We start from the raw sequence: 143,653 nt of genomic DNA on the forward strand, positions 1-143,653 counted from the left end.
GTTAGGCAAGGCTGTGTCCTGGCACCTACTCTATTCAATCTATTCTTATCTGATTTACCATTATTTCTTCAGAATGTAACCTCTCATATTCCTTATTTAAACAATATCCCACTTTTTTTATTACTATATGCAGATGATGCAGCAATTATCTCACTTTCTTCTTTGGGTATTAAAAAATTACTTAAGAGCTTTTCAAACTTCTGCTCCCTTAATAATTTAAAAATCAACTATGACAAGACCAAAATTATGCAGTTTACAAAAAGAGGGAACCCAAAAAACTATATAATCAATGGACATCTGATACAGGAAGTGAAGCATTTCAATTATCTGGGGATTGTATTTAAAAATAATATGAACTGGAACACACACATCTGTGCGGCAATAGCTAAGGTTAAAGGGACAGCCCACCATATCAAATCTTATTTCTTTTCTCCTGAAGGAAACAGATACATTCCAGCAGTACTGCAAGTAATTGACATGAAACTTTGTGCCCAACTTTTATATGGCACCCCACTGTGGATTTCAGGTGACCTTAAGATGCTGGATAAATTTCATGCATCCCTTCTGAGGTCATTACTAGGACTCACAAATTCTGTAAAATATGAATCAATATGCTGCGAGCTGGGAATATTGTCTTTATCAGCAAGAGCATGGCTGAGGACTATGAAATATTGGATCTTCCTGCATTACAGAGCCCTATCCCCTAACTCTCTCCTGTGTCCTCAAGACCAGATCCTGGGTCTTCAGACCAGACCCTACATGCAAAGTAGCAGACTTCCTGGCATATTGAGGATTACCTTAGATCGCACATAGCCCAGCATCTCTGCTCACTGCCCATGCAAGTTGGGGCTGATGGGAATTGTAGTCCAAAACATCTGGAGAACACAGGTTGGCTACCACTGCCTTAACCTTAGACTACTCAGGTGCACAGACCAGAAAGTCCGAACCACAACAAAGCCGTACAGTACATTCTTAGTAAGCGGTTCTAGCAAACTAGCAAAGGCTATTCACACTTACCTCACACTGAGGGACTTAAAGGGACTTGTTTCTGACTTGTATCATTCTCAATATATGCTATTTTGGAATGCTGAAGGAAGTGCCAGCTTAAAAAGTAATTAAAGCTACTACTCTTTGTTAGAAGGAAAAGCCATATTTTATGTTGCAGTAACATTCTCGAACCAAAATAACCTGACAAAATTAACAAGTGATCTTGACTTAACCCATACCCCAGTTAGTGGTTACCCCACACTGATTAAGATTGGTACAACAATTGATGCATGTCTACTCGTAAGTCTAACATCCTAAATAATATTTCTTTGCTGCAATGCCCTTCTGAACATGCATTGTGTTTGGGGATTTCTGGCCTGTGTGCTGAATAGTTTTAGGTTTAAGGCTACTTCTAAATGCACCATTCTCTCTCATCAATGAATAGAATTATATGTTCTGAAACATGTTGCCTTCTACCTATGTGAATGAACAAGTAAGTCAATCAACTGAAGGACCGGAACTACCCGAAGCACAAAAAGAAATCTGAACATGAATGTGTTGCATTCCAGAAGTTTATTCAGAGTGTTGTGCAGATTTGCAACAAGAAGGTAGCAAATGTGGCTAATTTTAATTGAAACTTTTGAAGTTAAATCTTATGACAATGTTTGCAATTCTGATTACAGGCACACACACACACACACACACACACACACACACACACACACACACCCTTGCAGACAATCCCTGCTTCATTTCTAGTGCTGGGATGCATATCTCTTGCCAGTAGTATTCCTACATTTTTATCCTGTCCTTTCACCTCCTAAAAGCTCAGGAAACAAGACGCAGCCTCCTCTTTTAACCTCACATCAAATTGTGAGGAGGCGATTGAACCAAAGCCAGACATCGCATTTCATGGCTGAGTGGACTTTGAACCCATGTCTTTTCTTTCCAAGGGCAACACTCTAGCCCAGACATTCCAAACATGGTGCTGTCAAATGTTGTTGGACTTCAACTCCCACCAGCCTCAATGAGCATGCCCAATAGCCAGGGACATGGGTGTTGTAGTCCAACACATTTGGAAGGTGCCGTATTGGGGAAGGCTGACCACTCAGGCTCCATTAATTTTTTAACAAAGTTGGTTGGCTACAGCCAGACTTACCCTTCAATTTTTCACTGCCTGCATTTTATATATATATAAAAAAACATGACTCTGAAGATGCTTTTAAAAAGCAGTTTGCAGGCACCTGGCAGTAGATTTGGACTAGCAACATTTCAGCACTTTTGTCACACACACACCTTACAACACTGGGAAAGTTCAGCACCCTGCCTTAACACACACAAATATGACTAGAAGTTGCTCAGGACTTTTCTATGTGCATATACTTAAAATCCATACCACCATTTCAGCCATTGCAACATCTGCGGCAAGCACTCCACTGCTACCAGGCTGTTAAAACCTCAGTAGATTTGTGCAGAGCAAGTGACATCCAGTGGTTGCTGCCTCTCATTGCTTATTCTTACATGTTTTTACTGAACAGTCTTCAGTCCAAGCCAAAGTTGTTCCGCATTCCAAATGAGGAAAATGCGACGGCTTTTGTGTGTGTGTGTGTGTGAAGTGCTGGGGCCACTCTACAAAAATTCTACCTGTGACTCCTCGAAACTTTATTTAGCCTCTTAATGCCAAGGGTAGCCAATGTCCTCCCCTCTGGATATTGTTGGTCTTCAACTCTCATCAGCTTCGGCCAGCCTGCCCAATGGTTAGGGACGGTGGGAGTTCTGCCCAACAACACACTGGGCAGTGGCAGACTTTGGGCTCTCAAATTTCAGTGGCTCCCTATGATGCCAAAATTTGGTGCCACCACCCCCCCCCCACCTCCCACGTTCCATTCTACTGTTTTGGTGCCCCCTGTAGCACAGCGTCCAGTGCGGCCACACTTGTCATGCTACCCTAAAATGGCCTCCGATATTGGCTATCTCCACCTTACAGTTTTTACCAAATAGTCTCAATCCTTGGCCCTCCATTCATCAAACACAAATGTCCCTATAAAACATCCACTCCTTTGTGCTGCTTTTATTGTCTCTTTCTCTCTCACTCTCTTTTCCTTCCGCTTATATGTGACACTCTCGATTTCAACATTTGCTTGTCCTCCATGGTTCCATTCTAAGTCATTATTTTTAAGCTCTTCCCTTTTCCTCTCGCATTCCCAGGCTGGTGTTTTATTTGACTTTTTTGATCTTTCTTTCCTTGCTTCTTTTGCAATGGAATCCTATGCATGTTCACTCAGAAGCTAAACCGCGTTAAAATGAGGTTAATGTCAAAGTATTGCTACAAAAGGGGGCAAGCCAGCCCCCAATCCCTGCTTAGTGGTGCACAAGATTCCAGGGGGTTCCAGGCTCTCCCCCAGGGTCACATTTCCATTGAGAATCAAGACGCGGGGAGGGACTGTAGTGACTAAGATTTATAGTGGAGTAGGAGAGGAGAGCTGAAAATAATGGCAATTTTTTCACATCTGGCAACCAATATTCCCCTTTGATTTCAGTCCATGGGGTAGATGAGTCTGAAAAGCTCAGGGCACAAATTCCCATGCCCCTCTTGCAGCTATGGTGATTCATTTACAGATCCAGTAAGTGTTAGAAATTAATCAAGGCTCCTGAACGCCTGGATCCAGCAAGGGTTAAGATATAAGCCAGGCTAGCTTCCTCATGATGTTTTTGGCCTACAACCCCCATGATCCCTAGCTAGCAGGACCAGTGGTCAGGGGTGATGGGAATTGTAGTCTCAAAACATCTGGAGGGCTGAGGTTGAGGAGGTTGAGGAGAGGGGAGGTGATGAGACATTAAGAAAGCAATGAAGAGAGCACTCAGCCTCCAGCTCTTAGAAAGTGAGGAGGACAATGCCAGAGCTTTTCAGCAGAGTTGGCTGTGATGTGACCTAGAGGGGGGAAGGTTGTTGTTGTTGTTGTTGTCTAGTCGTTTAGTCGTGTCTGACCCCATGGACCAGAGCACCTCAGGCACTGCTGTCTTCCACTGCCTCCCGCAGTTTGCTCACTCATGTTGGTAGCTTTGAGAACACTGTCCAACCATCTCGTCCTCTGTCGTCCCCTTCTCCATCTTTCCCAACATCAGGGCCTTTTCCAGGGAGTCCTCTCTTCTCATGAGGTGGCCAAAGTATTGGAGCCTCAGCTTCAGGATCTGTTCTTCCAGTGAGCACTCAGGGCTGATCTCCTTCAGGATGGATAGGTTTGATCTTCTTGCAGTCCATGGGGCTCTCAAGAGTCTCCTCCAGCACCACAATTCAAAAGCATCAATCCTTCGGCCATCAGCCTTCTTAATGGTCCAGCTCTCATGGACAAAGACAACAGGGGAAAGGTTGCAGGACGGAAAAGGACATGGCTAGTGTCCATTTGAATCCAAGGCTGTGGTTGTGGGAGAAACAAGGACTACTGGGGGCGGGGTTAATGCTGTGAACCCCTCCGAAGTAGGCTCAGGTTATATATATGTAAATAAACAATAATTCACGAAGACACCACAGTCTCCCTCGTGCCTCATTTCCAAAAGGAAACATGGCTCCTGCAACCCCCGGAATCTTGCACTACTCAGAGATTGGGGTGGAGTGCACCAGTATAGATTTTTGCCTCTGAATGCCAGTTACTGGAAATCACGTGTAGAGAGAGTGCTTATTGCGCGTAGGTTCTGCTTGTGGGCTTCCCACAGGCATCTGGGTGAGAACAGGATACGGGACTAGGTGGGCCATTGGCCTGATCCAGCAGGCTCTTCTTATGTGCTTAGCTTCTGTTGAGTATAGAATAGATCTGCCTCTAAGATGCTACAAGGCTATGTATTCATTGGTGTCAATGCCCCTAAGCCAAATCTTTGCAAGCTGCCCAATTTGTTCCTGTGTAGATTGCTGCCTTGCCCCCTCCTTTTCCTCAACAAGCAGCAATAAAACTCCCACATGGCCAGACTAAGAGCTTCAGCCTGTAGAATCAATTGTTACTTTGAATCGGGGGAAATATCTTGCAAGCCAACATGTACTAGGGTTGCAAAATTACTGCTCTGAGGGAAACTGCAATGAAAGTCTAAAGGGGGAAAGTAGACACAAACTTACTAGAAATAATTGGCCACAAGTTTTCTTTATTTTTAAAGCCTCTATCTCCCTCATTATCCATCTCACAGAGAATATATTGGTATGTGCCACTTTAGAAACATTTTGTGACCGTTGGCAAGAGAAAAAAGGCCACCCTCTAAATCTGCAGGGGGGTGTTTCTCGTTACAAGCATAAGTTTCACAATTTAATTATTTGCGGGTATATGGAGTGGTAAAATAACCCGAATGGTGATTAGCCCCATACCCAGCTGTGATGGTGCAGTCTGATCCTCTCATTTAGCAAGCATCACATGCTTGGAGGCTGAAGCCCTAATTAATAGAATTATTTGTTTCTCCTAAGTGACTTCAGGCCAGCTGGATTATACAAGTCACTGCCATGAGCACAGAAGAATTTTGGTCCCCGGTCTACAGCTGTTGGAACAGCAGCCAGTAAAAACTAGCAGCTCTCAAGGAGCTGGATGTTTAAACAAGAGGGCAGCTCTAACATTCTCATCATTCAAATTCTCCAAAGCAGAGGTTTCCTAAGGGTCTGGAAAGTTTGCTTGTTACATGCATACATATGGCAGAAGCAGAGAGATTTCTATTTAACTCATCGAATTTGGTTGGATTGGTGGAATCGAAAGAATTTTTTTAAGCTCCTGTTGATTCTTCTAAGAAGTTTCCATCACAGAGGCAATTAGCACGTAACAAGTACAGTGAACAGACACTGTGTGTTATGATTCCATTTTTTTTTAAAAAAAATGCTACCGTACATGGGAGGTTAACTAGATTAAGAACAGGAGGTCTGGCATCCTTGGGGCCCATGGTCATCTCTGAGCCTTTGCACTGCCCTGCCCTCAAAGGGGAGGTGTGAGCTTCCTTTTTAAAAAATAAATAAATGCCACAATGCCCTGGGAGCATCTGACAGAGCATTACTCCAAGGCACTGTGGGAAATTCAGTTGCCACCACCCATTAAACCCACAAGCAGCAGGAAGGAGACAGGAGAGAATCCACATAAGGCACTTTGCCAATGACCCACTCAAACATGGGACCAATTCTGCCAAAGAAAATAGGTTGTTGCTGTTTAAAAAAAAAGGCAGCTTGGTTAGCATACAATAACAGACATCCTCTGGGTATATCCATATTCATTTGATGCCCATTGTGGTGCCTCCTGCAAAGAACCCTGGGGTTTTTTTTAGTATAGTGGAGTTGCAGCAGATTCTGTTAAGAGGTCCTGAGCCCACCTAACACAGAGTTCCCAAGGATCCTAGGGTTGGGAAGTGGGTGGGGAATGGGAAAGCCAACTAGTTCAATTAAAGGACGTTCTCTGAACTACACCTGGAAGCAAGTCCCATAATTGCTGGGTGAAAATGAAGTGCGTTTGGGGGTAGAACTTGGAACTATTTATCGTTCATCTTTCAAGTTCGTTCTCTTACATTTGTCAGAGACTCTTTCATAGAATCATAGAGTTGGAAGAGACCACAAGGGCCATCCAGTCCAACCCCCTTCCAAGCAGGAAACACCATCGAAGCATTCTTGACATATGCCTGTCAAGCCTCTGCTTAAAGACCTCCAAAGAAGGAGGATCCACCACAGTCCTTGCTAGCAAATTCCACTGCCGAACAGCTCTTACTGTCAGGAAGTTCTTCCTAATGTTTAGGTGGAATCTTCTTTCTTGTAGTTTGAATCCATTGCTCTGTGTCCGCTTCTCTGGAGCAGAAAACAATCTTTCTTCCTCCTCTATATGACATCCTTTTATATATTTGAACATGGCTATCATATCACCCCTTAACCTTCTCTTCTCCAGGCTAAACATACCCAGCTCCCTAAGCCGTTCCTCATAAGGCATCGTTTCCAGGCCTTTGACCATTTTGGTTGCCCTCTTCTGGACACATTCCAGCTTGTCAGTATCCTTCTTGAACTGTGGTGCCCAGAACTGGACACAGTACTCCAGGTGAGGTCTGACCAGAGCAGAATACAGTGGTACTATTACTTACCTTGATCTAGATAGTAGATCAAGCTCTTTGGGCCTTTAGAGCTTAAAGATTGTCATTGTTGCCCCCCCCCCAAAAAAATTACTCTCCGCTGTGCCGATGATCATTTGGACGAACATGAATGGATTGTTCCTCTTTGAGAGGAAGGACCAAAGCACAGTGGCAGATCATCTGCTTTGCATGCAGAAGGTCCCAAATTCAACCCCTGTAATAGCCGGATGTCAGGAAAGGATCCTGGCCGAAACCCCTAGAGCACTGTGGTAGGACAGTATTGTGCTAGATGAACGATCGGATTCAATATAAGGCAGCTTCATGACTGAAATGAACTAGCACATTTTGTAAAGGGATGAACACGAAATGCAATTAGTTCTTTTTTTCCGACAGCCTGAACTAGCTTTTGAAATGAACTTCCCAAGACTCTGATGAAAAACTATATGCTGCATACTCTGTGCTTTTGTTCTAGAAAAAAAATGTGCCAGTACTCATGAAGTTGCTACAGTAAGTGCCACACTTTTAACCAGCACTTTTCTTCTGGTGGATTTAAATCCAGGACACGATTGCTCAAATACTTTAGGCCTTTAGTGAATGGCTGGATCCTATGGCACAGTCTGAATGGACACAGTGCAGTAAAATGCTGAAACTCTGGATCAGTGCCTGGAAGGGAAGACTGGATGAGACCCGACCCCCCACCCTTACTCCTGACTTCCATGGAAGAAAGGTGAGCAATATAAATAGAATCATTAAAATAAAAGCCTATTAATAGATGACAGGTTTCTGGAATGGCTAAATTGAATTTTATGTTTCCACGAAAAAGCAGACAAATGATGGAGAGTCGCGAAAAGCAGGCACTTCCTGTTATTGCCCTCTGGAAATGAGATTCACTAATTACTGCACTTGCTGTATAAGGATCATGAACACTCATGCATCAAGTTTGACATGCAATAAAGAAGTAGAAGACTCCTTAGCTGGCAGTAAAAAAGTGTGAAGGCAGAAGATGCTGGTGGGTTTGAAACAAATGGGGCAATATTATTTTAAAGGCTCAAATTTATTTTTCTTTGCCACTTGAACTTCTAAGTCCGTAGGTAACGGATTTTTTAACGGACTGGTTCAAGTTATTGGCCATTAAAGAGCTACGCAAACTAGTTGACTGCTAAAATGTGAAAAAAATAGCACTTTGTGCCCAGTAAATTTACACACTTCAAAATGAAGAAAACCTGGGTGTTTTTTTAAAATACCGCAATAAGGACTTGAGGTTTTGTTCACTTTATTTATTTATTTTAATAATCCTCTCACGTTCCATAATACAAACAATAGGAAAGTTAACATTGGTACTTCTGGTCCTCTTTACGAACTGCTTGTGTATCATCAAATTAAAAGACAACATTTTAGGCAAGTTGGAAACTGCAGCCTTTAAAGGCAGCACTATGCATTGCAAAACTAACATGGATGATGCTCCTCTCTTTGACTGTGTTAATGTGTAGGTTGTACAGAAATGGAGGGCAATAAGACAAATAGCAAGACACAGAACCTTATAAAATTAAATCCTTTTAGCTGCAAAACAGCATACAATAAATAACGATACCAATTAACACACTGCTTTGTTACGCAAACTTGATAGAAGATTGCAGCTGTGTACACATTACCGTATTTACGCTGGCTCCAGTGCGTTCCCACTGTTGAAAGCCGAGTGCACATAATGTTAACCACAATCTATGTGTATCTTGTAGTTTCTTGACAAATGCTCCTATTTTATGTGCTTCCCTCAAACCAGATGCCATCCGATTTGAAAACGCAAGCTGTGGTTAAGATGTGTTTTGTGCAGCTCAGACAGCCATTCAGGTGGCAGCTTCCTTCAATGGGAGTTTGAGGGCTGCAGGCACAGGGGAATGAAACGGGCAATGTGCATTGGGTGAAGACGCTCCCTCTCTGGCGTGTACAGAAAGTGCTAATGTGCCGTAGCAATGGAAAACAACCTTGCTGCATTGGAAGCCACTAATGTGTGCATAGCCTGAAACCAGCTGGAATGGAGTCTTACTGGTATTCTGTAGTAACTGGTACAGTTATTTATTGTTTGCATGCACCTATGAGAATACATGGGTTTTACATGGGACGCGGGTGGCGCTGTGGTCTAAACCCAGGCATAGGCAAACTCAGCCCTCCAGATGTTTTGAGACTACAATTCCCATCACCCCTGACTACTGGTCCTGTTAGCTAGGGATGATGGGAGTTGTAGTCCCAAAACATCTGGAGGGCTGAAGTTTGGGGGTGCCTGGTCTAAACCACTGAGCCCCTTGGGCTTGCTGATCAGAAGGTTGGTGGTTTGAACCCCCACGATTGTTGTTGTTGTTTTACTTTATATGGTTTTACAAAGTTCTGGATCTTTTTGCCATTTGCGTTATTGTAGGGGGCGGGGCTCTGATTGTGTACAGGTTTGTATCTTTAGAAATGTATGGCACAACTGCAACACAATCAAGATCCCCAACAGGTCCTGCTAAAACATAGCTGCCCAAACTTTGCATTGGAATGCTGAGGCTCAAATATTCTTATGCATCAGAATGACACTGAGTAAGGAAAGATAACAAGTTTTTTTTTAAAAAAAAAACCCATACTGCACAATCCATTCAAGTGCTTTTTTAAAAAAGAAAAAGAAAAGCCCCGTTGAAATGAATGGAAGCTGAGAGAAAGGACCTCTTCTATTGGTTTACTGGGTCTGGAAGATCCTAGCTGGATCCAGTCCTCTGCTATCTACTGCTGTTTAACTTATGGAAATCTCACTATTTTATTTTTAAAAAACTAACCAAGAATAGGAGGTAGCTAAACAGACATAATTTTCATCTGCTATTAAATTAGAAGGTCACCATAAGCACAATGTTAAAAACCAGGATTTATAAACAGTCAAGTTGGGCTAAGTTTAACTCACTTCATAGTAAGTCTGTCTTGCCCAGATGTTAAGGCTTCCTAACACAATTACAGCTATTTGTTTTGCCTCTGTCACCACGGACGGTTGCTACATCATTATGCAAACATGACAAATTCATTTTATTAGTCAAACATTTGAGTTCCACTCATGTGCACTAAATAAAAATCAAGGCTGCACTGGAAGTCAAATAACCCCCGATACCACTGAATTGTAGTTTCAATAGTCATCTTAATTAAATTAAAGGGGAAGACCAGTAATCAGAATATTTTTTCTCCCTGAAGCTTATTGGGTTTCTATGCTGCCCACATGATTTTTTTTTAATTAAAAATGTGTTCCAGGTGGTCTAGAATTGTAACTATCCACCCCACCACCATCCCAGCATCTGAAGTATGTTGGGCAAGAAACTGCCCATTTCCAGCATCTCAAAACACGTCGGTTGCGAATGTATCAAAACGCATTTCAAAAGTAGCACAAAATAGATTTTTAGAAGAGTCACAAGTAAGAAGCCAGCCAAAATCTAAGATATCCAGCTAAGGGGTCTGAGACCTGGAAAATAGCCAATCAGCTGAATTCTGTGTTCACTTGGAACCAATAAACAAGAACTGAAGCCAAATGACCCATTTTAAAAAAGGCAGCAGCTGCACTGCATGTATAAATGCTTCCCTTATATCTCATGTCACACTAGATGGACAGATTTACCCCCAAATTCCTGAGTGTCATTGTGTTCCTCTGAAATGCACTGCATTCAATAATTCTAAAAAAAAACCGTGTTCCAGTCCCACAAGAGAGCTCACTTTGGGTTTTCCCCCTTCCCCCCCTTATATACTGTTAGTTAAATTTTCACCCTTAACACTTTTTTTATTCTGAACCTCTGTTTCAAGAACAACCCACGACTTTTGACGTAGATAACACATTTTAGATTATTTTGTTCATACTGGCCAAAGGATCGCTTTTTAAACAAGAGGTGTTTATTTCTGGTAGGACTCCCTCACTTTGGCCTGCAGGGCATCGCACGTCTTCTTAGCGTCCCCAAGCAGCATAGCAGTGTTGGGCTTGTAAAAGATTGGATTGTCCACAGCTGCATAGCCAACACCTAGAGATCTCTTCATAACAATGACCTGAAATGAGGAACTTGTATTAGATATGACACAGGTATAAATAATCAGCAACAACACAAAAGGAGGTGGTTGTTTATGTAGAGCAACCCCATGGGGGGGGGGGGAATATTTCAATACACATTAACTGTTCTGTTGTCAGGTTGGGGCTAAAGATTTTTCCCCACCCGTTTCAGAAAAGTCGACCAGACTCTGCTAAGGGATAACTGCAACACTTTTTGTTTGTTCAATGCGGGTGTGGCAAACTTTTGGCAAACACCATATTTTTCGCTCCGTAAGTCACACCTGATCATAAGACGCGCCTAGTTTTCAGAGGAGGAAAGGGGGAAAGCCCTGTTTTGGGGGGGGATCAGCTCAAGTTGTGCAGCTTCTTTTGCAAAGGGGAAAAGCCCCCTTTTTTGAGAATCAGCTCAAAGTTGTTGAGCTTACTTTGCAAAGGGAAAAAAATCCTGTTTTCATGGGGTTCAACTCACAGTTCTGTAGCTTCTTTAGGAAAGGAAAAGGAGCCATTTCTACAGTTTCCAGACAGAAAATCTAATCAGCCAGTCACATGTCACTGGGGAAACAAACAGCCTCCATCTGCAGAACATTCAACAATGGAGGCCTGGACAAGGGGGCAGGGCCGGAAAGGGAGCCAGCGATCGACCACACATTCACTCCATAAGATGCACATGCATTTCCCCTTACTTTTTAGGAGGGGGGAAGTGCGTCTTGTGGAGCGAAAAATACGGTAGGTCCGAGAGGAGTCTGGCGACTAGAGTAACAGCAGTCTATATTATCAAGGCACTGATAGCTCCCTACAGTGGGAGAAAGCAACAATATTCCACTATGTAGTTCCCAATCGGCAGAATAATTTGGAAGACACTCTTCCAGGTAAAAGGTTGCAAGTTTCCCCTGCCCTCTCAACAGTGCCTGGAGAATATTGGAAAATACTTCAGGAGAAAGTAGGCAGAAAATTTGTGGTAGCTTGGGGCATAATTAGTATTATGTTTCTAAATAAGATGACAGCTTTAAAGAGTTTGAGAAAACATGGAATTTCTGCCACAATGTTTTGGAGCTTACCTGCTTTGCTTTCCAAACTTCTAGAACAGGCATTCCAGCAATGATGGAGTTTGGATCTTCCTGGGCAGCTGAATTAACTGTGTCATTAGCTCCAATGACAAGGACTAGATCAGTTTCTGCATTAATAATTAAGGGGGGGGAGACCACATACAAACACACAAAATTATGAACAGAACTCAATATTCCAACAGTTAGCAGTTTGCATCATAGTAGCATGAAGATGCAGATACCGGTACTTCAATTTCCACACGGAGATATAAAACCAGTACAGGTGGACTTCCCCAAACTAACTATTGGAGAGTGTTAAATTGTTTTTCCTGGAAGCTTAAAAAAATTAAGATTAAAATGATAAGGAACAGCGCGGAAACATTAATTTCCAATGCATGCATCTAGTAAGGGAACTGCTAACAATGACTTTTAACAGAATGAGCCAGATAAGAATCTGGCATAATTTAGATTGCAAATTTTCATATTGTAATCAAAGTAAAGCATTGTGAGCTAGCTTTTTAGAAAACAAAAACAGATGAAAGCAAAAACGGACTACGGAGTGGCTATCTCACCTGGGAAGTCTTCATTGATCTCATCCATTTCTAGGACAATGTCGTATGGCACACCGGCTTCGGCAAGTAGCACATTCAGTTGCCCAGGCATGCGTCCGGCGACGGGATGAATACCAAACCTGAGGGTAGTTGGAGAAAGAGGCAATTAAATCATGTATGTGGTACATAAAAAATAATAAAAAATAGGAAGAAGCTTTAGAACACTGGGTCCATGTAGCTCAGTATTGTCTGCAGCAGGGTTTCCCAAACTTGGGTCTCCAGCTGTTTTTGGACTACAATTCCCACTGGTTGTGCTAGCTAGGGATGATGGGAGTTGTAGTCCAAAAACAGCTGGAGACCCAGGTTTGGGAAACCCTGGTCTACACTGAGTAGCAGAGATTCTCCAGGTTTCTCAGACAGGGGTCTCTCTCCACCCTACCTGGAGATGCTGAGGATTGAATCCTGGGTTCCGCGTGCAAAGCAGATTCTCTCCCACTGAACCCTTCCCCAACTCTTCTCTTATTAATTATCACAGCAAATTATTTGAGTACAACCCCACACGTTAAAGATGGAAACCCAAGGCTGAGAGGGTAAGTTAAGAACACAGGAACCCTGATGGGTCAGACCAAAAGCCCATCCAATCCTGGAAGCAGATCAGCATTCTTCCAACCTGGTATTCAGAGACCTGCTATCTCTGGCACTAGAAAACGCCCATTGCCTTATCCTGTATGTTGGGGATGGTTAGGAAAGTGACAGGAAACATAACTCCAAATACCGTAATATAACGGTGCAACCACACTTGGAATAATAGGTAGAGTTCTGGTCACTCAAAAGGGATATTGTAGAGGTGGGAATGGCTTGCAAAAACCAACAAAAAAGGGAGTCGGCATGGTTTTCTAATGACAAAGCATCTAAGCATTCATTTAGTTTAGGAAAAAAGGTGAGTAAGGGAGACATAGAAGTATATGAAATTGTAAATGAAATGGAAAAGGGAGATAGGGTGAAGGTTTATCCTCCCCTCTCTTCTATGTAAAATCCTAGAACCTGATGTCCTCCAATGAAGCAGAATGGTGACAGACTTGAGAAAGACAAAAGGAAGTAATTCTTCACAGAGTACAAAGCTGAAACTATGAATTTGCAACAAGATGTTCTGGTGGCCAACATGCGTTATGTGGAAAGATTTAAGGGGATCAGACAATTTTATTGAATTTCATTGACTAAGGCTATAAATGGCTACTATTCATGATGGCTCCAGAAGCAGAGGCAGGCAGTATGCCACTGAATGCCAGTAGCTAGGAGACACCAGCAGGAAAGGGCTGAACATTACCCCCATACGCCTTTGGCTGGCCACTGCGGGAAACAGGATAAAGCATGAGACTCTTCATCTCAGGGTCGTGGGTTCAAGCCCCATGTTGGGCTAAAGATTCCTGCATTGCAAGGGGTGGGGCTAGCTGACCCTCAAAATCCCTTCCAACTCTACAATTCTATGATTCTTCTTGTAATGCTTTTCTATAAATGAGTGGTTGCTTTAAACATGCAGGTTACTACTAACAGTGTCAATGTGAAGCTGTTGCCTGAACGAGTTTAGATTTGAGGTTTAAATGCTAGGTCTTTTAATTCTATTTGCATACATTACAACAGAAGCCACAAGCCAATTCAACACTCCAAATTCCTCATGTATAAAACCAGTTCAAAGCAAGATGGGGATTTTTTGCCTTTAAAAAAAAAATCCAAACCATGTCACAAAGCTGGCCCTGGGACTCTACCAAAGAACTAAGAGGTGGGAACCACCGATGGGCTTAAAATTTAGCTGAACTTGAAAAGCCTTTCGCAAACACCTCAAGGGTAAAAAGTCCTTGTGTGAAAAACCTCTGTCTACAACAATTCAACATGACATAGAGATTTTCTTCAGAGCCCAGATTCTGGCCCAAATAGTGAAGATTTAGCTGTTTCTGGATAAAGTCTCAAATACACAAGTACTGAACTGCTGAATTTATCAAGTTAATGGGGGTGATTGTTGCCATGAAATTATTGAAGAGATTAAACCTGTGGCAAGAAGAGGTGGGCAAGACCACCTGCTTAATTAACTCCACTTGGGAATTAAAAACATGTTTTTCAAAAGCTTTGCTTTGTATTCCTGGAACATCCTGGCCTGTATTTGAGAAACATGCAGGAGCTCTGGAGCAGGATTGAGGAAAGTATAGAGAAGCTTCTCCCCAATTTATATAATTTGTACCACTGTATAGGAAATTAGTCAACGCAGACACACTAGATTTGTTTTGCTCAGTCTAAAAGGGTTCAATATAAAACTAATACAATAGCAATTATGATGCTCAGTGTTTCATTATCATAAAGGTAAAGGTAAAGGGACCCCTGACCATTAGGTTGAGTCGCAGACAACTCTGGGGTTGCAGCGCTCATCTCCCTTTACTGGCCGAGGGAGCCGGCGTACAGCTTCCAGGTCATGTGGCCAGCATGACAAAGCTCCCCCTGGTGAACCAGAGCAGCACACGGAAACGCTGTTTACCTTCCCGCTGGAGCGGTACCTATTTATCTACTTGCAGTTTGACGTGCTTTCAAACTGCTAGGTTGGCAGGATATCATTATCATACCTAATCCTTAATATGAACATTACTCCACCATTTTAGCACACCGGCCAAATATTTTCATCAAGCTTTCTACAGAAATGCAATATAAATGTTGAAAACAAAACAAAGGACACCAATCTTGTGTAAGCACAGTCAAATTAGGCCACAGCAGCATAGATGTAATCAAGATTTTCTTTTTTTCTTTAAGGAGAACTTTGATATCCCACTCTTCCCATGCCCAGATCACATAATTATCTGTGAGAACCTGCTTCCAATATTTGATTTTGGTTGTTCAGAGAACTGGGAGAGTTGCGTTTAAGCACAAGTTTTGGTGATGGTCCTGGAAAAGATGGCGGTGATATGGAAGGCCTGGTGTAAGCATATATTATCTCATGTATCTCCCACTGCCCTGCTTCACATTTCTAGAAAGAATCATTTTGCCGCGTTAAGGTGCTGCTGCTGTTAGCACTAACCAAAGCTAGTTTACTTGCCGTGTTATGATTGCTCATCACCCAAGTCACTTGAGCATCTAAGGACTAAACAAGGCATGTTATATAGGAGATTCATGAACAGGATCTCTTCAAGGGATAAAAATAGAGAGAAATCACAAGCAACTACAGGGAAACACTAAATGAGACATTCCACCTAAACATTAGGAAGAACTTCCTGACAGTAAGAGCTGTTCGACAGTGGAATTTGCTACCAAGGAGTGTGGTGGAGTCTCCTTCTTTGGAGGTCTTTAAGCAGAGGCTTGACAGCCATATGTCAAGAATGCTTTGATGGCGTTTCCTGCTTGGCAGGGGGTTGGACTGGATGGCCCTTGTGGTCTCTTCCAACTCTATGATTCTATGATTCCTTTGCCCTATGCTGCTTTGCAACTAAAACCAGTACCTGCAGTGCTTCCTTGCCTTGAGCTAAAGAAAAATCAAAGTAGACCTTGTTCTCAGATGTCCTGTGCAGTGTGACATGTCTCATTTGGCTCTAAAATTATCAACACAGAAAGGATGTATTCACATGCCTACAGTACTTCCAGGATGGTGTACATTTCATCAAGCTGCTTCTGGATTTGTAGCATACTTTTTTTCCCTTTTATACATGTATGTACATATACTTCCCCTTAACTGAGCATCTCATGGAAATGTTTCTGCAATTTTAAACTAACTTGGAAGTAGCAATCAGTTTCCAGCCCTATTTTTAAAAACCATAGGGGCTAGAAACTTGGGGGACGGAAGGGATAGGGAAGGCTGACAGAAACAGTAGGCTTTTTCCTCACAAAGCATGTTTGCAAACTGCACACAGCCCCAAGGATACCGTACTTTAGAGGGGAAATAACCACAGTCCTTCTAGCAAAGACCAGATGTAGAATCAGATATACAACAGCAAAACAAATAGGACAAAATATTAAGAAGCTTAAAGGTTCAGCCAGTCAGCCACTAAGTAATTCAAGCCATGTGAAACAGTTCTCCTCTTTCCAAACAAAAAACCCTGCTGAAGCGCAGTGATTTTTAGAAGATGTCTGTGTTAGAATTCAGGCAAGGGATGCAGTTCCCCTGTGTTACCAATATAAGTTATATATAAGCAGTTTTTATTACAATGCATCTTTTGGTTGCATGTTCTTACTCTCTCTTCTCCCTCCCTCAAGGTTTGGGAGGAACAATTGTTGTTTGTTGTTGTTGTTTGGTCGTTTAATTGTGTCCGACTCTTCGTGACCCTATGGACCAGAGCACGCCAGGCACTCCTGTCTTCCACTGCCTCCCGCAGTTTAGTCAAACTCATATTGGTAGCTTCAAGAACACTGTCCAAACATCTCGTCCTCTTTCGTCCCCTTCTCCTTGTGCCCTCAATCTTTCCCAACATCAGGGTCTCTTCCAGGGAGTCCTCTCTTCTCATGAGGTGGCCAAAGTATTGGAACCTAAGCTTCAGGATCTGTCCTTCCAGTAACCACTCAGGGCTGATTTCCATTTTTGAGTGAGCAGAACTCTACCTATTATTCCAAGTGTGGTTGCACCGTTATATTGTTTGGAGTTACATTTTCTGTCACTTTCGTAATCATCCCTAACATACACCCTATTTTGTCTTTCTCTCGTCTGGTGTGTTATGAACAGTAACAATTGAAATTTGAGGTCTTGCTGGCAATGTCTTCCTTGGTTAAGAACCAGCAGTGGAAATCAATTTGCATTGTTGCATTGTTCCAAGGGGTAGGACCCAAACCAACAGATTCAAATTACAAGAAAGGAGATTCCAACTAAACATTGGGAAGAACTTTCTGACAGTAAGAGCTGTTTGACCATGGAACAGACTCCCTCGGGAGGTACTGGACTCTCCTTCCTTGGAGGTTTTTAAGCAGAGGTTGAGTGACCATCTGTCAGGGATGCTTTAGCTGTGGTTCCTGCATTGCAGGGGGTTGAACTGGATGACCCTTGAGGTCCCTTCCAACCCTAAAATATTATTCTCAGTGTTTGTGCAAAACAGCATGTGCTTGTTGATTTAAACAGCTCAGCCGTTGTGTGCACAGAGTGAACACTCATTGAGCATTACATGTGAATAGCTGAATGAATATACAACACCCCTGAAACTCCATGTGAAAAACTGTGGGTGTAGAGCTCAAATATTTTTGTGCAGATGGCACACTAATTGAATGCAAGGTGCAAACACCCCTTATGCCTCACCGCAAGCAGAGAAGCCTGGGTTGAACGCATTACAGGTTACAAAACTTTTAATCTCTCATTTCCCTTTACAGGTTCCTGTCTCTGGGATCTGCCCTCTCTAAACTCCGATTCTCATGTATTCCAAGCAAGCACAACACTCCTAAGGATGTTCGTATGTTCTCTCATTCATATCATATTTCTGACGAAAACAGAGTGTGTGTTTCTAGGAAGACTGCCAACCAAGTGGATACTGGGAACAGAGAGCGATTGCACGCACCGGGGTAATCAGAGGCAGAGTGGCTAGCAGAGCATGTTACACAGCAAATTTATAACTCTTAGCAGTGCTCAGAAATGCTATTGAGCAAGCAGAGATAGGCATCGAGCAGATGTAGCTTACTAGGATCACTTATGTCTGAGAAATTTTGGCAGAAGCTACAAGAATCGCTATTTACACACATAAGATTATTAATTAAATTACAGCAGACAAATTCTGTGACGGGTTGGACTCATGAACTTCCATTGTGTCAGTGCAGTGAAAGCCTATTATTTTCAGCTTTTTACAATAAGGACCTCTGGCTGTATTCCAGCTGGGCAGCCTCGCGCACACCAGTGCTGAGTTGGTAAAAACAAATAAATAAATAAATACGATAAATAAATAAATAAATAACACCCCTAAAGAACGTCCTGTACATCTGCCAAATTCGTAGCCAGCACTGGAGCCGCATCCAATGATAAGCTAAGCAAAGTAAGAGTTTGAACTGTGGGTAAGTTTAAGCACATTTTGGAGAAAAGGCTGGAAATGCACTCCCTTTTTGAGGAAGTCGTCCTTGTGAAGCTAGAGCCAGAGTCTTTGGCCACATCCATACTATGCATTAAAAGCACAAACTACCCCAAGAAGGAGCACAACATGTTCTCTCCACCAGAGGTACTACCCCCTCCCCCTAACAGTCGATACACTTCAGTGCTGCAAACGCAGCAGAAACACAGTTTGGGGAGTGTGAGGAGTGCTGGAACGGAACTTGTGAGTGGAGATCTTTAGTGCATCTACTTATGGGCCAAGGTGGAGGCAGGGCATGTCCGGAGGCTGCATGGTGCAGCAACTTTCCAGAAGTTAAGCAAGTCCAGTCTGTGGTCCAGTCACTTCCTGAGCAGAAGGACCACCAGGACACACTGTGCAGCCTACCATGAATTCCCTGGAGGAAAGGCAGGATTCCCAGGGTAATAATAAATTAAAAAACAAAGCACAGTCCTTATCACAGCTGTTAGACCTAACTGCCAAGCCACCTTGGGTGCTGCGTATAGCAGAAAAGTCAGGGAGAAGTTTCCTATAAATAACTAACTGAACAACAGAGTTTTGCAACTCCTTGTATGCAACGTGTAGACACAGGAGGAGGAGAACTGTGAAAGGATTTACAGCTCTTTCCGGATGCTTCTGATATCCCTGGAGTAGAACTGCATCGCACTGTCCAAGTAGTCATGTGTGTTTTAGGGTACAGGGTTTGGCTATGGTGGAGTGGTACAAACAGTTGTTAATTAAGCTGTGTTCTGGAGCTGCGAGACACTAAACCTTTGACTTACAAGGTTTGTGGTGTTTATCTTATGCCTTCAGTGGGGCATATTTACATTCTACAGTTTAAGTACTCGGGTGGGGGGATACTGTTTGTGATAATACTTGTTCACCTGTTCTCAGCGTTTCATGAATTCTAAATTTTAGAAGTGGCATTTAGTAGGCTGAATTACTGAAACATTTCAGTGTTTCAAACAAGACATATAACATATTGTGAAGAACATTAAACTGAGTGAAAATAGTTTACACAGACTATTTAAAAGAATCCTAAAGGGTACTGTAAACTAAAAAAAAAGGAGCCTTCAGGGCCCTAATATATTAATGGTGCAGAGCCAACAAAAGGCAGCATGGTTCCATAGAGACTTGGGTTCAAATCCCAACTCCCATGCATGCAGTGGAACGGATGAATGATGGCGTTGCTCACACCGGAATTCCCAATCTGCAAAAATGGAAACAGTGACCTGCCTTATAGAACCGGGAATTGCATGAAATATTGCTCCCTACCAAGAGCTCAATAAGAGCCTGAGATCAGATCCAGAATCTGATTCTTAAGAACGACACGGGCCCTGGGAATGAACAAAAAAGCCAATCTAGTTTGACAACTTGTTAACCCCAGTAGCTAACATACATCAGAAGAGTCCTGCTGAATTGGGTCAAAAGCTTGTCTAGTCCAGTATCATGTTCTCACGGCGGCCAAGCAGATGCCTGTGTGAGGTCTGCAAATGGGACATGACCACAACAGTGCTCTCCCTACTTGGGATTCACAGTATAATGCCTTCAACAGTTCACCTCTAAAGGTAAAGGTAAAGGGACCATTGACCATCAGGTCCAGTCGTGACCGACTCTGGGGTTGCGCGCTCATCTCACATTATTGGCCGAGGGAGCCGGCGTACAGCTTCCGGGTCATGTGGCCAGCATGACAAAGCCGCTTCTGGCGAACCAGAGCAGCACACGGAAACGCCGTTTACCTTCCCGCTGTAGCGGTACCTATTTATCTACTTGCACTTTGACGTGCTTTTAAACTGCTAGGTTGGCTGGAGCTGGGACCGAGCAACAGGAGCTCACCCCGTCACAGGGATTCAAACTGCCGACCTTCTGATCAGCAAACCCTAGGCTCTGTGGTTTAACCCACAGCGCCACCTGCGTCCCAGCGCCACCTGCGTGGCCACCTCTAAGAACTCACAAAAAGACCGGAAACCTCCTTTTCTGTTGTTGGAGACATGCTATGACCCCCTTCCCACCCTTGTTCAGTGTGATTCTTTTCCCTAGCCCATGGGTGGCAATGGCAGTAGTGGGTGTTTGTTTGTTTGTTGCTGCCTTGACTGATGGTACTGGAAGTCAGTGTGCCTGCTCTCTATTTGTCACAAACCATTTCCTTACCTTTCAGGAAAGCGAGACTGGAAATGATGCCTCCCCAACTAAAGGGTTATTTCCTGATACTTCCATTCCAATTCCACTTTTGTTTTGTTAAAAAACGTCTGTGACTTCAATGGGACTTGATTGCAAGCAACTGTGCTCTTAAGATCACAACCTTGGTGTGCGGTTGCTTCTTGCTGCTCTGTTTTCATCGTGCAATTAATACCAGCAACTAGCGCAACAACCATCTCAAAATAAAAGAACAGTGCAGGCAGAGGTTTGCTACCACCTCACTTTGAACTCAGTGCTTATCTAAAGAGCCTGCTCCTGTATTTTTGCCTGCAAGTTATTTAGCCATTAGGCTTCCGGCAAAAAAAAAAATCAACCCAAGGGGGGGGGGGAAATGTCTTTGGAAATGCTTCCTTGAGAAACACAGCACATCCATCATCAACATGCTTACTGTATTACGCAGTAAGATACAGACAGGGAGAAAACAGCAGGAACTTATGTTACAGGCACCATTTTTTTTTTGCCTGGTTTTAGTAATACGTTAAAGATGCAACCCTGTTGCAAAGGAAAACCTTATGTCAAATGGTGACGTTTCAACAACTCAGGCAGGCACATTTCCCTCCCAAAATCTCTCCTGCACTTCTGAGTCGCAAGTCTCCAGCAGGAGTATTAACGTTACATGTTACACAATCTCTGAGGGTTTTTTTCTTTTCTTCTGGAACATGTTATGGCTATGCGCAAGGGCTCACCAAAATCACAGCCTCTCTGAATCGCAGACAACAGGCGTGCCATCGGGATGACAGATGCAATTTTTTTCTTGGCGCGGCACAGGTATTATATACATTGATGACCACTGCATGACTGTGCTGGCATTTATTCGTCACAGATGTGCAGGCAATGCCACCGCATCTGGGACGCGGCGGTGACCTGAGGCTCCGTGGGGCCGGCAGGAAGCACGGGGCAAGCAGCTGCACTCAATGAACGCCATGGGTGCACCAGAATGTGATGAAAGACCCAACATGCCGCAAACAGTAAATACAGACTCCTTTCATATAATTCCCTCCAGGTAACTGCTGTGGCAAACGCTTGCCAAAATGGGCTCTAGCATCTACTCCATTCACATTTGTTCTGTACAGAGCTGACGCAGAAAGGAAAGTCTTTAGTGCTTTGTGTCATTGAGTTTTTAAAAAGAAAGAAAATTTGGGGGGGGGGGGACTGAAACACTAGCTCACACAGGAGCCAAAGGAAAAGAAAAGGTGGGCAGAGGAGAGAGGGGGAGGGAGGGAGGGAGGGAGGGAGGGAGGGAGGGAGGGAGGGAGGGAGGGAGGGAGGGAGGGAGGGAGGGAGGGAGAGAACTTTGTTTTGTTGAAAGTTGGTGGGCCACACTCCTGGTGTTATAAATAAGTGATTGTGGCTTAGAACAGAGTAGCAAGCATGGTCATGCTACACCTGAAATGTCAGAATTATCCCTAAATGATGGCAAACCCATTTTGTATTAATTGTTGGAAGAAGATCCAACAGCAGCTCCATGTTCCAAAGGAATTCAATGGGCAGCACTGAAAGCCAGTTCTGGCATTTTAAGTATCAACCCACATTCACCCAAATGAAAAAGTGGTCAACAATAATGCCATCATGCCCCCCATGCCAAATGATTATCTATGGAAGGCAGCATCCATGTGGTATTAATACACACACCACAAACAAGCAGAGGATTACAAAAACAATTGTGTTGTTCCAGAAACTAAGAACCACAGAACCAACTTTAATAATAGAAGACCAAATACGCCATTTTAAAACTCTCTACGGCCACATAATCATTTGTGAGAAAACCATCTAGCATAGATGAGGAAGGCCAGCAGAGGAGGAGAAATTTGCACCCTACCCCAGAGAAAGTTCCATAGTATGGAGCCACCACCAGAAAGTTCCTCTCATATCTGCCTATGTATTTTATCTCAGTTGGGGGCAGGCATACATGGAGCTACAAGGCTGAATGGTGAAGTTAGATAACTTGGTCCCAAGTTGTTTCTGGTTCTACACAGTGCTTTTCTTCTAGAAAAAAATATGCCGGTACTCACCATGAAGTTATTACAGTTAAGTGCCACACTTTTAACCAGTGCTTTTCAGGGGGGTGCCAGTACTGCGTACCCCTGAGTATCCCCAGAAAGAAAATGTGCTGGTTCTACAGGTGAATACCAGCACCTCAAACTGGGCTTAAAACCCCAATTTACAACATAGGATGCACATGTTCATATTATAAACAAACAAACATTGGGTAGAAGAGAATAGCCTTAACTGATTTTCTTTAAACTCTTGACTTAGTTCGAAAGAGTGGGTTCTAGGATATATTTATTTCATAAAATTTAGATGCCACTTGCTTGTAAACAACAAAACAAAACCTCAAAGCAGATGCTACCACTAAAAAAAGCTCGTGTGTGTGTGTATGTGTGTTTGTATATAGATAAGATACAGAAGGAGAGAGATGTTCCCCTAACACAGTAGCTACATTTGGATGGTTACATCTTGGCTTAATAAGCCAAAATATAAACAAGTCTCATGGCCCCAAGTGCAGCTGCTTTGATGCTACCCTGCATGAATGGGAAACAAGCCAGGGAGTCTTCAACAAACTATAAACAGCTCCCAAACAAGGTAGAGTATGAAACCATGGTGTTAATTCGGCTTCATACCTTCCTTTGTCAGGAAGCCACTGACCACAGTTCCCTGATTCCAATATTAACAGGAAACTATGGTTAACTGAATACTACCTCATTTCCTGGCTTGTGTGAGGAAGAAGTGAAGGAACAGCACGCAGAACAGCAAGGGTTCTTCAGCTGGAAATACAATCATCTCAATGAGGCTGCTTAATTATCAAACCATCTTAGTGGTTTTCAAAACAATAAAACCACCTGATTCCTCCGTACATTATTTCCCTTCCCAGCCAAAAAAATACTCACCTGACATGCTTGCCTTGTTCCTTCAGCATTTTCACTAAGTCAGCAATTGGATATTGAGCCTTTGCTGCACAAAGACCATAACCTGTGGAGAAGCAGAAAAGCCCAGGTGCTGTGAAGTGCTTTACCAATGCCTCACATGTTTGCCGGGTTAACTGATGGACAGGGAGAGAAACACACAAACTAAATTAACCATGCTGGCTGTCTTTACTTTCCCATGTATCCAATCTTCAACCAAAGAAACTTCTATCATGTGGTGGTTAGGGTTTTTTGTTTTAGTACAGGCGATAATGAAATGATCGGCCCCAATAACAGTGGATACTCCTGCTAACTGGGAAGTATAATTTATGACACCCCCCACCCAGGCTAAAATTCCCATCACTTTTGACAAACAACAGTTCCCTGGGTTCTTTGAAGGAAGCCATGTGCTTGAAATGTAAGGTGTGGGTATTACCTGAATGTGGCAAGTAATACAAGGAATGATAGGGAGAGAAGCCAAACACTTAAGATTATTTATTCATGGAAATCCAACTATCTGACTTTTAGAAGACACCTGAAGGCGGCCCTGTTTAGGGAAGTTTTAAAGGATTGGTGTTTTATCATGTTTTTAATATTCTGTTGGAGAAACCCAGCCAGATGGACAGTAATCTATTAAACATTAAAAGCTTCCCTAAACAGGGCTGCCTTCAGATGTCTTCTAAAAGTCTGGTAGTTGTTTTCCTCTTTGACATCTGTTGGGAGGGCGTTCCACAGGGCAGGCGCCACCACCGAGAAGGCCCTCTGCCTAGTTCCCTGCAACTTGGCTTCACGCAACGAGGGAACCGCCAGAAGGCCCTCGGTGCTGGACCTCAGTGTCCAGGCAGAATGATGGAGGTGGAGACGCTCCTTCAGGTATACTGGACCGAGGCCATTTAGGGCTTATAATTATTATTATTATTATTTCATTTTAATAAGGCAGTAGGCACTAGGTGTGGATATGAAGTTAGGCTGGTGACAGTATTGGCTTGGCCATTGTCTTCCACAATTTGTATTACAGTAGCAGAGCAAATGTTCTTAATTTACGGATACTGTTCATCACACAGGATCTGGTTCTCATGGCACAGGCTACAAAAGCAGTAGTCAGCAGCAGCAGCTTCAGTTTTACCAGGAGTGATGATGATGTTGTTGGCTTCCTTTATCATGTCAATGGCGCTGTCCACATTCACTTCTGTATGCGTGCCGGTTATTTCCATGGGCTTCCCACCAGCTGTCGAAGTAGTGCCATATCCACCAAGGATCACGTTAGCAAGAGAGCGATTCATGGCCTAGGGGAGGCGGAAACAAAAACCCTGAATGCTTTAAACAAGTTGTCTTTTAAAAAGCAAATGCAACGAATACAGTTTTGTGAAGGAAAAACTTCAGCATTTTTCATTATTATTTTAAGTTCTCCCTCTGTGGCTTTCTCCAAGTTTTTATTTCCGAGAGTTGTCCAAGCTTCAAGGTGACACCATTATGCAATATCAAACATGAGTCTTTCCCAAAGGCAACAGACGGTAACAAAGTTCAGGTCCTTGGAAGATACAAGGAGACAAATGACATCATAGACTAGGAAAGATGAAAAAGTTGGAGATGAACTGGAAAAAATGCTCACCTGCAGTTACCTCCTATTAATTAAAAAAAACCAAAACAGGAGGGGGATGAGAAAAAACTAACAGTCTTGCTGTACAGTACAGTCATACCTCGGATTACAGCCGCTTCAGGTTGTGTGTTTTCGGGTTGCGCACCGCGCCGAACCCGGAAGTCCCGGAACGGGTTACTTCTGGGTTTCGGCGCTCGCGCATGCGCAGAAACACTAAATCGGCTTTGCGCATAAGCGCCGAATCGCAACCCGTGCGTGCGCAGATGTGGCGCTGCAGGTTGCGAACGTGCCTCCCGCACGGATCATGTTCGCAACCCGAGCGTCCACTGTATAAGCCACCAGTACAATTTAATGTCTGCAATAAGTTCCAGATGCATCAGTGATTCATTCATGCAGATCTGCTGCCACGCAGTGGCCATCCAAGTTATAGCCCTAATGTTACTTAAAATAAAATAAAAAACCTGCAGGTTGCAAGCAGAGTCATTTTAGTTCTCTCCCTAAGCGAAACAGAATATGCTTGGAGTTTCTGTGAACAGTACATATGATGGCATCGATGTGTAACATTTTAAGTAACGAAAAGGTAGCCAAGCAAAAATAAATAAAGAGAAATCACCCTGGTTGCATGCCTAGCAACTAAGGAACAGCTTCAAATGCATGGCGTACTACATCAGTATAAATACCATGTTCATGAGTCCTGATTTCAGAGCCCAGTTCAATGTGCTTTAAGGGTTTAAAAGACAGGATTAGTACTATGAATTGGGCAAAAAGCTGCAAAAGAAAAAGAGCCATGGGGAGAAACCAGGGTGGGTGGAAGCTGACATGAATGAACAGTATGAAAACACAAAGACCGAAGTTACAACACAAAACCTTTACACACACACACACACACACACACACACACACACACACACACACAAAGAATGATTCTGTCTTCTCAGCATGTTGGCGGGAGAAAGCACATGTCTACGTTTTCCTTACCACACACATGATATAAGACAGGATGGCACCAGAAGAGCCAATAAGCGCGCCCACAATTGTTAGCAAGTTGTTGTTGAGCAGGAATCCTTCAGCACAGAGTGCCCAGCCAGAATAGCTGTTCAGTACAGTAATGACGACGGGCATGTCAGCCCCGCCTATGGCTGCTGTTAAAGTGACACCCTGTGGAATGGAAATGAAACCAATAAATGAAAAGCAGACTGGCGTATCAATTCTGCTCAAAACCATTCTGAATGATCTCCACAGCCCTTTCCTTTTCAAGCGTATCAAAATTATTCACCAAGGTCACTGACATACCATGCCAAGACCAAACCATTGTTTTTGTAACTGTTGCATTTTAAATAAAAGCACACATTCTACTCATGTAAAAATACGCTGATTCCTGGACCATCCGCGGGCCAGATTTAGAAGGTGATTGGGCCGGATCCGGACCCCGGGCCTTAGTTTGCCTACCCATGATTTAAGCCGACAAATGTTGTTCAAAAAAAACCCCAAAGGAATGGGTGGACAACCTTTTTTTGCGTCAAGGTCTGCATTCCCTCAGAGGTAATCTTCTGGGGGTCGCACATCACAGTGGGTGGGGTCAAAGCCCAAACAGAGTGGGTCCACTCCCTCCCTTCCCCATTTCATTTCTCCCACCTTCACATCAAATTAGGTCAAGGAGCACAGGTGGCTAAACTGTGGAATAAAAAGATACCACACTGATTTCTTAGCATTGCTCTGTCTAGAAACTTGCAAGTTCTCCATAACCATACAAGTGGCTGGGCTTATAACAGCTACCTTACTTCAGCTTTGCAGGAGTTCAGCAGGCCTAGTAACAAATGTGATTTATTTTTTTTCTGCATCAAAGTTTGGAATTTTCACTAGCACGATATTCCAAATCACCCCCTTCAAATCCCATGCTTACCATGACAGCGGATAGAGCAGACACAGACCCTAAACAAGTCAGTCCAGTTGTGTAACTAGGATCGATCATGTAGGGAATCATTCCTCCCACACTTGCAGTGAGTAAGCCGGCATTCAGTAAGTGCCGGCCTGGTAAGAGGAGGGGGGCAGAATTCAGGATACCTGCAGTAAGTAAATAAGGGAGGGAGGAAGATCTTTCAATTCCTAGAATTGGCAGCTTTAGAAAATCAGCAGCTTTAGGAGGAGGCAGAAGCCCACAGGGGACACAGGGGACGCTGTGGGTTAAACCACAGAGCCTAGGGCTTGCTGATCAGAAAGTCGGCGGTTCGAATCCCTGCGACGGGGTGAGCTCCCGTTGCTCGGTCCCAGCTCCTGCCAACCTAGCAGTTCGAAAGCAACTCAAAGTGCAAGTAGATAAATAGGGACCGCTACAGCGGGAAGGTAAACGGCGTTTCCGTGTGCTGCTCTGGTTCGCCAGAAGCAGCTTTGTCATGCTGGCCACATGACCAGAAGTTGTACGCCGGCTCCCTTGGCCAATAATGCGAGATGAGCGCGCAACCCCAGAGTCGGTCACGACTGGACCTAATGGTCAGGGGTCCCTTTACCTTTACCTAGAAGCCCACAGACCCAATATCAAGTTCCTTTCTATTTCCATCTGCTCTACACAACTGTTGGCCCAATATCAACCCCACCTTCCATGGGCAACATCAACAGGAAGCTGCTATAGATGCTGTTTTCTTCAAAAGTATTCCAGAAGCGATAAAATACTAGATCTGAAATGGGTGTGGGTAACGTTGCTGAACTACAACTCCCATCAGCCCCCAGCAAGAATGGCCAATGGCCAGGGATGATGGGAGTTGCAGTTCAACAACACCTGGAGGCCCAATATTTCTCCACACCTGGCCTATAACACCTTCCAATTATACACTTCAAACAATGAGCACAAGAATTGCTTTGATTGATTAGACCTATGGTCCATCTTAGTACGGCATTCTGCTTCCAAGTATGGACAAGCTATGTGTCATGGAAAGTTCATAGGCGGAACATGAAGTAATAGCCACAGCCCACTGTACATCTCCCAGAAAACAAGATACACTGCAGGTAACACTCATGTTAATTGAATGAAGGGGCAAAGAATGTGCTAAATTTTTAGATCCATCCCCCCAAATCTAAGGCTGCTCTCACCCCCTCCGTTGCAATGTTGGGGCATAATGTCTGAAACAGGGTGCATCCCCTAAACACAAACGCTCTCCGTAAAACTTAAAACCCAGATCACCAAGAAAATGTATTGTGTAGGGAGGATCTGGGTATAAAGCAGGCTTTCCACTTCAGGTGTTATGTCCCAGCAGTTTATTATTCCAGGCTCCCATGAGAAAGGCGCCCCAGGGACCTCAAGCAAAGAATCAGAAGCTGCTGTGTGGGTCAACCAAGAATTGCTGGACTGGCAACAAGCCCCCCCAACCCCTCCCCCCAGGCCCTGATTCAGCAGCTGGTAAATCTCTACAGCAGGGTTGAGGAACTTGTGGCCCACCCAGATGTTGCCAGGGCGCCAACTCCTATCTGTTCCAGAAAGCACGAACAATGGTCAGAAATGATGCGAGTTATCGTCCAACAACATCTGGAAGGTTGCAGGTTCCCCATCCCTGCTCTAGATGTCCGGAAGAATGGCTCTATCACAGCAGTACATGTTAGCTTTCTATCTGCGAGTGAATCTCTTATACGTGAAAATGTATTCGATCAACTTGAGTCTACACCTGCAGTCCGATATGGAGCCAAAACCAAACCAAAGAGGAATGGTATGCACACGTGCATACCAAAGAGTATGCAATCATGCGTACAAAGATGGATAGAATATGCCAAGGGACAGGAAGGGAAGGGAAAAGGAAGGGAAGGGAATTTACCTTGGAGCTTTCCATAAGCGACAAGAGAACCGCTGAAGGTTACACCTCCAATATATGTGCCAAGGTAAGCCACTATCTTGGTGAGGTTTGCAGCTGCATCGGTATCAAAGTGAGGGTACTCAATCATGTACTCAGCAACGCAGGTGAGGACAGCAGCCAGGCCAACCAAGCTGTGGAAAGCAGCCACTAACTGAGGTAAATCCGAAATCTGGATACGTTTAGCAATTGTCAGACCTGTCAAGGCAAAAGTAGTAAACCATCAGATGCAGTGGTGCGTCAAGAGGAAGCTGTCCCTCAGTGCAGGGACGACTAAGCTAGAGAGAGCGGGCACTACAATACTAAAGCTTCTTCAGCAGTCTCTGGTTTGCATTTCAAGCCTAAAAATAATAATAATAATATAGGAAGAGCTGGACACAACTGCAAGAAGGCCAGCAACAGCCAACATGGTCCCATCCAGATGTTGGGCTGCAAGTCCCATCACCCTCAGCCAGCGTGGCAATTGTCAGGGATGATGGGAGCTGTAGTCCAACAACATCTGGAGGGCATCATACCTGATCTAAGCAAAGTCAGCACCTATTATCCAAGAAACTAAAAAGCTTCCTTTTTGCCAATTATTTTCTGCTCCAGACTCCAAACACCTCTATGATTTCGTAGACTGTGTCCTTTAACTCTGATGATGGCTCTTGCTTGTCTTGACAGAGCATATAAAGCGTGTTTGTTTGGTTGGTTGATCTGTATACCACCCTTCATCCAAATATCACTGCACGGTTCACGACATAAAAATACAAAATGAGAACACAAAATACGTAATAAAATGGTAAAAACAAATCAATAACCTCCCCTCCCACAAGCACATTTAAAAGACTACACGTTTCAAAGGCCTAGTTATAGAGAAACGTTTTCCCCTGGTGTCTAAGAAATATTTCATGAAGGCACCAGGCAAGTCTTCCTAGGGAGTGCATTCCACAAACGGGGAGCCACCACAGAAAAGGCCTGTTCCCATGTTGCTGCCCTCCGGACCTCTTGTGGAAGAGGTACATGAAGAAGGGCCTCAGGTGATGATCACAGGGTCCAAGTCTGTTCATATGGGGAAAGAAGATTCTGCTAAAAAGAAATATGCTAAAAAGAAAACAAGTTTCCCCACGTCTCTAAAGCATGAAGACAGGAAAAAATGGCATCACCTACAGTAGGCTCAACTGCAAAAAAAAGGACACTGTCCTGTGTTCAGAGTTTTTCCTAAAACCAGATGGTGTTTTAAGCGCTGCACTTACCTATGGTGCCACCAAGAGCCATTGCGCCCGACATCTGCGCCAGCAGCTCAGGGGATGGTTTTAGGCCTCCAAGAGTAGCTGCCATGCCCCCAGCAACACCCATCATGCCCAAAGCATTGCCAAGGCGAGCTGTTCCTTGGGTGGAGAGGCCAGCCAGAGCACCGACACAGCACAAGCCTGAACCCAGGTAGATCATCTGAAGAAGTGAAAAGAAGAAGAAGGAGGAGGAGGAGGAGGAGGAGGAGGAGGAGGAGGAGGAGGAGGAGGAGGAGGGGGAGGTTTTTTATTTAAAAAAAAACAAAACATATAAAGTACCTGCAATTTGCTAGACACTGCACCAAAGGGGGGGGGGGGAAAGCCTCATCCACAGGCTTCAAATACAAATGCAAAGACATACCGGGAAGGAGAGTAAAAGGAGGGTAAACCAGGACTGTTTGTGTATACCAAACAGAACCAGGAATGCTGCATGCCAAAGCACCTACCGGTAATTTGCTGCAAAGAATGATATATTGCACTCACTGCAATTATATGGAACAACTGCGGGATTACTAAATATGCTGGCACAACTGGGGCATTCTGGCACGAGCTGCAATGAATTTGGTTGGGGAACAGCATTCTTCACTGTGCCAAGTATAAGAACAGATCTTATCTCCCTTGAAGTCCTCCGGCACATGCAGAGCCAGCCTCTTGCTTTGGGCTGGGAGCCTCAGAGAAGGCAAAAGATATGCACGTTTTCCCCTCTTGCTTCTGCCTCTCTCTGCAGCCAAGTGACAAATATCCACTGTGTAAGCTAAAGGACTCTTAGGAGGACTTGGTGGAGACAGCAAGCCATGGCTGCCTACTAAGCCAAACCAAAATACGTGGGTCCTATTCTTTACTTAGAATGGGGGTTTAAGAACCCTCATCTTCTCTGCATTAGCAATTGGTTTGCATTATCATGTGCCACTCCCAAAGGTTCTGCAGTGTTATCACCACAGAAGAACTGGGGCAAGCTGCAGCAAAAAAAAAAAAATGGGGGGAGGGGAAATGACTCTCTTAGGTAGATAGAATTCAGCCTCACACAGCATGCATTTAAAGCACACACATGCAGAAATAATCTTGGGAACTGCAGAGATACAATTATCAGTACCATTTAAAAACTACAATTCCTAGATGTTGATTGGGGGGGAAGGGTGTGTGTGCAGCCAGTAATATGCCCTTGAAGACTGCCAATTTACATTTTCTGTATGTAACGAAAGAAAATGGTACCCTGGGTCCCCATGAGATCTTATTACCTGTTCAATGTTATACCCGCTATGAAGAGCTGCTGCATATCCTCCTATAAAAGTGCCAGCAGGCAACAGGTACAAGTAATTGTATTCGGGGGGATCAGTGGGGCGCTTGAACATATCCAGCATCCTCTGCGTGACTAGGAAACCACCTTTCCCATAAAGAAAAGAAAAGAATATTTAGATTTCGAAACCAGCATAATGGTATTACCGAATGCTAGGGAAATGGGCAATTGTTCTGAAGTTTAAGCCTCTGTTTAATAATAGACTCTCAGCCTCTCCTAGGGTGCTGGCATGGACTGGCTGGATGCCAAGGAGTGGGGAGAGGCACCAGCTGGGGAACCCCCAAAGGAACCCCCAGGGGAAGACGGCTCAGAGCCCGGGAATTGGTGGTGGGATGATGATGAGTGGTCAGAGAGAGAAGAGGGGGCAGAGTGGAAGGAGGAGGGGGGAGGTGTCGGAAGGTGAGGAGGCAACAGGTTTGAGTGAGCAGGAAGAGTCTGCAGCAGAGGGCAGTCCAGACTCAGAGGCAGGAGTGGGGGCAGGAGACAGAGGCCGGCTGCTGAAGAATCCAGGGAGTCTCCCCTCATGCTGTGACCAGCTTTCCTCCCCCCTGTCCGCCCAGAACACACAGAAAAATGAAAAGGGCAGAGGAGAGATTGGTTGTGCGCAGACGCAGTCTATGACTGCTTAGGGAAAACCCTGGAGAGGAGGGGTGAGGCAGCTGTGGGAAGGGGGGGACCTTCAGTCCTCATAACTGCTGCATTGGGGCAAGACATACTGGGAAGAGATGCTGGGATCAGCCTGAGCTGTTTTGGTCTCTTGAATGAAGAGTTAACTTCACTGGCACTGTGTTTTTTATTACTGACCTACGCTTGACTGCAGCTCCTGACAGGTTCGTCCTCATGCAACTGTGAATTATTATATGATGCATGCAAGAGGGAGAGGCTGAAACCAGAACCAGAACAGTGTTTAGCTACCACTGACTGGGGCATGGTCCATGTGAGTGGCATGGTATCAAAACACACCAAAACCAGAGGTCCAAGAGGATCTCAGTGCATATCTGTTGGAGCGGGGGAGAAATACAGTGCTGCTGATAGCTTGTGCATAAATAGCAGAGCAAGCCAGGCCTGGAATGGAATGGAATGGAAAGGCAATAGCTCAGTGGCAGAGCATCTGCTTTGCATGCAGAAGGTCCCAGGTTCAATCCCCACCAGGTACGGCTGGGAGAAACTCCTAACTGAAACCTTGGAGATCTGCTGCCAGTCAGTATAGACAATGCTAAGCTACATGGACCAATGGTCTGACTCAGCCTAAGACAGTTTCCTGTTGTTGTTTAGTCGTTTAGTCGTGTCTGACTCTTCGTGACCCCATGGACCAGAGCACGCCAGGCACTCCAGTCTTGCACTGCCTCCCGCAGTTTGGTCAAACTCATGTTCGTAGCTTCGAGAACACTGTCCAACCATCTTGTCCTCTGTCGTCCCCTTCTCCTAGTGCCCTCAATCTTTCCCAACATCAGAGTCTTTTCCAAGGATTCTTCTCTTCTCATGAGGTGGCCAAAGTATTGGAGCCTCAGCTTCACGATCTGTCCTTCCAGGGAGCACTCAGGGAGCTGATTTCCTTAAGAATGGATAGGTTTGATCTTCTTGCAGTCCACGGGACTCTCAAGAGTCTCCTCCAGCACCATAGGACAGTTTCCTAGGTTCATGGAAAACCTCTCCAGCACTGGCAAAGTCATCCTCATCATGGCCTCAGCTCACTGAGGAAGTTGCTTATACTAAGTTATACCCATTGGTCCATTTAGCTCAGTATTGTCCACAACAGGCATCCCCAAACTGCGGCCCTCCAGATGTTTAGGCCTACAACTCCCATGATCCCTAGCTAACAGGACCAGTGGTTGGGGAAGATGGGAATTGTAATCCAAAACATCTGAAGGGCCAAAGTCTGGGGGTGCCTGGTCTACAAGAACGGTCAGTGGCTCTCCAGAGTTTCAGACAGGAAGCCTCTCCCAGCCCTACCTGGAGATATCAGTGATTGAACCTGAGACCTGCATGCAAGGCAAACATGTAAGGCAAACATTCTGCCCCTGAGCTATATGGTCCTTCCTCTATAGCAGGCATAGGCAACCTTGGCTCTCCAGATGTTTTGGCACTACAACTCTCATGATCCCTGACCACTGACCCTGTTAGCTAGGGATCATGGGAGCTGTAGTTCCAAAACATCTTGAGAGCCAAGGTTGCCTAAGCCTGCTCTATAGCATGGTGACATTAGGACCTGTGATGGATCTTGTTGCCACTGCACAAGCTTAAGGACTCAGGTTTCTCGTGAACAAATAACTAGAGGATCACAGCAATCGGTCAGGAACATATTTCACTGGTTTCTCTCAATCTGGATACACAAGCATACCATACCTCTTGGCCATTGCAATTCGTGACATCACTGTTTTGCTTCAACATTCCTAAAGACAATAAGCAAGAAAGCCAAAAGATAGTCCATACCTGCAATGTTGATAGAGGACACAAAAGCAGCAAGGACAGCAAGGCTTTGAGGCACATTATTGGGGAGATATTGTCCCCCCATCAGTGCCAATCCACCAACAGCTGTCAACCCTGTGGGACGGAAAACGGCATTTAAGTTCATGTACAACAGGGGAAACTGATGCCAGCTGTTATATATGCTTCTGATTCAAGAACTGATGAACACTACGGAGATGGTTGTGTTAGTGTTCCTCTTTACAATGCTCTACCTACCTGTAACTACAATGCTCTTGTTCTGGTTTCTAACATTCCTTCTCCTGTGCATTATGGAACTGTGAGTTTTGATTGATAGATTGCACTAAATTTCATTCACACCAGCGGGTTTGGTGTGACACAACAGAGAACATCACTGAACATTTCACCACCACCCAGACACGAACCCTTTAGTGTTTATGTGTACTTCTTTGCATCCACGAGTCACCCATGAAAATGGTGGGAAAGAACTGTATACGAGAACACTGCACCAAATTTCGCCCCATAATTTTCCAGGTGAGCAGGGTTGCAAATAGATTTTTTCTGGAAGCGGTTGATATGGAAATGAGAGCTACATTTCCACTAGAAGTCCACACGTGTCTTTTACATTATGTGAAAGATCACAAAAATTATCAGGGAAAATGGAATAAAATGCTGTCTGAATGCATCTTAACTAGACAATACTTTCAAATCTGCATTGGTCTGCCCTGCCAACTGCATATTCAATGTCACCAGCAATACAGCTAGAAACTACCTACCAAATTACGACAGTGGTAAGTATTTAGATAATAATAATAATAATAATAATAATAATAATAATAATAATAATAATAAATTTTTATTTATACCCCGCCCTCCCCAGTCAAAAACTGGGCTCAGGACGGCTGACACCAACAGAATTAGAATAAAACATAAAAACAATTAATTAAAATACAGATTAAAATACAGTATTAAAATTAAAGTGCAGCCTCATTTCAAGTAGGCCATAAATCCAAGCCATGAGGGAGGAAAACACAGGGGTCAGGCTGAGTCTAACCCAAAGGCCAGGCGGAACAGCTCTGTCTTGCAGGCCCTGCGGGAAGATGACAAATCCCGCAGGGCCCTGGTCTCCTGGGAAAGAGCGTTCCACCAGGTTGGGGCCAGTACTGAAAAGGCCCTGGCTCTAGTAGAGGCTAATCTAGCCATCTTATGACTCGGGATCTCCAGAATATTATTATTTGTGGACCTTAAGGTCCTCCGCGGGGCATACCAGGAGAGGCGGTCCCGTAGGTACGAGGGTCCCAAGTCGCATAGGGCTTTAAAGGTCAAAACCAGCACCTTAAACCTGCTCCTGTACTCCACCGGGAGCCAGTGCAGCTGGTAAAGCACTGGATGAATGTGATCCCGCGGCCAGGACCCTGTAAGGAACCTCGCCGCGGCATTCTGCACCCGCTGGAGTTTCTGGGTCAGCTTTAAGGGCAACCCTGCGTAGAGCGAGTTACAATAGTCAAGCCTGGAGGTGATAGGATAAGGGCAGGAAACTGGATTTGGCCAGATACTTATCTCAGCCACCTTGTCAAAGGGCAGGTTTGAAAAGCCAGCCCCATCAATCACCTGATGCAGAGCACTTTTCAAAGAGCTCCACAAGACCCTCTTGTTCAGCACTTTGAAGGGGACTCTGCAAGACCCCTTTTGGCTAAGCCAGGATTTTATATGCCTGATGTTGCAAACACTAACCCATTCTTGGGTTCCAAGAGAACTTGGATGCACATAATTCCATTTGAGTTGTGTTCTAGATTATCTTGCATTTGGTGAACTGGGTAAGATTTGGCTCCACTGTGCATACACATACAAACTTTCCAGGCAAATTGTACGTGTGATGAAATAGACTCTAGTCTGTAATACTTTGTGTCGTGTTCCAACAACACTTTTAGGTGGTTTTGCAGCTATTGGGGGGGGGGGAGTAAAGGTAAAGGGACCCCTGACCATTCGGTCCAGTTGTGACCGACTCTGGGGTTGCAGCGCTCATCTCGCTTTACTGGCCGAGGGAGCTGGCGTACAGCTTCCAAGTCATGTGGCCAGCATGACAAAGCCACTTTCTGGCGAACCAGAGCAGCACACGGAAACGCTGTTTACCTTCCCACCGGAGCGGTGCCTATTTATCTATTTGCACTTTGACGTGCTTTCGAGCTACTAGGTTGTACCTAAAACCCACATTTTGGGCCTGTAAACACATTATGTGACAGCAAAGAGGGAGTTGCAACCCAACTTGGTTGAGGGCACCTATATGACACACATTTCCAGATACAGGTATGTTTGGTGTCCTTTACACTTTTATGTGCCAAATCACTCCTCAGAGAAATGTCAGCGTCGAAACAAAACAAAACAAAAAAAGCGGTTGTTGTTGTACCTGAGATGGCGTTCGTCACAGACATGAGTGGCGAGTGGAGTGCAGGCGTCACACCCCACACCGTGTGGTACCCAACAATCCCAGCCAAGCCAAATGTTGTCACCATCTGAGTGAAAGCTGAATTTGGAGCTGCGACACCCAACCCGAGCAAAGTACTGAGTCCTACAAGACAAGAGAGCATTAAGTCCTGCAGTGAACGAAAACACATGGTATATTTCACGGTAAGTTTTAAACACTGACAAAATACAGCCTCCCTTTCTTTCTACAGTTGTGTTCATTTATTAAATTTGTGCCCCACACATTCCTCCAAAGGAGTCCAAGGTGGCTAAGACAGCCAGTCCTATAAAGATGGCCAAGTCATTCATTTTTCTCGAAGTAATTTTTCTAGCATTTTCAGGCTACCTAAATGGCACACGATCCATGGGAAGTACTAGCAAAGCTAGTCCTTGCTTCTGATATTTTATTGCAATGTGTATTTCATCTCTCTCCTTCTCCCGCTTAAAGGCCCAGAACGAATTAAATAGCATGATGGTTCGGAAAGCTCTATATGTATGCGCATGCACATGCGCACGCACATGCACATGCATGCATGCACACACACACAAAAAAAAGTTAGTTATTCTACCTCCACCAATTTTGGCAGTGGCAAAAAAAAAAGAATGCTAGGGTGAGCAGAGCCCGTTTACCCGATAGGGATGTAAATCATTCACACATGCCAAGTCACAGAATTGATCATTTGAATGGAGTGGGGACAATAATGCCCCCCCCCTTTTCAGCTTGCTGTATGGATCAACTGAGGATGGGGGCTGCAGGAATGCAAGTGTGTGTGGTGGCTACAGCCACAGTTGATATGCCCACACACACACACATACACACACCCCAAGAGGATTTGCCAAGGGTGAATGACTGAGAGGAAGAGGGACACTACCTGGCTCCCTATAATTTGACAGCAAGATCCATCTTTACTTCTGGGCATTACTAGGCCCGGGAACATAGAATCATAGAGTTGGAAGAGACCACAAGGGCCATCCAGTCCAACCCCCTGCCAAGCAGGAAACACCATCAAAGCATTCCTGACAGATGGCTGTCAAGCCTCTGCTTAAAGACTTCCAAAGAAGGAGACTCCACCACACTCCTTGGTAGCAAATTCCACTGCCGAACAGCTCTTACTGTCAGGAAGTTCTTCCTGCATCTCTGGATGCAGGTTACACAGAGTGGCCAGAGTGCAGCAGCTGCTTTCTCACCTGCTGTGTACGCAGAGGCAGTCGTCATTGTTTTCCTGAAGGGTGTAACAGTGGCTGCTTTTTCTGCTTCCAGCTCTGCCACAGTCTTCTGCTTCACAGGCGCTGCCTGAGGGATGTTCTTAGGAGGTGGTGCTGGAAAAATCACCTTTCCATCCTAAGAAAAAGCAGTTGTGGTTTTATCCAACGGATCAGATAATTTGCAATCTCCAGGGCCAAAGTGACACACACACCCCGCCCCCAAGGGGACATGATTTAGCCTGCCAGTTCTTAAATCCAGAGGCAAAAGGAAAACAAGGAGTAAGTGGTGTCTGTGACTATGGGATTTGCAGCACTCTTTCGGGAAGTGTCAGCAAAGGTATGGACCTACGATCCTCCTCTGCCTTGACAAAGTGGCTCTCAAGCAAATCTTATCTGCTGATTGGTTCGTGTGTGTGTGTGTGTGTGTGTTATACTGGCAAGAAGCTATGCACAAGCATTTTTAACAAACAAGAATTAACAAAGGAATAGCCAGATATCATATCTGGGTAACATTATGTGCATCTGAACGCATTGTTTAGTTCTGTTCAACAGGCTTGGCTCATTTGAAGCCCAAAATAGCTAAACTGGTGGATGCACCCCCAGGATTAAGTAATGCACATATAGTGCTGTAAAATGAAAGTCAGTTGAACACAAATACAGTCATACCTCGGTTTAAGTATGCCTCGGTTTGAGTACTTTCAGTTTAAGTACTCCGCGGACCCGTCTGGAACGGATTAATCCACTTTCCATTACTTTCAATGGGAAAGTTCACTTCAGGTTAAGTACGGACTTCCAGAACCAATTACACTCATACTTCGGGTTAAGTACACTTCAGGTTGAGTACTCCGCAGACCCGTCTGGAACAGATTAATCCACTTTCCATTACTTTCAATGGGAAAGTACGCTTCAGGTTAAGTATGGACTTCCGGAACCAATTGTGTACTTAAACCGAGGTACCACTGTAATACTACCTTCCTTCCACACTCATGACAGATCATCCAGGGGAATTTCAAAACATTCAAAACATACAGGTGCTTCAATTCAGGTTGTAGAAAAGAAAAAAGAAAAACAGGCTGAGGCTTGGACTCCCAATTTAAGAAATAACATAGATTAGCTTACCTTCATTACCACTGTTCCTCTTACAACATGGTCCAGAGTACCATAGTCAAATTCATCCTTTATGTCAAGGAAGAACTTCTCCTTGTCTGGGCTGATGGCCTTCAGGAGCTTGGTGATGTTATTGGAATACAATGTGCTGGCTTGGGTGGCCATTCTGCTGGGAAGGTCCGTATAACCTATGTGTGTAATTCCCTGGAGATACCAAAAATATGGCTTCATGAATAAGCAAGCTGAGACACAACTCCTGAAGTCAAAGTCGGGGGGGGGGGGACCATTCCTAGACATCAGCATCTAAGCACATGGTAATAAATGTTGATTTTGCCAAACCAATGGGAAGGGTAACAGCTCAATGGTATACCATTTGCTTTGCCTACAATAGGACCTAGGGTTCATCTCCAGGTACGGCTGGGAATGTCCCGTCAGAAACCCTGGAGAGCTGCTGCCAGTCAGTGTAGACAAGACTGGCATGTGTGGGTGGGGCCCTGACTTACTCCACCTACAAAGGCTGCTGTTGAAAGGCGGCTACTAAGACTATCTGGTGGCTACTAAGAAACCAGTACCTTGTGAATATAGAGTTCTCCTGGCTTTGTAGTTTCAATGTTTCCCCCAGCTTCAGCAGCTAGGTCTACAACAACTGAGCCTTCCTTCATCAATTCAATCATATCTTTCCGAAAGAGGATTGGAGCTTTTTTACCTGGGGGGGAAAGTAGGAAAGCACTGTATCAAGCACACCGTATAAGGAAGAACCAGTGATCACATTTTCCTCTAAAGGAAGAAATGTTTTCTCTTAATTTTCCCCTTGATGTGCATGTATTTCAGTGAACACAGTATTTTAGTTGCATGCATGCATTTCCATACACAACAATCTGATTCACTTCCAGATTATCCCAGATTCAATGGGAGCAAGATACATCCCTAGATAGGAAGAAGCCCTCTTCTCCACTAAGACCATACCCAAACATCATGGGAAGTTGAAGAGTGGGCAACCTCATGAGAGGCTTGGTGCTGAGTATTCCAAACTGTATCCCAAACGAGACAGCAGTCAAGTGTTGTGGGCAGAAATGTAATGGGAAGAATCCTAGCAGTCTTGCGCACAAACTCAGCTCTGAGGTGGTGACTACTTTCAGCTGGAAGGTCAGCTGAAGTTAGTATCAATGGCAGATTTATACATGTCTTTTGCAGGGCCAACATCTTGGGCTCCAAATGGCACGATGCAAAAGCAAGAACAATGCCAGCTACCCGACAGCTTGCATTTGGATCACAGTGTGCACAGAGAGAGGGAGAGGTTGAAAACTTCCCTCGCAGTCATGATCCTGATGAAAGTCACACTCTTCTGCACTACTAATAGCCTTCAGAAAAGACCTCCCAGTATTGAGTGAACCTTAACACCTTCACGATGAGCTAAATACCAACACAATGAATGAGCAATTTTGGCAAGATCATGGCGGGGGGGGGGAGGATTCAATCTCCCCTCTCTATGCATTGTGGTCCCAATAAAAATCATTGTGTGCACACGTGCCTATTATCAAAGTTTTTAAAAATATGATGTACTAGCCAGTGACGAATTTCAAGTCGTGTGCCGTTTTGACGCCAAGAACAAGTCTTTGCAAATCTGCTTAAGTAAACACATTCTTTTCATTTCCACAGGAAAAGGGCTGCCTGCTCCACAGGACACCTACCAGGAATGAGAGCTGTCGTGATGATAATGTCGACATCTTGGCACTGTTTTGCGAAGAGTTTCATCTCGGCTTCAATGAACTCTTTAGACATCTCTTTTGCATAGCCTCCCTGCCCTTCCCCAGATTCTTTCAGGTCAACCTCCAAAGGCTCCGCACCTAGAGATTTGAACTGTTCCAATGCTGCAGCTCTATAAATTTGAAGAGAAAAATAAGCTATTAACAGGGAGGGTGTTGGGGAGAAATGAAAGGAGGACAGAGTTAATGAAGGCTTCACCCAGGAAGGGCTGTTTACTGGGTCAAATAGTCCCACAGGGGTGGTCCAGATGGACCAAAGCCCAGACGCAGTATAAGGGAATTTCCTGTGTTACTCTGGGATCCCACATATGACATGCTGGCCCAAATTCTTTGGCGGAAGAGATGGATACAAATGAAAAAGTAATGCTGCCAGCAATAATTTACGATGGGTGTGTGCATACCTGGTATCAAACCCACGAACCACAGCTCCCATTGATTTAGCTGCTCCTGCAGATGCTAAGCCTGCGACTCCACCACCAATGATCAGAACCTGTGTCCGCAAAACGCAATGGAGTTAAGTCACAAATCAACCGGCATCAGTTCAGTGTCAATGAATACAGAATGAAAATGGTTTCCTGAGCCTGAATATTTTACAAGCTAGATTCAAACAGAGCTCAGCTCCTTCAATACATTACACACACAAAATTAGTCAGCAGAATAATATTTCAATCAAAAGAGCCCTTTGCAGCTCCCCAACCATCAGGTAGCTATTTTGTAAACAAGCGGAACTACTCCTAGGCACAATTGTGAGTTTTCCCTCTGATGGGATATCTGGTCACCTGTGCACATTCAGGAAGCTGGAAAAGGAGCAAACATGGAGTATTCCAGATACCCACAATAAATGTGACTGTGCACATATCTCAGTTCTTTGGTCTCATTCTCACAATTCCTATTTCAGGTCTTAAAACCCAGTTCAGACATAGCCATATTCTGAAAGTGTTAAGTCACCTCATTGGGTTAAGAGTACAAAACCCAGTTTGGCTGTTCTGTTGACAGTCTAAACAGAAAAGGCGTTTCATCCATCTGGTTTACTGCACAAGAATGATTTCCTGCTTGTCAAGGAAACCAAGCTGACCCCTTCCTTGCCATGGGGCCTACCTATTCCTAGTCTTTACTCTCTCACTCTGGGACATTCTTCTTGTCCTCTGCAGAAATGCACACATTGCTCCCATTGCAGTGTGACTTCTTTGACCTTTACACATCCTTGGGACCAAGAGGATTAACCTCTTCTACATCTGGTTAAGACTCCACACTCCCAAACTTTTGTTCTGGCCTCCCCACAATCCCCCAATAGCTAAACTAGCTCGGCACTAATCTAATCTGTATTATCCCTTGGATCTTTCAGAACAGTGCAACAGTATTTGGAAAAAAGAGCAGCCAGAACTTCTTTTGGGGTAGATTTAGAAAACCAAAAAATGCACAGTAACCATGCACCATCTGTAAGCAGCTGGAGGAAGACAATAGCTAAATCCAGTGCAGCTTCTCCTTGGGAATGTGAGGGAGCAGCGGGGTGATAGCGCTAAGCTTAAATCAGAGACTGCCACCTTTCCATTAAGTACGTATGCTCCACAGTAAACAGGATTGCAAGCATATCCCACAGTTCCTTGGAAGCAGGCATTATTTGCAATCAACATCTGGCAAATCTGAAGGCCTAACTACAGTGATGCTAGGTGCATCACCCAATCATGTCAGGCAATTGCCATTATAATTAATTATAATTAATTATTAATAGTAAACTAAAGTGAAGTTTTTAGCAGGACCACAGCTCACGAGGAAGGGAAATTCTAGCCTTCTCTCCCCAGCCACAATTTCCACAGAAATCACACACATGCTACAATTAGTAATAGGGGGGAAAGATTCCACTGACATTCCACTGATTCCGTGTCACTAATTGTAGTGCAGGAGGGCGAATCTTCTTCTACGCATGCAGAAGCAGGACAAATTATGCAGACTAATGAAAATATATGCAAGAATAGTTAATCTGCATAAATTAAAGAGACCATGGAGCTTTCCCCACTAAAATAATCTGATTTGGTTAGTTTCAGAATAAACGCAATCTGGTCAGTAAGCTTCCAAGCGATTACTACGTTGCTCCTGGGGAGCCGAATTTAATCCTCTTGCAAGAGCAGTATCTGGTGCAATATTTTGTGCAGAAATACTCCAGGAACAAAATAAAGCACATATTACTTGTCCTTTAATATACCCTAATGCATGGGCCCAACCTTTTCTCCCCCCTTATATTGTTTTATTTATCAAAATTTATATAGTCCTTGATTCTAATGAAACCTAGAATATTAAAGGTTACAGGTAGGTAGCCGTGTTGGTCTGGATCGAAGTAAAATAAAAAAATTCCTTCAGTAGCACCTTAAAGACCAACTAAGTTTTTATTTTGGTATGAGCTTTCGTGTGCATGCACACGAAGAAGTGTGCATGCACACGAAAGCTCATACCAAAATAAAAACTTAGTTGGTCTTTAAGGTGCTACTGAAGGAATTTTTTTAGAATATTAAAATTATCCAAAAAGGTTAGGCTATTTAAACCATCTAAATCACGGGTGTCAAACACAAGGCCCGGGGGCCTAATCCGGCCCGCCAGACCTCATCATGTGGCCCGCGTAGCCGCCGCCGACAATAGCCACTAACAGTAGTTCTGGAGCCTGCGATTGGCCGAGGGTCAAAACCGGGGGCGGGGCTGCAGGCGGAGGCCGGGGCGCTGGAGCCGCGCTGACGGCCTTGGCCAGGGAATTTCAATTTCGAATGAGGCTGAGGGAGGCGGTGGCACAGCGGCCAGACGGGGAAGTGAGATGCAGGAGGAGGAGGAAGCCCGCCGAGGAGGTAGGAAAGCCCTACAGGCGCCGCCGGCAAAGTTGGTGCCGGGACGGAGCAGCGCTGGATTTTTTTTGGGCGAGCTTTGCTGTTGTCTCCGAGAGCGAGTGAGGCGGCACTGGGGAGCCGCCGCCCGCCGCTTCCCTTCCTCTCCTCGGCTGCATCCGGGAGGTGGGCGAGCGAGCGGGCGAAAGGGACGCGGAGTGAGCCTGAGGGGAAAGTAGGCGAAGCGCAACAGCCGCTCTCTTGATGGAGCTGGGTTTCTCTTCCCTCTTCCCCCGTTTTCTCCTCATAGACACTCGGGAGGGTGCCTGGCTTTTGCTCTGCCCCCCACCCCCGAGCCGCCCTTTGGCTTCTCAGTTCCGGCGGAGCTGCTCCCCGGGGGGCGGCCGGGAGGGAGGAGGCGGCGACGGCACGGGTTCCTGCTCTTCCCGCTCTGCCGCCTTCTCCTCTCAGCCCCTCGTGATGTAGGGCTCCAGATGGAGTCGCCTCGCGGTTTGAGTAGGTGGGAGGGGAATTTTTTTGGGGGGGGAGGTTTTCAAGCCTCCTCTGCCTGCAGTCCCGGTAGGGAGAGGCGGCGGCGAAGCCGACAACAGCGCGGGTGGGGAAAAGAGCAGCTCTGAGGCGAAGATGCACGTCCGCTGGGGCTGCCGCCCCTTCCTCCTCGGGAAATCCGCTGCCCTCCCTCAGCGCGAGGGGAAGGGACTCTGGCACTGAGGAAGGAGGATGCAAAAGCAAAGCAGGGAGTTGGCGCTGCACCGCATGTTCCTGCCCCTCTCCAAAGCATGGGGTGGGTTGCAGCGTGTGGCATCCTGCCTAGCGGGGTTTGGGTGTGCGCAGGGCGGGAGAGGGAAGCCCGCTTTCCATCTGCAGGTTTTTAACCCCAGCAGTGGCTTTCTCCTTCCTGCCAAAGGTTTAGTTGAGCCCCCCCCCCGGAAGCCGTTGATCCCCACCTTTTGTTCAAATTTCCCTCGTTTACATCCCCTCTCACACACACGCCACAACGCAGGAATGTGATCCGCGTGGGGGCGGGAATGAGCTTACATTATTACAAAAAACAGTAATAATTGAATGCAGTGACAATAATTTATGATAATAAAGAGAGGACACATAGTCCTACAGACACAACTGGCCCTTTGAGGGTGACCAAACTGCTGATGCGGCCCCCGATGAATTTGAGTTTGACACCCCTGCTCTAAATGATCATTAAAATGAACAGCAGATTAAAAAGTTATTAAAACACACCAACATGGCAGGTTTGGGGCTTTCCCGCTTTTAAAGGGGAAAGTGGCAAATCACACAAAGAAATATCTGTGTGTTGAACTATGTGTGTATTTTGTACTTTAGGATCTGCACACAACACTTCGTACAGTACTTGTTACAACAGCACTAGTCTCAGTACAGATTTTTGGACTTTATTTTACAAGCCTGTAACAAAAAGGGGGCCCGTAAAAACAAAAGTTAAACCTAGAATTCTAGACATCAGCAAAGTATTGTTCTTTAGGTTGTAGTCTAGAGAAAAAGCACAGCATCTCTTTAACCAAAAATGCAATTCATAAGACACATTACACTGTATATGAAGACCTTGTATTCCAGCAACAAGCCAATTTTTATATTAAACGCCTACAATTTGAACATCTTAAACTTTGAAGGATGCCAATTCATAAGCCATTCAGCCTCAGCTGCATCCAAACAAATGCCTACTAGCAGCAAAAGAAGCTATATTTGGCTCACTGAGGTGCTAAATAAAGGGGGGGGGGTAGTCACCCTGTGAAACAAAATTCCAACCAGTATCTATTGCAGTTGAAATGCAAAGACACATCACACTTCTATCACCTGATAATTGTGCCTGCAAATAACTGTACTTGCACTTATTTTATTACCTACCTTAGCTGGAGGGACTTTGCCAGCTGCCGTGATCTGACCCGTAAAAAAACGACCAAAGTGATTTGCTGCCAACACAACTGCCTTATAGCTGTCAGAAACAAAGGAGAACACAAACATCAGTATCATTTCTCAACCTTACATTTATTTTATTTATTTAGAAGAGGGTGTTGTGGTTTATTTTAAGATGGTACAAACAGCAGAGGACAAATTTGCTTGTCCAAAACATAGCCTTCCCATTCCCTCATTCCTAAGGAGATGCACAAGCTGTTGATGGCAACCTCCCTCTGATCTGGACCATGCTCTTTGGCCATTACAAAGTTTGGGTCAAATTTTCAGGAGCTTAAAAACTCCTTTCTATGTGCAAGTATTATTAAGCTTTTTCACCCCCGGTATTCAGATTCTTCACCTGCAAGTAATTCCTTCCTAATTCCTTTCCCAACTAATGGATCCCGACCCTCAATAATAAGAGAGAACCTAGTAGGCTTCAGATTCCCATACATTCTTTGAACTCATATAGTTACCGATTCTTAAATATTTTCCAAACCAGATAGCTTGGCTATCTGCCTTGACTACACCTCCAGGTATATCTCCACAACTGGACTTAATTACTTATCCAAGGGATAGGCAACATGGTGCCCTCACCACATTGCAGACCACAACTTCCATCAGCCCCAGCCAGCATGCCAAAGTGTCGGGGATGGTAGAAGCTATGGTCCACAATGTGTGGAGAGCATCATACTGACACAAATGAATACGAAACGAACCTTTGTTTGGGATATGAATCCCAACCAAAACCCAACTGTTCATTGATGTAATCACACAGCTGGCTAAAACGTTGTGTTTTCATACCCAGCAATGTTGGCCATGGAGCTGAGAGCATCATATCCTTGAGCAATGGTCACGCGAGGGACCTGATCCATAGCCAAGACAGTGGTTCTTCTTTCTGACAGTTTGTTCAGGAGGTCTGGGTTTTGAGCTGGGTAGATAAAACTGATTAGGGTACCAGACGACTTAAAGAGATCTGCCTCGTGCATGCCAAGAGCTGGATTCAACATAGGAGCTCTCACCTGAAATTGAGAATGCGCAAAAATTAATAAGCATCACTTAGCATTTTCATAGTGCTAAAGACTGTTCAATATGCTTCTCAGGAATCCGCCTAATAATCCTAAACATCTGCATATAAAGAAGGGCGGTTTTCATTCCAATGTTGCAGAGGGACTGGTGCTAAAATAGGTAACATTCGAACCATTAACAGGTACACTGACATTGCTTTTAAGTGCAAACAGCAGGTGTAGGAGACTGATGTAGCTCAGACCCTTGGCGGTGGTGTAAGTGATCTTCAACACTTTGCCTCTTCCAGCTGCAGTCTCAGTCCAGATGAGGGGTCCAACATCTGCTATTTGCACTAGGGAAATAGTAATAGGAAGCTTTCCTTTCCATTCCAGATTGGGACTGCGGCAGAAGGCAAATTGTTAATACCCTCAATTGCACCTACCAGGGTCCAAATCTACACCAGAATCTCATCCCTGGGAGCACGTGGGTTGCCTCGCAATACCTTCTGAGCCCTGGCAAGATTTTGAAAAGAGGAGTCATGGTTCCGAGCTCAGCCTAACAGCCACTGCAGCACTACAGCTCTCAAATACAGTATCTCAGCAATCCTCAAATAGCTCTGTGGTGCAAGCTAATATTTTTATTTTTTAAAATTATTCTCATTATTATGGTGACAAGGGAAGAATGCATTGAGGGTGAGATATAGTAAGGCCAATTCCAGGTTTGGAGCAAGATTTAAACCAAGGACATCTTAACTGCCAGCTGATTTCCTTTCATTACTGCAACATAAGCTGAATAAGCTACTGTGGACAAAGTTTATAATTCCGTATGTTTCTAGACAGACCATGGCTCAGCAGTGAAGCACATGCTTTGGATGCAAAAGGTTCCCCTTTTCAAACTCTGAAATCCCCAGAATGGCAAAGAAACAATCCTGCCTGAAAGGCTAGAAAGCCACTCCCAAGTCAGTGTAGATAATGTTGACCTATGGTCTGATTTTCTGTAAGGCAGCTCCATATGCATTATTTCGAAATGTTTAGACTACAGGAGCCAAGACTTAGCACATCATTGCCATTCAAGAGCAGCTGCAGGAATGGACTTTGTGCAGTCGATAACGTGCCTTGTGATAAGTGCATTTGGACTGCAAGGACTGAGGTTTCCTTTCTGTTTGAGGATTTGCTCACACATGTTTTAGAAATATCATGGCAGGGAAATCCCGTTCCTCACATTTATAGTGTTTTTTTAAAAAAAAACTGTCCCTGCAAGCTGATTAAAGGTCACAAATGCAGCCAGAAGAGGAAACTTAATTTTTTAATAATTTATTATTTATACCCCGCCCATCTGGCTGAGTTTCCCCAGCCACGCTGGGCGGCTCCTGATCGAGTGTTAAAAACAATATAGCAAGTAGGGCAACTGTGGCTCATGATCACAATATATCCAAGCACAGACAAAATAAAAAAATATGCAATCAATATTTTGAGAAAGCTCTCACCACCTGCTGAATATATCTGGAGAGTTAGGATAGATGCATGAGCTGTGATTGCCAAATGGAGGAAGAAATAAACTTATCTTCCTAGCAACTAGTTGCATGGAAATTCTACAGACAGTGCAGGTGACTTATGCAATGAGCTACTTTACAATCCTTATAACATGTAGCAGCTACTACACTGAGGCTACTTATTGAGGTCTTCTTGCAGCAACTGCAGTGAGCCAAAGAGGACTGTGGGCAACACAAATCGCACACTCATGAATATGTGGCACTGACTTCCTTTGTTCTCTTTTATATGTGAACAGCCCTGATGCACAGATGGGCCAGTTCCATAGATCTAGCTTGGCATTTCTGGAATTCCCCCATCACTCGCTCATGCAAGCAAATACTCATATCAGTTTATAAAAATTGCCTTCAACTCTTTCCTAGCACAGGAAGAGCTCCCCAGTGGTAAATGGTCTGCTACACACATTCCTTTACGCCACACCAGTGAATCCAAGGATTCTCGCCATTCTCACATGGCAAGAGAACCTGGGCAAGCATGTGAGGCCTTGCTAGATTGCCTGCAGAAACCGTAGGCCCATATCTTACTGAACTTTGCATCAGTAAGCTTCCCGGAAACACCAGGAACCCCTGGAACGCAAAGGCTGGAAAGCCACCACTGCACAGGCTAAAATGTAGCTCAGCGAGCTGCACAACGTAAAGTGCTGAGAGTCTATACTTAGTGGGGAAACTAAGAAAATTCCATGGGCAAACTCAACATCTCCAGATCGTAGCCTGGATCAAAGCTGCCATTTGGCAGTGAATCTGCAACACTCTGTGTCTTTGTGGCAGTCTGACTCCACCCTACAAGGTTAACTCAGTATTATTTCTCTACTCAGCAGCAACCACATAAATAGAGCATTCATATGACAGGATGAATGGGGTAGGGGTAGGGAACATCAGGCCAGGGGTCCAAATTCAGCCCCACAGGCCTCTCTACCCAACCCTTGGGGCTGTCATAGGAAGCTGCCTAAATCGAGTCAGATCATTGGTCCATCTAGCTCAGTATTATCTACTTCCCTTTGCTCGATGTTTTTGCCTGGCTGGAATATGTCCCTGGAACTAGGATGATGGCTCTTGCCTAGATGGAGTGATGTGGGTGAGTGGGAACTTTTTATTTGGCTGGTACAAAGGCAGGAGTCACATCCATTGCTATGCCCACTCTTGCCTCTAGGCATGCCCATGTGTGCCAATGGCCCCACCCATCTCTGGCTTGTGGGCCCCAGAAGCTGAAAACGTTTCCCCACAACTGCAATAGGGAAGTATTGGGGGAAAAAAGTCCAGAATTACTTTGACGACTAAATCAGAAGCCAAGACTTCCTTCGTCCCTTGGATCTGTGCCCCTGCCTCTCTGTAATGGTCATCAGAGAATTTGGAAGCTTCTCCTGCAGTCGACTCCACAACAACGTTAAACCCTTGTTTAACCAGGGCTTGAACTCCTGCTGGTGACAAGGCAACTCTCTTCTCATTCTGAAATATCTCCTTGGGAACACCCACAGTCAGCTGCTTATATGGGATACCTGTAAATGGAAGAGAAGCAAACAACAAATCCTTTGGTAGTTTGCAGAGGGGGGAGAGAGAGAGAGAGTTGTTTGCATGTACAATGCTTCAGGCTGAAAATATGATTGACAACCACCATCCCTTTGGATACCAGTCTATAACAACTCACCAGTGCCTATATGGCGGAGTAATTCAATAAAAAATGTTAACTATTCATAGTAATGGAAAAGATAAACACATTCAAATGATTAAGCCCAATCACTCAGAAAGCAATTCCCACTGAGCTCCATGAGTCTTACTCCTACATAAGTGTGCACAGGATTGTGGCCCAAGACAAATTTAAATATAACAGGTAGGTAGCCGTGTTGGTCTGAGTCGAAGCAAAACAAAAAAATTGAAATTCAGAGTGTATCTGAAGAAGTGTGCATGCACACGAAAGCTCATACCTAAATATAACTTAGTTGGTCTTTAAGGTGCTACTGAGGGAATTTTTTTGTTTAAATATAACAGTAAGTACTTGAGTTCAATGAAAAGTGGTTAAGTGTGAACTTGGTGGTAGACGTCTCAGACTATCTTCCTCTCTCAGGTGTAAAACTTATTGGCATGCATAATGTTTGGGTTTTTTAAAAAAAATCTACAGTCATTTGCACTTTGGGTACAATGGTTTTTATAGTCTGCTTTAGCTGCAAAGGTGACGACCTTGGGATAGACTTCTTTCATTTTACAGGTGAAAAACTCCAGCTAAGAGTCCAGCAACTTGCCTAAGTCCAATTAGCAAGTCTATGGCTGAACTGGTCTTGCAGCCATTTCTCACAAGGTCATGTTCCACATGCCACTTGACCAGGCTGCAGTGTTTCTGTTCCTCCAAAGCATGTGACAAACATTCCTTCACATGCTGTAACACCAGAAAAACCAATAGCCATAAAACAGGAGTGGAGAAACTCTTGTTCCATTACTTAAGGAGCGATCTCTTGGAAAACTAAAAAGGCATTTGCAGCTTTTTAGTTTAGAGAAGGGCATGCTAGAAGTTTATAAAATTATGCACGGCATGGAGAAAGTGGGTAGAGAAACGTTTTGCTCCTTCTCTCATAATCCTAGGACTTGTGTTGAAAGCTGAATGTTGGAGGATTCAAGGCAGACCAAAAAAAAAAGGGTCCTTTTTGGCGCATAGTTAAAACTACATGAGGTAGTGAAGCCCATCAACTTGGATGGCTTTAGAAGAGGCTTACACAGATTCACTGAGGTAAATGCTATCAGTGGCATTTTTTCCTGATGGCTATAAGCTTCTGAACTGCAGTTGCTGGAAACCGCAGGAGGGGAGAGGGCTCTTGTGCTCAGGTATTGCTTATGGGCTCCCCAAAGGCTTTTGATTGGCCGCTTGTGAGAACAGGAAGCTGGACTAGATGGGCCATTGGCCTGACCCAGTAGGGACTTACTATGTTCTCAGGGCCAGAGGCACCATCTTCTCAAGATGATTGAGGGGACCTCAGGTGGCGTCCTGATGTCACACACACACAATGTTGTGAGGAGCCAGGGGGGGTAGAACCAAAGGCCCTCTGAACACTGAGCAAGCCTGGGACCCTTAAACAAAACACTGGGGTGGTGGTGGAAGTGCCTTGGCCCCTAGGAGCTGACATGCATGCTTAGAGGACATATCTGGCATGGGTAGTGCTATTCCCCCCTCTCTCTGTCTCTCCCCACTCCCTGTCCACCAAACTCATTCTCTCTTCTTTACACTTCTCTACCTCCTCAGCTGCCATCCTAAGGAAAATAATCCCCCCCCACACACACACAGGTGGCAATTAAGATTGGGGGAAAGCTCCTGTCGGCAGTAATGGAAACTCCCCCACCACCCAAGGCCTAACTGGTGCACTGTGGGAGATTTTCATTGACATCCTAGTGCACAGGGGAAGGGAGATAGAATTATAGAATTGTAGAGTTGGAAGGGACCCTGAGGATCATCTAGTCCAGTGTTTCTCAACCAGTGTGCCTCCAGATGTTTTGGGACTACAACTCCCATCATTCCTGACCACTGGTCTTGCTAGCTAGGGATGATGGGAGTTGTAGTCCCAAAACATCTGGAGGCACACTGGTTGAGAAACACTGATCTAGTCCAACCCCCTGCAATGCAGGAATATGCAGCTGTCCCATAGGGGAATCGAACCTGCAACCTTGGGGTTACCAGCACCATGTTCTAACCTCAGCTGCCATCCCAATGAATATCACCCCTCCTAATAAATTAGCTCCCACTGGTATGAGCACAAGTCTTCTCCAAAACTGAAGTGCCAGGCCAGTTCATTATTAGAATACTAATACTAAAAGCAATGTTGCTTATTATTTATGAGTTAACAATATACCATAGTTGCTCACCCCTTCTTTAAGGTATCACCCCTTTCCCCCGTGAAGAAACAAGGTAGCTTTGGGAAGCACTGATAAAATGCCCAGTCATTCCCTCCCATTCACCATGTCACAGCAATGGCTTCTACAAAGATGAAGCATGGAATAAGCATTGCTTGGACAAAAAAGGCCAGCCACAGGACCCAACATCATCCCTGGTAAGCTTCCACCATTTACCGAGGATCACTGAAATTTTGCTTAAATCTCACAATAAGGAAATCTACAGGGAACTACGGAGAGGAAGAGAGCAGAATTATGTTGGCCGCCTTCGTGGACTCCTCAGTGACCTTCCACAGAGACAAAACCCAAGATTAGACACCAAAAGTGCAATCTAAGCACAGCCATTCAGAAGCAAATCCCACTGAGTACAATGGGGCTTACTATCTAGTAAGTGTGCTTAGGACTGCAGCCTCTTTAGACAAGAGGCTATTTTTAAAGACTACTACTAAGATGAGGAAGGGGGGGAAACAAAACTTGTACCTATTTACCAACTCGCTATACCAACAGCTTCCAAAGAAGCTGCTCACCTTTTTTCAGAGTTCTGCAGGAAGACAAGGAGACAGCCTGAAGGGAGTGAGGTGGAATGAAGACAGAAAAAAAGATACAATGAACAGCATGGAGGAAGCAGACCAAGATGTTTCCGTTTAGATTGACTCAGTAAAATTGCACACCTACATTGACATCTTCCAATGAAACTGGAAATACAGAGAATCAGCTGCTTTCAGTGGGGCAACCTTCAAACCTCACATGATAGCCCAGGACGGACTGACTGACTGACTGAAGAAGTGTGCATGCACACGAAAGCTCATACCAAAATATAAACTTAGTTGGTCTTTAAGGTGCTACTGAAGGAATTTTTTTATTTTGCTTCGACTCAGACCAACATGGCTACCTACCTGTGACTGACTGACTGTACCACTGCAGACCAAGGAAGTAGTGGACCAATCACTCAGCATCAATTATGCTAGCTGGAAAAAGGCAACCCAATGGCTTCTTCTACTACTAAATTTATATCCAACCTCAAAGGAACTCAGAGGAGTGTGCCAAAAAAATTGATCTCATTTTATCCTATTTAAGGCAGGAACTTTTCTATTGTGGACCCATCCTTCTGCAATGCATTTCCTGAAGTTCCTCCTTTAAAAAGGCTTAAAAAACAAGCCTTAAGAGACCTGGATCAGCTTTAAACTGTTGCTGGTTAAATATTTTAAACTTACAGCTTTGTCTGTTGCTGATTATTTCGATTTGCAATGTAGTTATTTTAATGTTGCATGTATGAATATATAGTTTCACTTTTTATTCGGCAAATCACATTGAAAAGGGTGCTAACCTTTTAAACCAGAGGTGGGAACCTTTGACCTTCCAGATGACGCTGGACTACAACACCCATCATCCTTGACTACTGACCATGCTGGCTAAGGTGGGTGGCAGTTGTGGCTCAGCAACATTGGGTGGACCAAAGGTCCCTCAGCCCTGCTTTAAAAGGTGGCATAAACCAATAAATAAGACCATGAGGCGCCGACTGGCTGTTACACTCAGCTAAGTCCATAGCCAAGCAGGGAAGTGAACCAAGGTCGCCCAGCTTCAAGTCCCATACTGTATCTACTATACTGCATTAAGAAACTGTGGAGGCTGGGAGCAGGTAGGAAATACAGGAAAGGAACGAAGGAAGGATATGATTGGTAGGATCCACCTGCAGCCGGCAGTCAGGCACAGGATGGGATGGCAACAAGGTTAAGCAAATTCCTAGGATAATCACAACCACCGCTCACCTTGATTGCTACGTAAAAAGTACCCTGTTACTTTGTTCTGACCAGCAAAAGAAGTGGTAAAGTTAACAGGAAGTTCCATGTGCCCTCCAATGAAGAGGCTAACATTTTAATCGTCTTAAAAATGAGTTCAACTGACCTTAATCTAATACTGGGAGGAAACACTTTCAGGTCACACTAAACTTGAATTTGAGCAAAGAAATTAAAACTGGGAGGTCTGAGTTTGCATGCACTGTCTTCCGCTCTCCTCTTTCCACATGGCGAGGAGGATGGCAACAGAGTTTTAGCTTCTATTTCCTATCATCTCTTGCCATCCTGACCAGGGATTCTGGTTTATAACACTTGACCAAGCCAGCTACAGAAGTTCCAGCTTGAAATTAGCTAGTTTTGAAACTGGTTAGGTTTTGCGTTCTGTTTTGTTTTTTAAGAAAAAAGAAAGATCCCTGATCCAAACAAGGATAAGCAAAGATTTTGGGAACATGAAACTAAGAGCTACCAAAGTCCTGCTCCTGGCTGTACAGAAGGAGAGGAAAGTGTGAGAGCCTGGGGTCTTGTGACAGCTCCTGTTCTTTGTCCTAAACCGTGGTTTAGCATGATATGCAAACATGCCCTCTTTAATGGCTGAGCAGAGACTGGTCATTCAAAAAGCAAGGTAGGCTGTTTCCATTGGCACTCACTTCATAAAAGCATCACATAATAGCTACTGCCAAAGTCAGACTGAAAGTGCTTGCTACACCAGTGAACTGCAGAATATCACACCCCCCCCAAAAAAAAAGGAAGCAAAAGAGCAACTCAAAACATTAACAAGACATCCATTTTCAGTTTCAGTTTATTCCTTAAAGAGGTTTTTAGCTATTCTTAGTCATGCAGAGCCACCGCTCTGCCTCCTGCCTGTGTGCCAAGCTACATGAAAGACTGTCTGTAAACATAAGAGGCACAAGTGTAAACATGCCTTTCAGTGACTTAATAGGAGAAAAACCATTCCATTTTTGCTCAGACCTTAGATAGTCAACACTCTTCAATGAAAGCTGAACTTCCTTCTACAGAGCAAGAACCCTCCTATGATGCAAACTACTATTTTACCTACAGAATTTTGGACTGAGCATGAAAAGTGGATTTCATGCTTTGCTAAAATTCCATAATCATCTTCTGATGCTCTATTCTCATCCATTCTTGATTAATTGCACTGCTCTGTGAACAGGAATTTGCCCATCCAAGAAGTATATTATTAAAAACCAGATGAGATGTCAGGTGACAAAACAGACATTGGGAAGCTTGGTTTGGTCAGAATCAAGTATACACTTCCAGAGTTTATCGTTAACTCTGGTAAATGATACATTACTTCAAAGGCACTAGAGGGCCGTGAATAATTGTGACCCGGGATTTCTAGACTCATCTACCCATGTACCATCTGAAACCAAAAGGGCTCATTGGTTGCCAAATGTGAAATATATTGGCGTTATTTTCAGCTCTCCTACTCCGCTAATTAGGACAAAAGACGAGTGGGGAAAGAAGTCAGAGACTGACAAGAAGTACAGTGGTACCTTGGTTCTCGAATTTAATCTGTTCCAGGAGTCCATTCGACTCACAAAACAGATTGGCTGCATGAGCTTCCTGCACTCAATCGGAAGCCGCAGAAGCCGTGTTGGACATTCGGCTTCCGGAAAACATTTGCAAACCAGAACAATCACTTCCGGGTTTGCAGCGTTCAGGAGGCAAGCCATTCGACTACCAAGGTACCACTGTAATAGGGAAAGGTTTGGGGAAGTAAGAGGGTTGGTTAACAAATTCCCAAGCTTCACCAAATATGTATGGTCGAGTAAGAAAGAAAAAAAAGGAAGCGTCTCAGAGAACATGTTTTGTGAAAGCAGCCACTGCAGATTAAGCTATAACCTGAACACAAAAGTATCTAGATATATTGATATATTTAATTAGCTGAGTTCCACAAATATTTGCTAGCTGCGGAAGTATTATCTTGCACTTCATCATGGACTTTCCTTGCCCTTGGCAGGTGACTAATTTGTAGGCCAACTAACATACACACATGTTTCCGAGTCACAATTCTGTACCTTCCAAATATAACACACGTCTTCACTAGCAAATTACTAATCATTATAATGGGCAGGGAGCATACAGAAGGAGCGATAACCTTACACAAACCCTGGGGGTGCATTTTGACCTCCTGCAGGATCTCTTGTCAGTGAAGGCTGGGCGACCTAGTTTCAAAGTGGAGGGAAGGTTTTGCCCTCACAAATTAACCCATGAGCTTAGTGCTTTCTTTTTCCACTGAAAGGGAGCTTAGCAACCATTCACTTACAATGGGAGAAAGAGGAATAGACTCAACATTAAAATCGAAACTTAACTTGCTGCCTGCCCTTGGCAAACCATCCCAGGTTCCTTTTATGAATTATATTAGGAGAGTGACAGAATGTTGGAAGAGGGGATGGAAAGCTGGGAAGTGGCTTCTACAGGTGTCAAGAATCAGACCTGTTAGTTTGAAATCATGAATTCCTATCTGAACTCACATACCTGGCTTGACAGGAGCCTGGCACCAGAGCACCTGGTGCACGCGGAATGCTCGTAGGCATGGTGTCTTCACAGTCTTCACCTTGTGAGACAGCGCACTGTTGAAAAGGGGACTGGAGCAGCTTGTCGAAACTGTACGTAGAATAAAACTTGCCATGTTGTCCAATTTTCAGCAGGCAGGATCACCCCGTTAGGAAGCCACACAGATGCCCTGCCATATACAAAAGCATTAGCCCTTTAGCAAATAATAGCACTGGAGACTTGCAAAGCAGTCTATTCAAAACATGTGTCACTTCAGATTGCTATTTGGATCCATCAGGACTTGGAGGGGGAGAGGTTAACAAGGTCCACAGGTTCTTTCTCTGTGTTGTATCCAATGTTGGTACCATCTCACAGTGTTTTAATACCTTCAGCATCTTAATAATTTAAACAAAGAATATAATACACAGATTTCATTTCGCCACAGTACAGATGCAATAATCTCTCTTCCAGCTTAGACATACCGTAGCTACTTATTTCAATATAATGACCATAGCTCAGGGACAGAGAACATGCTTTGCATGTGGAAGGTCCAAGATTTGATCCCTACCATCTCCAGATAGGGCAGGGGAAACACACTTGTCTAAAATCCCAGAGAGCCACTGCAGGCAATATAGAGCAGGCTGGAGTAACCAACATGGTGCGGTTGGACACTGATGCCTATCAGTCCCAGTCAGCATGGTCAATTGGCAAATGATGGAGTCCAACAGCACTGGTGGGGATCACACTGGCTACCCCTGATGTACGCAATTCCAAGCTGGAATGACTGTGTCCATGCAGCCATGTAGCGTGAGCTCCCGGAGCCTTGGGCAGGTGCGTGCATGCACCCAGGGCAGGGCACACAGTGCAGATGGTGAAGGATCCCGGCGCAGCACCCCAGCCCTCGCCGCAGACACTGCTGGAGCGCCCCATACTGGAGCCATGCAGGGCCACACTGCACCGCCTGCCAACCCGCACAGGGGGAGCCTGGCCAACCAACACGGCACTTGGTGAGCACGAACCATGCCTCCAGCATGACCTGGCCCAGTACTCTTATCCATAAGTGTTGGTTCCTCTGATGCTGGGAAAGAGAAGTGCCGGGCCAGGCTGCGCTGGGGCGCCTGCTTTGTACCCCCTCAAAAATCTATGCCCAGGGCCATGGCCCTGCTGGCATCCTCCATGCTACACCCCGGGTTCATGGAAGCTTCCCATGTTTCTATGTTAGTTCCAAGACTGTAGTCTTCACGTTTCAGTTACAGTACTTTGAGCCTTCACGTAGCAGAATCTCAAATGCCAAAATAAGCTGAACAGCAATTTATATATAATTATGTCACAATCGCAACAATACTAACTGTAAACTTTCCAAGGGTGTCATTAGTATCACCAGTGATTATACTTCAAAAAAAAGTACTGGGTACAATCCAACAGCCTTAAAAATTAATGAGAGTTTTTACCATTGTTGTCACTAGGATCTAGGCGTCATTACCAGCAAGCTGATTGAATCTAGCTCCATATGTTTTATGACGTTCTGCATTCAAAACAAAGCCGGTAAGACTAAGTGTATTGTTTTCAAGGATGAAGACTACAAAGGATGGCAAGCTGTAAGAAGCCCAAATTACCGGTATATACTGGTGATAACCTACAGCATAGATTTGCTACCCTGCACAGCATGCTGAAGTGAGGTTACATACCAGCAGATAACAGGCATTTCGTAATGCTGGTGCCAGCCAATAATGCGTAGCCCAGGAATTAATTCTCTCTTTTTTCTGCAAATTAATTCTCTTTTTTCTGCAAATAGTAGCAACACTTTGAGGCACTCAGTCTGAAGAGTTTGTGCAACTTGAAAGTCTGCATATTATCATTCCAACATAAATTGATCTCGTAAAAAATCTTTTTAAAGGGAGGATTAATACATCAACAACTATTCCATGTAACAAAAAGCGTGAAGAGGTATATAAAAAAAATTGCTGTTTAATAGCTTTTAACCGAAAACATTTATTTCAGCACTGAAGAAACAAAGCACCCAGTCGCTCTCCATTCATAGATTAAGTTAAACTGTAGGCAACATTTTTGCTACTCTCTTGGAAAAAGAAATAAAACACATTGAAAATTGACACCCACTACAGTATACAGCTGCCCAATAAGTGCACAGTTATAGTACTGTATTTCAAGACACCCAATATGCCAGCAAGTTTGGTAAGGTGCTACACCCAATATGCCCAATATGCCAGCAAGTTTGGAAAACTCAGCAATGGCCAGAGGATTGGAGAAGATCAGTCTACATCCCAATTCCAAAGAAGGGCAGTGCCAAAGAATGCTCCAACTACCGCACAATTGCGCTCATTTCACACGCTAGCATCAACAGTGCCAAAGAATGCTCCAACTACCGCACAATTGCGCTCATTTCACACGCTAGCAAGGTTATGCTTAAAATTCTACAAGGCAGGCTTAGGCAGTATGTGGACCGAGAACTCCCAGAAGTGCAAGCTGGATTTCGAAAGGGCAGAGGAACCAGAGACCAAATAGCAAACATGCGCTGGATTATGGAGAAAGCTAGAGAGTTCCAGAAAAAACGTCTACTTCTGCTTCATTGACTATGCAAAAGCCTTTGACTGTGTCGACCACAGCAAACTATGGCAAGTTCTTAAAGAAATGGGAGTGCCTGATCACCTCATCTGTCTCCTGAGAAATCTCTATGTGGAACAAGAAGCTACAGTTAGAACTGGATATGGAACAACTGATTGGTTCAAAATTGGGAAAGGAGTACGACAAGGTTGTATATTGTCTCCCTGCTTATTTAACTTATATGCAGAATTCATCATGTGAAAGGCTGGACTAGATGAATCCCAAACCGGAATTAAGATTGCCGGAAGAAATATCAACAACCTCAGATATGCAGATGACACAACCTTGATGGCAGAAAGCGAAGAGGAATTAAAGAACCTTTTAATGAGGGTGAAAGAGGAGAGCGCAAAATATGGTCTGAAGCTCAACATCAAAAAAACCAAGATCATGGCCACTGGTCCCATCACCTCCTGGCAAATAGAAGGGGAAGAAATGGAGGCAGTGAGAAATTTTACTTTCTTGGGCTCCTTGATCACTGCAGATGGTGACAGCAGTCACGAAATTAAAAGACGCCTGCTTCTTGGGAGAAAAGCAATGACAAACCTAGACAGCATCTTAAAAAGCAGAGACATCACCTTGCCGACAAAGGTTCGTATAGTTAAAGCTATGGTTTTCCCAGTAGTGATGTATGGAAGTGAGAGCTGGACCATAAAGAAGGCTGATCGCCGAAGAATTGATGCTTTTGAATTATGGTGCTGGAGGAGACTCTTGAGAGTCCCATGGACTGCTAGAAGATCAAACCTATCCATTCTTAAGGAAATCAGCCCTGAGTGCTCCCTGGAAGGACAGATCGTGAAGCTGAGGCTCCAATACTTTGGCCACCTCATGAGAAGAGAAGAATCCTTGGAAAAAACCCTGATGTTGGGAAAGATTGAGGGCACTAGGAGAAGGGGACGACAGAGGACAAGATGGTTGGACAGTGTTCTCGAAGCTACGAACATGAGTTTGACCAAACTGCGGGAGGCAGTGCAAGACAGGAGTGCCTGGCGTGCTATGGTCCGTGGGGTCACGAAGAGTCGGACACGACTAAACGACTAAACAACAACAATTTCAAGACAACTTTTACTTCCTCAGCTTGATGTACGAGTTTAAAAAGTTTCCAACAAGCGTACTGTAGTTACTAAGGAAATGCCACAAATAGAAAACACAGGAGCACTGTGAGAATGGATGCCACGTACTCAAGATATTAAAAATGTTTAAGAAATATACTCGGTCCAAGAGAAGAACAGTTAGCCCTTTGCCAAAGGAAGCGAACAGCTGTCAGATAAAAGCGACCCCCTTAAATGAATAACCCACATTAATAATGCCGCTCTCGACTACCCAGGCATTTACCACGTCTGCAGGAAACGCATGAAGCTGGAATCCCCATTTATTAATGTTCCAATTGGCTGCTCTCTGAAAGCAATGCAGTGTATAATTTGCACCAGAGGCACATGATTGGATACAACTCCTTATCAGTCTCTGAGAGGAGTCAAGTTCATTCATTGAGGGAAGGACTTGTGAAAGCCTTCTCAGAGTCTCGACCTTTTTAATTTATGCAGCCTGCTGTCAGCGTCCAATCATCTACCCAGGCATGCAAGTTAACCAGAAGTCTTAATTCACTGGTGCCTGAAACTGTAGGTCAGAACTGTGCTTTATAGCTAACCCTGTTTATTTTTAAATATGTATTTGACTATACCATAGCTTTAGATGTTTATTTTGCCCATATGTCTTTATTTCTCAGGTGTAATATACTGTTATAGAAATTGGGGGGGGGGGGTCCCCCTACCATTTCCATTTATTAACTTCAACAATTCCTTCAACAGTGCTAATCAGCAATTTAGTTTACCAAGGACAAAAGGCACTAATTTCCACTGGAAAAAAGATAGTTGGGTAAACAAATCCCACCCTGCGAAAAATTAAAAATTAAAAAATGCTTCTGTATTTTTCAAATACACATGGCATCAGTGCATGCATTGTGTCATCTCACATCTGTAAGGTATTCCAGTTTTCTGGTTTTGAATATGTGACCATGTGCTCCTGAGAATCCAGGGTCTGTAACTAAAACACACTCAAATTATAAGTGGATAATTTATTTAATATAAAGTAATATTAGCAGCACAATCACATGCATGCTTACTCAGGAATCTGACTGTTCAATGGGGATTAGCACCACAGCCAAAATCCCACTGCCCACCATCACCTTGAATATGGGACCTCAAACTCAAAAAATAAGGTATCGTGGCATTTTTGTGGAAACATTATCTTACTACTATTCAGAAGAATTGAGTTTTATGGTTGTAGAAAGGAAACTACGGTATTTCTCTCCCTTATTTATGCCCTTGCTATACATAACTCCGAGGGACCCAGGTGGCGCTGTGGGCTAAACCACAGAGTCTAGGGCTTGCTGATCAGAAGGTCGGCGGTTCGAATCCCTGTGACGGGGTGAGATCCCATTGCTTGGTCCCAGCTCCTGCCAACCTAGCAGTTCAAAAGCACGTCAAAATGCAAGTAGATAAATAGGAACCGCTACAGCGGGAAGGTAAACGGTGTTTCCATGTGCTGCTCTGGTTTGCCAGAAGCGGCTTTGTCATGCTGGCCACATGACCTGGAAGCTATACGCCGGCTCCCTCGGCCAATAATGCGAGATGAGCGCGCAACCCCAGAGTCGGTCACGACTGGACCTAATGCTCAGGGGTCCCTTTACCTTTACCTTTATACATAACTCCAGGCAAATAGATGGCATCTTCAAACGGGGCCTCCTAACCATTTCTGAAGATCAAAGCAAGACAGCATTTGCCAACCTGTTGCCTTCCATATGTTTTGGACTAGAACTTTCACCAGTCCCAGTCAGCATGTGCTGTTTGAGGTTGCTGGGGAGTTGCAGCCCAAAATAACTAGAGAGCAACAGCTTGACAAAGATGAAAAAGGGAAGGAGACAATCTATAAGGTCCAATGTGCAATGCTGGTAATTTGCATATCCAAATGTCTGGGAAGCAGTCGGTGGGAAAGTGCCAGAGTGCCGCAGGCCAATTGCAGTTCCCTGGCGTGTGCTCCCTCCTTTCATGTTTTATTGAAGTACACAACGGCAAAATGATAAACTCTGAAGTGTGTTTGACTCAGACAGTTTCTTGAATTATGCCTGGAAGGCCACAGCAAGACAAGGCAGAGTGCATTGCCTCCCACTACCTACCATACACAATGAGGCCTAAAGATAAAGGTAAAGGGACCCCTGACCATTAGGTCCAGTCACGGACGACTCTGGGGTTGTGGTGCTCATCTCGCTTTACTGGCCGAGGGAGCCAGCGTACAGCTTCCAGGTCATGTGGCCAGTATGACTAAGCCACTTCTGGGGAAACCAGAGCAGCGCACGGAAACACCGTTTACCTTCCCGTCGGAGCGGTACCTATTTATCTACTTACACTTTGACATACAGTGGTACCTCTACTTACGAATAACTCTACTTACGAATAACTCTACTTACGAATGGAGCTCCATCCGCCATCTTGGATGCAGTTTAGATAGGATTTTTTCTACTTACGAATTTTTAGATAGGGTTGCTTCGACTTACGAATTTTTTCTCCCAATGCATTCCTATGGGATTAGACTTACATTTTTTTTCTACTTACGAATGTGCGTTCGGAACACATTAAATTCGTAAGTAGAGGTACCACTGTACTTTCGAACTGCAGGGGCCGAGCAACGGGAGCTCACCCCGCCGCGGGGATTCGAACCGCCAACCTTCTGATCGGCAAGCCCTAGGCTCTGTGGTTTAACCCACAGCATAGCTGCCAAGTTTTCCCTTTTCTTGCGAAGAGAACTTGGCAGCTATGACCCACAGCGCCACCTGCATTGAGGCCTACTTCCAGATAAATATGGACGTGAGACCTGCAGGTCAACAGTATTGCCACAGACTTGAGAGAGTCACACCTCCGCTAACAGTAGAGGTAGCTGACCTGCAGGCCTCCAGAGGTTGCTGGTATCTGGCTCACATCAGGCCCAGCCAACCTGTCCAACAGGCAGGGATGATGGGAGCCATATTCTGACAACCTCTGGAAGGCCACAGATTAGCCACCCTGCCTTAAAGGGCAATCCAGTTTCAAAGATATGCCAACCTAATTGTGTAGCCGTGCCTTTGAAGCAGGTCCCAGAACAAAGTTCTATTTTTTTTTAAAGGGGAGTATAATGAAGCATTGCCCTCTGGCTCTTGCTCTCACATCTTAAAAGATAAGGTGTGACTCCCAAAACAGACAGACTTGTGGCTTCTGAAGTCATGTGAAAGCAACCATAATTACTTAAACCGCTTCTTCCCAGATTCTTCCTCCTCACATGCTGCACAGCTTCTCTCCTGTCCTTTATATGAAAGGAGCCTCCTCAAATCCCAAACAGTGCCCATCTCAAGGCTCAAACAAGGTCGCGTCCTCCATTCCCACCTTACATTTGACCTCCACGTAACAGGCAAACCACGATGTTGACTTTGGCAACTGTTGCGACTCTCCTCTGACAGTTAGAAAAAGAAAGAAAGCTCTCAGAGGCCCGCATGCACACGCCTTTATACCAACTTATTTTTGCTACATAACAATAAAGACACTTTGGCTAAGCTGGCAGATGCAAAAAAAAAAAAAGTGCACTCCTTTTAAATCTCTTTCCCCAGCCCCAAAGAAAAAGCTTCCCTTCACTTAGGAGGCATGTGGTTTCTACATGCCTTACCTGCAAGTTCTTTCTCAGTCGTTTTGTGGCAGGACAAACAGGCCAGGGACTGCCTGTCACAGTCAAACCAACAGATTGCTCACTCAATGGTTGGGTTTTTTTTGGGGGGGGGTGGGGTGGTGAGGAACGTACCAAAGGTGACCTTCCCTCCCGTGCTAAACCCATTGAAAACTCGGACCCAGAGGCGCCTCCTCGCGAGTAGCAGCCTCCCCCCCCCAAAAAAAACAAACCACAGCCTTATTCCGCTCCTGTCTGTGCTACTCTTAACCATAAGGGGCAAAATGGGAAGCAGCTGCCGCTGCTGCTTTCATCCCCCTCCCCTCCCTCTTTTCTCCTTAACTTCAGCGGGCCTAGAATAGCAACAGTTCTGCTACTCCCCGTTGCCAAAGTTGCGCTTTGTGCGCGGAGGGGAAGCGGCGGGTTTAACTCTTTGCGTGGAAGTCTGCTCTCATTTCATTTTAAAGCATATAAATATATATTCTGTATCAGTCATCCCCACCTCCTCGCAGTCTCCGCTTTTCTCCCCCCCCCCCACCCCGACCGCGATGGATGACGAGAAGGGCAGATCCCAGAAGCGCCAAAAACGTGGCACAACAAGCCGCGCGGAAGATGCAATCGGGGGCAGGGGCGGGGGGGGGGAAAATGTTCCCAAGCCTCAGACGACTCTGTGCATTGAGCAATCGCGGCGAGCGACGGCCGTGAATGAACCGACACCGCCGCCCCCCGCCCCCCAAAAAACAGACACCCAGCAAGCGAGAAGAAAGGAAGAAGAAGAGCCGAGCGGAGGAAGAGAAAGAAGAAGAGGAGACAACAGATCGCTACCTACTTCCCGCCCTTTGCGCCCTGCTGTCCGCTCTGGCCCCGCTTGCGCTGCTTGTCTTTTTTTTTTTTTGCAAATCTATGCAATATTGCGCTTGACCTTCCCGGCTCGCCGGAGCCGCCGGCGCGAGACGGGAAGCCGAAGGGAGAGCAGCAGAGCCGGCGCGAGGCTCCAGCCAAGTGGGCGGGGCTCGAGGCGCCCGCAGCCCAGAAACTGGACGGGGATGGGAGCAAGAGAAGAGAGACCCTGCCTGGGCAGAGGCGAGGTCACGTGGCGGGGAGCCGCGCTCACCTCTTGCGAAAGAGAGGGGGCGGCAGAGGGTCTCTCTCTCTCCGACGCGTCACGACGCCGCCAAGCTCCCGGGAGTGCGCATGGGCGCGCGCTCCTGGGGCTTATTTCATTTTATTTTTGCAGCGCGCGGAGGGGCTTGCTTTCAATTGAGGTTTAAGTGCGCTGCCGGCTTGTCGTTTCTTGAGGGCCCGCTAGGTTGCAGGACATCTTTGGGAGACGGAAAGGCTGAGGAGTAAACCCTACGCAAAAAATCCTCCCCAGTGGAGTCCCTAGGATGGTTGGATGGCGCCTTGTTTTGTACGCCTCCTTCTGTCAACTCCTGCAAGCTCCATAGGAGCCAACTCCTAGGGGTTGAGTCCCTTCAACGCCCCAATAAAATATTTGAGGGGACTAGGCATTGCCATTCTAATAGGGTGCTCGAGCCATGTCTTGTGATCGATTATGTGGTTGGGGCTTACCTACCCCCCCAACTTGAGTAAAATATACCTGCCCCCCCCCTATATTTAATTCAAGTTGGCGGGAGGGGGCAGATAAGCCCTTACCCACATAATAGATACTTGCCAAAAGAATCTTTCTTATTAAGGAAATAAAAATGAAAAGCACCAGTCCCAATACAGATCCTTGGGGAAAGCAATTTCTTAGATCCCTCCATTCTAGCAATTGTAAAATCATTATTTCTACTCTTAAACCAGTTTCCTACTCTTTAACCAGTGGTGCTGTGGTCTAAACCACTGAGCCTAGGGCTTGCTGATCAGAAGGTTGGCGGTTCGAATCTCCATGATGGGGTGAGCTTGGTCCCAGCTCCTGATCACCTAGCAGTTCGAAAGCACGTACAAGTACTGTAGATAAATAGGTACCGCTCCGGCGGGAAGGTAAACGGTGTTTCCCTGCGCTGCTCTGGTTCTCCAGAAGCAGCTTAGTCATGCTGGCCACATGACGTGGAAGCTGTCTGCGGACAAACACTGCTCCCTTGGCCTATAGAGCGAGATGAGCGCCAGAGTCGTCCACAACTAGACCTAATGGTCAGGGGTACCTTTACCTTTAATCTGCACAAAACTCATCTGGAAGCAGTAGCCTAATTGCTTCCATAGTTTATCCCAGAAACATAGTTTCAGTCCGGAAATATACATTTGAGAAATAAAATTGTGAAGTTACCAAGCTGTTACTTCTAGCATTCATAAATTACAGTGATTAATAAAATACTGGAAGAGTTTGGACTTCCCATATGCTGCTTTTTGTAAATAATGGCTTATTATTCTGGAATCTTATAATGGCCACCTCTGAAAGGATGAACTAAGGGGTACTGCTGAAATTCCTGCTTGCACCAGATGAGCAAGCAATCCCAAGCTGCCACATTTTCTAAACACACATTCTTCCTAATGAGTCTTGTCAACGTCAGGGGGTCATCGTTCCAAACAAGCATGCATTGGAATGAAGACTCCTGCTCTCCCTAATTATTTTGATATGAGGACTTTGAAACTTTAAGAACTGGTACCTAGGTTGTTTCTTTTCATCCTCCCTTCTCACTTTTTGTGGCATGTATTTTAGATTGTAAGCCTGTGACCCTACACAAGTTGTCCATCAGCCAGTCCTGACTTTTGCAATATGAATACATGTTGTTGATGCCATTCTCAAGCCATTGTGCATATATAAATGCTTCCTACAAGATGACAGGGAGTGCAGCTCTGTGGACACTTTCTGGGAGAAAGCCCCATTTAGCGTAGTGTGACTTCACATAAGGAAACATAACAATACAATCGTGCTGACTGGCTGCAGTCCTATGCATGCTTTTCAGGGAGTAAGGCCCATTGAACCCAGTGGGATTCAGTCCCATTGTGGTGCCATTTCATTTTACATAGTTAAGAGCAGTGCTGTTTTTCTAGGAAAAAGGGTGCCAGAACTCACCATAAACACCTCCCTCATTCTCTTAGAATAGCAATGGTGCCCACCCGAGAGGTGCCACAACTGAGTTCCAGTGACTTCTGGCTGGAAAAACATGGTGCACTCATCATTCTCACTGCATAGGGTTGCCATATTTCAAAAAGTAAAATAGTGATTTTTGATTTTTTAAAAAAGCTTTTGTACCTGTTTCTGCTGCTTTTCCCATCACGTTGCCGTACATCCAGGTTTTTCCGGACCTTTTGCCGATTGGGCAAACCCACCCACCCCCGACACCATTTCTACACCCAAAAAGCAGGACATTTCAGGGATTTTCCTGGCATAATGTTGCATGGCCAAAAATGGCTTATCTTCTGAGTTAGGCTAATAAAACTCAGAGACAAGAGGAGTTAGGAGTCCATTTTGTTTATTGCGAAGCAATAGGCTGCAGTCGAATCATTTCGCAAAACTGCAACCCCGCCCAATGTGGGGCAGAGGAATTTATAACATTTCAGATAAAGAATTTTGATTTAACCAATCACATAAATCATTACATCGTTGTATATTTAATATTCATCATTACCTCATTTCATATTTAATACACATGCGCAATTAGCATCACTACTAAACTTTGATTCTCACCGTGATCTGTTACATATTGTTAGTTTACATGCACCTGTGTTACGTGTGGATGTAACAATTTATGTTCTAGTTTATGAATTGCGTCTTTGTGATTGACATATTAGCTGACCTATCCCAGTAGGGATGGCTTCTTGCTGAATCATCAGTTTCTTTAAAGCATCAGGTTACCATAACTCTTCTAATATAAGCATATTCCAAGATTTATAGGGATTTATAAGCATATTCCAAGATTTATTGGGATTTTCGTTATCACCTTAATTGTGGCCCTTTGGCTTCCTGCTACATTATGGCAAGCCTATTACTGTATTTGGCATGTGCTTATGTCCATTCTGTATAGGGGGAAAAAGACAAAACAAAAAATAAAAAAGAGTGGCCTGGTTTAGCCAATTAAACAGTGTCAATTGAAGGGATTATTTTCATTCTACTGTATATTGAATTTTTGTGAGAGAGCACACCTATGCGTGTGTGAGAGAGAAGGCCCAAATCAAGGATGGGAAACCTGGAGGGGCTCCAGATATTGGACTACAACTCCCATCAGCCTCAGCCAGCATGGCTAATGCTTATGCATGATGGGCGTTGTAGTCCAACATCTAGGGAGGGGGGCATCCCCCCATAAGGTCCTGGCTTTGTATCCACTAACAATGCACATAAACAGATTTCTCTCTCTGGGGTGGAAGCCTGTCTGGTAGGTAACAACACTTCGTGCATTTGACGTGGGCGGACTGCACCCCACAATAGCTTTATGCCACCACAATAGCTTTGTTATGGAGCCGATTTAGGAGCCCTGGAGGCTCTCGCTCTCTCTCTCCACAAGTGGGGTCCCGTTAGGCCCCGCGCGTCGCCATGGCGACACGGGAGCGAGGGGAGGCCTCCGGGGCGCTGCGAGGCGCTGTGAGCCGAATGGGGGAAACGCAACAAGCGTCCCTGACTGAGCGTGAGAGGGGGGCGTGTGTGCGTCTCGTTCGCCTTTGGTGGCTGGCGGTGTGTGGGGACTTCACCCCACCCCGCTCCGCCTGACCGGGAAGAGCGAGCTGCAGGAGGAGGAACCGAAAGTGAAGCGGCTTGCTTCGGTGCAAAGGGAGGAAGCGGGGGTCGGGGCGGGCGCCTGCCGCTTGCGGGCCGAGGAGGACTCGGGTGGTTTCCCTCATGAGGAAGAGGCGGGCCTGAGGAGGCCGACATGTCCGACAACGGCTTCGACCGGGCTCCCGGTGCGGGTCGAGGCCGAGGGGGTGGGGCTCCTACGGCTCCGGAGAGCGGAGCCCGCTTGGGGATGAGCGGAGGAGGAGGAGGAGGAGGCAGCACCAGCGGCGGCAGCACCAGCGGCGGAAGAGGCTTCGGGGCTCCGCCGCAGCTCCTCAAGCAGGGCTTCGCGCACCACCAGGAACCCCTCCGGCCGCCCAAGACGGCGCCCCCGGGGGCCGGCGTCGCTGCAGGTATTTGGCCCGGCGCCGCTTCCTGCGCAGTCCCTTCACGCCCTCTCTCCCACTTTCCTGTTTATTATTATTGTTGTTGTTGTTATTTTTATTATTGTTATTATTATTATTATTAGGAAGTGGAAATGGGGTGGCCGACCTCCCCGCATAGCCTTGGCCTGTCGTTGGGAACCTCCTTCCACGCAGTAGTAGCTGAGCAAGAGAACATAGGAGCCAACTCCTAGGGGCCGGGAGGTCTTTTTTCCCCTCCCCCAAATAAAATATTTGAGGGGTTCCCCCCCAGGTTTATGGGCATTGCCATTCCAAGGGTGTGCGTGCACTGCGTAATGTGATCGATTATGCGGGGCGGGGGTCTTACCTGCCCCCCCCCCGCGCAGTATATTATTCAAGTTGGCACCCCTGGCAGAAAGTGTGCAAACCTTGTGTGGTTCCCCACCCCCCTCTTCCATCTCCACGGCCCTTGTACTCCGTCCAGTCTCCCTCGGGTGAATTTCGGGCTATGCAGGGGCGCCTTTGGAGGGAGATTTGTGTGTGTGTGTGTGTGTGTGTGTGTTGGGGGGGGGGAGACGAGAAATCGTCGCTCCTCCCCATTCAACCCTGTATATTGGTGTCTCGCGCCATGCTCCGCTATTCCTCAAGAGCACCTCTATTTCTGGCCGGCTCCGCATACTGGGTGACTATATTTATTTGCGTCGGCGGCCCTGCTGTAGTAATTATATCACTGGGCTGTGTTGAAATGCACCCTGTTGGTGTTTCTATCTCTATCTCCCATCCACCTCTCCGCCAATGTTTTTGCCATTTCATCCCGAATATATGCAGAGACGGCCCTTTGAACTTCGGGGAGAATTGAAGCCTGCAGTCCTTTGCTGATTTTCTTTGGGAATAAACCCTCACTGGCCATGATGAAGTTAGGTCCCTTGTAGGGTAGAGCCTGAAATCTCTTTGGTTATTGGAATGGCACTTCTGTTGTCCTGATTTAAATTCTCTGGGCAGGGACAAAGAATGGGATTAGGATTATTACGTTACCAAGAGCTAGGTGCACCTTAAAAAAAAAAAAGTTTGGGATGATGTGTCATCTTCCCTGCATGCCCCTTCCTCTCTGTAGACCAGGGGTCGGCAACCTTTTTCAGCCATGGGCCGGTCCACCGTCCCTCAGACCATGTGGTGGGCCGGACTATATTTTTGGGGGGAGGGGATGAACGAATTCCTATGCCCCACAAATAACGCAGAGGTGCGTTTTAAATAAAAACAAACATTCTACTCATGTAAAAACACCAGGCAGACCCCACAAATAACCCAGAGATGCATTTTAAATAAAAGGACACATTCTTCTCCTGTAAAACCATGCTGATTCCCAGACCGTCTGCGGGCTGGACTTAGAAGGTGATTGGGCCGCATCCGGCCCATGGACCTTAGGTTGCCTACCCGTGCTGTAGACTGCCCTTGAATGCGGTCTGAAATAGATATGTATGGTTACAAACAATGTGTCAATTGATATTTGTGCAAGTTTGCTAGTGTGTAGTGCAGTATGTATCATTTGACCTTCCCATTCCATTAATTGGAAATCTGGTCCATATACTGGTATGTTTCTCACTGCGTGGTAAGATAGTACTGCTGATTAGAGAGGAATAAAAAGGTAAAGGTAAAGGACCCCTGACAGTTAAGTTCAGTCGCGCGAACGACTCTGGGGTTGCAGCGCTTATCTCACTTTACTGGCCGAGGGAGCCCACATTTGTCCACTGACAGTTTTTCCGGGTCATGTGGCCAGCATGACTAAGCCACTTCTGGCGAAACCAGAGCAGTGCACAGAAACACTGTTTACCTTCCCACCGGAGCAGTACCTATTTATCTACTTGCACTTTGACGTGCTTTTGAACTGCTAGGTTAGCAGGAGCTGGACTGAGCAACAGTGTTTGTTTTTCTTCATTTTCCTATCTGAAGTCTATCCTCACTTATTTGAAAGCAAGTTATTGTGAATTAAGTTTTTAAGTATACACTCAGGATTGGGATGGATAGCAGCCCAGTCATAAACATGATCATTCGGAGTAAGTTCTGGATAGTTCAGTTTAGTTGTGCATAGGGTTGCATTGAACCCGGTGAAACATGCATTAAAGTAAGCATGTTTAGGGGATTACAGTACTTTGAACTCTTCATGGAGCTTTTGTGCACCTGTGGAAAAGGGCTGTCTTGAAACTCAACCAACATTTTACCCAGTGTTAATTTTAATTACTGATTCAAAATATAAAAAGCAATTAGTTATACATATAAGATTGCAAGAAGGCTGACACTTGAAACATGAGGATTCAGCAGTAAATTTGACTGAAATCTGTAGCTGCTTCTAAGGAAGTTTCTTATGTATTTTATTTTTACCACACTTCAATTAAAAATGTTCAAGGCAATTATACAGGGCTTAGACTTTAAAACTGAGCAAGGTGGCAAGATTCCCACATCTTGTGTACTGCATTTAAAAGAAGTTGTTGTCTTTGAGGAAGCAGCTACACAGTAAATTAGGAAAGCAGAATATGTTATCAGCTGTAAATAAGTGCCTCGCTTGCCTTAACCCTAAAATTTTGGACAGACAACATATTCATTAAAAAACTCAGTTTGTAAACTTTTTGGGACAAAGTTGCTTATGTCTGCCATCCATAACATAGAATATACATTGATAATACGATAAACTTAATTATGGGTTTTATCCAGTTGGTGCCCTTGATTCAGCAGGAGTTATCTGGTAACAGAGAGGAAATGATTTTTTACTGATCTGACATCCCCTTTTGAGTCCCTGACAGCCTTAAAATCTGTTGTGGGAGGGGGGTTAGGGGACACTCCAGAACATGTTTTTGGAGATTGCAGGGGACAGGGAAATGAGCTGGAATCTCCTCTCCTCTGTTTGTTGACACCTTTGCTGGAGCAACAGCAACAGGATTCTACCCTATGAATTAAAATGCCTTCTTAAATGCAATTAAATACATTTCTCCACCAACAGAAAGACTGACACATGTCTGCTATTTTGTCTGAAATGTGGCAAAAGGGCTTTATACTTAATATATACCTTAACCTTTGAATATTTTTCCTCTTATACATGTCCAGGAAAAAGGTTTATGTTTTGGTAATGCAAAACTTTGCTTTATTCTGTGTAATCTTCAGTGCATAAGAATTATTAGTTTGTATTTGTAAGGGGTGCACAAGAAGCTGTCATGGTAAGACCTGTTGACTTAAGGAGTGTGAGATACATAAATATATACACACACAAACAAGAATCTTTATTTACATTCCCAGGCAAAGCTATGTGTAAGATCCCAAATTCAAGCTCTGTTTGAATTGAAAGAATGGGGACAGCCTAATGTCTTCAATATCTAATGCCAAATAATTCAGTTTTTTTAACAGTTACAGTCCCCAATTATACATTTAATATATATATATATAAGTGATTATATTATATTCAGATTTGATTTAAATAAAATGCATCCCAGAAATTCTTCGAAATGCATTCTAGTGGCTAGGGAATACATAGGTTATAGTACAATCTTCTGTGTGATCTAAGAGAGCTATGGTGGGTTACCAGATGATTACACTCCAGTCTTAATAGCTAGCTACAATCTAGGCAATCCCCAAACTTCGGCCATCCAGATGTTTTGGACTACAACTCCCATCATCCCTGACCACTGGTCCTCTTAGCTAGGGATCATGGGAGTTGTAGGCCAGAACATCTGGAGGGCCGCAGTTTGGGGATGCCTGCAACAGATTGACTGAGTGGGGGACTTGTTCAGATCCCCATTTCAGTACCATCTTAATAGACAATCAATCATCAGTAGTGTAGATTCAAATGTTCATTGATTTTGTTTCTCTGTTCACAAACTTCCTACACTAGGGGTTTCTTGACTGGTCCATGGACCACCAGTGATTCACAAGCTTCATTCAGGTGGTCTGCACCATGTCAGCATAAAATATTCATCTTGATTTGTAATTGTATTTTATTGCTTTTATTTATTATGATGTAGTATTGTATTACAGTTTGAAGGCATTCAAACTGTAATACAATAAAATCATGTATAAGAAATAAAAGCAATTAAGAAAGCAATTAAAAATAATGCAGTTATCTAGCACAGAGTATTGCAATAGCTATAGCAAGCAGGAAATATTTAGTGGTCAACCAGGATGCTCAGCAGTTTTCAAGTGCTCTGTGCAATAAAATATTTGGGAACCAGTCTTTTTTAATCTTAGTATATAATCCAGTGGTTCCTGGGAGAGCATCCCAGCAGCCATAGGATAAATTGGACCCCTCCTGCTTAAGTCAAAAAAGGAAATCTGAGGTTAAGAGTTTAGCTCTCCAGTGCTAGAAGTTCCTCTGAAGTCCTGACCCAACTGATATTGGAGCTTCAACCCAACATTGGTAGGATAAAACAGGTGTGTGTCAGGTGATTCTAAGAAACTGCTTCAATCCAATGACCTCCCTCACCTTACCCTCTTGTTATTACCAATGAGGTGGGGGGGGGGTTAAAAGGCATGTCCCATTGACCTCTGCTGGAAATGAGTGGAAGGGCACTCTCTCTGTTCTGCCCTGCCAACTTGAGCCCAGAAAGGCATAGGATGAGATGATAGAACTGCCTTGGAATTTAGCTCTCTGTCTCTCACACACCATTTCACCATTTAGGATTGTGGGCTTTAATAATAGATTGGACTTTGAGTGGATTCTTTTTCTTTCTTTTTTCTCTTTGAGATTCAGTCTTCCCTGAATTTCGCTTCTCCCTCCCCCCCCCTGCATTTTTCCTCATGTGTCTTGTCTATTTAGATCATGAGCCTGTAGGCAGGGACATTTCTCTGCTAAAGGGCAGGGTATAAATTTTATTCTCACATTTGGGGTTTTCCTGATGTGGTATGATGCAGCTCTTTATAACTTAATGAACGCCATGTATATTAACAGCCAGCTATATGTTTGTGGCAAGAACTGTCTCTAAATTGCATATCTTCTATAGTAAAGGAATAAAGCCATTTCTGAGCTGTCATAGAACTGCCTTGTGTTTAAGAGACTGCACTAGAATGATAGTAAGGTCTTTTAATTCTTCCTAGCTTTAAAGTTGAGCTTAGTTTCCTTTTTCCATGGTTGACCCTGACAAAAGTGATTTATTTAAGTGCTAATGGCTGCATAATGTCAATAGTGAGAAAAAGAAACAATGAGCACAAGAGCAAGTATGTCAACAAGATTTTGGGAGCCCAGTACCCTGTTGGGGGGTATTTTAATTGACTTCTGGTTGCTACATGCAAACTCAGTTTCTTCATATTTTAAATTTTCAGAACAGGCAAGAGCTACATCTTTACCAGAAAAAAATAGTTCTAATTCAGGAATGGCTAAACCTCAGGTGGTTGTGGCTCCAGTGGTAATATCAAAACTTTCTGTGAATGCACCTGAATTTTACCCCTCAGGATATACCCCTGATCTTACAGTAAGTATTTAGCCTCCTCTCTCTTCCATTTCCAAGCAAGTGAGGCCAATGTGAACATTCTGCTAGACTTGTTAATCTTCTTTGTAAGAAATGACTTTGATCTTGGAAGCTGAAACATTCCATCCCATAATTTCTCTTGGTGTTTTAGAGATCCTTAAACACCAAATGGTTTAAAATGAAGCAATCTCCCACCCATAGACACTTCAGTGCTGCTGTGCGTCTGCAACTTTTGATTTGTCTAATATTAGGTCAGCTAAGCAATCTGTAAGCAACATTTCCAATTTGCTGAAATTTTGAGAATGCCTTAGGGACTGCTTGAAAAAGTTTGCTCTTGAATGACATGGGGTTTTGTGGATAAAGCCTTCTAATAGGCCCCAGCTATTTAAAAATATATGTATTAGTAGTGTGTATATGTAAAAGTATTTACTTCACTAATATCTAGCTGACTGATCTAAGAGGACAGCCTCTCCCTCTTTTTTGATTATGTGCCAGTACTGCACACAGCACATTATTAATATTATTAACAGTGCTTGACTTCAAATACCCTTCCGTAAAACTAAGTATCTTTTGCTATCATGTAACACATGGGTTGCCATTGTGGATTTGGGGAAGGCTATAAGTGGGAAGGGGAGGCAGAAAGTCCATTTATATACAGTGGTGCCTCACTAGACGAAATTAATTCGTTCCACGGGTCTTTTCTTATAGCGAAAAAATCGTCTAGCGAATCCCATAGGAATGCACTGAAATTTTTTTGCCCATAGGAACGCATTAATTGAATTTCAATGCATTCCTATGGGAAACCGTGATTCGCTAGACGAATTTTTCGTAATACGCATTCGTCTAGCGAGGCAACCTCCACTCGAAATATCCTTTCGTTAAGCGGAAATTTCGTTAAGCAGGGCATTCGTTAAGCGAGGCACCACTGTACTGTGTCTGATCTGTATGAAAAAATCAGCTTGCTTGGTTTTTTGCAGTAGCATCTCTGAACAGCAACAATGTTTACATTGTATATATGCACATAATAATTACAAAATGAATAAATGTAGAAGATTTTTGTTGAGGAAAAACATTAGCTAATAAGAGTGTGTGTGCACGTGTGCTTGTGTGTGTGTATACACACAAACAAATTCCAATGCCATTCCAACTGCCTAGCTGAAACAGCTCCTGGTGAGTGAATTGGGCATCCTGTGCCTGTGACATACCACCCAGTCTTGTTGTTATATATTATTTTACAGTAGCTATAATTTACCGTAGCTGTAATTTACCAACAGCAAGAATTCATGGTGTGTGGACAGGACAGCATGGCTCACCACAACACATTTGTTAACAAGGCCCCCTAGTAGAACTTTATGTCCAGTTTAAGACTGTTCCAGGGTTGTGTGTTTTTTAAACTTCAGGTTGCTTTATTTATTTATTTTGCCTTCCACTATTACTGTATTGGTAAATATAAGTTGTTGAAGCCATTTGTATGAGAACTGATAATAAGTTTAATTCCAAAGCTGACTATAATCGCTTTTAGGAATCTTCTTTGGAAGATGGTTGTGATGGATTTCCAACTCTAACAGAATATGTGCAGGACTTTCTCAACCACCTTGCAGAACAGCCGGCTTGTTTTGAAACTGAAAGAGCACATTTTTCAGAAACCGTAAATGCTTGTGTCACTACAGATGAAGCATTACAAGAACTTGTTGAGCTCATATACCAACAGGTAGAGTGTGTGTGTGTATATATATATGTGATGTTTGATGGGCAGGTTGTATAATATATATATAATATATCTACATGAATTTCTAATCTCACAGAAACATGGGATACATCATGTTTGCTTTTATTAAAATAAAATAAAAGATTGAGCCATTAGTAGCTTTTGAAGATCAGGATCTTAATTGTTTATACTAAAGATGAAACTTTTCATACAATTGTAGATTTGGAAGGGACTCAAAGGTAAGCTACTCCAACCCCCCACAATGCAGGAATCTCAACTAAAGCATCCATGATATGACTATAAAACCTCAAATGAAGTTAAGTTCACCACCTCCCAAGTGAGACTGTTCTACTGTCAAATAGCTCTTACTGTCAGAAAGTTCTTCCTGATGTTTAGTCAGAGTCTTCTTTTTTGCAATTTGAAGCAATTGGTTCAAGTCCTGCCCTCCAGAGCAGTAGAAAACAATCTTACTCCATCTTCCATGTGGCATCCCTTTTGATATTTGAAGATGCCTATCAGTATCTCCTCTCTGTCTCCTCTTGTTCAGGCTAAACATAACCAGTTCTCTCAACCATTCCTCATAGGGCTTGGTTTCCAGACCCTTGATCATCTGGGTTGCCCTCTTCTGCACACGTTCCAGCTTGTCAGTATCTTTAAATTGTGGTGCCTAGAACTGGGGACAGTTTTCCATGTGTGGACTGACAGGGGCAGAATAGAGCAGGACTATTTCCCTTGATTGCTACACTATACTTCGTTTGATGCAGCCTAGAAGAGTGTTTGCTTTTTTGCAGCTGCATCACACTGTTTACTCATAGTTACAGGTAGGTAGCCGTGTTGGTCTGAGTCGAAGCAAAATAAAAAAATTCCTTCAGTAGCACCTTAAAGACCAACTAAGTTTATATTTTGGTATGAGCTTTCGTGTGCATGCACACTTCTTCAGATACACTAGAAACAGAAGTCACTGTTTACTCATGTTAAGCTTGTGGTAAACTAAGACCTCTATATCCTTTTCACATTTACTACTGGCAATCCAGGTGTCCTCCATCTTATATTTGTGCACCTGATTATTCCTGCACCTGATTATTCCTGTCTTACATTTGTCCCTATAAAAATTCATTTTGTTAGTTTGGGCCCAATTCTCCAATCTGTTAAGGTCATTCTGAATTCTGATTCTGTCTTCTGCAGCATTAGCTACCCCAGTTTGGTTTCATCTGCAAATTTGATGAGCATCCCTTCAGTTCCTTCACTCAAATGTTTTATAAAGACATTGAACAACTATGGGCCAAGGACAGAATCCGGTGGTACCCCACTTGTCACTTTCTTCCAGGAGGATGAGGAACCATTTGTGATCACTTTTGGGGTTCGGTCGGTCAACCAACTACAAATCCACCTAAGAGTTACCTTGTCCAGCCCACATTTTACCAGCTTCTCCACAAGAAGATAATGGGAAACTTTGTGAAAAGCCTTTCTGAAATCAAGATAAGACTACATTCCCCTGATACACCAAGCTTTTAACTCCTATCAGAAAAAGAAATGAGGTTCATCAGACATGGCTTATTATTGAGAAAGCCATGCTGGGTCTTAGTTATCACAGCATCCTCTTCTAAGTGCTCACAGACTGACTGTTTAATTATCTGTTCTAGGACCTTTCTTGCTATCAGTGTCAAGCTGACAGGTCGGTAGTTGTCTGGACTTCACCTATTCTCCAAGTATTCTCAAAGATTAAAGACAAAGGCTCTGAGATTACATCTGCAAGTTCCTTTAGTATCCTTCTGTGCAGCTCATCAGGCCCTGGAGATTTCAAGTAGCTGGGTATTCCCTTACCACTTTTCCCTATATTGGACTGCAGCTCCCTCCTTGCATCATTTAATCTGTTACTACCAGGCTGGACACTGCTTTCATTTTGGGAAAGACAGAGGCAAAGTAGGTGTTGAGCAGTTCCATCTTTTTCTCTGTCACCCAGTAGCATTTGTCAATCTTATCCATGCAGAGGACCTACTACTTGCTTGTTCTTCTTCTTGCTTTGAACATAGCTAAATAAACCTCTTTTACAAGCCTGAGTTCATTCTGAGCTTTGACCCTCCTAACTTCCCTGCAACTGTTGCCTATTCATGTATACTCTTCTCTTGTGATTTCCCCTTTCTTCCATTTCTTATACTGTACATGCCCTTCTTACATCTCAGCTCATCTCAGCTTCCTTCCATGGTTCCTAGTACCGTGCTTTCACTTCGTTGATCAGCTCTTCCTTGATAGTGAGGACCAACTCCTTGCAATTTTGCCATGCAAGTTTAAAATAGTGACAGAAAGGTGTGTACCTTTGAATAATGGGCTACAGAATGATGATGCTCTCTCTGTTTTTTAAAGTCTGGTATGAAGGAAACCTACATTCTGTGATATAGCTTAGAAATATTTGTTTAATCTTCACTGAATGTATTTTACTACACAAAGCAAATGAAAAAGGGTAACCAGCTCTTATATCCAACGTATTATTTTTTCCCTTTTGGGGGGCAGTTCATTTGCTTTATGAAACTTTACTGTAACCTACTTAAAATTCCAGGAAATGTTTTAAAAATAGAATATTAGTTCCAGTTTCAATGCTCTTAGTGTCATATTTCACTGAATAATAAGCTAAGGTCAGGGCACGTGTAAATGCCAATTCAGAAATCAAAGTTTAAGTAGGACTTCTTAGATATGAAATATGATCCCTTTTTTCACTTGCATCCTTCTCCAGTGTTTGTTTACTGAGATGTAACGCCTTCTGTGTTCAATATGGCCTACTCCAAAGGAAATACATATTGCTTTCTGAGGCTACTTAATGTTGTTTTTGCAATATCATTCCTTACTTCTGTTAGTTGGCAGTTCAAGCCATGGGCATTGCGTACTTTTGTCTTACTAGCCATACATCCAAACTGGAAGATGACCCAATTAATTTTAAAGGCTGAATCTTTAAAGCAGAGCTTTCCAAACTTTCCATGTTGGTGACACACTTTTTAGATATTCATCATTTTGCAACACAGTAATTCAGTTTTATTAGCAAAACGGAGGTTAAACTAACCCCTTTCCAGCCCCGGGACGAGTGCGGGGAGGGTTTGCGCGACACCTACACACTGCAGCCGACACACTAACGCAGGGGTTGACAACCTTTTTCAGCCGTGGGCCAGCCCACCGTCCCTCAGACCATGTGGGGGGCCGGACTATTTGGGGGGGGGGGGTGAACAAATTCCTATGCCCACAAATAAAAGCACACATACTACTCATGTAAAAACACCAGACGGGCCCCACAAATAACCCAGAGATGCATTTTAAATAAAAGGACACATTCTACTCATGTAAAAACATGCTGATTCCCGGACCGTCCACGGGACAGAATGAGAAGGCGATTGGGCCGCATCCGGCCCATGGACCTTAAGTTGCCTGCCCCTGCTCTAACATGTCACAACACAGTTTGGAAAGCTCTGCTTTCTGTCACTTTGCTAACATTACCATGTATCCTGTAGTTTTTATATTTCACAGTGCACTGGTTTTGACATCTTTTCCTGCTCCTGGTATTGTATAAATTCAGCTAGATAATATTTGCTATCAAATGTTGAGGATGTAGAAGATGTCTTTTGCCAAAAGCGAATTTGAAACCTCATGGAAGTTTTGAAAATGAGGACAGAGACCTTGAATTGAACTCTTATCAATTAGAGGACTCCGTACAAAGATAACTCACAACTACTTACTGAGATGGCTGTGACTTGGGGGGGGGGGGTAGCAGGGTTGCAGCTGTGGTACTGAAGGGAAAAGCAAGGAACTAAGTGTTTCAGAGACCAAAATTATACCAAGGGGGCACATGAGTATAAGAAAGGATGCATTATAATAAATAAGAACTGAGTTAACTGACCCTTAGAGGAGGTCTAGCAGCTGGTGGTTGCTGGGGCCTTTAACAAAACAGTGATTTCTGGTTAGCTGAATATTGTTCTTTTCAAGTTCTTGTGGAGGAGTCAAGGAAAATATTTTAAGTACAAGAAATCCACAGCATTTTGTAATTTTAATTCCAATTATTCTTTTGTTTGAAAGGCTACATCTGTTCCGAATTTTTCTTATATGGGAGCAAGGCTGTGCAATTATCTTTCTCATAATCTCACCATTAATCCACAAAGTGGCAACTTTAGACAATTACTGCTTCACAGGTCAGTATCTGTATTTTTATGACATTAAACAGTCATGCTCAAAATTGGCTTGATTTTCTTGTGTTTCTTCCCTGCTTAAACATCTGATTCAAGAGATTGCCCAATGGACTACCAGAACAATTTTATTCGTTGCATAATTATATTCTGCCCCCTTTACATCAGAGGCATTTTGGGATTTTTGATTCATTTTGCTTCGTTTCTTATCTCCACCTCTTTTCAAATGTTTTGGCTGGCATGTTCTAGTAAGTAAAATTTACAGATTTTATAGTAATGAAGGAGAAGCTGTTGATAGTCAACCAGCCTTAATTCAGTCTGTGTATATTCTATATTCTCTCCATGTTTCCAAGAGTCCCAGCTTTCATTTTTAATGCAAATTTCTAGCCTGCATAATTGCAGAAAGCAAACCACCTGAGATTTTTTTAGATAAACAATCTGTTGTTTTTCTCCCCCACCCAACCAAGAATATGTACATTTGTGTGTGTATCTCTATGTCTTCCCATGCTTATAAATAATAGCATATATATAAACTTAACTGCAACTTGTATAACTTAGTGGGTAAAGAGGCTGGGTGCCTGTACTGAAGTCCAGCTTTTTTATTCTAACGAATGAAAAGTGATGAATATGCTTGGACAATCAGCTGGTATATTTTCTCTGGGTAGAATTCAATGTTGCCCTATTACAAACATTCTATCTGTGTAAGTGTTTCAGCATGCATTCACAGACACAGTTGGGATGGGTCTCTAGTATCTGGGGAAGTTTTGCCTCTTCACAATTGTATCTTGGACAACATCTCATTTTATATTGCATTATAGATCTTGGTGGAAGCTATTGACAATGAGTCAGTCCTATCTGCATATCCCTTTCTTAATTACACTGGAGTGTAACCGAACCCAGAAATATATAGCTAAATATACGAAGTGTGCATTTAAATTAATGGCAGCAATCTATTTGAGTAGTGAACAACCATACTCATGAAATGAAGCCCTGGATATGCAGGTGTTTCATTTATACGCCATCCCATTTTAATCTATCCTTTGCCTATTATTATTACCCATTAATACTGGCTTTTAACTGCAGGTTTTTAACTTCTGTATATTTTTTTGTATGACTAGAACTGACTGACATTGAAAATATTGCTGATTAAAACATGTCTTTTCTAGGTGTAGAAAAGAGTATGAAAATAGAGATGAAGCTGCCAAAGGAGATGAAGCTGCACGGAAAAGATTTCATGCATTTGTGCTATTTTTAGCTGAGCTTTATCTAAATCTAGAGGTAAAGGGATTTGGTTTTAAAAAAATCAGACTAGTGGTGAGAAAAGGATCTAAGTGTACATTTTGACTATAAGTCAAAAGCAGTAAAAATCTAAAAATAAGTATCATACCTTTAGCTTAGAGTTCTGTTATCTATTGCATAATTTCAGTAAAATTATTGTTTTCGTTAAAGTGTCCAAATCCCTGTTGAACATCCAAGTGCATTTTGCTTATTTACCAAAACATTGGATGGTGTGAACTATATATTCCTTAATGAGCATTTGGGTAGAATTCTGCTACTATCCTTTATCACTTTATTTCCCTAAGTAAAACTGCAATACACTCGTTTATTCTTAACATGAAGCATTTGTATCCCACTTGGCAGTTAGAAAGAGCTCCCATAACCACGATACCATTGGTAAGATGGTCACTGTTCTGAGGCTTACAGTATAAAATACATGAAGGGAAAAGGATTGGAAGGAGGGAGGGGGAAAACTTCAAGCACTATTTCCTAGTTAGTTCTTCTAATGACCATCTAGAATGGAAAGCATTTGAGGCCAAGAGGAGTCAAAAGTTGTTGGGTCTTTCAGCAGAACTGATGGAGAGACCTACCGGTACATTCCCAGCTCTTTCCCTCTCATGTAGCCTGATGGAATGGCTGCTGTAGATGACAAGGTTTAGTCTAGTTTCATTGTAGATTGAAGTATTTTCTTTCTTTTCTAACCAAAACTGAGAGTTTAAGGGAAGGGCCCAGAATATTCTTGAGGATTATTCAGACAGTAAAGTTAATCCAGAATTATTAGGTGATTAGGAATGCTAGTATGAATGTATCAATTTCTAAATACTTATCTGCCAACCAGCTTCCTAGAATTAGACTTCTTAAGCCTAAGTATCGTAGTGCAATTGGCAAATAAAGTATTTAGTGTGGTTAAGAAGCATTGATTTCAACAAGCTATTATAAAAGGTGGCTTTAAATTTCCTCTTAGCTATTCAAGTGTACAGAATCATTATTCCTGATATAACAAGCAGGCATAATATATATTTGCAGAACAAAGTATTCTTGTTGATTTTTAAAGGGGGGGGGGGAGACTTACTGATGCCGAAAAGAAACGTAGAGAAATGGCTCCCCAAAGCCAGAAAAGAAAGGGGAGGGAGTGTGTTCTTTAGTCACATACTTAACAGGGAAGAAGTTGCAGTGCTAAATTTTCAGAAAGAGACCCGAAGGTGGTTTAGCATACTGCCATCTGTGCTATTGGCTTTTCTTCGTTCTATGGGAGGAACAGAGTGGTTTGTTGAAAAAGCAAAGGCAGTCTATATGTGCTCAGGGCCTTTTTACTGTGTTCTTCCGGCCTAGTAAAAGTATTTTTTTACTTCCTATCCCAGATATAATGTATAGACCCCTGATCATGGGCTTTTGGTTCATGGTTCCATAAGCAGCTAGTTTTATATAAGAAAATATAATTCCAGACACTTGGGCTTAAATGACTTGCAATATTTTTAATTTTGAAGTCATCAAACAGTGGTTCCAAACTACACTAATTTTAATGGCATGGAAACATTCATGTATACATTTTTATAGGTAAAAGGAACTAAAGGTCAGCTAACCCGAGCAGATATTCTTCAGACTGGACTTTATGAATTACTGAACACCCTTTTCTCTAATCCTGTGGACAACAATTTAACCTGTGCGGTGAAGCTACTGAAAGTATGATGTTTTCATTATTGCGTTGTGTAGTTGTGTTCTTGTATCTATTCTGGAGAACTTTTGTTAAAATGGTACTAAAACTGATTCAGACATTAATTACTTTGATAAAAGTAATTTAATAAAATTTTCATATGCAGGCATAGTGGATAAAAGTGGTGAACATGGCCTGTTTTTGTGGGGGGTGCAGTTTAATCTTCACTCACTCATGAAGTTCACTGGCTGGACATATCTCAGACTAAACTACCTCGGAGGAAACATGAGAAGATATAGCTGTGATAAGTAACAGTCTCTGTTACATCACATTGGCTTTGTTCTTTTATGTGTAGAAGGACTTCCATCCATACAAGGTTACTTCAGCCTCAGACAATACATTCTACAGTGTTTTGACTAACAGAAGCAGCTTTTTAGGAGGCATAGAGGCTATAGTGTAGAGGGGGGAGGGTAGGAAAGCCATGGCAAGCAGAGGTTTGCTCATGCACATTTGGACCCAATTCATTATGTGTAATCATTTTAATCCATTTAACAGTATCAGTCAATCTTGAGAATATTGGGGGAGGAGGTAAATACAACCGCCCACCCATGCATTTCTGTAAGTATTAAGATCTGATGAAGTGAACATGCGTGAGGGCCAAACAAAGTTGTTGAGCTTTTCTTAGGATTTGACCCCAATAAGTAAGCTGCCACAGGGGATAGATGAAACCGGCTGGCATAGCTGCCAAGTTATCCCTTTTTTACAGGGATTTTCCCTTATGCTGAATAGGCTTCCTCGCGAGAAAAGTGAAAACTTGGCAGCTATGCTGGCTGGGGGGCTGGATTAGTCCCCCAAAACGGACTTTGGACATGCCTGATCTAAATGCATAAAAAGAATCAACTATTCACTGTCTTGAAAGAGGAGTTGAAGAGCACAAACCTGTGCCTGTTTGCTTACGAGTAACTCCCAGCCCTTGAAAGGAGACTTGCTCCTTCGTAAGTGTTTATAGGATTGCAGACTGGAAGAACAATCCAAACCCTTGTCAGGCTCACACTACCCAAGGTGGGGGTTGGTGGAAAAAGTCTTCTCTGGGCTGCAGCAGCCTAGGGCTAGCCTAGCGATGAGGCACCATGCTGTCCAGTGATGGTAGTGGTGCTGGCTCAGGATCTAGCTGCAGGTCCTGGGCCAGCTAATCCCTCCCCTAGAATGCTCTATTTTGAAGCTTTCTGTGGATTGCTGCTAGTAGGAAGCCCACCAGTGGTAATTCCGCCTGGCAGAACGGGGAGCTCCACACCAGCAGAAAGACACTAGGCAGAAGCCATCAGAGCTGTTTGGGGCTGGGCTGAATGAGACCCCTAGCCCCCGCCCCCATCCAAACCCTTTGCAGCATGTGAGATAAGGAGCTTGGATTCACCCTAATTGTATAATTTCTTCAATAATGTACAACACTATATCCTCAAGCAGAAGAGAGGCTGGGTTTATGACAGTGTCCTGTAAAATTCGATGTACTTTTCAAGTTGGATCCATGTTGTCCTTGGCTCTTTTCAGAATGTGATTAATCGTAAAAATAGGTTTCAAGAGCATTCAACCAATGGTGTGCAAAGCTTGGTGGTTTTATTATCTCCCCTACTATGACAACTCTTTAACAGAAGAATAAAGAGATCTGTGCATGAGGCTGTTACATATGTGTGGCATAACTGGAAGAACATCCAAGCAGCTTATTTCCATAGAAGGATATCCAAGTAGCTTAGATTTGCAGGGTGATGGGTTTCAATACTGCTTTTTTATTTTTATGTTGCTTTAAAAGGTTTTACATATTAAGCTGTTTAGAAATGCATTTAATCAATCAAATAATTAAAAAGTATTATGAAGGCCTTCATCACAGACCTAGTGATTGCAGAAATGTCATTAACCCATTCTGAAAATGTATGCTAATAGTATGTGTTCTTTAGTTGACAGGCTCAGTACTAGAAGATGCATGGAAAGAAAAAGGAAAGACTTATATGAATGAAATGATACAGAAAATTGAAAATGTTGTCTTGGATGCAAATTGCAGCAGGTAGTGAGAAAATTCATTGCTTCCTAGCTTTCCATTTGGGATGATTACTGTTCTTTGCCATCTCTTAAGGTGAAACAGCTTTTAAAGCTTTCTGATCATTACTGTAGTTAAGAATTGTTATTGTGGTATCTTTAATACAACTTGTGCTGAAATTTCTGACATGGTTTAAGTAATACTGCTTTCAAATATATCAGTCTTTGGTAATCAGTGGGTGGAGTCCAATTGATGCCATTGTGCACACTGATGCACTTTTGATCCAGTAGAGGAGGGGGGGGGGCGACTTTAGGCAATTCTCACTGCTGCCTGCATCATCCAGCACCCGAAAAAGCACCTCTAGAGGAAGAGCACATCAGCAAAAAATAGCCTTCCCTTCTCTTCAGGGGTGTGGTCACCAATGTCATGTTTGTGTTGACTGAATGAGAGTATTGACTTCAAATTCAAAGTTGAGATCTTCAGGTGTAGGGTGGTATAAAATTTAATAAATAAATAAATAGATGTAAATTATTACTTTCCAAATTAAATTGTCTTTGGCAATTAGTTAAAACATTGTTTTAAACTGAGTTCACAAGCAGCTGTAAATGAATAAGCAACAAGTATCAGTTTTGTTTTGTTTCTCCCTTATGTTCTGATTGCAAGCAGTGAGTACACTACTCCCTCATGTTGGAAATGCAGTGAGTTTTATTGTGTACTTTCTTTTTACAGAGATGTAAAGCATATGCTTCTGAAACTTGTAGAACTACGGTCAAGTAACTGGGGAAGGGTACAAATAACTTCAACATACAGGGAAGCAACTCCAGAAAACGACCCTAATTACTTTATGGTAATGAATACTTGTGTTTCCTCTTGCTTCAGATACATTTATCAGAAAATGTATAAAGTACTGATAAAATGTGGAAGTAGTTACTGATAAACGCAATCGTATTTTGATTTCAGAATGAACCAACGTTTTACACATCTGAAGGCGTGCCTTTCACTGCAGCAGATCCAGGTATGTCAACAACTTGATTGGGGGGGGGGCAGTTAAGCAGAAATTATCTGAGGAGCTCATGAAGTCTGATATTAAAGAAAACCTCTGTAAAAATGTACAGGCGACTCCCGTTTCAGGTGCGACCAATTTATGCACCACCCCACACTCATGCACAGCATTGAACCCAGAAGTGACTTCACTGAAACATCACTAAAGGAGCGGGGAAGAATGGGGTTTTAGCAGGCCTTTTCAGTGGGTTTGCAGTTTCACGCAAGTGCACAATGACCCGGAACAAAACCTCCGCACAAATGGGAAGTTTCCTGTATTAATGTTAGGTGGCATTCAACATTGAACAAGCTTGCCGCTTGGCAGATGGAACAATCACCCCCTTTCCTCTCCCCACATACTGTTCTGGGTGATCTCCTGACACCCACTCACACCCCTGGGCCAGTTTAAGAAGTGGGGGGGGGGTCCCATTGCTCAGGCAGAAGGCCTTGCACAGGGTTTCCACTAATGGGACTCTCTTAGTGAATCCCACCCATAGCTTTAATCTTAGTTATGGAAGGATTAGAGGGCACACCAGTCAGGAAGCTAAACAAGAACTTTGTTATCTCTCCCTATTCAACAAGAACAGAACAGCAACAGGAAACCCTTGACTCTGGCCAGGTACCTAAACAGTAGCCCTGTTCAGGTGTTAACACCTGACTAGGGAATGGCAACATGAATAGCCTTGGTATACTCCAGCAGCCTCAACCATGTTGTACAGGAAAGTCTGAAAGTGGTCAACTAACTGTTCAACTGGACTTGCTTAGAAGCCCCCTGCCGACCTTCCTGCTCAGCATGGGAAGACAGGGAGTGAAACTGGAATGCAGAACCATTACAGCTTTTCTCATTTCTTAGTGAATTATTAGCAACAAATGATAGAATTAAAATAAAGTTTTTCCTCTGTGATTGCTGTGAATCGAAGCCTTGTGGTATTCTACCCCTTTCTTGGCTCTTGCAACCTTTTTCCTTCATGAGAGTGTGAATTTGTGTCATTGCATCTGCTTGCTGAAGCAGTTTGTTAATTTCACCTAATCTTCTTAACCTTCCGTTGATGGAATGGAGTGCAACAAAGTGATGTGCCTAAAATCTTGCAAGTGGTACTCGAAACAGCATCACATTTACACTGATCATGCTTTGCACATCTGTTCCTTAGATACATCCAAACATTTATTTGTGTATTACTGACTGTACAGTTTTAGTTATGGGTATAGAGAATGAACTAAACTTTGAAATGCAGCTTAATTTTTTAAATAAAAAAAATCTCTCATAGATTATCAAGAGAAATACCAAGAACTCCTTGATAGACAAGATTTGTTTCATGAGTATGAGGAAAATGGAACAGACTTATCAGGAGCTGGAGATCCGTAAGTTCTTGTTTCAGTCTGACATTTTAATCTAGGCATATCCTGGCTTCAGTTTGTTGTTTGAAATCCTGAATTAGGGCACCACTTTTCAAGAGTGCTTTCATCAAAACCTGACCTTTAAAAAATAATAATCTTATAAGCAATGAAGTTTCTAATGGGTATGTCTCATCTCTTGTAATTTTGCTTCGTTGGCATTCTCTGGTGCACCAATCAAATTATATCTGTTTCTGCTAAAACAGTGTTGCTTTTGAAACTAAAATTTTTGTACATTCAGGAAAAACAGCTTGGCTCTGAGCAGAAAGCCTCTTCTGCTTACAGAATTTCTGTCTCAAACTTCACAGAAGAGCACTGCACAAGAAAAATTGAATTACTGTGATAGGGTTTCTTCCATTTGCACAAGATCATTTTCCTTTTTCTTATGAGGACTCCATATACTGTATTTAACTGTTTATAGCTTGAGTCTTCCACACATGTGTAGAACAAGCCATAGTGATTGGAGCACAGACAGTTGCTCAAAGGAAAAAAAGACTTGCTTTGCACTTGAGAGTATTAAGTGATGCATCACTGGGGAAACCCAGCCAGATGGGTAAGGGATAACAACAACAACAACAACAACAACAACAACAACAACAACAACAACAACAACAACAACAACAACAACCACCAAAGTTGAATCATATGCAATCTGACCATTAGGGCTTACTTTGCAGTTGCAGGCTCACTGTACCACAGCTCCAGAAACTTTATTGTGCAAAGTCTTCCACTAGCACTTGCATAGCATTTTGCAAAATCACTCTAATGAGTAAACTCATTGCTTTCACACTTCTTTGAATCCAGTGCTGTGTACCAGTAAGTTTCTTTTCTGAAATATTGCACAACCTTATTCCGAACACTTGAGCTTGAGTATTTTGTAATTGTAATGCAATTGGACAGGTGAACTTAGCTTGCGCAAAATACTTCCATGTCGAATTGGCGCAATCTGTTCTGTTCATTGTCAAGGCTACATATTGGTATAAAAATGGGGCTTTGATCCTGCTCTTTATCTTACTCTCAAAGATAAGTGTCTTCTGTGACTGGAAAAGATAGGCATCTAACATATGGATTCTTTTGTAGGTATTTTGATGATGATGATGACGACGATGAGATGGACCCAGAAATTGAAGAAGCATATGAAAAATTTTGCTTAGAATCAGAACGCAAAAGGAAACAGTGAAATGCTACACGTGAATAATAGTGTTGTGTTTTTTTAAAAGAAGAAAAACAAAAACCAGCATAGGTATGAATAGCAAATAGAAGGGATGGAAAATCTTTAATATCCATACCAAACAAAGGAAATTAAGTTTCTCCTAGCAGTTAAGTTATGCAATTTCCATTTTATCAAACAGAATCTGCCAAAAAAATGTAAACTTAAATCCTGTAACTTAAACAATGTGTATATATATATCATAGTTTATTTTATGTACAGTTAAATAAACAATGTTTTGACTGGAACAATTTTTTTTCAAACATTTCACATTAATATGCAAATCTAAGGGTTGCCGTGGTACATTATCACTTTTTTAAGAAAGGGAAATTCCTAGAATCATAAAATACACTATGACTTTGCAGTTGTACTTCCTCGCCTTTGTATAGGATATGGCTGTCATCCTGTATGTTTTAGGCTCGTGAACTGCCAAATGTTTCACAATCATGAAAACTACTACCCATCCACCCTGGGGGAAAATTGAAAATCTGCACATAGAGTATTGTTTTCAAACAGCTAAATATGGTAGGCATTTTAGTTCATAAAGGTTTTCAAACAAATTCACTTGGTTAAAATGTCAGGTTGGTGATCTCCCAAAATACTGGTTCAATTTAGATGTCAGGGTGGCATAAATGAGTTTGGAGGAACAGGCATGTCTTCCACATTTACTCTTCAGCCTAACCTCACATTTGATTCCTTCCTTCTGCCTTTCCTGATTTACCTTAGCCATAGTTTGCCATGATACATAAATTGAGCAAACTATGATTAGTGCTAATCAGGATTGCTTACAAATCATGGTTTGCAATCCTACTTCACAGTGACAGAGGAAAATGAAGTCACACCATTTCATCATTTACTTTCGAGAGAGAGTGATGTCTCAATTGAGGAATTATATTTGTTTTCCTCCCCATATTCTTCAAAAAAAAAGACATTATTCTGTTTTTAGTTCAATGTTGCACAATAATGTGTGTTGCTTTGAACTGTAATGCTCAGAAATTGGCATTTCTGTTACTTCTCAATTTGGTAATTTAGATACCATATACAATCATCACTTGTATAGAGCTAAACAGTTTTTTATTACGGAAAATAAGCCCTAAATGTTTGCTGGTTATTGTCCCTTCCCTTTTTAAGCATCTATTTTTGTCTTTATGACAAAAATAGGAACATGTCTTGCTTTGTTTTGGTTCCTCGTTTTATATTGAATAGATTAAGTAGAGCCTATTTCCTAACACAAGATGTGTGTGTGAAATTTCCCAAGAAGTAGGTAAAATAACTTATGTAAAGACAACAGAGGTTGTAAATATGCATGTAAATAGTGCTGTTTAATATTGCACTGTTATAACTTAGTACAGTTTGTGTCTGTTAACAAAGTTAGCATCAACTACATCTTTTGGCTGTTAATTTGTTTAGCTTATGAACATCCAATTTTGGAAAATAAACTCCTTTGTTTTGTTGGGTATGGTTTTGGTCTTCCTTTTGTTCTTATTTTCATAGCATGAGATCTTACTTGATATTCCTTGCTTTTCATCTGCAAAGCAGCATCTCTGTAGCTGCTGGCCATCATTTATTATTGTCCTTTAAGAAAGTACCTTATAATAGGTTTTCCAGGTAATAATACAATTAATATGCAGCAACATCAGGCCCACTGGCTTGACCCCAGGGCCATGGATACGGGCATGCTGACATCAGGCACACAGGCCCCCATGGTGCAAACAAAGTGGGTGCCCAGCCCCTTCATAGGGAATGTTGTGGGGCACCCTGCCTATGAGCAACATAGTTTCAGCTGTGATTATTGATACATAATGTCATGTTGCCAGCTTATTTTATGTGCTTCCAGTTGAACAAGTGTCCAAAATACTTGAGTAATTAAATTTGTTAAGCACCACCTGCAAGATGAGACTAGCAAATACAATGGATTGATTTTAAATTAAGGCAGTTTAAAAACCCACAAAAATTGGTGGTGATATCCAGCGTTAGTCATACTCAAAGGAGATCCACTGAAATAAACTGATTTAAGTAACTAGTATTTTAATGGGTCAATGAATATGACTCCTGTTATACCACCCTTTAAATCTGTTTATTTAAATAGTCATATTTCTTAAAATGGGCATGAATGTTGTTAACTGGTTGTTATATAAAAACATACTGGTTTGCAACTCAGTAAAGCCTTTATACAGCAAATGAGCATGGTCCAAAAGCTTTGGTCATTTAGCTCAGATACCTTTTGCACTGTAGAATTCTACCTGTTTATGACATGGCAGTGCACCTTCCCTTGCTAGAGCAAGAAGCAGTTTGCAGAAGGGGTAGACGTAATTTAAAAATACACTAAAGGTCACCCACAAAGATCAGTCACTAAACAAGATTTCTTCCCCACCTAGAACCAGGGTACAACCCAACTGCTATTAGTACTTCTCTAGCACCAGATAGGTGACAATGTTGGCTTGGGGGAGCACTCCATTAATGTGCAGTGGACCTGGCTGGGTACTTTGGAAAAGTCCTGTTCTTGCCACCTTCAAAATGTCTCTTAAAGGGTGGCAGAAGGGCCTCAATTTATGGTAAATGTTCCAATTTGCTCTTACAAGATCTCTATAAATTACTGCATTTCTTAAAATAAAAGCATGTTATTTTAATGATTTCTTACTTTAAACCTTTTTAAAAATCCTTTATGACATTTATCTCTCAGGGTAGTCTTAGTATCTACCCTATCAATTTGTGGGGGTGGGGGAGTGAAACGAAACAAGATGAAAATTGTTATATGCTAGTAAAGTAACAAAGAATGAAAAGAGTGCAATAAAGGTACTCTTTTTTTGTGAATTCTGAAATTTGAGGACTATATTCACAATTTGACATTTCCAGATAAAATTGTGAATGCTCTGACTGGTAACACTAGTGAAATGTCACTAGTGCTTATTTTCTTTTAAAACGTTTAGGGGTACAGGTACTCTCATTTTGACGCAAGAAAATAACCATTTTACAGTTCAAACCGGGAAAAATAAATACAGTAAATGGACAAGAGTACAAAGATTCACAAAATGTTTAGGGGTATGCGTACCCCTGTGTACCCCCAGAAAAAAGCACTGAATTCCACTACAACAAATGTTAGGGGATTGTATCCAATGCCAGTGCTACCCAGGGGCAGCTCTTAGATTCATCAGTTTCAGTAGGTAAACTTGTGAGTAGGACTAGCACTGGAGGCTACAGGTGGAAGTAAAACAAATATGCATTCTTCACCTATGTGACATCCATCCCTTTACAGGTAGGTAGCCGTGTTGGTCTGAGTCGAAGCAAAATAAAAAAATTCCTTCAGTAGCACCTTAAAGACCAACTAAGTTTATATTTTGGTATGAGCTTTCGTGTGCATGCACACTTCTTCAGATACACTAGAAACAGAAGTGTCAGACCCTATATATATATACAGAGTGTCAGACCCTATATATATATATATCCATCCCTTTAGATATTTGAAGGTGCCTATCACATCGCCTCTCTGTCTCCTCTTGTCCATGCTAAACATCCCCAACTCCCTCAACTGTTCCTCATCAGATCATCTTGGGTCGCTTCTCCTTGCACACACATTCCAGCATGTCAGTATCCTTCTAAACCTGTGATATCAAAGACTGACTGCCTTTAAAAAATAAGAAAACGAATCAGGGACGGATTTAGGTTTGGTGAGGCCCTAAGCTACTAAAGGTAGTGGTACCCTTTATATGTCCAGCTGTCCTTTGTCAACAACAAATTGTCGCTGGTTTTTTGTGTTGAATATATGCTACCGGTATATGGTAATTTCTGGACCTAATATCTAAAGCCATTTGCACATGTTGCCATGCAACCAGTCCATGCAGAATGTAGGCACCCTGTATATACCGTATAAATGAGCAAACCAGTGCTATTTTAGGGAGCAGGCGGGGCCCATGACTTACATCATAGGAGCCTACACAAGACAAAACACTGTTGCTGTATGTAGCTTTTATTTTATTTGTTTTTTTATCTTATATTTTGGAAATGTACATTCCGTTGTTGTTTTTTCCTTTAATTTTTTTGGGGGACCCAAGAGAGGGGAGCCCTAAGCTGTATAGCTTGTTTAGCTTATACGTAAATCCGGCACTGTAAGAACTATGCGAGACCACAGCACACCCTTCCGAGGGCTCGTGCGCTAAATCGCCAGCGACGCGAGCCTTGAAAGCTCCTACGGTAGTCAACCGGGTAACCAGAGCTCCTCCTCCCCGACGCCGCTAGTCCGTATGATCCGCCCAATGTTTCTCTCCAGCTCCTCCTGCTGCTGCCGCTGAGCTTCCTCCCGTCGCGCTTTCTGGTTGGTTTGCCCGCCTTTCGGCGCGCCGTCTGGAAAAGGGAAGGAGCCGAGTTGCTGCTGCTACTGCGCTTTCGGGTAGGCTGAGCTTCCTTCTGCAACTCTCTTGGTGCATCTTTGCCTCTTTCCGCGTTGTGGCCGTGCAGAAGGGGAAGGCTCTCTAAGTTAGGCTCTCTAAGGTAGGGCGGCGGGGTGGCGAGGGGGCAGAAGGGGGGTGGTCACAGTGCCGGATTTACGCATAAGCTAAACAAGCTACTGTATAGCTTAGGGCCCCACTCTCTTGGGGGGCCCACAACAAAATTAAAGGGAAAAAACTGGATGTACATTTCCACCTTATAAGATAAAAAAACAAATAAAATGAAACCTACATACAGCAACAGTGTTTTGTGTTGTGTAGGCTCCTATGGTGTAAGTCATGGGCCCCGCCAGCTCCCTAAAATATCACTGGTTTGCTCGTACATACTGTATTGGGTGCCCACATTCTGCATGGGCTGGTTGCATTCCTTTGATAAAATACATATTTTGCTATGTGCAAATGGCTTTGGATACCTATTAGGTCCATAAACTACCAAATAGCATATACTGTATTCAACACACAAAAACAGCGACAATTTGCTGTTGACAAAGGACAGCTGGACATCTAAAGGGCCCCATTACCTTCAGTAGCTTAGGGCCTCATCAAACCTAAATCTGGCCCTGGGGGTGAAAATGGTACAGTCATACCTTGGGTTATGAACGCTGTGGGTTGCAGACCACACCAAATCAGGAAGTACCGAAACGGGTTACTTCCAGGTTTCGCAAAATGACGTTGCATTCGCAGAAGCGGCGCTTCAGGCTGCGAACGCTGCAGGTTGCGAATGTGTCTCCCGCACGGATCACGTTCGCAACCCGAGGTATGACTGTATGCACAAGTGAGACAAAATGTTCTTCGTACCCTAACAGGAGTGCTTCTATTTGGGGTTCCTTCCAGACACAAGCCAAGTGCTCTTCCTGAATATTAGGGCCACGCTGTCCCCAGGCCAAGCAAAACGACACAACATGGTATGCAAGTGTTTGGGCTTCGGAGGGAGAGGGAAGTTGACTGGTGACCACAGCCTCTGCATCTGGTCACAGAAAGTGTGGCTCATCTCACTTTATCCTCACAAGAACCCTGCGAGGTAGACTACGCTCAGGCAGTGGCTGGCCTCAGGCTAATCAGGGATGCGAACACAGAATCAGAGAATTTTAGAGTTGGAAGGGGCCACGAGGGTCATCTAGCACAACCCCTTGCAATGCAGGAAATTTCTTGCCCAACGTGGAGCTCGAACCCACAACCCTGAGATTAAGAGTCTGATGCTCTAGCGCAGGGGTAGGCAAACTAAGGCCCGGGGGCTGGATCCGGCCCAATCGCCTTCTAAATCCGGCCCGCAGACAGTCCAGGAATCAGCGTGTTTTTACATGAGTAGAATGTGTGCTTTTATTTAAAATGCATCTCTGGGTTATTTGTGGGGCATAGGAATTCGTTCATTCCCCCCCCCCCAAAAAAATAGTCCAGCCCACCATATGGTCTGAGGGACAGTGGACTGGCCCACGGCTGAAAAAGGTTGCTGACCCCCTGCTCTAGCGACTGAGCAAAATCCAACATACATACTCTTTGCCAGCTCACTATTCTATATGTTTCTGCTGAGCTGAACAAATTGGGTTGTTATGTTAGATACAGTTGCTCTATGGGTGTACATATAGGGATCATCACAGCTGCTTGCATTTTTGGACTCTCTTTGGGGTATTGGCAATGGGGGCTGTCATGATGAGTTCCTCCACTGCAAAATTTGCCTCTCCCCTACCTCTACCTTGACGCTTCTTAGCCAGAGCAGGTTGCAGAGCTGCATATGTGTAAACTTTAAAGTGGGTATTTCTGACAGAATGTTCCTCCCCTGCACAGATTCGTGGCCAGCGGTAGTCAACATAGCGCCCTCCAGATGTCATTTATTACATTTATATCTCACTTCTCCTCCAATAAGCTCAAGGCAGTGTACATGACTTCTGCCCCTCCCACATTTTGTCCTCATACCAACCCTGCAAGGTAGGTTAAACTCAAATATAGCAACTGACCCAATCTCTTCCAGATCCTTAGAAAGAGGCTGCTTCTCTCCAGTGGGTACAGTGGCAGTTGAAGTAGTTTAGATTCACAGTCTAGACATTGGCCCTGTTGCCTACCTTGTGGCAATAAAAGGAGAGAAGCCAAAGGTTAAAAAGAGCACATCCCTTGACACTCTTAAACAGGCATGGGTAAACTCGGCCCTCCAGATGTTTTGGGACTACAATTCCCATCATCCCTAGCAAGCAACCAGTGGTCAGGGATGGTGGGAATTGTAGTCTCAAAACATCTGGATGGCTGAGTTTGCCTGTGCTCTAAAACCTATGTGCCCTGCTTTGTTTTCAGGAGGGGAAACTAGCAAAATTAATGCTGTGGCCTACATGTGTCTTCTATCTATAACAAGGCCATTGATCCATAAAATGAAAGCAATAATCAATGTTCTGTACTATAAAATAAGACAGTATTGTAGATGATTAAAAAAAATTATAAAATTTTCTTACCTGCACTGATAGTCATTGTTTGGAGGGGCAAAGTTCAAAAACCGGAACACCTACTTCCGGGTTTGCAGCGTTCGAGTTCCGAATTGTTCAGGAACTAAGCTGTTCAAAAACCGAGGTACCACTGTACTGATTTCAAAAGCCAGTAACTGCCAACTGCCAGGTCACAGGGCCTGTGAATGTGGGTTTGTGAGCCTAAAATTGAATTGCATCTGGACCACTCTTAACTCTGTCAAACTAGACTAATATTCTTGTTTCCCCAGAAAGTATTTATTCTACCAATCTGCGGAGTGCTGTGCACTGCTCAGAGGTCTGAAAAGATGTGTATAATGCTCTGATTGGCTGCGTAGTTCTGAGGGAGCTTTCTCTCTGTATGTTTGGCTGAATGTATTCCTGCTCTGTGGAAGGCCTGAGGTGAGCGAGACAAAACCTTATTTCTCCTCAAAATTATACACTGTTTTTGCTCTGTAAAGTTTTAATCAGAACGTTTTGCTCTGGATTTGGGGTGTGGTATTTAAGTGACTTTGCCGACAATCCTTAAGTTGTGATCTTCTTCTTTATAGATTGTCTTTGAATAAACATCTTTCATCTGCCACCATGGAGTCAGAGAGCATCATGATCCTTTATGAGGACGATTCTGTAGAAATCCACTATGTGGATGGATCCAGGTTGCTGCTTTCTCCTTGTGGGTCTGAGTTTTTATTTGAGAAAGCCATTCCTGCCTCTGCCCATCCCATACAGCCAGCAGAGCGGATTCGCCAGAGAACGCCATTTGCTATCAGCATCTACAGGGTAAACTAGAACATCTTTCTGTCTAAGCAGAGTTCCAGGAGAGAGAAGGGGTTATTGTGGGAGGTTGCATTCTCTTCTGGGCAACTTTTTAGGGGCTAAATGCCCGTGCTGAGTGAGGCCAGACTGAAAAGTGGATTTCACCTTTGTACCGTAGCCTAGTTTCTAAATATATACAGACGATAAGGGTATTGGAACTAAACATGGGTTCTTAATTGCCATTCCTCTCCTTTCAGAAAGGGGGAATTAAATTTATGCTTTTGTTAATCTACAAATTCCTGATACATATTGCTGTTTGTGTGTGTGTGTGTGTGTGTGTGTGTGTGTGTGTTTAGGAGAAGCTTTTGCAGGCAATTGATTTCCGGAATCAATATTCTGATCGTCCCTATTTACCTTCAAGTATTATACCTCCTGAAAGAAAAAATGTAAGTGCTTTTTGTAGGTTTATTATTCTTATTTATTAAACTTATTAGTCACCTGCAGGTCTCCAAACAACTTACTTGTAAAGGAAAATATACAATACATAATACCATAGGAGAAAGGGGAAGGCCATATAATACATGAACATTTCCTATAACGTAACATTTATGGAAAAACAAAAAAACCAACGTATCAGCCATATAAATAATAGCAAACAACATTAACAATACTCAAATAATAAACGAAGCAACATTCCCACTCACTAATTAGCAAATAAAGAAGACCTCAGCCCCCTTCCTAGTGCAAAAACCATTCACATCAAACCAACAATTTCCCCGCTTTAACCACCCCACCTCACCCAGAAGTCCAGCAAAAATCATTGCTGGATGGGTCCTGTGTCTTCCAGGGATGGTCTGGTGTCTCTCTTCTCCCTTCAGGAGTGAGCAGTAGCAAAGCAGGAAGATAGTAGCAAAAGTTTTACCTGCTTTGCAGCTGACCTGGCTCCTGCTCCTCTTGTTGCTGGTGGGAGTGCAGAGCAGAGACCTGCCTGCCTGGGGCTTTAGCGTCCTGCCTGGTGTCAATGCCAGCTGTTGCAGATCTGCGGTTGTGTGGTGGTGTGGGGATTTGACAGATCAAAGTGGGTCCAAATTAAATTGCTGGGTGGTAGCTCATGGGAGTTGTAGTCCAAAACATCTGGAGAAGACCAATTAATCATAGAATCATAAAATTGTAGAGTTGGAAGGGACCCTGAGGTTGCATCTAGTCCTCAGGGACCATGTAACACCGGTCCCAAAAGACCTACATTGGCTCCCAGTACATTTCCAAGCACAATTCAAAGTGTTGATGCTGACCTTTAAAGCCCTAAACCAGGGGTTCCCAAACTAAGGCCCGGGGGCCGGATGTGGCCCAGTCGCCTTCTCAATGCGGCCCGCAGACAGTCCGGGAATCAGCATGTTTTTACATAAGTAGACTGTGTCCTTTTATTTAAAATGCATCTCTGGGTTATTTGTGGGGCATAGGAATTCAATCATATTTTTTTCCAAAATAAAGTCCGGCCCCCCACAAGGTCTGAGGGACAGTGGACCGGCTCCCTGCTGAAAAAGTTTGCTGACCCCTGCCCTAAACGGCCTCAGCCAAGTATATCTGAAGGAGCATCTCCACCTCCATTGTTCAGCCCCAGACACTGAGGTCCAGCTCCAAGGGCCTTCTGGTGGTTACCTCCCAGTGAAGTTACAGGGAATCACTGCGAGAAGCAAAGCTACAGAGGGCCTTCTTGGTAGTGGCGCCCACCCTGTGGAACGCCCTCCCATCAGATGTCAAGGAAATAAACAACTATCTGACTTTTAGAAGACATCTGAAGGCAGCCTTGTTTAGGGAAGTTTTTAATGTCTGATGTTTTAGCAGGTTTTTAATATTCAGTTGGGAGCTGCCCAGAGTGCTTGGGGAAACCCAGCCAGATGGGCGGGGTATAAATACATTATTATTATTATTATTATTATTATTATTATTATTATTATTATTAGTCTAACCCCCCTGCAATGCAGGAATATGCAGCTGTCCCATATAGGGATTGAACCTGCAACCTTTGCTCTCACCAACAGAGCTATCCAGCTAATATGTAGCAATGAAATATGTAGCAATTAAATAATAAATAGCATTGCGGTGGCATTGTGCTTAAGATTTGAATAGTTTTCCTTCCCCTCTTAACAGATTCTTTTCACAGATATCTCTAAAGCCAAATGGCCCACTTCTCATGCTGAGAATGGAGCAGCCCATTTGCACCATGGCGCTGTGACCATCTCCTCTCTAGATGGCCATGCTAGTCTGACCTTGCCTGACCTTCAGCAAGAATTTACAGTGGAGTTTTTGTGCAAAGTCAGCCAGAAGTTACCGCCATCACCATTAGATAAAAAGTGTGGCGAATCGATCCAGGATCAGTGTGGAAGATCCGGACAGAATTCTGCCGGAAAGCCGTCTTCTCAGCAGCTGAGAGCAGAAGATGGAGATGGTGACCTCGGCAGGTCTGTGGCACAGAATAGGCAGGACAGCAACTCAGGATCTGTGCAAAAATTAGAGGAGAGCCCCTGGTCTTTCCAGCACTGCTCATCAGAATATTGTTGGGTTACTCAACGTCTGTCTGTGTCCTCCTGCTCTGAAGAATGGAGGTACCCTTTATCATTGGCACTTAGGTTTTATCAATTGCACACTGGCAAAGAACCTGAACTGGATGAAGGAAACACAGATGTTGGGATTGCAGAGCTTGGTGTATCACACTCTTCTAAGGCAGTCACTTGTTTGCCTTGGGCTTTACCACTCAGCTGTCATGCTCCTTATTTGCACAGGTGAATTGTTTTTATTTATTTATTTACTAAAGTATTTCTATTTCTGTTTTCTTTTATTAAGTCCCTTCCCCTAACTAAGGTGGCTAAAAATCTGCTTAAAAACAGCAGTGAATTTTCCATTGTCGCTCTGTGAGGGGAATAGGGGCTTCAACATGCTTAACAAATTACTGTATTTTTTGCTCCATAGGACGCACCTGGCCATAGGACGCACCTAGTTTTTAGAGGAGGGAAACAAGAAAAAAATATTTTGCTTTCTTGAATTGTCCTAGGTATAGCAGCCAACTCCTAGAGGCCCAGGTGCCTTTGCCCACCCACCCACCCATTAAATATTTGAGGAAGCTTCTTTTGCAAAGGGGGAAAGCTCCATTTTTTTAAGGATCAGCTCAAAGTTGTGCAGCTTTTTTTGCAAATGGGAAAAGCCCCATTTTGGGGGGGGTGTCAGCTCACAGTTGTGCATCTTTTTTGCAAAGGGGGAAAGCTCCATTTTTTAGGATCAGCTCAAAGTTGTTGAGTTTCCTTGCAAAGGGAAAGAATCCTGTTTTGATGGGGTTCAACTCACAGTTCTGCAGCTTCTCTAGGAAAGGAAAGGGACCCAGTTCTACAGTTTCCAGACAGATAATCCCTCTGCAGACAACAATTGAGGCCTAGGCAGGGGGCCGGGAGGGGCCGGGAAGGGAGCTAGCTCTCTTATCTCCCTCTCTGATCTCTTGCAATCAGCTGCTGAGTGGGTTCCTTTCAACACTCTCTTTCCCTAGTTAGCCTTTAGCTCTTTCAAAAAAAAAAAAGCGCACAATCTGCTTTTTGTCCCTGGGCAATTCGGCTCCAGGGACCACGCATTCGCTCCATAAGACACACAGACATTTCCTCTTACTTTTAAGGAGGAGAAATGTGCGTCTTATGGAGCGAAAAATACGGTACAATCCAGCCAGGTTTTTTTTGGGGGGGGGGAGCTATTTAAAACGGTATGATACTGCTTCAAATGTGCAGTGCAGATGGGACTTCCTACTGAACATAGTGGAATTTCTTCTGGGGAAACAGATATAAGATCAGGTTGCTTTTAGGCTTGAAAGCAATATCTACAGAAGGGATGGTTTACTTCTAGCCCTGCTGGGTTCCTAACTTCCACAAGCCTCAGTCAGCATGGTCAGTGGCTAGGCTCCCCCAGTCTTGCCCTACAGTACTTGTTCTGGATTGCTTCAGTTATTAGCAAGCAGGGTGGATTTAAATCACTAGTCAGTAAGACTTGATTTAAATCAGGCATCCTCAAACTTCGGCCCTCCAGATGTTTTGGACTACAATTCCCATCGTCCCCGACCACTGGTCCTCTTAGCTAGGGTTCATGGGAGTTGTAGGCCAAAACATCTGGAGGGCTCCAGTTTGGGGATGCCTGATTTAAATCTTTTTTTCCCGAGAAAGACTCATTCTTGCTTGTATAATCTTAATATTTACAACCAGATGAAGGTTTCATTTTTGGAATAATAAATTTTCAGATTGGTTTTTACAGTTATATCAAAAATTACTGATTTGGTTATACAGTACTATTAGAAATACATAGACAGATAATTATGAAGTATCTGTGTATCTGAAGAAGTGTGCATGCACACGAAAGCTCATACCATTGACAAACTTAGTTGGTCTCTAAGGTGCTACCGGAAAGAATTTTTAAATTTTTTGTTATGAAATTATTCTGAGGTTTAATTAAGTTAACTGTTTATATTTGGACAACTTTTCTGCTGTACTTTAATGGAAGGAGAAAAATAATCATTTCCTTAATAACAATTTAAACAATTTATTTAACTAAAGCAATAACATTATAGCATATGTATCCATGTTTGTTAACTAATATGGTTAAACGGGTTTTTGTTTTTTTTAAAAAAAGGATACTTAGACTGAGTTTTAGCACACATGAAAAACTTAAAACAAATCCTTATTTCCTGATGAATAGCCTTTGAACTATAATGTAACTTAAATAGAAAACTATCTTTAGAAAGTTTTTTCCTCCAAAAGCATTTTTATTTTAAAAATCCAATTTAAATAAAAAAACCCGATTTTTTTTGTTTTTAAAAATCATTTATTTTTATCCACCCAGCAGGATTTTGCTAAGTTCAATGTCTGTTGATTTGTTTCACAGGTGGGATTTCTCTGATTTCTTGCAACTGAGGAAAGAGGACAGTGGTCAGTATTTGTACTCCCAGCCAGTCAAAATAGTGTGGAGTGAGGGCATCATTTACAGGTGTGTAAAACAAAACAAAACACAAAGTTTAATGAGTAACAAATTAATATTGCTTACCTAACATCGGGAAAGTTGGGTTTTTAAAAAATATACTGAGTTTTCAGAAGAAGTCTCCACAAGATTTATGTGAAGAAGAAAAGCTTGAAAGCAGTGCCACACTCTTGGGCAGTACTATGCACACTTAACCTGGGAGTATGTGTCTGCCTCTGAGTACAGTATTGTAGAGAGCTACTACAGGTTGCGTCCCGCGCTGAACCTGGAAGTACCCGAACGCACATGTGCAGAAGTGCTAAATCGTGCTTTGCGCAGAAGTGCCGATTCGCGACCCGCACGTGTGCCGACGCGGCACTGCGGGTTGCGAACGTGCCTCCCGCATGGATCACGTTCGCAACCCGAGCATCCACTGTACTTCTACAGTTAATGCACTTAAGTCTTGTTGACCCCAATGGAGATGAAGCATAGATGATGATGATGATGATGATGATGATGATGATGATTTATTATACATCAAACATTCAAACAAGCTTCAGATGGCTTCTAAAAGTCAGTTAGTTGTTTATTTCCTTGACATCTGATGGGAGGGCGTTCCACAGGGCGGGCGCCACCACCGAGAAGGCCCTCTGCCTGGTTCCCTGTAACCTCACTTCTCGCAGTGAGGGAACCGCCAGAAGGCCCTCGGAGCTGGACCTCAGTGTCCGGGCTGAACAATGGGGATGGAGATGCTCCTTCAGGTATACTGTACTGGGCCGGCTGCAGTCCTGTACACGATGTGACTTCAGCCAACACCACTATTTTATCTGTAATTAATCCACACAGTCTCATAAGGCAGTGAAACGATCAGCAGGACTAATCAGTACTTTCTCTTAGGTTTCTCCCTGGAGCTAGACACATAGAAATCTACCCCGGTGATGGCTCAGTTTTCAAATCGGAAGGTTCCTTTTTGGGGAAATATTTCACTCGCTATTATATCCAGGAAGGAACGAGGGAGGTAAATGATGCCATTTTTTCTTTCAGACCCATTCTAGATTATTTGAGGAACGTTGCTGTAGCTCTTCTATTATGCTATGTTTATAAATTAGTTTCCATTATGTTTTCCTTGCCACTTGAAAAATGGAACACCCAGGCATTTTTAGAGTTAACAGTGATATGTCCAGCAAAAGGTGGAGATGTTTGAAACTGGCAGGCATGGCCTGGTTTTTCAGTTTGAGCCCAACGTTTTATACTCTATTCCCCCCCACAGAGCTACAGTTCTCAGAATGGCTTAACCATCAATCCCTTTTCACAGGGAACTCTAAGAATTATAAATCTGTGAAGGGAATAGAGGCCTCCTGACAACTCTCAGTACCCTTAAGAAATGGCGGCTCCCAGAATTCTTTGGGGGAAGCCATGACAGTTCAAAGTACTATCACAGTGATTTAAAATGTATGGTGTGACTGTGCCTGAGATTCTTGGTTTGCTCATTAGAAAGCAATTTCCTTTTCCTTTTTGCATCTTTAAGAGAGAAGAAACAATGTATTCTGCAAGCGGTCTACCACCTGATATCCCTGGGGGTCTCTACTCTGTGTGGACCATTATCACTCAAGCTGTAAGGTGAAATATTTTGGCTCTGCGTTTTTGTTACTCCACACACCAAGGGCATGTATAGCTGAGTTGAAGGAACATTTACTGCCTTTTTCTGTGTCTTATAAAGCGCCTGTTGAGTAACTGACCCAATTTACATCGTGACATGGAAAGGGTATTGAGTTTAGGAAATGCTGTTTTATTGGTAGGCTAAGGTGCTAACAATAAATATACAGGTAAATATAAACTGACTTTCTTTTTGTAAAGCCAGTATGTCCTTATGAAACATATTTTGTCTTTTTCTTTTTTTAAACTACCTAGAGTTCTTCAACATAATCTTGAGCGCATGCTTTCGTTTACCCATAATTACTCTGTCTGCTGCTGGAAGGCGATGGTAAGTAAGAATGAAAGTGCTGGCAGTTGACATCTTGTAAAATATCATGCTGGTCTCTGTGCTCATAGCACTTCTAAATTTTCAGGGTGAAAAAAAATCTAGGCACATGGAAATTTTAGATTTCCATTCCCAACCAATTTGAAGAGTTTAGGGCAGGCAATTGTGTTTATAAAGATGTATATTTTTATGAGAGAAAATAAACCTTCTTGACCTATTGAACAAATGCTGCAAATTATATATAGACTCTTTAGGTCCTATTATCCCCTAAACTAGAAAGTATGAAAATAAATGAAACTAGAAAAGGATCAGAAAAAGCAAGAGGGCTTTCCAGTAGATATTTTTGCCATTGAAATCCTACTCAGTATTGATCCAGAGCAGATTCCAATGTATAGTTAACAGAGTAACAAACCCGTTGCAGGATTTCCAAAAATAGACTAGACTAGAGGCAATATTTTATCCAGCAGAGTTTTACTGCTACTGAAGGCAAATGAGCATAATGGTCACAAATCCAATACCTTCAGGACTGGCACTGTCCATAAGAAATCCAGTTGCAGCAGGCTTCAACTTACAATAACTTATAATAAGTCTAAACCAGGCATCCCCAAACTCGGCCCTCCAGATGTTTTGGGACTATAATTCCCATCATCCCTGACCACTGGTCCTGTTAGCTAGGATGATAGGAGTTGTAGACCCAAAACACCTGGCGGGCCAAGTTTAGGGATGCCTGGTATAAACCTTGACACTAAGTATACTATGTACAGAACACCACACCAGAAGGAAAATAGATAGACAGAGTGAAACCCAGGCTCCTTCTGGCCTTACTTTTATAGTCAGCATGACCTTGACAGAAAGAGATAACAGGACCAGTTTAAGCCAGCTGTACTCAGCTTCTCTGAAGGTATAACCCAAACATCATGAACCTTCTGCTTGTTTCCTTTCACACAGAGAAGCTTACAGAACCCTCTTGAATTAAGCAGAATAGGAAAGATCTCTATACATCAGATCAATACTTAATGCACTAAGAAATGCAAACATGACAATTTCCCCCATGTTATAAATTAGTACTTATTTTTGTCCCATATTGTTTCTTTCAGTGTTCTGAGATGGATAGAGGACAAATGCTGCCGGTCCCCCTTGCTGAAACAATTGTTCCCAATGTAGGAAGACTCTTTGCATATTCAGATAATAAAGTACACGCTGTTTTTTATGATGGAATAATCCTGAACATGGTATGGAGTTTCACTTCTCAAGATGGAAAATCACAGGTCAGCCTTACAGGGTGTTGATTTTATTTATTCCGTGCTTGGGAGCGTTTACCTCCTGGTACCTGTGCAAGAGAATACATCCTGAGTTTCCTGCTTTAGCTTTTTCAGTTTCATCATATGGGTGGCCTTTTATAAAATAACTTCATGAACATTTAAATAGAGAAATCATTTTGTGGCAACTCTTTCCCTTTAACAGGGGCTACCACTTGTTAATTGTTAGTCACATCCCTGAGAAACGCTGCAGAATTTGTCTGATCCCCAACCCCATCCTTGCTGCAGTAGAAAATTGGTGAGGTGTGCCTCTTACAATTTCTCTGCCCCAAACAGGGTGCAGTTGAGAATCCATTTGCACACAGCTCTGGTTGTTGATTGTATGGTTGTCCAGCAGGCAGCAGTCAAAAACCTATTTAGAGTTGCTCTGCTATAAACAACAGTAAAGGTGAATGAAATTTATTATGAGAGTACGGGGTTTGGCTGGGTTTGCTTCTGGGCTTGAAGAACTAGGGATATATTAGTATCCAGAATTATACTGACCCACTTGGCTACAAGGAGAGCTCAGAATTGGAAGCGTGCAGGGAACCAATCTGGAGGGGGAACTAGAAAACTAAGCCCCTACCTGAAAAAAAATGGCAGAAGTACTTGGAAGGAGGGATGAAGTAGGGCACTTCTACTGATTATCTAATTTTCTTCTAAGAGACCTCAAGATGCTAACACAGGTTGGTGCAAAGTCACTTCGCCTGCAGGAGCACAGCAGCTCATCCATGTAGATCATCCTGGGCTCTATGAAAGGTATTTGTAGATGTTTTGGATAAATTTAGGAATTTCAGTATGATTTAATTTGCCCCAAAGAGAAAAATGCAGGTGAAATATTTTTCCTTCTTCCTCTTGCTGCAGATTTCGGTAGGAGTCATCAGTCCTTTGACTTCAGCAGCATACATTTTAACAAGTGCTTTGGGGAGATAGTATTAGGCACTGTGTTCGAAACTCCCATCGAAACTAGGCACGTTTTACAATGGGGAATGTCATTCGTGCGAGCAGCTTCTCGAGTTCCAGGCACAGTATTGCGCTTAAGAATTAAAACTGCAGAATGGAAGAAAAGAAGGACCTTTTTCTTCCTCCCTGCTTCCAGCTACTCTCTGAAGACTGGAGAAGAGACCCTCTTAAGAATATTAGGGGGGTGGGCAGGTGAAGGACTAGACCATGGGTAGGCAAACTAAGGCACGGGGGCTGGATCTGGCCCAATTTCCTTCTAAATTTGGCCAGAGGACAGTCCAGAAATCAGCATGTTTTTACATGTGTAGAATGTGTCCTTTTATTTAAAATCCATCTCTGCGTTATTTGTGGGGCATAGGAATTTGTTCTCCCCCCCAAAAAAAAAACTCCGCCCCCCCCCCCCAGGGTCTGAGGGACAGTGGACCAGCCTGCTGAAAAAGTTTGCTGACTTCTGGACTAGACCATGTGAAAAACGGAACATAATATTTTACCTGCAGTTCATTCATTTTCAGCTTTGTATTCTTTTTATTTTAAAAAGCGTGCCTAGACACTCTGTTGTTGTGCCCATAACCTAGGTTTAAGGTGCTATTTGACTCCTAGCTTTCATACCTCAGTTTCTAACGCTGATTAGGCAGCTATTTTCCTAGAGCTATTTTCCTGCACTACTTCTGTGTGCTGTTGGCAGAACATCATGTGGGATCAGATGCTAAAGTCTTGTCCCCCAACTCCCTCGCGTTCATTTTTTTGCAATCCAAGCCAATAGGAACATAGGAAGGTGTCTTACACTGAAGCCAGACCATTGGTCCAGCTAGTTCAGTCTACACTGACTGGCAGCAGTTCTCTGGGGCTTCAACAGGGAGCATTCCCAGCCCTACCTGGAGATGCCAGGGATTGCAACTTGACAGGTGCTCTCCTACTGAACTGCAACCCTTCGGTAGGTAGAGGCATTTCAACAGCTGGATCCAACCTCTACTATAGCAGCAGCCCTCATAGCTCCTACACTGCCTTGGAATCTTTGGATAAAGGCGGGGTATATAAATCAATTATTAGTATTTATATAAAGTATACCTGCAGAGATTACCCCTTCACTAGCACAGGAGTGAGCAGGACAGCTTTGTGTGCGACTTTGCGGCTCTTATCGTACCAGTTTCACATCTGAATACAGACTCCTACATTCCTTCAGTTGCCAAGCATAAAAAAACCCTTCTGCATCTGCATTCGAAATTCTCCAGGTGCATTTTGCACCTGGCTATCAGCTGCTTGTGACCAAGTGAAGATGCCCAGGCGCTAGGATGGTGCCTGACATCACCACCACGTGAAGGTGCATGCCTGGGGATCCTTGGATCTCGACTGTTTTCACACACCAATACAACATCCTGCAGTATTCTATCAGTTATATTTTTATCTGCACAATCAGAATGAATTTCAGGAAGCTACATGCTTTTTCCTTCGCAGCCTGAGCTGGAGCAGTGAACAATGTTATAGTTAATGGCTGTAGCTTGTCTTCACTTACCCCACCTCGCCCTGCCCTGCTCACAGTTGTAAAGAAAGCTATTGTACAGATGCATCCTAAGAGTAGGGAATTTGCCTCCCTATCAGAGACAGGTGGGTCTGTTTTCCTAATTAGCGACGGGATGCCCCGGCTGCCATTGGTGCCGCCCATTCATGGTGGATGTAACACAGCTTATTTTTCTCCAATGCAGATATGTAACAACCGTGGTCAAATGGTGCAGAAGCTTAAACAAGGATGGAGAGATGTGTGCAGTTACACCACAGCCTATGCCTGAAGAGACCTGGTATCCATCTTAAATGGCTCTCGGGGGGCCATCTGTATTTATTTTTAAACATCAGTTTATTCAGTTTTATTTATTACCTCTCTTTGGAAACCATTTGGATCCATTAAGAGGCAGGGGGTGGACCACTGAAATTGGTCTCTCCTCCCTGCGGAGGGGAAGGGTCACAGAGAGGTCTAGTTGCACCAGGAAGTGATCTGACCATGACACTGCTTTTGTTCCACTGGAACTTAATGTCAGATCACCCCTGTCCACAGAGGTAAAGACCAGATCTAAGGCATGTCATTGTGGTAATAAGCAAAATGGTATTTTGAGAAATGTGTTTTCAGTTTTATCTTTGTATTTTATAGGTCAGTCGCTGCTGAACTTGAAAAAATAAGAAGATTCAACTGTATCCTTTTTGAGCACATTTTGAATCCACAGAGAAGTTCTTAGCTGGATTGGATAATTCTGTTCTTGAGGCAACCAATAATAAACCTTTTCTATACTTTGGTTCAGTTTGTTAGCCAAAGTTACTATTAAGGTGTCTGCAAGTACAGTAGTATTAAAATGGAAAGGGGCCTTCACATTACTTTGTTTGTCATGTGGCAGTTTAGTTTTATTTAAGAGAAAGGATTTTTATTTCTTGGGGGTGGGATATGCATTATGTACATATTTAATGACATATTGAAATAACCTCTGGAACTTCTTTTATATCTTGCAGTGCAATCCTAGACATGTTCAGTGGGACTTACTCCCAGCTAAGTGTTATAAGTTTGCGGACTTACACTGCAATTGAAACCCCAGCCAGGAAGGAATGGGACCACTGTTCCATCCACAGTCTTGCCACTTATAATGGTAGGGGTGACTAATAACCACTTGCCTGTTTTGAGGCTTCCTGTGGGCTGTTCTGCACATTCGGCAGGCAGAGTTTCACACCAGCGGAGTGCTCAAACTACCCACACCCCTTTCAAACCAAACACAAAGCAGGTTTGCGTTGCAGCGTGTATTGAACTCCGTGATGCCATCACAAATACAGTATAACACAAGACAGCTTATGAATTACCCCTGATTCCCTGAGAGAAGAGATTTGGTTTTTATCCCACTGTTTTCCCTCCTTAACTATACAACTACAGTTTTAGTGGAGAACAGCAATATTCCAAGTATGGTTTCAGCTGCAAAAAGAAATTCATCGTCCAGCACAGACAGGCAGAACAGACCAGAGGAAATCTTTTTAGCTGAGAATGTTAATAAAAAGAACATAGCTGAGACTCTGGAAAAAACTTCAAAGGTCATCAGTGATATTGACTCCTTCTTAGCTTCCTCTGTAAAGAGAAACAAGGTCAAAAGTAATTCTGGTAATTCTGTCCCTCATTAATCTGATTGAAGTAGAAAATGAAATTTGGCCATCCAAGGTCAGGCCACAGAGTTGTTCTGAGTCACTGACTTCATAGATAATCAAAGGCAGGATTATAAATTAAGGATATAATTTATTTGAGTGTATGTTGTGCGGTTGTTTGTTTATATTTTATAGCTTCCTTGTTTCTCTTTGGAGATAGGTGGGATAGAAAATTTTAATATAAATGTTTGTGTGTGTATAATATATGTGTGTTTGTATAATATAAACTATGGTTTGTTATAAAAGGCCAGAGATGAGAGGATTTTGTTGTAATGCCAAATGTAATTGCACTGTATAATCCTGTACTGAATTAACAGTTAAGAATTAGTTATTTCCTACATGCTTGAAAATCACTGGCTTTGGAATTTCAGCTGTCGTATTTTATAACATTTTATTCTGATATTTGAAGTTTTTTTGGTAGAGGTGGGAGAAGGAGATCTATACCACTGTTTCTGTTTATGGATGTTTGAATAAAGCCATACAGGTCAATTAAGCAAGGCATAATATTTAACTACAGTAAGTCTTCTAGTACGTTGGCTGTTTTTCAAATAAAGTTACAATGAAATTTCATCGTCGCCTTTTGCATTTTTTTATACTTTCCACAGCAAGGAAAAATTCCACCCTTTTATTGTTCCTGTATATGTATACAGTAGTCTCAAAATAATAATTGGACCGATTCAATTTTTATAGCTGTAAAAGTCCCCCACCCCCCACGCCCTCAAAAAGATGGTGCCAATAAAACCTTGGAAAAGAGATTTGGAGAATCCGCTCTACCTGTCATATGGAAACCCCTGCATGCCACTCATCCCCCCCCCAGCAGTCTACGCACACACACATTTGCGTTCAGGAAGAGGAAGAGCCGCTCTCGTTAATTGCCTTGCTTGTAGCATAAACGACATTTCAACTCTATCTCTAGAGCGCCCCGCTTGAATGCGAAGCGAGAGGAAGGAAGGGCCGTCGCTAAGGCGGGTGGGCGGCGCTCCCGCCGCTCTCCCAGGATGCCGAGAGGGGGGGCGCCGGTGGGCGGGTCCAGCGCATGCGCAGCCGCCCATTCCTCTGGCGCTGCTGAGGGAGGTGAGCAGGGCGAGGGGGGCGCTGAGGGGGCAGTTGGAGGCCGGCGGGGGTTGGCTGTGGGGAGGAAGAGGAAGGGAGCGGGGGCTGCTCTCGAGGGCGGCTCAGGGAAGGGTTGGAGCGGGTCTCCCGGGGTGCGCCTAGCCGGTTCCTCGCCGTCGCCACTCGGTGCGGCGTCCCCTGAGAGAGCTTTCCAGCCCCCGGCGTTGTAGGCAGAAGCTCGACTGGGAGCTTCGCCTGCCCTTGGAAAGTACGTGGGGAAGGCGACAGGGGCAGACAGAACAGCAGAACTGGAAGGGGCCGCGAGGGTCATCTAGCCCAGCCCAGGAGTCTTTCGCCCACCGTGGGGCTCGAACCCACGACCCAGAAATTAAGAGTCTCACGCTATACCAGCTGAGCTCACCCAGGCTATCGACACACTATTGAACCGCCTTGAGACCTGGTATAGGGCGGTATATAAATTCAATGAATAATAATAAATTGATTTATATCCTCTTCTTTTCCATGCGGGGGTACAGCTTCCCCCGTTGAGTTTCTGCCTGCTGCTTAGGGGAACAGGTACCCAGTGGTGATGGGGAAAGGGTATCACACACACACACCCTCAGGGCAAAGCCCCCCATTGTGTGCTCGTGCTGCTATATACAAGTCTATTATTATTATTATTATTATTATTATTATTATTATTAGTTGTAAGGGTGATGATTAGATTAGAAGGGAGTGGAGGGACTCAGACTCATAGCAGTGGCTATGAGAGGATAAAATCCGGCTGAGGGAGAGAAGATTGAGGGAAGGAAGCGCCTGAGGATGCTCCATGGAGGTATAAGATCTGAGGCTAGGCCTTAAAGCAGTCATGGTGAAGGTTGGGGGGGGGGGTATTTATAGGCACTACTAGGATAAAGGGCTGTCCAGGTTTGAGCTGAACTGAAGGGTAGAAATGGAGGCAATAGAAAGTGGAGGTGGGATTTTGAATGTGTTGTCGAAGCAAGGGCAGGAACAGAGCTGGGCTTTGTTGTTTAGGATTAAAATACGTCAGAAATCATACACAGCTGGAACATTCATCCGGTCCCTTTAAGAAGAAAGGTAGGGGGCAGGAGTAGAAAGGAGCTCAAATTGCCTTGCAAAGAATGCTACAAAGTCATTACTGATAATTGGCTTGCACGTTCCTATATTAGTCATTATAACATAAAATAAAGCAAGAGCCAGATTTTGTAGTACCCGGTACTTTTCTACCTTGTTGCCTGATTCATGATTCTTGCATGCATTGGATGAGTGGGTAGTTATTTACAAGCCTGAGCTAGAAAGAGAAGTTGCAGGATCTTGGGTTGGGTCAGTGTTTATTGCTACCGGTAGTTAGGTAGTCAAAGCAGGTTAGTTCTGAAGTGCTCAACAGAGATCCAAACTAGCTGGCTGAAGCGCAACTGACCAATCTTTCTGAAAACAGTGGATAACAGGCAAGATGAAACAACTTGAAAAATGGGCAGTAGTTCATACTGGATTATTACTGGCCTAACATATGTCTGGAAATATAGAAATACGGTTTCTGATCATCTCTTAGTTGCTAAAAGTGACTTTACATGCAACGTTTTAGATGTATAGATGTGAAGGTTAAAACAGTACATATATTTAGATCATGTATTATAAAGTACTCTTTTTAGAATAATACAGATTTGGCTGCCCTCTTCTCCCCAGCCCATATCCCTTGCTAAATTGTGTGCATAGTGGCAAGCCTGTATTTGTTATGTACAGTATAGTGTAAAAGTTCCTTCCATTCTTATTGTAAGATTTACGGCAGGAGTGGGCAACCTTTGGCCTACTCTCAGACATTGCTGGACTCTGGTTCCCTTCATCCCCAGCCTACATGGCCCTGTGGTCAGGAATAGTGGGAGTTGCAGTGTACCTGTAGCTGGAGGGCCATGTGTTGCCCATCTTTGATTTTATGCATGCAACATTGTGATACTAACCTCTGTATAGTTACAGGTAGGTAGCCGTGTTGGTCTGAGTCGAAACAAAATAAAAAAATTTATTCAGTAGCACCTTAAAGACCAACTAAGTTTTTATTTTGGTATGAGATTTCGTGTGCATGCACACTTCGTCAGATACACTGAAACAGAAGTCACCAGACCCTTATGTATATTCAGAGGGTGGGGGTGATGGGAATGGGTGATGGGCTGATAGGAGTGGTAAACCTGCTGATGACTGTTGTTGTTGTTGTTTAGTCGTTTAATCGTGTCCGACTCTTCGTGACCCCATGGACCATAGCACGCCAGGCACTCCTGTCTTGCACTGCCTCCCGCAGTTTGGTCAAACTCATGTTCATAGCTTCGAGAACACTGTCCAACCATCTCGTCCTCTGTCGTCCCCTTCTCCTAGTGCCCTCAATCTTTCCCAACATCAGGGTCTTGGTCTTGCGGGGAAATACATAATCAAGCTTTCCTTAGCACCTCAGCCCTTGCTCTCCCCCCCCCCCAAGACCAATTGCAGTCATTAACAGTCGTTAACAGTCATCAACAGGTTTACCACTCCTATCAGCCCATCACCCCCACCCTCTGAATATACATAAGGGTCTGGTGACTTCTGTTTCAGGTGTATCTGACGAAGTGTGCATGCACACGAAAGCTCATACCAAAATAAAAACTTAGTTCATCTTTAAGGTGCTACTGAAGGATTTTTTTTATTATTTTGTAACCTCTGTATATTTCCACTTTCCTGTTCCCTATTGCTACTGCCTGCAAAGTTTAAGCAAAGGTGTAACTTAGTCTCCTAACTAACATGGGTAAGTAGAGAAATCTTTGTTTATCACTTGCTGTTTTTCCAGCTCAGGCTTTAAACATCTCTCCTACTGGTATTGCAATGCTTGGTCTGGTGAAACACTAGTTCCTCACTAATTTATTTTGCTTCCACCACATTCTCCAGCTTTACCATTTTGTAACTGCTGCAACTTGAGCTCTCTCATGGTGGTGGGGAAAAGGGCATGCCAAAAAGGTTCTCCATTACAGAGCTGTGATTATGGAGTTTGTCCATATTCTCATCCAGTGTTCAGGTATTATTTTGAATAAATTCTGTACTCAGTATCACAACCACTGTAGTACACTTTGGATGTAACATCCAGAAAGTATCTTCCCTGTTTGTGGCAAGAACTGGGCAAAGTGAATGTGTTTGGCAAGAAGTAATAAACTAATTAGAAATCACTAGTTAATTAACAAGCAACATTAATTATGACTCATTCGTTTATTAACTTAGCGAAGGATTATTTCCTTTGTTGCTAGTGCTGCAAAACTAGCCTGGAACTCCATGTGCTAATTTCACCTTTCTCAGAACAGCAAGAGCTGCAAAGTTATATTTGTCTTTTTGAAGATATTTTTATGAAAAACAAAAAAGAGCACATAGCCACATGCATTGAGGTGTTTCTTCTGGACCTAGGGCAGGCTTGAGGGTGCGAGGAAGAAGCAAGAATGAAGAAAGCATATCAAAGCAGATGTGGCAGATGAGATGGAATAATAGCTAGAACAGATACTAGCTGTGAGCTTTGAAAATGTAGGCAAGCAGAAGGGCAGAGGAGAGGTACTGTGCGTGAAAATGAGTGCTATAAGAAATGCAGGTTTCAAGTAGGACACTGTGTGACGTAATATGCACAGATTTAGCTTTGTATGGAACAGTGAACCAGAAACATGTGTTTACAGAGATTCTTATTTGGCTCTCAGATTTCTGTGCTGTCCTGTGATCTTTCTGCTCATTTAAGGAAACACATTTTTAGTACTGATAAGTCCTCTCATTAAGCTTTCTCTGATAATTACAGAATGACTGAAGACTTAACAGACAATGGACCGAATGTATCCTGATGGCATTTTGTGCATGGAGACATGTTGCTTACTATGGCATCTGAGACTGAAAAGGCCCATGCTCTTCTCCAGTCATTCAGCACAGCTTCTGTAATTTCAAGCCTAGGATTGGGGTTTTTCTGCTTTGTAGCAGATAGGCTTCTGCAGTTTGCTGTCATTCAGCAGAATGACTGGCTGCGAGCACTCTCTGATAACACTGTGCATGGTGTTGTGGGATTTTGGTCTTGGGCAATAGTGATAGGACTCAAGAAGAAAAGTGACTTTACAGAAGTCATTTTAGCTGGCTTTCTTTCATCTGTCATTGATGTGGATCACTTTGTTCTAGCTGGATCTCTTTCATTACAGGTAAGCAAAACCACAATTTAATTACCTGGATTTTTTTTTAAAAAAAGCACATTTATGCATAATTTGAACCAAAAACATTGGAAGTATTTTTAATGTTAATTTCATGTTCAAATTTTCCATTTGATTACTTGGTTGTGCTCAGGTTTGAAGGGCAGACTTCAGTGCAAGCTATCCTGATGTTCCATCTCTTATCTGTTTTGGATTTGATGGGGATGGGAGTCGGATAGCTTTTTATGCTGATTAGTGTGCAGAGCTAGGAGATACTTTGCATTTAATTTAAGGGCGAAACTGTTGGTGGTAAGAAAAAATGGTATAAAGGGCAAATTTCCTGGATGCCAAGATCCAGGTTTGGTGAAAATACTCTTTGGTGAGATAAGCCTAGCAGAGATTTAAAATCACAAAATATGCAGCAAAGTAAAGCCTGGAAATAATAGGCTGTTAGACCTTTAAAATTTGCCTTTCTAAACTCCTTCCCACAGCGTAGAGAAAGACCATACATTTAGTAAGTTAAAAATTGTTTACTTACAAACTCTCCAAATGTCAGGTTCAGGGGCTTTTCTCTACAGCATTCAGAAAAAGTTGCACAGGCTGTAAAATTTTGGCTTAGTGGTGAAAGTTCCTAAACTGCTGACCCAGACTAATAGCAGCACAACAGCTTTGCCACAGTGACTTGGATTCACTATGCAGAGTGTAAATTACCCACCAGGATAAAGAGGTTTCGTTGTGATGCTAGCCTTGTCCAACCTGTGTAACTGTAATTTGGAACTGCTTCAGACAAGAAATATTAAGCATAACATATTTTAGTGTGGCAGTTTAATATTTATAGAATGTATTGGAGGACCACATTGAAATTGCTTTTCTATACCTTTTCCCAGTAGGTGGCACACTTCACAAGAAGTTCATGTGCCATGTGCATGTAGGATTCTTATTTTTATACTTTTATACTTTATACTCCTCAAGACCAGGCATCCCCAAACTTTGGCCCTCCAGATGTTTTGGACTACAATTCCCATCTTCCCCGACCATTGGTCCTGTTAGCTAAGGATCATGGGAGTTGTAGGCCAAAACTTCTGGAGGGCCGCAGTTTGGGGATGCCTGCTCAAGACCATATCTGAATGTTTTTGTTTGGCTTGGATGAATTAATCAAAGGACAAGTAAAATGTAGCATAAAAAGTAAACTATTCTCATAGATTTTCAAGCAGTTGTATCATTTTCCCGACTCACATATGAGCTTCCCAAGGCAGCTTACAACTGCCATTAATTAAGAACACAATAGTTTTTAAAAGATAATAAGCAACTTAGCTTCATGAGTTCATTTAACCATAAGAACTGCTTTGCGGAACAGAGGCAAAGATTCACGTAGTTTAGACTCCAGTCTCTATTGGTGGTCAGAAAACAGTCCATGGCTTACAGTGAAAAGGCAACAGACAGAATGGAATATATTACACCAACACCTAGAATAACAGAGGACGCTTAGGCACACAAAGCATGAAATATACAGTATCTGATCATGGAGTCCTTTATGGGCTATGTGTTGATTTCTCTCAAAATGGAGATAAATGAAGAAGATTCTAGCTGTCAAGAGTCACATAAACTGTTCCTTGTAATTCTGGCTGCCACTGTACACTGTGCTTTTTTCCCCCTTAGGCTGCCCTGACTCTCCCACGAAGACCATTCCTTCACTGTTCTACTGTGATCCCTCTTGTGTGTTTGACATTAAAGTTTATTATGCACCTTTTCAAGCTGAAGGATTCCTGGTGCTTTCTTCCCTGGATGCTGTTTATCTCTTGGACTTCGCATCACGTTCGAGATGGAATTCGTCATGGCCTGTGGATCTGCCCATTTGGAAAGACTGCGCCCTTGCCTTACTGGCTTTATGTGGCAATCACGGCATCGTTACCTCATCTCTGTTCTTTTATTATGTATTTAACAGGAACAAGAGAACTGATGGCAACCAAACATGGGATGCGTATTGATGTCTAATGATAATCTAGAATGGTAGTGTTTGCATCGCTGAAGTAATTGCCTCATGTTTTCTGAGTTAGGTCTAAACCACTGCTGCACAAGGTAATGAACATGCCCAAGCAATCTCATTAGCGTCTCCTGCACATTTTATTTTATTTTCCAAAATTGCTTAAGTATTTTGTAAAGTATCAGTAATGGCAGCTATTCACTTCCATGCCCCTCCCTTTGCCAGTCTCACATTTTTTTGGGATATATTGCTTAAAGAAATCATATCGGTGTACATTTTTAGGTGTTCACTTAAAAAATGGTAATGTGTGAGTTGGCCAGCAAAAGTGTAAGGAGGGCAATTGTGTTGAACAGACAGGTTTGTGGGGAATGTTGTGTTTTCCTGAGTCTGCCAGAAAATTCCTTTATGCCTTAATGTGAACGGCATGCCATATTATATATTTTTGTGAGGGGAGTATGGTTTTGCATGCAGCTATTTTTGTTAGTGCTACCCTGAAAGAAACAATATGCTGCTAAGGCACAGTTTATATATATTTTATATCACCACAATGCAATTGGGTGAGTTAAATCATAGCCTCTTCAAGTCTAATTTTATATGTGTTTTATAAACACAGGGCACCAAACATTATCAGTTGAAATCCTCTACCTTAAAATGGTCTGGGCTCTTGTCCTTTCTAGCTAGGTTCCAGGAAAAGTTCAACTTTAGCTAGATTCCCATGGGCAGTGTTTCTGAAATGCTTTAATTTGTTGTCTTATTTTATTATATTTATTTTAGTGAATGACAGCACCTCTTTGCTTTGTTAACTTGTACTGTAATAGCATTGTGTTTTGTTTACTACATACCAGTTCATTGTAAGTTAAGAGACTTTAAGCAGCTGGCTTAGGCTGCAATCCTATGCCTGGAGAGAGACTCAGTGAGCTAAGTGCGACTTACTACTAAGTAGAAATTCATAGGATTGCACTGAAGTAGTCCCTTGTGGGGGCCTTTTTCTTAATGAGTTTAGGGACTACTGGTAAATGTGTAGTGTAGAACACTCTTGCAAACTTTGCATGTATGAAAGTGCAGGTTTGATTTCAAAGAAAGTTCTCCATATTAATAGCCAGAACATTTGTGTGAAAGCTAATGGTGTAAGTACTGGAAGAGGTATAAGGCAGTGTTTCTCAACCTTTTTTGGGCCACGGCACACTTGTTCCGTGAAAAAAATCACGAGGCACACCACCATTAAAAAAGTTAAAAAATTTAACTCTGTGCCGCCCTATATTATAATTATGACTGTAAGAAACACTTGCCAAATATTGCTTTCCGGCGGGTCAGTGCTGAGTGTTGGTGGCCGCCAGGCTCATTTGCACTGAGCTTTGGGAAAGAGGAGGAGAAATATTGCTTTCCGGCGGGTCAGTGTTGTATATTGGCGGCCGCCAGGCACATGACAATGCAAATCGCCCTTCTCATCGCCGCACGTCGCGGCACACCAGCCAGCGTCTCGCGGCACACTAGTGTGCCGTGGAACAGCGGTTGAGAAACGCTGGTATAAGGAATAGCTCTCTTCAGGGTTGTTGTTTTTTGCAGACTCCATCTAGGTATCTTCATATTAGTATTAGCTTTCCGGATCTTAGCATCACTCTTAGCAGTTGTGGATATTACAGAATTGCTATCAACCTGTTTCCCAATACATCTTCCATGATATTGACATATTCACATCTCCGTTAGTATAGGCACTGCATTGATCCTAAGTTTGAATCTTGAAATCCTGTTAGAGTTGTAGCTGATCCCTGAGCACACGGAAGATGCACTCCTTGCTGCTACTTATCCCCATAGTGTTGTTGCTTAATGCACTGAAGAAGCCCTTAGAAAGTGCTCCTAGGGAGACTAATTGATGTTGGGAAATGGACCTGAAGGCCATAGGATAAATATTGTCCAAATATTTTAAGCTTTCTCCAGACATTTTGGAGAGAGCTTCCATCATCGCCCACTGTTGACTAGGGTTGACAAGAGTTGTAGGCCAAACATCTGGAGAGACATTTGGGAAGGCTATGACATCTGGAGGGCTACATGTTAGCCACCACTAATTTGCTGCCATTTATAGTTTGTTTGCTTGTTTTAAAAATGATACCGTTTAATAAAATAAAAACTTCTAAGCAGTTTACATAAAAACAATAAAAATACAACTTTCAATAACATTTCCTAAGCATTAGATAAAAACAAAATGCAGCTGTACAGCACAAATAAAACTGAGCAGTGTACAAAACAAAATAAAGATTGAGTTGAGAATCCAGGAAAGCTTGGGTAAACGTACAAATTTCTAAGAGACATTTTTAAGAGGGTAGATGTTATCACCAAGTAACATTTAGCACAACCAGCAGGGTTTGTTCGAAAGATCGTAAATAATGGCTTGGTCTGTACTGGGGCAGTACAGATCTTTAAACGTCAACAACAAAAACTTGGAACTAATTAACACACTTTTGGTTCATTGCAAAACATCTTACACCTGATGTGAACAAATGTATTTAGTAGTATGAACACAAATGAACACAGACAAGAATTGTTAAGATTTTCTTATCATTTGGGAATCTCTTCTATAGATTTTTTAAAAACTCCATATACAAACTATTATACCAGGGGACCAGTCTTGCCAATTAACCGTCATCCTAAAATTTCATGGTTTCTTACAAGTTTTTGAAGAAAGGTCCAAGTTATTGAAATTTAACATATACTCAGCAATCAGCTCCTCTTATGACTAATATATCAGCCATGGTTTCAGGGGTACTCCCTGCAGATATTTTCCTGGCGGTCATTTTCTTACCACTGTTCCACTTCCCAGTTACTTGGAGCAAGCTCTGTACTGGTGCACTCTGACTTAAACAGACTGCTATGTCACTTGCCTCTGTGATCTCTACAATCATCTACGCAGACAATCAAGCCTAGGTTAGTACTTTGATTCCCTGCATTGGTCAGAGAATCATAGGGTGAACTTTAACACAGTTTTACTCAGAGTAGACCCATTGAAATTACTAAACATGACTAATGTCCTTTAATTTCATTAGGTCTGCTGTGAGTATCATTTAGTTGGAATACTGCACACAGATAATAGTGCAGATAATGCAACTTTATTGCTTTAAGCCATTTTTTCTGTGTTGAGCAGGAGCCTTATTTGAAGTTGTTTAGCACAATGCCAAAAATCCTAGTTCAATATTTTTATTTTAACGAAGAGGTATATATATTTTTCCTAAACAAAGTATTTTGGGAATGTGCTGCTTTTCCCAGTTAGGTTAATTGTCGCTGTGTCAAATAGAACAGTGTTCAATTTAGTGACTGAGGTTTTAGAAAGCAATTTGCCACAAAACACTAATTACATGAAAATTATTATATTTCTCTGATGGCCTTAATAAGAAAATAATCAGCAACCCCAAATAAAAATCATACTGTTTTGTGAGTATCTTATTTTTTAAAAAAATGCCGTTGTTGTTCTGAAGATGGATACAATTTTCACATCCAAATACCGGTAAATTGCTATCTACTCATGTTTGGGTGCCTTAAGGGTTTTTAGTGCATGTCACACAACTTACTGGCCAGCATTTTGTTCAAAGCTTTAGAGCTAAATTGCTATAGGATTCAGTCCTGCAAACAGTGGCACACAATTCTAGGAAGATTTATCTGTTGATAAATTGTATGATTGCAAACCTTATGGGGGACTTGTGTGTGTGTCATTATCTCTGTGGTTGGCTTCCTGCCTTTGGGATACATCAGGGGTCCCCAGACTTACCGAGCGGCGGGCCGGTGCCCGCCGCGCCGACCGCGCGGTGGGCCGGACGGCAGGGGAGTGCGCGCGCAGCGGGCCGGAGGGCGGGGGAGTGCGCGCCCGTGCGCATGCGCACACGCACACGGGCGGGGAAAAAATCGCCGAAAATCGCTTGTGCGCATGCGTATGGGCCTCCCCCGACCCGGAAGTGCACCAGAAATGACCTCTTCCGGGTCGGGAGAGGCCCGTACGCATGCGCACAAAGGATTTTCGGCGATTTTTTGCCGATTTTTTAGATCGCCGCTGCGCCGCGCGCCGCGAGAGCGGGCGGCGGCAGCAGGCGGCGGGGGTCGTCGCGGGCCGGACTGGAAGGCCGATTGGGCCGCATCCGGCCCGGGGGCCGTAGTTTGGGGACCCCTGGGATACATCTTTTGTTTTTACAATTTTTAGCATGCTTTTCTGGATGGGAGCACATGGGTTCAATTGCATCAGCCCATGTTTTGTTTGTTTTGCTGTGCATCGTTTTTAGACATTGTGTATTGCTATGCAGTGGTTGTGTTGTGGAAGCACAGGCATTTGTCTTCACAGAAGAAATATATCTGTTTTATAGAATTGTGGAGTTGGAAGGGGTCACCAGGGTCATCTAGCCTATCCCCAGCAATGTGGGAATCTTTTTGCCCAATGTGGGGCTCAGACCCACAGCCCTGAGATTATGAGTCTCATCTGCTACTGACTGAGCTCTCTGGGACACCACCTCCTCATCCCCCCACTATCTGTAGTAGGGTGAGGCAAGCCATTTCAATTTTATGGAAGGAGAAGGAAGATGCTGTACACAACCAACTATGGGGAGAAAAAAAACAAAAGCAAAACTATCTGAAAAGACTTCCCCAGGTATAATCATTGTGATAAGGGAAATTCTCACCTATATGACTTCTGTTTGAAATTATGCAGTAACCATGTAAGTTGCAGATAAAAGAATAAAATCCATGCAGATTTGTAGGTAAAATTAGCCCTGTAGAACTCAGTTTGTGTGGTGCCAGTATGGTGTAGTGGTTAAGAGCAGTAGTCTCGTAATCTGGTGAACCAGGTTCGCGTCTCCGCTCCTCCACATGCAGCTGCTGGGTGACCTTGGGCTAGTCACACATCTTTGAAGTCTCTCAGCCCCACTCACCTCACAGAGTGTTTGTTGTGGGGGAGGAAGGGAAAGGAGAATGTTAGCTGCTTTGAGACCCCTTCGGGTAGTGATAAAGCGAGATATCAAATCCAAACTCTTCTTCTTCTTCTGGATGATTCTTCTCACCCCTGAAGAGGCAGATGGTGAGATGGTGAGTAAAGCAGTGTAAAAATGTAACATGTTACAATGTAACATTTCAATTGCTTTTGTTTTGAAGTAAGAGTGAGACAGTGCAAAAAAGTGGCCAATTTTAGGCCAATACAGTAGTTACATGATTAATGGAAAAAAGAGGAAAGTAAGCCGGTATGGTTATCCCACAGCACATTTTATCTACGTTCCTTGCTAGCATTAGCATTTTTACAAAACTGTAATAGTACTATCTATTTTATGTTAAAACTATTTTATGTTAAAACTATTTTATGTTAAAATAACCTGCTTTTCACCCAAACTTCGCTTCCAAAAGTAGCTTACAACAATTAAAACCAGTCATAAAGTATGACCTGAAGCATAAGGATCCATTGGGTGTGTATAGCAGTGTTTGCGGGGCCAAGCAGAAGAACTAGGTTAGCTAGTTATGCAAGAAGCACTGTAAGGTTATCACTTTCTCGTAGCTTAGGGACCAGGCTTATCATTTGCAAGACAGATAGAAAATGTTCACTTGAAAATTCCCACTTAAGTTGATTTTATGACCTGTGCAATATATAAATGGCTCGTAACATATTAATGAAGGACCATTCCATGGAATTAGTCTAGTATACAGCAAGCATGTCACACAATAACCGTGTGAAGCAGTTACTTGAATTTCCCCTAAGTATATAAAAGTTCAGCTGCTTAAATGGGGTACTACTTTGAACTTGGTATGTTCTAAAGGCCAAATTTGGAACTCTAAATCCAGTGATTGTGTTCAAAACTTGTATTAAGAACAACAGAAGTCCTAAAAAGCTTTACCTGGCTGGGTATGTGTTTGTTTTTTAACGTGGTGCACAATCGTTTTCACTCCAACTTCCTGTCACCCATAGAATTATTACCTAGGTGATTTTCATTCCTTAAAGCGGGAGGGGGGAGGGTGATGTGTTTCCTTTTAATACACTGGTATTGTGTTATCTTCAAAGTATTTTGTGTTGTTTCTGGACCACAACTGTGACTACTACTGTCTGACTGTATAGTTTTCCTGGTTAACACTACTGTGGCATTAAAAACATTTGACAAAAGGATTCCCATTGCATTTTTTGTTATCATGAATTATCTTTTCACCTCCCTCAAGATAGCAGTGATTTTTCTTTTTATTTGTTAAATGCTTGCACAAGTAAACACTGGGAAGTGTTGCTTCCCTCCACAACGACTGTTGGCATGTTCATACAATTTAGCTTGCCAGATGCTTTACTAGATTTGTGTAATTTAAAAATCATGTTTTATCAAAATACTGGTGGCTGTGAAGCATGTGTTAAGAATATATGACTCACTTAGATGGGTTACACCAAACTTCCATCTGTTTCCAAAATTAACAAGCTTGTTGCCATAAGTAATGCTTGCTTAAGTGAGACATGGTGGAGATAGTGGATCTTTTGGTCTAAACCACTGAGCATAGGGCTTGCCGATCAGAAGGTCGGTGGTTTGAATCCCCACGACAGGGTGAGCTGCTGTTGCCTTGTCCCAGCTCCTGCCAACCTAGCAGTTCGAAAGCACATCAAAGTGCAAGTAGATAAATAGGTACCACTCCAGCGGGAAGGTAAACAACGTTTCTGTGCACTGCTCTGGTTTCGCCAGAAGCAGCTTAGTCATGCTGGCCACATGACCCGGAAAAACTGCAGACAAACGTCGGCTCCTTCGGCCAGTAAAGAGAAATGAGCACTGCAACCCCAGAGTCGTTCGCAACTGGACTTAACTGTCAGGATTCCTTTACCTTTTTCTACTAATTTGTACAAGAGAATGTTTAAAACAGGTGGGCAACTGCAGGCCACATCTGGCATGCCGCAAGACTCAATTTGGTCCAGAAGGCCGTTCCCCCCCCCCAAACCACACCCCGTCAAGTCATTGTATGTAGGGGTAGGTAGAGATACTGCTGAATTTGCTATGGCAGGGGTTCCCAACAAAATTTTCTTGAGGACCCCTAATCGAGCCGCTATTGTGACAAGGACCCCCATTAATTCCTAATCTTAAAATTAAAAAGTGAGAGCCAAATTAAGAGTCTTTTTATATTTTATATTTATACGTTTTTTACAGTTACAACAGAGTACTCCATCAGTATACAGTTAGTTTTAATTTTCAGTTCTTAATGAGATGAGTTAAATCTGTCCTTTGAGTCCATTATTTCTGAAATATTAGGTTCCAAACTTGAAACTTTCACTCTGAAATCCGACCGCATGTCGAGCCGATTCCTATATTTGTTTTTCATGAAACACATGGAAGAAAATGCTTGCTCACACCGATATGTGGTTGCAAATGGAAGGATCTTTTTCATTGCCTTATCTCCAAGTTTCTTGTAGTCCTTGCGGCATACAGCAGAACTACTGCCTCTATCTAATTCTAGTTTTGCGCTAGACTCTGCTCATGCAGGAAGCGGCCAAAACAAAAATTCTGTTATCATACGAAATATATTTAATATATTTTTTATTCTAATAGGATCTTGAGGACCCCTCTGGCATAGCTCGCGGACCCCTGGGGGTCCCCGGACCACCTGTTGGGAACCACTGTGCTATGGGACAGTTGCCTATGGGTAACTTGATCACACAGCCAATCCCTGCAGGAAGGCTGGCTGTTGGGTGGTGTCTGCCAGCCTGCTGATCAGCTGCACTCTGAAGCACCATTCAGGACACTCTGCAAGCCCTGTGTGGTGCTTTGAAAATATCAGCACATCTTGTAAATTGCACATTTGGAGATTGAGAGTGCACTCCTGTATTCACCTGGATCCTTATCAGTAGAACTCTGCAGGGTTGCAGATGTCAGCTGCAAAAGCAAAAATGAGTAAACGGTAGACTGCTTTGTTAATGCCTGTAATCTTGCTATAATCCAAAAGTTAGGAAAAATGCTTACTAGTCCTCAGGGTTGCAGAGTTGTTTGCAAGTGTGTTTGGGAAGAGCTTCCTAAAGCACTGGGAAAAGAGGGGGGGGAGCCCTCTTTTCACAGATGGGATAACCGTAGCAAACTTGTGTTTAAGTTGTGTGCTTAATTGTAACAACTGTTTAATGGCCACAGGGCTAGATAACCTTTTTCAGGTGAGAGGGGCACATTCCCTTCTGAAGGTCTTGAGCCAGTTTTGGGTGGGGATGGAGGCAAAAGTAGGCAGAGCAACAAATACAAATTTGTACGCGCAGGAAAGAGAAGCGTTGTCAGACTTCAAGGAGGGTGCTGAGCAGGGCCATTAAGTAGTGGGTGGGTGGGAAATAAGGGATGGGCTGAGGTTCCCCATCCCTGACTTATCTGTTTTGACACCAACTCCCTTGCATGACAAAAAAAATACACGCTAATTACGTGGACTGTTAATATGCCCACTTGGCACAGCTTTCTTGCACACAGTGAATTTCTCAAATGGCCTTTGGCACTGGGCACAATTTAATTGATGCCTGCCTCTGTTCTATGTGTTTAATCACCCTCAACCTTAGAACACTTGGAAGCTTAAAAGAATTTGGTGCTACCTGCGCTGCATATCAGCAGTGCATACATCATATCACATATTTATGTTTTGCTTTGTGTACTTTGGCTTCACTTTCCTGTCGGGTGTCAAATGACTTGAGCAATGATAAAATCCAAGAACCTGCTACTTGTCATAAGTTTATGGCAGGTGCGGGTGTATCAGTCAGTGAAATGCTGCATAAATTTGCGTATGAAAGCAATATCCTTTACATAATGTAATGTCTTTTTAAATGAGGAGAGAGGCTGGCCTAGGTTTGGAAGAATCTCGTGGGCTGCATGGAGAAGCCAAAGGGGCTACATTTGGCCCATAGCTCTGAGGTTCCCCACCCTTTGACAGTTACTTGCAACTGAATACCTAAGATGCAGCTTGTTGGATACGACCAAAATCCCATCTAGTCCAGCATCCTGTTCTCCCAGTGACCTGCCTGTGGGAAGCCCACAAGCAAGACCTGAGCGGACTCTCCTCACTTGTCATTCCCAGCAATGTCTAACAGCAGACATAGAGCATAGCCATTGCAATGGGTAGCCAAACCCTCCCATTTTTGTTTCCATCTGCCCTTAACATTTCTAATTTTGTAGATTGGGATGGGGAATTATTGGCCCTCCAGATGTTCCTGAACTGCACCTCCCGTCATCTCTGACCGTTGCTCGTGCTAATAGGAGTTGTCAGCAACTTTTGGTGAGGCAAAGGTTCTTCCTCACACCTGCTGTTTAGAATTTTAAAATATATTCATATCAGCTATTGTCCTGGTAAACAGGATAAGGAGCAACCCTGATTGGTTCACCTATGCAGTTCTTTTGGTTCTAAATCCATTTCATTGGTGCAAATTAGTGCTTGTGGTGGTGAGTATAATTGTTAGCTGCTCTGTGCTCCCAATGGGAGGAAGTGCAGGATAATAAAAGGAGATAAATAAGCTGCAGGTAAGGAGGGCACCTTCAGAGCATCAGTATTGGGGGGAAAGATTCAAGTGCATAGCAGGGAAATTCAGGTTTGCACAGTTGAAGCGAATTATAGCACTTCGTCACCCTAATACAGTACTACAAATGCACTTTAAAAAAAGAAAGAAGCTTTTTGCAGTTAGGAAAGTAATGGGGAAATGCATGAAAATCTTTGGGAGGAATAAATAATAGGAAGACAAACGTCCTTCAAGCAAAGCAGGACAATAAATAAGTCATTTGGAGCAGCCTGTGATTTTTTTTTTGGGTCCTTTTTCCTTTTTTTACTTTCTCCCAAGCCATTTTCTTTCCTCCTCTCTTCGTTTAAGTCTGAGGAAGAATTCTGGAGAACATAACATTTTGCTCTCTCCTTTGTGGCACTTTAGCTGTTCCTAATGCAAATATTGCCTCACTGTAGGTTTTGGATTCTCTATTCCCCCCCCCAATTGGATGAACATGAGCGTACAATTTTTGTTGCATCACTGTTTATGCTTCAGGACCATTCAAGCACAACCCAAGAACTCTACTCTGTAAATACTGTGTTGAAAGGTTGGTTTAAGAATTTCTTCCTGATACAGTGGTGCCTCGCTTAACGAATGCCCTGCTTAACGAAATTTCCGCTTAACGAAAGGTTTTTTCTAGCGGAGGTTGCCTCGCTAGACTAATTCGTTTTACGAAAAATTCGTCTAGCGAATCGCGGTTTCCCATAGGAATGCATTGAAATTCAATTAATGCGTTCCTATGGGCTTCAAAAAAAAATCAATGCATTCCTATGGAATTCGCTAGACGAATTTTTCATTATAAGAAAAGACCCGTGGAATGAATTAAATTTGTCTAGCGAGGCACCACTGTAATTTATCTAGGGCCAAAATGGCTGATGGACCCAGAGAGGACCTAGTCTGGGTTATCTGGCAGATCCAGTTCTACTAGTTTAGCAACTACTTCACACTTTCTTGATGATCATTTATTTAGGCTGCCAGCTGCTATATAACCATCAACTGCCTCCTGTTGACATTTTGTTCCCTCTGAGGATGAATGCCAAGTCAAAGGGTTTGTTTGGTTTTTTAAAGTAGCATTTATTTTTTGCAGGCTGAAATGCACAGAGGCTGTTTTCTGGGAAGTGTGGTCTTGAAATAAAACACAGAGGCTAATCTGGAGGACATGAGTTCATGCCCAAATCCCATTGAACTGAATAGGAATTGAATGCCCGAGTTATCAAGAGACTATCAAATAAACTTCACAGGAGATGGCTGGGGCTCCCACCCAAAACTGCAGCTGAGTCCAACAAACTCTAGAAGGGACCAGATTGTCTACATCATACAAAAGGTGTGATGTCATCACACACTCAGGTTTCTGCACCCCACAAGTGGTAGCCAATGATGGGTGGGGGAACTTGAAGTGCAAGGCTATTTGGATCCATCTTCAGATGTTAAACCTCCCTGTATGTGGAAAGGTGGAAGCAGGGCTTTGCCCACAAGCCAGGCCACCTAACATCCCATGTAGCCTACTAGTTCTCACCCACCCAAACTTGACAGTCTGTTCTACAGATTTGGTGCTCTTGCAGGACAAACCTGCTTCCACATATATATGTATGGGATAACAATTACTAGACATGATGAATAACCGTCACACAGATAAAAACTGAATGCTCAATGAACAGCTGGTGTCATCTAACCTCCCTGCAAACTTAGTGCAAACATTTCAGGGTGAATGCTCAATAAACAGGCCGTGCTGAAGTGACCTTTGTTGTCCATTGATCTAATTTCGCCACTGAAATGGCGAAGAATGTAGCATTTTCTAAACAGTGAAATAATTCTATATAATGCCATTGAATTTATATTTAATAATGATTATGCTTATCTACTATATATTTGGAAAGATGTTCGCTATGCATTTGGACATCTCGTAACCAAATTTTGCACCAGGGTTCCTGAGTTAAAGGAAGCAAGTTTTTGCTCTCCAGAAATAATTGGATGCCATTTGGAATCTAGATTATGGACGGCACTGATTTTACCGCTGATTTCAAAATTGCGCTTTCTGTTATTTGGGTTTCTTAGAATTCTTGAGGAATGCTGATTATAAGGCTGTTGGTTGATTATATTTGTAAAACAAAATAGAAGAAAAAGAAATGGCAAAGTGACCCAAGTCACTGCTTCAATATTAAAGGTAAAGGGACCCCTGACCATCAGGTCCAGTCGTGACCGACTCTGGGGTTGCGCGCTCATCTCGCATTATTGGCCGAGGGAGCCGGCATATAGCTTCCAGGTCATGTGGCCAGCATGACAAAGCTGCTTCTGGCAAACCAGAGCAGCACATGGAAATGCCGTTTACCTTCCCGCTGTAGCGGTTCCTATTTATCTACTTGCATTTTGACGTGCTTTCGAACTGTTAGGTTGGCTTCAATATTATTTTGTGCAATTTCAGTTAGTGAGAATCTGGTTTGTTTTTTTACATGCCAGCCGTGGGGCAAATAAGTTGAACAAGAAAGGGAGAGAGTTATTTCCCCTGCTGTGGTCCTGTTTCCTCGTTCTGGATGCTGCTGGTATTTGTTTGCCTGTACTAAGTACAGTATTTTGAAATAGCTGGTTGCTGGGATTTTTAGGTGGCTTGTTCCTGCCGTTTTGGAGGACAGGTTACAACAAATGGCTGGAATAGTTGCTGCATTTCAATCTCAATAAGTGATATTTTGATTTTTGTTATTTTTCCAGTAAGTATACTTCATTAGTTTCCGTAACCATTCTTCTCTCGTCGGGACCAATTCAACATTCCACTTTGGGGCAAATAGCATTCTTGCAGCTGTGGTTGCATACATAAATAAATTTCTATACTTTTTAGGTAGTTCTGATCCCATAATTCCCAAAAGAAATGCTGCTGCTGCTTCTTCCTTACAAATGTTATCTTAAACATCCTTTTCAATTCATTATATATCATTTCCCAGTAGGCTTTAACCTTATTGCAAGACCAACACATATGGAAAAAAAATTCCTTCTTTATCTTTAAATTTCCAACACTTATTCGATTTTGATTTATACATTTTTGCCAATCTACTAGGTGTTAGGTACCATCTATATAACATTTTCATATAATTTTCTCTTAAACCATAAAAGGTTCTATATTTTATATCTGTATTCCATAATCATTCCCATGCTTCCATTTCTATGTTATGACTAATATCTGTTGCCCAATGTGGTACCTACTCATTGGAACTGCTTCTTGTTAAGTATCAGTCAAGCACTGTCTACTCCCTTTTCAGTGCCTCTTTAAAATCTTCCCTTTTCAACAAGCTGCCTAAGTGGAGGGTTGCTTTTTAAATAATAATAATAATCTAATCTCAATCAGTATTTGTACTGGGTGTAAATTGCTTTAATTATTTTTCTCTATGTAATTTCTTTATACATGCTTTATTGTGGATGCTAATTTAACCCTATTCTTTATTGTGAAATCACTTCAAGATGTTTTATAGGGAGGAATTCATAATGAGCAAATATCCTTGAGATGCTGTAAAACTCCTTGGGGTTTTAGCTGGGTTTGACGCGGGAAGGTCAAACCTGAGACGAGTGAGTCAGATTTCCCTCTAACTTTGTTACAATGGTGAAGCTTAGAATGGTTCCTGAGTTCGTTCTTTCTTATATATTTTATCTCACTTTCAGGCAATTATTGATTTGTATCCGGTGTTGGTTCTACTCAGAGAAGACCCATTGAAATTAATGGACATTACTCATTCATTCACTCATTCGTTCGTTACATTTATAAACATCTTTCTCCCTGGCTACTGTAGGTCCATTACGGTAATTCCAATAGGCTTACTCTGAGTAGACATTTGTTGATTGTAATTCAGTGCCTCCCAAAATGGCTCACATCATATATATATATATACCGGGTATATATATATATATATATATATATATATATATATATATATACACACACACACACTGTGTGTGTGTGTGTGTGTGTGTGTGTGTGTGCATGCCTTGCCATCAGCCTTACAAAGACAACATACACAAGGGAAGAGAAAGGGAGAAGACAGATGCCAGAAAGAAGCGGCAAACTTTATGCTTGTTTACATTTAATTGCATTTCCCATATTACTTCCCATTCCCCCAATTTGGAGAGGTCTTGTTGGAGCTCTTTACAATCTCTTTTAACCACCCTGAACAATTTAGTATCATCAGGAGCACCATACATTCATATCCTACATTTGTCCTTTTATATTGGTCTTCTCTTGTCGCTCAGTACACCTATTGGCGATTTTATCTTAGCTAGGCAATTGAATTAAAATAATAATAAAAGGGCACGCGTGCTCTTTTATTATTATGAGAACAGGCCTTTTCTGTTGTGGCTCCTCGTTTGTGGAATGCTCTTCCCAAGGAGGCTCGCCTGGCACCTTTATTACAGATCTTTGGGCATCAGGCGAAAACCTTTCTCAATAACCAGGCTTTGGGCAGATTAAGCATTTTATGGCCCTTTAAACGTGCTTGTGGGAGAGGGGGAATTACTGGTTTGTTTCGGTTTTCATTTTATCGTGTATTCTGTGTCCTCGTTTTGTATGTTTATGTTTTGAACCACCCTGTGATCTTTGGATGAAGGGTGGTATGCAAATTTAATTTAAAAAAACAAAAACAAATCACCTAACTTCTCACCCCTAACTCTAGAATGTTAAAAAATGCAGGTCCCTGAGGGACTTCCACTTTTTGCATCTCTCCATTCAGAGATCTGCCCATTGATTCCTACTCTCTGCTTCCTGCTCTTTAACCAATTCCTGAGCCACAAGATGACCTGTCCACTTATTCCACAACTCTTAAGCTTACTTGGGAATCTTTGGTGAGGGATGTTGTTGAAAGCAGCAAAATATAAAGACAGGCTGAGCTGATCATCCATTGCTGGTGCTTCTGTTTGAACGGCAGTTATTCCCTCGTGTTTCTTTGGCCTCCTAGGGCAACCTGCAAAGAGAATAGGAAGTTCTTTCTAGCAGGCAAGGACATAGTTCGCAGCTGGTGGGGAGAAATTTGATTCGATTCACATTTAAAGGTGAACTTACATCATTCATACTTTCCAAAACAATATGAGAATACGATTGGCAGTTCTCTGAATTTTGCAGTGGAGTTCTCCAGCAAGGATAAAATGTGCATGTAAATATTTTCATGAGCGTTTATAAAAGTAACAATACAGTAATTGCAAACTGATGTGGAAAGTGTTGGGAACTGAGCTTAAGATTATTATTTTATGTATGTAATAAAATTGATGTACCAGCTGATTGTGAGAAAACCATTAACATTATTGATAAAAAGTAATGGACGGGTGTTTAAAAATATTCCAAAAGTGATTAAAATCAACAGTGGCTAAAATGAAACACATGTAGCTTCTTCATGTCTGGGTAGGCTTCCCTAAGCAAAAAATGTGTGTGTTACCTCTGGCCTGTCTCTTCTTCTCTGTGGCTGTTTAATGCATTTTGTGGAGCTGGTTTTATCGTAGGACTATTTTGTTATTTTATCCAGCTTTGCGTTTCTTTCTGAGGAGGAAAATGGCGTATCAGTTTTTAAATAAATGAATTAATAACTCCTTCCCCCTCCTGCCACCACCATTTCAGATTCTTCTTTCTTCTCTTCAAGGCCCAACAGCTTTGTTTTCCTCCCTAAAGAGCTAAACCTTAACCCATATTGCTTTAGGTCCAGGCCCCTGGCTTGCCATCTCGAAGGAATTCGTTTATCTCAAATCTTTTGTCAAAGCTTTAATCATCTGAAAACTGTCTGCATTCCAGCAAGAACTGGAAAAAGAATCTCCCACAGCCAACCGTTCTAGACAGTCGTTAGAAGTGGGTACCCACAATGCAACAGTGCAACACGTTAAGGTTGGGCACTTGGAAGCAAAGCAAACAAGATGAATTTTAACAGGGAGAAATGTAAAGTACTACATTTGGGGGGGGGGAATGAAAGGCACAAATACAGGATGGGTGACACCTGGCTTGAGAGCAGTACATGTGAAAAGGATCTAGGAGTCTTGGTAGACCACAAACTTGACATGAGTCAACAGTGTGATGCAGCAGCTAAAAAAGCCAGTGCAATTCTGGGCTGCATCAATAGGAGTATAGCATCTAGATCAAGGGAAGTAATAGTACCACTGTATTCTGCTCTGGTCAGACCTCACCTGGAGTACTGTGTCCAGTTCTGGGCACCACAGTTCAAGAAGGATACTGACAAGCTGGAACGTGTCCAGAGGAGGGCAGCCAAAATGTCACTGGAAACGATGCCTTATGAGGAATATATAAAAGGATGTCATATAGAGGAGGGAGAAAGGTTGTTTTCTGCTGCTCCAGAGAAGCGGACACGGAGCAATGGATTCAAACTACAAGAAAGAAGATTCCACCTAAACATTAGGAAGAACTTCCTGACAGTAAGAGCTGTTCGGCAGTGGAATTTGCTGCCAAGGAGCGTGGTGGAGTCTCCTTCTTTGGAGGTCTTTAAGCAGAGGCTTGATGGCCATATGTCAGGAATGCTTTGATGGTATTTCCTGCTTGGCAGGGGGTTGGACTGGATGGCCCTTGTGGTCTATTCCAACTCTATGATCTATGATTTTGACATGACTTAGACCTCCAGAGCAGAAAAACAGAAGACAAAGAAAGCTATTCCAAGATGTTGGTTGACCCCCAAGATGATTGTGACTACTGTACGTCTAGATAGGAATGGGGCAGGGGTGATAATGGGATGGGTCAGGGATGGCCCAATACATTTTCGCACCTGAGGCGAACCACAAAATAGCATTCCCCCCCCCCTCGACACCAGGGAAGGAGGTGTGAGCAGAGATCTACATCACAAACAAGGGTGGACTAAAGAGCTACATTGGGATCTGCTGCCCCTGTGAATCCTGCCACCTGAGGCGGTTGCCACTCATTGCCTCATGGGTGGGCTGGCCCCAGGATGGGTCATAGAAGTACCACTAGTTGGGATGTGTGATTGTGCCATTAGATATGACTCGTGGAATTCACTGCTCAAGTCTTTATGATGGACATTGGCTTTAATGGCTTTAAAAGAAGCGTAAGTAGATTCACGGAGCACAGGTCTACCAATGGTTGTTAATTCCTTGAGCATTCATCTTGATTTGTTGACAGGGCTTGTTTATATAACTTCCCATTTGTTCACCCCACACTTTTTAGTGTGTCTCCACTTTCCCAACTGCAAAAAAAGCCTGTTAAAAGAGTGTGTATGTTGCACAATGGTGGCACGGCACTTTAATCCACTCTGATTGTGCAAACCTACATTTCCAGTACACATTTGAATCCCTCCCACAAAATGGTGAAAGTCTAGAGGCACCCTAAGTTCAGAGGCAGTACGCCAATGAATGTTAACAAGGAAGAAGCTAATCATTACCTGCTTGTGGACGTCCAGAGGCATGTCATTGGCTGTGGAGCGAAATAGGATGGATGCTGCTCTAGGCTGACCTTGGTTCTGGTCCACGGGACTCTTCTTACATTCACAAGGAAATAAGAACAAAGGCTCATTGTCACATAATCAACCTGCAAACAAATCGGAACAAATGCTCAACAGAGACTGAACAGAGTCTAAGCACAAAAAGTTTGTGCAAGGCAATAAAGGTGAATGCTCAAGATGCCTTTGGTGTGTATACTCTGTGTGCTAAAATAAATTACTCGTCCAATTCCAAATGCTGTGTCAAAATCAGCTGAATTCTGCAACATCCAAATCTTACATGTTGACAAATGTGCATGATTCCTATTATACTGAAGTATTTATTCAGCATTTTTATTTTTTGCTAGCTTGCACAGTCTCTTCCGGCTTTGTTGCAAACAACAAGGACAATCTTTGTTTCAACCATTGGCTATTTTGTTCAGCCCCCTCTCTAGCGTCTGAGATTTCAACAGGCCTTATTCACACACATTCATAAGCTTCACTTCATAGCCATGAAGCTAGAAATTTGAGGTGGCTTGTTTTTTCTTCAAATGAAAGCTAGGATTCTCTGGAAGTTTAATCCCATTTCTACATTCTGTGCAATCACAACATACAATCAGCTCTGTCTGTAGCACTTGCTCATAAGAGGCCACAGTGGTAGTCTATCATGTGAAAAGGAGAAACTAGGAAATCTGAATTTGGTACAAAATCCTACACCTAATGTAGTTTGCAAACTCAGCTCAAGAAGGACTCCAGACTTTAGCAGATCTGGAGCTAGGAAACAAACGTCCTTTGTAATAGTTTGCAGGCTAGCACACATAAGTGTCTACTAATATGTTTAAAAACTTCATTGAAGCTCAAGTTAAAGAGGGAGTGTTCTTTGATCCTTCCTCCTCTTTAGAAACACACACTGACTTCAGTGTCATTTAGTTTGCTTTTAGAGTTTTGGAGATACGTGGACAAGAGTAGACCAGGCATGAGATGTATTATATATATAAAAAAAACAAGGCTTGTGACTATGGTTGTCTTTATAACATTGTTAAGCTGTTTTGTGGGTGGAACGATGGGGTAAAAACACAAGAGCTCTCCTGGATCTGGCCAAAGGCCCATCTAGTCCAAGAGTATAACTATATTAAATACAAGGGCCAAACCAGATTTGAATTGGGTTGTGTTTTAGCAAGATTACAGCAGATGCGGAAAACCTTTGATCCTCCAGAGGTTGGTGAACTACAACTCCCATTAGCCCTTGCCATTGGATGCCAAGCTGAGGAGCCACAAAACTGAGAAGATCCAGAACTGAGAACATCCATTTGGGGCTGCCAAACTTTGGCCTCACACAGGGCACGAAAGATTTCCAAAGACCGCCCCTGGCTGAGGCAGAGGAACTTCAGCTGGGCTCCCCTGTTATTTTCCTAACATCAGAATGTGGCCGTCAGCCACAAAGACCTGAAAATAGGTTAGTAGTGCTTGACTGAGTTTAAGAGACCCTCCCCAAGCCAGAATCCCTTATGCTCCACGTTCACAGTGACTGTGTTTGTTGTCCACAACCTTGGGCTGCAGGTTGCTTATTGCCATCAAGTGATCAAAGCCATCTCCAGGATATGAAAATGTGGACTTGTGGTTCTCAGGTGGGTTTGAGACCAGCAGCCTTTGCTTTTACAATATAAGCACAGGGCCCTTCCAGGTATGGTATTTTTTTATGAATTGTGCTGACGATGGCAGTTATTCGAAATGTGTCTTTCAATACTCTTCGAACCTGCAAAAGTTTCAGGGCAGATATACTGCTTCATATTCGATCTGCACACGTCTCTTAATCTGCAGAAATTCTGTAACTTTTTTATACCAGAAATGTTCCAGTTTATATTATTATTATATTATTATTATTATTATTCCTGCTGTGGTGAGCCAGTGTGGTGTAGTGGTTAAGAGCAGTAGGCTCTTTTCTGGGGAACTGGGTTTGTGTCTCCACTCCTCCACATGCAGCTGCTGGGTGACCTTGGGCTAGTCACACTTCTTTGAAGTCTCTCAGCCCCACTCACCTCACAGAGTGTTTGTTGTGGGGGAGAAAGGGAAAGGAGAATGTCAGCCGCTTTGAGACTCCTTCGGGTAGTGATAAAGCGGGATATCAAATCCAAACTCCTCCCCCTCCCCGTCCTCCTCCTCCTCCTCCTCCTCCTCTTCTTCTTTTGTTGCTCTAGAGTGCAAGAGTAAACACTCCAGACAGTAAACACGAGAATATTGGGGGACAACTAATAAAGCAGAATGCTGTGTGGACGGCCCAGTATAAATCCATCACGAATGCATTATTATTGCATCAATGTTGCAGAATACACAGGGTAAGAAAGAGGCCACTCAGGAGGGGCTCCTTGTATAAAGCAAACGTCTGTACTCCTGTCCTAAAGTAAGAGAGAGATTCTTATCCCACAGGAGAGGTGAGTACTGAGAGTCCACAAATCCTTAATGGGTCTTGTGTTTGCACTTTGCTAGGGGTGGGGCTCTGAACTTCTTTTGTCCCTCTACAGCCAAGAGGTGGCAATAGCCTTGGCAGCCAGATCCCTATCACTTTCAGTCTGTACTCAAGCCTCCAGCAAAGAGGAAGAATGAATCTGGAAGCATGAACCTGCCCATCGTCCTTGCCACATTTGGAATTGTGATAGTTCACCCTATATCAGAGGGTAAGTCATGTCTAACCTTAATGCGTACTTCTTGCACTTGAGGAAGGGAGCTAATTCAGAGCAGCCTGCTCTGGTCAGAAAAGTAGTTTTTGCACAGTGTGAAAACCAAGGAATCTTGGTTGTTCTTTGCTTTGCTGTCATTTGGTAGAGAGATCTTTTGCATAAACAGGCTGTGAGACAGTCCCCACTGAGAAAACCTCCGCATTTTAGAGGTGGAGGGCAAAGTGGAAAATGGACAGTTTCAACAAGGAAATATGATCTGGGCAAAGGTCATTTCTGTAAGTGATCTGTATCATTTTTTAAAAAAATCCGGTAGATATGCCTTCTCTGATTATCTTTTGGCATGCAAACCTTTGGTGAGCTGGCCTTGTGAAGGAGAGCTTGGGGTCACAGTGTGCAACTTTAGGAAAAAAGAAAGCAACTGTCAACAGCTGCAAAATGGGAGAGGACATCTGCTTTGCATGCAGAAGGTTCAATCCCAGGCACAACCCAGATAGGGCAGGGAGAGAGAAAGAGAGCTCTACATGAAACCCTGGAGAGCAGCTGCCCATCAGTTCAGTGTAGAGTAGAGAATACTGAGCTAGAGGGATCATTGGTCTGACTCAATTTAAGGCTGTTTCTGAGTTGTCTCAGAGGAGGTGCAGAAGGCAAGGGTGGAGGAGTTTCCATTTAAAGGCAAACCTACCTAATTTACGGTGGCGCTGTGGGTTAAACCACAGAGCCTAGGGCTTGCTGATCAGAAGGTCGGCGGTTCGAATCCCCGTGACGGGGTGAGCTCCCGTTGCTCGGTCCCAGCTCCTGCTAACCTAGCAGTTCAAAAGCACCTCAAAGTGCAAGTAGATAAATAGGTACCGCTCCAGTGGGAAGGTAAACGGCGTTTCTGTGTGCTGCTCTGGTTCGCCAGAAGCGGCTTAGTCTTGCTGGCCACATGATCCGGAAGCTGTACGCCGGCTCCCTCGGCCAATAAAGCGAGATGAGCGCCGCAACCCCAGAGTCGGTCACGACTGGACCTAATGGTCAGGGGTCCCTTTACCTTTACCTTTACCTAATTCACACTTTCAGAAACACTACACAAACCGAGGCACAGTTATCCTGCAGAATCTGTGCTTCTCTGAATTTCACAAGGCAGTTCTCCAGTCAAGAAAACTGTACAAGAATGCATCTATTTGGGTAAAGTGTACAAAAAAATGCATATATCAGCAAAAACAACATACAAAATTTGCAGGGAGAGGATCGCTTTGCAAAAAAATGTGTATATGTGGCAAGGCTGCATTAAAGCATGCATATGATGAGAAATTTGCAATAAAATGCTAATAGATTTTCATGATTTACAAAAAAAAAAAAAAAACACCTCAAAGTGATGGTGGAAGATTGAACTTGACCTGGGGAAAATGAGAAACAGAGAAAAAATGAAATTGACAGGTTTGTCCATCTCCAGCAAAGGGGTGGGTGGGTTGACCTTTCCCCTCTGAAGCAGTTTCCCAGCTCAGCCAACCTAATCAGGATCTTCAGGCTCTTCCTTCCATCTGTTCTTCTTTTCCATCATCATCATCACCAAGTTACGGTATTTTAAACTTTGGATCTTGTAAGCAGCGTGTGTTGGCAGAGGTGGGATGGAAGCAGCATTGCCTGAATTATGTACAGCATTTCGTTTTTTTCATACTTTTAACCACAGATCTAAGTCACATCCCTGCTGTGTCAAACAAAACTAATTTTACTTCTCATCATCAAAAGTGGGCACTGCTCAGGTACATCCCAAATGCTTGGATTACAGTGTTTCTGCAAACACCAGTCCATTAGTGCTCCTTATGTACCCCTTTAGTAGCCAGGCCATATCGAAGCTTTCAATATGTGCAGCCATACAGGTCAAGATGGCTGCAGGCATGTCAAACCTGCGGCCCTCCAGATGTTTTGGACTACAATTCCCATCTTCCCCAACCACTGGTCCTGCTAGCTAGGGATCATGGGAGTTGTAGGCCAAAACATCTGGAGGGCCGCAGGTTTGACATGCCTGGCTTACAGGAACAGCTTTTAGATCTTAGCTCATTCGTAAACATTAGACCCCCCCCTCCAGACACCCTTTTATTGCCTTTATTCATTATGTTTTGCGCCCAAGGTGCTATGTGGGTGGTCATTTTGGACCCCACTTTCAATGCTATTTGTTCCTGTGTAAGTTTTGGGGTCGTGGGTGGCCCTGTGGTGTAAACCACTGAACCTTGGGCTTGCTGATTGGAAGGTCGGCGGTTCAAATCCCCACCACTGGGTGAACTCCCATTGCTTGGTCCCAGCTCCTGCCAACCTAGCAGTTCGAAAGCACGTCAAAGTGCAAGTAGATAAATAGGTACCGCTCCGGTGCATAACCGTCAAGTTCTCCCTTTTTTAAAGGGAAATTCCATTATGCTGAATAGGCTTCCTCGCAAGAAAAGGGAAAACTTGACAGCTATGCTCCGGTGGGAAGGTAAACGGCGTTTCCGTGCGCTGCTCTGGTCTTGCCAGAAGCGGCTTAGTCATGCTGGCTGCATGACCTGGAAAAATTGTTTGCGGACAAATGCCAGCTCCCTCAGCCATTAAAGTGAGATGAGCGCCACAACCCCAGGGGTCCTTTACCTTTACCTTTTTTTAAGTTTTGGGGTGGTCATACTGTTCTATATCCAATCAGCGCATAGCCTCCTGCTGAAACCCCCTAACTTTTCAAACTGCACATATTTTGGGGCTTTTTTTTTGTCTTGCTTTTGTTGCACTGTAGCCCCTCCGGAAGGCAGTATTCTGGTAGCACTGGGGGTGCATAGCAGAACACGGCTACTAGCCATGATGGCTTTCCCAGGTCAAAGGCACAATGGGGCTTCCTCTCCTCTTACCTTTTTCCTCCAACTCTCTGGAGCAGATTTTGAGGGCACCTTCAATAAGGTGGATGTAAATATGAACAGGATTGCTGATCAACACGGAGGGTAAAGTCTTTGGGCACTGCGGAGTATTACCTTCAGCGAGCTGCTATAATAGTGGGATAAAGATATTGAGCACTTAGTATGCAAATCTTGTGGTTTCTCTTCCAGGAAATCTTCTTTTGTTTCTTCCCACAAGGAAGCTCAGTGAAGTATGCATGACCTCCTGGGTGCATAAACATACTTCCCTGAGGTTTGCAGTCCTAAATGCTCAAACATGGGAGCAAGCCTCCTTGAACACAGTGTGGCTTATTTTCTGAATAAACATGCATAGGTTCTGCTTGAAACCTTGTCATTAATAGGAAGAGTTCTAACAAAGCTTAACAAGGAAATTCAGATCTAATCCGCTGAATGGATTGTCAAGGTGGATTCACATTTCATCCCAATTCAGAATAAAGGAACACAGGAAACTATTATGAACAACCCAATTCTATGTATGTTTTAAACTGAATGCAAGTTTCAATGCAACATATACCCGAGTATGTGTGCTGGTTCAGTCCCTCAACCATGATGCTCAAATCCACACTCAACCTTTATGCTCACTGGGTGACCTTGGGCCAGGCATTATCTCTCAGCCTAACCTACCTCACATAATGTGAGCATTTTATGTGAGCATAAAATGGGCAGGGAAGAACAACACACACCACCTTGAGGTCCTTGGAGGAAAAAGGAGGTATATATAAATGTAAGGTAAAGGTAAAGGGGCCTCTGACCATTAGGTCCAGTCAAGACTGACTCTGGGGTTGTGGCGCTCATCTCGCATTATTGGCCGAGGGAGCCGGAGCACAGCTTCCAGGTCATGTGGCCAACACGACAAAGTTGCTTCTGGCGAACCAGAGAAGCGCACGGAAACGCCATTTATCTTCCCGCAAGGTATTTATCTACTTGCACTTTGACGTGCTTTCGAACTGCTAGGTTGGCAGGAGCTGGGACCAAGCAACGGGAGCTCACCCCGTCGTGGGGATTCAAACTGCCGACCTTCTGATCGGCAAGCCCTAGGCTCTGTGGTTTAACCCACAGCACCACCCGCGTCCCTAAATGTAATATATAAATAACTAAATCCGAGAAAGGCCCGAGCTGCCTCTGCAGTTAGCCTTCAGTCGACTTCTGAAGGGAGCTCTTTCAACAGCCAGCCATATTGATTAGCTGTAAGGCACTGCTGCAGGGTTTGTAAAGATCAACTAATCCTTTCTGGGAAGTGTTCACTTCCTTGTTCTCATAGATATGGCTGCAGGAAGGATTAAACCTTCCTTTCCAAAAAACAGATATGTGTGCATGCAGCAATATTCTGCAGAGAGATGTGTGCATGGGCCTGGTGGCTTGAACAATGCTGGGAGTGGCATTCAGCATATTCAAAGTGTGCCTGGGAGTGGCGTTTTCATAGGAGACTTCCAACAATCCTGCAAAGTAGGTCAGTGTCATTATCCTCCTATTGCATGGGGAGGATGATGAGGCAGTGACAGAGAAGTTTGTGTAACTCCACTTGGTGAATTCAAGGCGGAACCAGGAATGTTCTTGATTTGCGGCTCAACCTCTTCTTAGCCGTTACTTACATGTTGTTCTGATTTCACTCTCTCTGAAATCCAAATGTGTCCTTGGTATGGTTTTATGGAGTGCCCCATACCATAGCAGTGGTGGGGAGAAGAGGACAATGTAGGAAGCAACCTTCTACTAGAAGAGGCTGGGCAGGGTGGTCCTGCCAGAGAAGGAGAGACACTTGACCACCTAGATGACAAAGGCATGGTGGGTGGCACATTTAAAGTTCAAAGCAAGGATGGAGGAGCAGCAGGAAAAGAGGAAAGGGTTGGGTGATACGCAAGCCTTGCCACAGCCATTTAGAGCGCAGCGTGGGAGGAAGGAAAAGGCAGCAATACTGAGGCTAGCCGCCCCAGGGGCAAGTCAAGGAGGGAGAGGTGCTCTCCTGCTGAGGTATGCCCCTTCCCTGAAAATATAATGTGTTGTTCTCCACAATACCTGCACTTTCAGGTAGGTAGCCCAAAAGTTGGCCAGCGATATGAAGAGGCAATATCTGAAGGGAAATAAACGCTCCTTATGAAGAAACGGGCCTTCTGCATGCAAAACAGGTGCTCTCCAGCTGAGCTATGGCCCTTCCCTGAAAATATAATGTGTTGTTCTCCACAATATCTGCACTTTCAGGTAGGTAGGCCAAAAGTAGGCCAGCGATATGAAGAGGAAAGATCTGAAGGGGGAAAAAACACTCCTTATGAAGAAATTGCTTCTCGGTGAAGAGGTCAATGGTCACAGATAAAATGACTTTTAGTTCCTGTTTCTCTTCTTTCTTTCCTAGAGGCTATAACTGATACAGGTGCCTAAGCTCAAAGAAGGACATGTTGTTTTACCCTTACGATTTAAGCCTACCCCTCGACCCTTCTTTCTAAATGTCTCCTGCCTACTCACCTTAAACCAGTCCCTCACCTTGAAACAGTGGCCCAGAACAAGTGAGGCTGACATCCGAGTCAGCCCCGTTCCAAAAAAAAACAAAAAACCCGCTTGTGTTTTTTTTGTTTTGTTTTTGCTAAAAAGGAAATGGCACTCACTTCTGAACACTGGAAATAGAAGGAATGGAGTGCGGCTTCTACCTCCTATGCAAAGCCAGTGCAACAGCACAAGCAAGCCTAATGGTCATCAAAGTGAGAGGTGCACCCTGGGAACCACTACAAGGTAGCAGAGGGTGTTAGGCCACAACTGTTTGTGCTGGGGTGTGCTAACCCAAGAACTGAACTCCCGCACCCTCTCTGCTGTTGAAGATTTTGGGGCCTTTTTTGAATTGGTGGCTGCCTTTCCAGACTGGTCTATCCTTTGGTCTTCTTGGCTAGAGAGATGCATTTTGGTGCTACTTTCACACCCCCACTGCTATCGATAAATCAATGAAGTTTTGGATCTGGCAGTGGCCAGAAAGGTTTTAGCATTGAATGGACAAACTCTGTGAGGCCCTGGTGGCGTGCATCGAAGAAGTTCTTGGAGCTGGCAGTAGACAGCAAGGTGTCAGCCTTGAACGAACAAACTATCTTGCACTGTGAGTTCCTAGTTGATGGCATCACGGGACTCACCCAATGGCGGTTAACCCTTCACAGACTGCCAGCATTGTGGGCTGGAGGAATAAAAACCGGGATGACGTTGCTGTGGTCCTCTTTGCTGGAGAGGCGCGTTTGGCGTGATGGGCATTGCCCTAAGGCTTTGAATAGAACCAGGAGGCCCTTGAACTCGTTTGTAGTATGCAGGGTACTAGATTTGAACGGTCAGATAATTGCACATCCAGACCTAAAACGCACTGAAGCAGCCCTTTATCGTAATGATCTTTATCTTTATCTTTATCTTTATCGTAATGATCTTTATCGTACACCTATCACCACAGGGTAACGACATTTGGTTAGATGACATAATTAGGGTGTTAAAATATTGGTTGCGGGTGTGAGGGTATTGGCGGCGAGCCTCTGGAGGCTCGAGTGGCGGTTAGGCATTGGAAATTTGCATAAAAGAAGAAGGGGGGCAGATTACGTCATCCTCTGCCCAGAAATTGGAGATTTAATCCTATTAAAGGGGTTCCGGGGGCGGTAGCTTTGTCCTGAGCCTGCGGAGGTCAGGGCCTTATGGCACCCCCCAACGGTGGCCACAGGAGGTGTCTCAGTAGATGTACATCATTGGGCTCCTTTCTGGTGGTTAATTTCTCCCAGACTGTAACACACGGGTTACAGTCGGATATAGTCGGTTAGGTTCCAATGCCTAAGCCAATACCGCTCAACATCCGAAACCAATCGCCCACTTAAAATCATTTCACTGTGTCTTGCGTCTTATTTCCTGGGGAGCGAGGGACATCGCCACACAACTGAACTCCCGCACCCTCTCTGCTGTTGTGAGAGATTCTTGGTGATCTCTTAGTGCCACAACACAGCCATCTTGATGGGATCGGCAAAATGGTTTAGCCCAACCTTGTTCGTTTCATCGAATCACAAACTTATAGAGTGGGAAAGTGCCCGCAAGGGTCATTTAGTCCGGCCCCCACCTAGGGATTGTCCTGCATGTTATTTTATAACCCGAGCAGAAAATTAGAGTAAGTGAAAACTCTTAGGCATCAGTAACCGAAGTTTGCTCTCAGTGCTGTATTCTAGCATACATAACAGCAAGGGAGAGAAAGTTGTTTAATAAGGACTTCAGACTGTAATAACTCTGGGAACTTACTTATACCGGCACTTTCTTTTAAGCAGCTAATGGGGAGAGGACAAGGAGAGAATGAGGGACAATTTCTTTTTAGTGTTAGGACACCGGGTGGGGGAGCTAAGGCATGCACAACATGGTGCAAAAGTGGAAAGATTCTTACTATTTCTCTGTTCCTACAGAATTCTGATTAGGTGCAAAAAGTGTGTCAGATTCCCCCTCATCATATGGTAGGGGCATAAGCAGCTTCCTTATACTGTTTCAAACATTCTAGCTTAGGGGTAGCCAATGCAATGACCTCCAGGTGTTGCTGAACTACAACTCCCATCATCCCTGACCTTTGGGCATGCTGGCTGGAGATGATGGGAGCTGCAGTCCTTAAAATCTAGAGAGCACTATGTTTGACTACCCCTGCTCTGTGCAGTGGTCTAGTTTCCAAATCAACTTCAAATCTATATACAGTAGCTCTAGGTATCCTGGAAGTTTAAGTACAGTGCTATATGTGCCAGTTCAGAAGTAAGTCTCATTAAATTCCATGAGGTTTATTTTCTCCTCTCTAAGTGGATACATACTAGGACTGCACAGCCTAAAAGCTATTTTCTTGCTGTTTCTTTCAGCTGTGTTTCCTGTACTTATTGACTGCTGCACAGAAGTAGCCCATCATATTACCAGAAGATGGCTAAGAACAGTGGCAACGTTTGACATTCAGAATGGTGGTGATTTATGCAAAATATCCGCTGTGATGTAAGTGGTGGGAAAGAAAAAGAAAAGTGTGTGTGTGTGTGTGCGTGTGTGTGAGAGAGAGACTTTGGAATAGTGAGAATGATCTGTAAATGATAAGACAGTTTTATTTTAATTGGAATTCAAAGAGGAAGGTTAAGCTGGCAAGGAGCTGGAGTTCAAGGCTGAATTCCTGTTCCAAGAAACTTGGCATAAACTATTCTGAACTCATTGGGAGTCACTTTTGAGTAAACACAATCATGATTGTGCTATGCGATCCAGCAATGTGATGTGTGCACACACAACTGATAATATCATATTTGCTTGATTAATCACCTGTTTTAAATCAGATTAATTGAAATCCATTT

At 43.3% G+C, this 143,653-nt stretch overlaps 4 protein-coding genes and 1 long non-coding RNA gene across 8 annotated transcripts; 3 read left to right on the top strand and 2 right to left on the bottom strand.

The window, feature by feature from the left end:
• Positions 1-8,296: 8,296 nt before the first annotated feature.
• NNT (nicotinamide nucleotide transhydrogenase) lies at positions 8,297-64,702 on the bottom strand. 3 transcript variants are annotated; one of them, XM_060280310.1, is made up of 22 exons: positions 64,452-64,702; positions 56,297-56,504; positions 49,395-49,624; positions 46,376-46,593; positions 45,527-45,614; positions 41,216-41,304; positions 40,740-40,927; positions 39,621-39,754; positions 39,061-39,252; positions 37,924-38,077; positions 36,680-36,841; positions 34,279-34,389; positions 31,787-31,932; positions 30,513-30,708; positions 29,242-29,475; positions 27,342-27,502; positions 26,417-26,596; positions 24,965-25,124; positions 23,824-23,905; positions 12,726-12,844; positions 12,166-12,281; positions 8,297-11,106 (listed from the first exon to the last, which is right to left on the bottom strand). In XM_060280310.1, exons 2-22 carry the CDS (start codon positions 56,448-56,450, stop codon positions 10,957-10,959), a joined length of 3,264 nt encoding a protein of 1,087 aa, XP_060136293.1. In that variant the 5' UTR covers positions 56,451-56,504; positions 64,452-64,702; the 3' UTR covers positions 8,297-10,956. The 3 variants fall into 3 exon arrangements, with proteins under 3 accessions (XP_060136293.1, XP_060136294.1, XP_060136295.1); XM_060280311.1 differs by having other exon boundaries at positions 64,448-64,702; XM_060280312.1 differs by lacking the exon at positions 64,452-64,702 and adding an exon at positions 63,626-63,849.
• Positions 64,703-68,182: 3,480 nt separating this feature from the next.
• PAIP1 (poly(A) binding protein interacting protein 1) lies at positions 68,183-90,071 on the top strand. The gene is made up of 11 exons (XM_035100695.2): positions 68,183-68,689; positions 73,985-74,133; positions 75,653-75,841; positions 79,898-80,010; positions 81,171-81,282; positions 82,840-82,965; positions 84,889-84,995; positions 85,698-85,815; positions 85,929-85,983; positions 87,278-87,371; positions 88,485-90,071. Exons 1-11 carry the CDS (start codon positions 68,434-68,436, stop codon positions 88,582-88,584), a joined length of 1,419 nt encoding a protein of 472 aa, XP_034956586.2. The 5' UTR covers positions 68,183-68,433; the 3' UTR covers positions 88,585-90,071.
• A 5,654-nt stretch (positions 90,072-95,725) lies between these two features.
• C11H5orf34 (chromosome 11 C5orf34 homolog) lies at positions 95,726-109,234 on the top strand. The gene is made up of 13 exons (XM_035100636.2): positions 95,726-95,911; positions 96,061-96,289; positions 96,622-96,711; positions 98,417-99,048; positions 101,180-101,281; positions 102,149-102,269; positions 102,780-102,871; positions 103,163-103,235; positions 104,330-104,500; positions 105,195-105,289; positions 107,197-107,289; positions 107,637-107,677; positions 108,402-109,234. The coding sequence occupies exons 1-13, from the start codon at positions 95,883-95,885 to the stop codon at positions 108,641-108,643; spliced, it is 2,010 nt and encodes a 669-aa protein (XP_034956527.2). The 5' UTR covers positions 95,726-95,882; the 3' UTR covers positions 108,644-109,234.
• Positions 109,235-109,698: 464 nt separating this feature from the next.
• Positions 109,699-119,793, top strand: TMEM267 (transmembrane protein 267). 2 transcript variants are annotated; one of them, XM_035100621.2, is made up of 3 exons: positions 109,699-109,738; positions 113,532-113,919; positions 115,567-119,793. In XM_035100621.2, the coding sequence occupies exons 2-3, from the start codon at positions 113,596-113,598 to the stop codon at positions 115,900-115,902; spliced, it is 660 nt and encodes a 219-aa protein (XP_034956512.1). In that variant the 5' UTR covers positions 109,699-109,738; positions 113,532-113,595; the 3' UTR covers positions 115,903-119,793. The 2 variants fall into 2 exon arrangements, with proteins under 2 accessions (XP_034956512.1, XP_034956510.1); XM_035100619.2 differs by lacking the exon at positions 109,699-109,738 and having other exon boundaries at positions 109,749-113,919.
• A 10,399-nt stretch (positions 119,794-130,192) lies between these two features.
• On the bottom strand, positions 130,193-132,824 carry LOC132592808 (uncharacterized). Its single transcript, XR_009558332.1, has 4 exons — positions 132,737-132,824; positions 131,517-131,619; positions 130,781-130,881; positions 130,193-130,312 (listed from the first exon to the last, which is right to left on the bottom strand). It is a non-coding gene; the product is annotated as an uncharacterized LOC132592808 (long non-coding RNA).
• Positions 132,825-143,653: the final 10,829 nt, after the last annotated feature.

Source organism: Zootoca vivipara, chromosome 11 (assembly GCF_963506605.1).
Source record: "Zootoca vivipara chromosome 11, rZooViv1.1, whole genome shotgun sequence".
Lineage (NCBI taxonomy): Eukaryota > Metazoa > Chordata > Lepidosauria > Squamata > Lacertidae > Zootoca > Zootoca vivipara.

What these genes read in the sequence shown, in the direction of transcription:
- NNT (XM_060280310.1), bottom strand. Translation starts at nt 56,450, where the DNA reads ATGGCAAGTTTTATTCTACGTACAGTTTCGACAAGCTGCTCCAGTCCC. An exon ending in TCCATGGCCAACATTGCTGG is followed by an intron (nt 45,615 to 46,375) that starts GTATGAAAACAC and finishes TGTTTCTGACAG; the next exon opens with CTATAAGGCAGTTGTGTTGG. An exon ending in CACGACAGCTCTCATTCCTG is followed by an intron (nt 39,755 to 40,739) that starts GTAGGTGTCCTG and finishes TTTCCCCCCCAG; the next exon opens with GTAAAAAAGCTCCAATCCTC.
- PAIP1 (XM_035100695.2), top strand. Translation starts at nt 68,434, where the DNA reads ATGTCCGACAACGGCTTCGACCGGGCTCCCGGTGCGGGTCGAGGCCGA. An exon ending in GGGGGCCGGCGTCGCTGCAG is followed by an intron (nt 68,690 to 73,984) that starts GTATTTGGCCCG and finishes TTAAATTTTCAG; the next exon opens with AACAGGCAAGAGCTACATCT. An exon ending in TTTCACTGCAGCAGATCCAG is followed by an intron (nt 85,984 to 87,277) that starts GTATGTCAACAA and finishes AATCTCTCATAG; the next exon opens with ATTATCAAGAGAAATACCAA.
- C11H5orf34 (XM_035100636.2), top strand. Translation starts at nt 95,883, where the DNA reads ATGTATTCCTGCTCTGTGGAAGGCCTGAG. An exon ending in TACCTCCTGAAAGAAAAAAT is followed by an intron (nt 96,712 to 98,416) that starts GTAAGTGCTTTT and finishes CCCTCTTAACAG; the next exon opens with ATTCTTTTCACAGATATCTC. An exon ending in CATGCTCCTTATTTGCACAG is followed by an intron (nt 99,049 to 101,179) that starts GTGAATTGTTTT and finishes TTTGTTTCACAG; the next exon opens with GTGGGATTTCTCTGATTTCT.
- TMEM267 (XM_035100621.2), top strand. Translation starts at nt 113,596, where the DNA reads ATGTTGCTTACTATGGCATCTGAGACTGAAAAGGCCCATGCTCTTCTC. An exon ending in CTGGATCTCTTTCATTACAG is followed by an intron (nt 113,920 to 115,566) that starts GTAAGCAAAACC and finishes TTTCCCCCTTAG; the next exon opens with GCTGCCCTGACTCTCCCACG.